Genomic DNA, 128,477 nt, shown 5'->3' with positions numbered 1-128,477 from the left:
CAGGTGACAGCTCAACAAGTATCAGCTCGCCACAGAGCGAGCTCGAGTACACCGATGTCCTGAGCTGCACTCCAAGTTAAGTTCATCCCAATTCGTGAACTAGAACAACAAGTTCGCTCCAGGCCCAAGCAAGTGGGCCACCTCAAAGACAACTCTCCTCAGGCAGAATCACCTCGGCACGCCACCAGTAGATCGTCATTGAGTAGCTCGCTGCAAAGTAGCTCGCTACGGGTGGCTCGGCGTTCTACGGGAAGTTTCTCATCTAACAAAGCCATACCTGCCATACTGCTCCAACGTCCCTCATCTAGCGGAGCAGCACCTACCAATTCAGAAGGTTGCGCCCCTGTCTCCCACCTAGCGGGCTGGCGGAACCGTACCATGCAACGGTCACTGTAGCCCGCCTGCTCTCGGCCCTGACAGTAACAGCCAGCCACTCCAATGTACGACCTAATAGCGTATCGCCATAGCAGTGATTTGGGAGCAGCCACTCCGATCCTACCAAAGTGTTAGTATATAAAGACTTTAACCCCCCCCAGGGGCGGGGGTATCGCATATTCACCACTCTCTAGCTCTCATCTTCTTGTGTACTCATTCTCTTTATCAGCTCATTACCGATTTCTAACTCAGGCATCGGAGAGTCCCAGCCAGGTGTTCAGCCCCGGGGCCCTTCGTCCTTCTTGCAGGTATCTCTTGCCCGTCGCCAGCTAGAAGCCTCGTCACTTCCAACTAGGAGCGGCCGGATTGCGTATCATCAATTGGCACCGTCTGTAGGAAACACTACAAAAAGCTAAGTTCTCATCCTACAAAAAGCTAAGTCCTCCTCGCAGAAAGCTAAGTCCTCACTTTTTAGAAACTGAATCTCTTGCTTTATAGTTTCCATTTCTTATGAACTTAAAGACTATGCAGGGAGCTAACAGACTAAGCAGCTCTACCAACTTTACTTTCAATTCAGATAAAACTTCATCAGTCCTCTTCGTGAGGTCCCCTCTACTAAAATGAGCTCTTCGTGGCTTCCGCGGGAGTTGGTGACCAACAGACTGCATGGGCGCCCTTGCTGGTCGAGCCTTCCAAGGCTCCCGTGTGAGCTGGCGACCTAAAGTCAATAGTATTGCCCCCAAAGGTCGAGCTCCTAGTAGCTTCTTGTAGGAACATGTGATCGACATTATGAGGCTGATGCAGCGCAATCATAGGTCTAAGGCCCCCCCTGGCAACCTAGCATGACCTGCACGAAGCTTGGCAACCTAGCGCGGCCTGTGCCGACCTGGCGCGACCTAGCACGGGCTCTAACCTGGTGGCCTGGCCCAGGCGCGAACTGACAAACTGAAAAGGCACCAGCCTCAAAAACAAGCAAGCTCTAGCTCCCAGATTGAGATTTCTAGCTCGCAGTCTACTATGAGAGTACAAACTTAGCCATTAGAGCGACCTCACCGGGTTAGCCACCCCGGGTCCTCTGACATTTAGTTCATTATAGGTCTCCAAGGAGCAACTAAATCCAGGAGCGGACTACGGGTCCCTCCCAAAGCCTAAGGGCCACAAGAAAACCCAGTCACCTCTACGGCATGGGAGAACTCTAGAGCCAACTACGGGTCCCTCCCTAAGCCTAAGGGCCACAGGAAGACCCAATCGCCTCTATAGCATGGGCACTACTACTGCTGAAAGACCCAATCGCTTCTACGGCATGGGCATTACTACTACTGAAAGACCCAGTCGCCTCTACGGCATGGGCACTACTATTGCTGAAAGACCTAGTTGCCTCTACAGCATGGGCACTACTATTGCTGAAAGACCCAGTTGCCTCTATGGCATGGTACCATTACTGCTGAAAGACACAATCGCATCTACAGCATGGGCAACTATTATTACTTAAGACCCAGCTACCTCGTCGGCATGGGCAAAGACCAAGAGTGGACTATAAGTCGCTCCCAGAAGCCTAAGGGCTAAAGTATTGAACTGGCAAAGACCTCACCACCTTACGGGCAACTCGCTTCCAAGCAGCTCCTAAGGCCTAAGAAACTGGATCAGTGCTTACGAGCTCAACGACTTACGGGCCAAAAGGATAAATCTATTCCCTTCGCCGAGTTACTTTCAGCTCAAGAGTGGGGGGCAAATGATGAGGGCGGATTTGGTCCTCCAATGACATTGTGACGCCTGGCACCTCATGCCAATTAAGTAAAACCCCTTGACAGCTAGACAGCTCGAGCTCGCCACCATGCAACACATAGGCAGCTCGCCATCATGTAGTCTGGCAACTCAGAACAAATAGGTGACACGTGTACGTGACTCAGCATATATGACAGCTCGGCATAGGTAGACCGGTACGTGGACATGACTCGACGCAGGTGACAGCTTAGCAAGTATCAGCTTGCCACAGAGCAATCTTGAGTACACCGATGTCCCAAGCTGCACTCCGAGTTAAGTTCATCCCAATTCGCGAACTAGATCAACAAGTTCGCTCCAGGCCCAAGCAAGTGGGCCACCTCGAAGACAACTCGCCTCAGGCAGAATCACCTCGGCACGCCACTAGTAGCTCGTCACTGAGTAGCTTGCTACAGGGTGGCTCGACGTTCTATGGGAAGTTTCTCATTTGACAAAGCCATACATGCCAGATTGCTCCCGCGTCCCTCGTCTAGCGGCGTAGCACCTGCCAATTCAGAAGGCTACACCCCTATCTCCCACCTGGCGGGGTCATGTCTATAGGTTGTCTCCCGGCTGGTGGGGCTGTATCATGCAACAGTCACTATAGCCAGCCTGCTCTCAGCCTTGACAGTAACGGCCAACCACTCCGAGGTATGACCTGATAGCGTATCGCCACAGCAGTGATTTGGGAGCAACCACTCCGATCCTACCAGAGCGTTAGTATATAAAGACTTTAACCCCCCCTAGGAGTGGGGGTATCGCATATTCACCACTCTCTAGCTCTCATCTTCTTGCGTACTCATTCTCTTTATCAACTCACTACCGAGTTCTAACTTAGGCATCGGAGATGCCTCGTCAGGTGATCAGCCCCGGGTCCCTTCGTTCTTCTTGTAGGTATCTCTTGCCCGTTACCAGCTAGAAGCCTCGTCACTTCCAAATAGGAGCGGCCAGATTGCGCACCATCAGATATCATACAATTTTGTTGATAACCCATCAATCAAAATTCTAATACTCATACTATATAGATTTTTACAAATTAACACATGCATAAAACCATTATTATGTTATATTCTATTTAATTCCAAGAAACAAAACATATACAATTATTATATTTTAATTACTATATCAATTATTTTTTATTTTACTATTTTTACTTTTCAACATTAATGAAAAAGTCAACTAAATAATAAATTTTGAAATGTATGAAAAACAATATATTTCTTTTTGTAAATAATAAATTTTATTATAAAATTTAAATTAAAATATCAATTGATAATTTACAAAATATATAATATTAACTTAAAATATTTCATATCTATATATTAAAAATTTTAAAATACATATGATACACAAATTCATAATTTTTAATTAATGAAATAAGTATTCTATTATTAACATTTTATTTCAATAAATTTTTTGAAAGAAGAAATCATTTTTATATAAATTTAAATTAGAACATTTGATAGATTCAATATAATATTGTATGCTTGAATATTTAAAAAATAATAATTTTTATAAATAATAAATATGTTATTATCTAGTGTAATTAATATATATATATTCATGTACTAAGGGATGAGAGATCCATCATATGGATGGCCGAACCCTGCAAGTAGGTTGGGCGAAATTTCAAAAATCTCTCTCCCTCCCATGTGGGAATCACATTCCCCCTATTTTAGAAAACTGCATTTTCAATGATCAATCTTGAACCCTAAACCAGATCAGATCTGAAACCAAAAGGGTAGGAGAGGAATAAACCTAGTATAGAGTAGTAGTAACTCCCAATGAAGGTATTCACGCCCAAGGAAATCTCCAAAGACTGCTCCCATTGAAGATGACACGGTGTAGGGTGGAGCAGATCAGCAGGGTGGTCCTTCAGCAAGAACCTGATTCTTCACTAAGAATCTGATGGAGGGTGAGCGAGCATGACTTCATATAAGTTTTTCCCCAAAAACTGATATCAAGAACCTTTCTTGATCGCTTCTATAGGTGGAGATCAAATTGGCTATGGCGGCAACAGTAGGAGAAGGCAAGAGCAAAAGATGGCGTCAGTCCAACTGGAGTTGTCTTCTCTCTTGAATCTATAATCATATTGGTTGAACTGGGGTTTGCCCTTCTCCTCTATTTATAGCCTTAAAGAGAGGTTCTCCTAATCCCATTAGGAGTTTCTTAATCCAAATCTTGTATTTGGATATGGACTTTCTTTAAGAGATAAGGATAATCCCTTATCTTATCTGCAGATAAAGATCAACCCTCCTAATCTCATTAGGAGTTTCCTAATCCAAATCTTTATTTAGATCTGGACTCTCTGAGTGGATATGGATAACTCCTTATCCTATTTGTTGATATGAATCTCAGAATCGCCCCTTCTTTAATTAATCACATTAAACCAGTTCGAATTGGGCTTTAGGCCCATTAAGTCCATGTGCTCTCTTATCCTCCAAACTGCTGCCCAATTGGGTATCCATGTATGGCGTGGGACCCAAACATTGATCTACACATCAGCCACCTGGGTTTAGCCCAATCTCTGTTACAAGGCCTGGCCGAATTCACTGTAGGAAACAATGAACCCTTGAGTCCATCACCATGGGTTTTTAATGGGCCCAACATTTACACTAAATTGTCCCTGGGTCAAGCCACTTTATAAAAACACAGAGACTGTGGGCATATGCAAGATTAGCCCATCAGGCATTACCCTCAATGGTCTTACAATTAACCTCTCAGCCCATAATGATTAAACACTGCCTGACAAGAGATGACCTCTCCATCGGCTGCAAGGAACAGTGCCGCACTCTCTAATCACATGGAACCCGAGAATTAAAATCTTTTGTAAACATTTTGAAAAAATATATATATTTTGCAAAACAAATTTCAACGGTTGAAATCGGTTGTCGACAGCTTTGGTTTCCATCAGAGAGAGTGCATCCCCGATCATTCACTTTGTCTGACAAAGGGGCTGATCCTGTCACTATGATCACCCACTCAGATGAATTCTCGGACTGTCCCAACACACCCAAGTTTTGACCCCCTCTAAGGATCTCACTGATTGGCATATCAAAGACAGCCTAATCTGACACCTAGTGCAGTATCATAATCGAGTCTAGGGGTTAGGTGTAACATTATAATTTTGCCCATCTATCTCCAAGGTCCAGGGCAATACTGGAATTCTGGTCCGGTTCAGGGTTTCAAGAAAACCCACACTGCATGTACCTCAGGTCTCACCCTGGCAGCTGAGACAAGCCACCCCAACCAACTTGGTGTCACATCAGTGTCAACCTTGGCAGGATAAATCTCCCTACATCTGTCCAACGGCTTGAAGATTCTAAACTAACACGAGTCTCATATGTGTTCAGTTTAAGGGTATTACTAGAAACACACCATAATAACATGAATCAAATATGTATTTTATTCACACCATAATAACATGAATCAAGTATGTACTTTATTCATTTACAATAAATGTCATAATGTACATCATTCTGATTGGAGCTAAGGGCATACACTGTCTAACACTATATATTAGGCTTTTTCTTTACTGCTTATACGTTTCAAATAGTGGTTGGTGCATAGTCCTCATATATTTTTGTTTATTTTGTAAATTAATAATTCCACTCAAGACCAATTTGTTTTGAATACAACCATTCTATAATAAGTTTCAAACCTTTTTGTTAAATTTTCTAAATTTTTAACAAAAAAAAACTTTTCTAAGCATTATCCAAACCATTGAAACTCATGAATTAACTCCATTAGCAAATATCATATAATTAATCGATCATGCTTACTTTAAAGTGTAGGTTGTCTTTTAGGTAAAATCCATGTCACTAACTAAAACCAAGTTTTCTGAACACCATTTATTTTCTATCATTCAAACAACATGTATCCATTAACCTAGATGATTTTTAGTAAACTTCAATAATTTTTACTCATGTCAAGTTAATTGATTTATTTTCTGTGTTAAAATTCAGTGTAATTATATAGGTAATGGAAACCGAGCCATACTATATGTATAGGCTAGATTTTGAATTTGAGTATGAGGAGCATCAACAGATTGATCTAGATGGCAATTTATTTAAGGCAAATGAAACTACTAACGTAGAGCTTGATAAAGGAAAATGTGTTGGTGATGAGTTGCCAACAATTAATAGTCAACAAAGCTTTGATACACTTGTACAGGAAAAAAAAAACTTAAAGAAAGATGTGCACTTGTTCTTGAGGAGTTGACACTACAAGTTAGTATGATATTTAAAATAGAAGAAGAAGCATATGAATTTTACAATAAATATGCTAGAGATATAGGAATCAGTGTTCAAAAGGCTAATAGAAAGATTTCCCCTAGCACTAGAGAAGTGTTTAATTTAGGAGATTTTGTTGTACTAAAGAGGGAAAGTGTATCCAAGATAAACGTAGAGTCAATGTGAAACGATCTCGGGCTAATACAAGATGTGGTTGTATGGCAGAGATGAAAATCAATCTTCGAGTTAATGGCTTCTATTATATTAGTAGTTTCAATGAAAATCACAACCACCTTATTGCTACCTCAAATAAAAACACATGCTGAGATCCCAAAGAAAAATTTCTCATTCTCAAGGTACTCAAATTAGAATGGCAGATTACTTTGGAATAACTCCAAAAGCATTGATGAACACACAATTTACCTATATTTTATGAGGTATTTGCATGAAGTTTTATGCCGGTTTAATTAAATTTTGCCCTATTTTAGCTTGATTGCAAGAAAGATTTCAAAAGCAACCACTCAAGGAAAAGAAGACAAAAAGCAAGAAAAGAATGCCAAAATTTTATCAAATTCAGCCCAACCTAGCCATGAGAGAAAGGGAGTATCATTCGGCCCAAATAGTGCAAGCTAACTCTTTGGGAAAACCTAAGGAAAGAAGCCTAGTAAAAGGAAATTTCGGCCCAGCAAAGAGGAGGCCCATTTTCAGCCCAAAGAACAACCTAGAGTGCAGCCAACAGATGCTTAAAAGCAAGCTAAGTTGTAGTCCAAAGGGAGCTAGGTGCGACAATTCCTAGAAGTTTCTTGAAGAGAATGAGGGAGCACTCTAGAAGGTTCAAGAGGGGTGTAATACACCAAGTTCTAAAGGCTTCAAGAAGAGGTAAGAGCTTCCATGAAAGCCTATATAAAGAGGCCTCTAGAGGGGGGAGAGGTGTTCATTTGCCCAAGTTCAAGGCTCTCCATTCCTTTAGGGTTCGAATTCCTTGAAGAGAAGAAGAGAGAAGAAGGAGCTAGGCACAAGAAGGAGAAGGGCTGAAGAGATTCAAGAAAGGAAGAAGAGAAGAAAGTGAGTTCAAAATTGGGGAAATTTGATTGAGCGATCTTTTGTTCTATTTATACTTAGTTTTTATTTTCTTGAGTTCGAATTCAGCTTCTATCTATGTAATTTTCTCTTCCTCTCTTTCATTCTTTCTTGTTGTAATCAATGTCGTAAAATTTCAGATTGAGTAATCAAATTTCTTTATCATTCGAGTAGACCAGATCTCTTCTTGTTGTTTCTTGAATAGAGTGTGAATTCTAGATCAAATTGGCCAATTTTATCTCTCACAAACTCCGATCTGAAATCTCAGATCTGAGATTTATAAGATCTAAATTGCTTGAGAAAAAACTCAGATCTTCAATTTTCAGGTTGGTCGATTTGATCTAATGCTTGGAATTTCTAAAGTGCTTGAGAGAGACTCTAGGAATTCAGATCTACTATTCAACAACTGAATCGCATGCAAGGTTAGAGATAACTTGAACAATTCAATTGGTAATCAATTCAAATTTGAATTGATGCCCTTGATGTGTTTGAATTAATGCATACATGAATGATTAGATCCTTGATAGAGATATAAGGATCATCATTCATGCATAGGATGAACATGCTCTTGAAAAAGGTTGTTCATGACCTTAGGCTTTCACCAAACCAAGGCTAAATCAATGCCTATTCGAATGAGTTAAGTAGTTTGTTTGCTGAATCATGAAATTGGATTTTCTTGCTTGCTATTTTAACTTGAACAGAAGGCATTTGAGCCTATGTTTTAGATAGATTTTAGCTTAGGATTTTAGTTTATGAATAAAATTAAACAGTGTTGTGAATCATATAAGAATTGACCAATTTAGTATTGGTAGTTGTTTCCTAAATCCTCATGGGAACGATACTCTATTCACTACTTTACTACTTGAACGACTAGTACACTTGCTAGTGTCACAATAATCCACACCAAGCATCAATGAAACTAATGGCCAGGGAAGTTGGCAGTCAGGAGAATGTTAGATTTACATCTATGGATTTAAAGAATTATCTATGTACATATCGGACTAGATGTACGGAGAAGGAATTGGCAGGTGATGTTCTCCACTATTTTCGGAAGATGCAATTAAAAGACCATTCTTTTGTATATGCGATACAATGAGATCAAGATGATATAGTCGCAAATGTGTTTTGGGTAGATGCACAGATGATAGTAGATTATGGTCATTTTGGTGATGTTGTATGTTTTCACACAACATATAGAATGGATAAGGAGAATCGACCATTTGCACTATTTGTGGAGGTGAATAATTATAAGCAAACAATCATTTTAGGAGTTGCATTATTGTATGATTAAATTTCATATACTTTTGAATGGTTATTTCAAACTTTTGTTAAGACAATGGGTGGAAAGAAACCAAAAAATTTTGACAAATGATGATACAACAATGGCAAAGGCAATCAGTTTGGTATTACCAGAATCACATCATTGACTATGTGTTTGGCATATCTTTCAAAATGTTGCAAAACACTTGAGTAGCGTGTTTCAACCATTTTGCACATTTTCTAAAGATTTTAGTAATTGTGTTTATGATTGTGAGGATGTGGATGAATTTGATGATACTTGGAAAAGTACGATCAGTAGGTACAATCTTCAAGAGAATGTTTGGTTGCAAAACTTATATGAAAAAAAAGGCATAAATGGGTTTTAGCTTTTGGCCGAAAAACATTTTCTATTGGCATAAGCACAACACAAAGAAGTGAAAGTATGAATAGTGTTCTTAAGAAATATCACAACATCAAACATATTTTGTTGAGGTTTGTTCAACATTTTGGGAGAGCGGTTAATGATAGATGATATGAACAACTAAAGGCTGAATTTGCAGCTACACAAAGTGCCCTGGCCTTACCAATAAAAGCAGATATACTAAAATATGTTGCTCGTGTTTATACACCTCCTATTTTCAATATGTTTTATGATGAAATAGGGAAACAATTGAATTTCAGCATTATAGAAGTTCTTACTGTGTCTGAAAACAACAATTGAGTACACAATTTCCATATGTGAGAAGGTCAACATATTGTTGCTTTTGACACATCTAATGATTTAGTAAGTTATAGTTGCAAGAAGTTTGAGTTCGTTGGAATCTTGTATGGACATGCGTTGAAAATACTTGACTATAGAAACATCAAGATGATCCCTCCACACTATTTACTAAAAAGATGGACTATCGTACAATTACTAAAGCATCTTGTGCCACTGATACACAGATTAATCAAGCTACAAAAATAACATTGCAGAAAAGAGAAATGTTTCATTTGTTCACTCAAGTAGTAAATAAAGCTGCACCTATGGACTTTACTTATAACATGGTGATGGAAACAACTAAAAGACTGCTAGCATATGTGACAGATAGTTTAAGGAATACTTCATTTACTCAATCATCTATTGCATTAGATGGTATAGGAAGTGAAGATATGGATAGTATTGAATCTCTTTATAAAGAAGTCTTCACTACAAATCATGATGCTATTAATACAAATGCTAGTCTTGTTGAAGCAAAGGGAATCAAACACAAGGTGACAACTGTAAGATCTTCAAAGAGACCAAAAAGTGCCTTAGAGAAAGCAATCTCAAAGAGAACAAAGTGAAAGAAAAGCCAACCATTAGAGGAGTGTTCTATGTAGGTAGTATTTTAAATTCATCTAATCAATGTTTCAATTAAATATTTAGTCATTGACCAATTAACTTTTATAAAGTAGGAATCTAGAGATGGAGGAAGAAGGAAGAAAAGAAAGCAAAGACTAGAAAATTTTGATAATCTTCCCTTGTCCACACAGGTATTGTTTTAATTTATTAATTCTATCATATTAATGACTCTTATTTCTTACTTATAAGCAATGCTTTAAAAACTGAGTCCAAGGCCAAACTATTTTTGCCTCTGGTTCGACCAGTCGGGTCGAACGGTTTAAACCATGCTTTAATACATATATATATATGTATATGTGTGTATGTGTACATATATGTGTATAAATATATATTTTATCAATAAATAATGTATAAATATATTTTAGATATGTTATATATATTTTTATATTTAATTTATGTTTTTAATTCTTTTTCTTTATGAAAATATTAAAAATTGTAATATGAAGCCAAACAATGTTTTTTTTATTTGCAAAAATAGCAAGGCAAGGTGCCTACGGCTCCTTGGAATGCATAGATCTCAAAAAATTACCCAAAATCAAAATAAGCAATCATATGAATCGGACATTAGAGGGTAAGTTTATGGCCTCCAAAAGTTTGCATACATTAAGTGTGTAAACTGGGACCCGGTGACCGGGTCGAACAAGTCAGTGGTCAAACTGGACAGGTCAAACGATTCTTAACCAAATCAACGAATTTTGATTGTCTGATGAATCTTGATTGAACCGAACCCGGAATTCTAGTCGGGTGAATTCGAACGATTCGATCGGCTGGATCAACGGTGGGTTGAAAACATTGCTTATAAGTCAATTTTAATTAGGTGGAGCATATGATTTAATTATTTATTTGTTTACTTTGAAACAGGCACAATCACTTGGTAATATTTATAGAGGACTAAACTGCAAGGACTCTCAAATGTGACATTGACAATTAGAAGAAGAAGAAGGAACTTCTTCTAAGTAACCATATTGGAAGCTACCTTAATTTCTCACCATTTTGGATATTTGTACAAGAATAAAATCCACAAATTTCATCCAAGTGGCATTACTTATTTAATATTTCATTTTCTTAAAGTAATTTATATTATGGTATTTTGTATTTAATTTCTTTTGACTAGCGCCATTGGAGTAATTGTAGGGGTAGTAGCCCATACATTGCCCACCGTACTCTTCATGATCACCTTTATAAGGGAAACAACCCCCTCTCTCATGGAAGCAAAGGCTTCTGATATGCATTGGTGCTACTTGTGGCTTAAACTATCTTTAATCTGGAACCAAATATAGAATCATTCATCGTGACATGATTACATGAAGATAACAAACATCCTGGTAAATGAGAAATGGGTGGCCAAGGTTTCAGATGGCCAAGGTTCATCGTACACTTACGTTAGCACAGTTGTTAAGGGTAGTTTCGAATATAGGGCTGCAAATAAGTTGGACCAGATCCGATTCAAATCGAAATCCGATCGAATAAGAGGTGGATTCAGATATCCCTCTTTATCCTAATAAATTAGATAAGATAAAAAAAAGATGATCTTTTAACTTAACGAATCAAATTCGAATACAGACCAATCCAATTCGTTAGTTATAAAAAAGTATTTATTCTATATATTATTTATATAATTGTATATTACATATTTTAATATAATATTATATTATATAAATAATATAATGTATTATTTATAGTCTATCATCAAAATTTTTATTACAATTTTAATTGAATCGGATTCGAACCAGATATTCGATAATATATTCGAATTCGAATTTGAATCATGCTATTGAAAATCATATGGATCCTTATCAGATTTGGATCCGTCGGATTGGATCAGATATACCCTTACTAAATCCGATCCGATCCATTTGCAGCCTTATTTGGATATTTGGATCCTAACATTACCAATGCAATCAATTAACTAAGAAACCTGTTGTCTACTCATTTGGTGTTATGTTGTTTGAAGCAAGGTTTAAAATTTTGCAACGTATCAGCCCATGCAGGCCAATATGTATCATATCTTTAAGGGCTCAGCATGGAAAACATTACAAAATCCTTTGTATCATATCTTTTTGTCATGCCAACCCCGTATCAGGGGGGGTGTATCAAGGACTTTTTTGTAGCCAAAAAGCAAATTAAAAAACTTTTGAGAAAAAAAGGCTTTTAATTCTCTCTAAAATTCTTATTTCTTTCCCAAACTCACCAAATCATCCCTAAACATTCTTTGCTTGTAAGATTTTTAAAACAACCCAGCACCAAAACTCAAGACTTTTGAAGTTTTTTCAACTTTTTTTGAAAATTGCAAAAATAGGTATTTTTTTCAACTTATTTGATAATATGTTGCAATATTTTGTATTTGTTTTTTGCTTTGATGCTTGAAAATGTTTCTATATAGATTGATATACTCTCCATGTGTTGATAATCCTATATTTCTTTTTGTTCTTTAAATAGATTTATGTAATTCTTTAAAGAAAATTCAGAAAAAAATATAAAATGACAAAAAAAAGAAAATTTTATATTTTTGGTATAATGTACCCATAAAGAATAATTGTGTCATAGATCTATGGGTGATCTACCATCTCCATATGTCTATTGAAAGTTCTTGTAAAATATTCATTTTTGTTATTTTCAGAATAAAAAATATTTATTATTTTTTTAAACAAAAAATATTTATTTTTGTTTTTAATTATTATAATACAAAATATTTAATTTTTCTTATTTTTGGTATGAACTAACCATAATATTTACCATGTAAATATTTGAATGATTTATCACATCCATAGAGTTATACGTTGGTACATTTTTAAAATTTTTGGAATAAAAATAAAGTAATTATTTGAATAAAAATAAGTAATTGTTTAAAAAATTAAAAGAAATGTTTCCTTAAATAATTATTAGGCTTATATTTTGTAGTTATAATCTTATTAGAGAATACCCTTATGTTTCTATATGTTGATTATGATATATTTTTTCATAAAAATCACTAAAGGATGTGATTTTCATTTATAAATTGCTAATGCCATTAATGTATTTTTATGATTTATTGGAGTATCTATAATGTTTCCATGTGTATCTTAATTTTTCATCTGCATCCATATGTATCCAAGGCATACCCCGATACATCTCTAAAATTTTTCTTTCCAATACACTTAGCGTTTCCGATATCTTAAACCTTGGTTTGAAGTATTCTATGCTAGGCCTACGTTGGACAGTAAACTTGGTGATGAAGAAGTGTCGTTGGCCAATTGGGCTTTGCACTGCCTACATAATGGAACTCTTGGTCAAATATTGATCCCTATTTGACAAGGAAGATCGCACCAGAAAGTTTAAAGAAATTATTACTGAGAAATGCCATGCTCCATCGTGGAGTTGAACGACCAATAATGGTTGATGTGGTTATGGCACCTTGAGATTGCACTACAGATACAAGAGAGTTCTGAGAAGCATATCAACAATAATGGTGAGCCAGCCAATAGTGGTGTAGAGATGCTTAGTGATTAAAGGGTGAAATTGAGAAGGATAGAGAGAGGGCTTTGGATTTTCCTTTCATTAGAGGGAAGGAAATCTATTGGCTTTTTTGTTTTGATTTAAATTATAAAAGTTTACTAATACATCCCAAATCTTGAATTAATCCATTAATTAATTAACTTAGTTGTCATGAATCCACATGCCTATTTTATCTCACATGGCATAGGATAGGTGTAACAATGTTAGTGGGGATCTAGCAAAGTTTATACACTATAGTAACTAGCAAATCCAGACTAGTCATGCTCAACTTGAAGGATGCATCCAATCCAAAACTTGGGTTGCAAATTGTATTTCCTTTGTCTGAATTTGAATCCGATCCATTAAAGCAATTCAAATTTGATTATAACTTTAAGTGGATTGAGCCAAGCTAAGGCTACTTTTCCAGCACAAAGCATAAAGATCAAATTTGGGTTTGAACTCGACTCAAGTTCAGCTCAATTTAGAAATCAACTCGGCTAAAAGCATTACAAGATATCAGAAAAGCTCACAACCAATCAACTGGTATCACAAAAGAGATGATCAACGAGATGGTATTAATCAAAATTCACGAGGGTGCTTTATTGGTCAAAATTCTTCCAATACCATATCTTTCTAGTAACATAGATTTTCCCAAATAACTTTAATAACTTTTATATTAATTTTAATTTTAGTGATTATGTTTCAAATTATAATTTTATAATTAACAATTAACTAAACTAGAATTAGGCTTTTTGCACAAAAAATGATTAAATTTTATCAATTAGCAAATTCGGTTATGTTTTGGAAATAATGACAAAACTAGTGAGTGGGAGAAAACATTGACTTTTTAAAATTAAAATACCTTTTTGTTAAAAAAAAAAAAAAACACACCTAAAAAGCATTCTTGTACACAGGCTTAAACATCCTTCTCCAGGTTCAAGTGATTTAGGGTTTTGTTCTCCAACTCTTGTGACCAACTGGTTGAGCATGGATACATCACTCATATGATTCCGTAATAGTGCCTTGTCTCAATTCTTGGCATTGTTCCATCTATATCATCCACCATTTTCAATCAACTTTGAAAGCTTAGAAAATAAGCCTTCATCAAATCAGACTCATTCACTTGGAGGTCAACAACATCAACTCCATCTTCAAGGCAATATTAGCAAATGTAAGTCTGTCCCCATCGTTGGTTTCCTTATGTTCATTAGTGTCTTTCATGCTAGAGTAGATGAGGGAGAGCCTTGACAGTGGAAGCTCTCTAGTGCTCGATCGGATTGGTTGAGAACATAGCTCCAAAGATTTTAATTCTTTAAGAACTCCTTCGCTGTATGGATAGTTGAAAAGTTTAATTCTCCATAGATCCCATGCATGCTTTAGATAATCGGCATAAAATTAATTTTTTGCTTTTTTTATTTTAGTTTCATGCTTAAGTCGATAGCAACATCATGTTTATTCTCTACCTTGTTTGTACATTGCATGCTAAGAATTGAGCCTAAATGATGATTCTGAATCTCAGATGATGCAAAACATAGGAAACCCACCTATTTGATAAAATGTCTAAAAGGAGAACTTTGGTTGTTAAGGGCCAATAGCCTAAGTTGTTGGGTACATTCTTGGGCACGATATGTTAACTCATTTAGTCCCTTACTAACATTCCCAATAACCATCAACCCCCCAATAACTAGAGTTTTTCCCTCTAAATATGGGTCCGTATAGAAAACCCCTTGCCCACCCATATGAAATATTGATACTATGATGACTTTAATTTTTAAGCTTCTACTTCAGAGCAAATTGAGTGCCAATTTTGTAAAGAACCTAGTGGCTTTGTTTCAACAAACTAGCATAATTTTGTACAAGCAACCACTCACTATTTCTTCAATCAAGATGTGATCTATAAGGATTGTTTCTTCCACCAACCACTTGTATAATTGAAGGGAAAAGAATTCTACACACTTATCAATGAAGTTGAAGATGAAAGAAAAGAAGAAAATTCCTAGCTCTACCCTTTCTTTGGATGTTATCCCATCTTTAGCAAATAATCATAGATATGACTACAAATCAAATGTAAACTAGCTAAAATTGTTAGCTCATTGTTCTTATGATGAATGTTAACTTCTCTTATGGAAAGTATTTGGAAGGATATACATTTACATATTAGGTTTCCCTATATATGCCAAATGCATCTCTTGATGAATTTCTCTTGTTTAATGTCTTGGTTGCCATGGCAAATTTATAACAATGTTGCATGCTTGCCATATAACGTAAGGTTGTGAGCTATCTTCTATTGCATTATCCTCTTGGGAACTTTAACTTATCAAGAATGTTGCAATATGCAATTTCAAGTTCTTTGATACATTTGATAAGAAATTCTTTTGCCATTTAAGTTATGACATTAAAGGTTATTGCATTTTAGGATTCCTATGGTGCTTATGGACGGGGGGAAATTAGAGATTTTCTTAGGAAAAATATGAATGAAACCCACTTCACAATTTTTTTACTTCAATGTATATTAACAATAATTTATAACTTTCAACACTCTCACTTATGACACCATACCCCCTTGTATTGTCATTGTTCCCAACTGTATGATGAAGTAACTATCAATAATAGATCAGTTAAAGGAGTACAATTGTCAACCACCCAATGACAAGGGTGTTGATCCCACAATTTTTCTCAATGTTACAAAACAGTCGAAACAAATTGCCCCTAAGAATACCTTTCTTTACCAAAGTATCAAATAATACATTTGTTAATCTTTGTCGTAATCTATTTGAACAACACCCCAACTTCCCTTGCTTCATCACCTCTTAGCCACATGTATGATCCCTTCACCCAAGATGTCCCTGTATTGCATGATGTTGCCAATTATAACCCATGTGGAACAAACAATATTTAAGCCCTAATAGAACCACCAAAATCTACTAGTCTTGAATATAAGGCTAGGAAGTTCCACCCCTGGTCACTAAGCATTCCCATAATTCTAGGCAAAATGGATTTCCCACACTACAACTATCAATGTTTAACTTGATTATATTTTGGTTTGATGGAAGCCAATTTAGTAATTGAAAGTCTAAACCCTCCTAAGTCCTAACCTTTAATGAGGAAGCCACTTGGCGATACCTTACAATGTTATCAATTGTAATATACATTATTTAGACATAGCAAAGCGCAATTCTCTGTTCATATTCTTTTCCTCATTCATTTTTCTCTTTTGAAAATACAAAAGTTAAACAGTAATGCATAGGATCTATTATGTTTAAATCACAATAGCAAAAATATTTAAAAGAAACATTAAATAACTAGTAACCCAACTATTCAATGGAACTTAGTGGCAAGGCAATTCTCTAAAGAGGAGTTATCGGATACAACAAGCTCACCCACCAAAGTATCACCCTCAGTTTCAAACAAGATTTAACACAAAAGAATTGTAACCATTTCCTTATTGAATGAAAAGTTTTCATTTTGGGCTTTATCTTTCCTGAAAATTCTTGAGAATGCTCCAATAGAGCTTTGCAAGGTTCCTTCCTTTAGTTTCCCCTAGAGAAACCTAGATTTGACAAGTGGCTAAAGTGAGTTTATATCAAAGTGCTAGTGCTTATTTAGATGTCAGTTCAGTGTCCAGCATTAATATTACAAGTCAAATCAGATAATAAAAATCTTGACCAATTTCAAACTATCCAACATTTCATATGATGAGAATTTTTTTAAAGGATTTTGGAAAGGACTAATATAAATGCCAGAGTTGGGATTTAAAATCTCAACTTACATGACAAATATACAAAATTTCACACCTCATAACCAATTTACATGGAAGAAATTGATCTAGATATACAACTACCTTTATTGAGGACAATTAAAACTTGGCTAATGAAAAGCTAGATAAAAAAGCAACAGTGATTGTGTCAAAACACTGAATAGACATTAGCAAGAGAATAAATAGTGGTGACAAAAACAACAAAATAACTTTTAGCCAAAATTCAATGTTTCTTTAAAGTTATCAACAAAAAATAGAAACTAAATGTCACCTATCAACAACTTTCCTAATTTGACCACCAACTGCATCTATTTCATGTACCAGTTGTGACTTTGTAGGTCCCCCATTGTTGGATTGCAAGGTTATATTATGTCAAGAACAATGGTTACATGTAATGTTTCTTTTCGTATCACAAAGATATTTCAGAGTCTAATATAAAACTCTCCACCTAAAATGGTTAAAAAGAAGAAGAAAAAACGAAAGATAATTCAATTAGGTTACTATTGAAAAAGAAATCCATCATGGGAGAAGTTACACCTTGTGCCTCTCTAATGCTTGAATAGCATATATTTCTTGACTAAAAATATAGTTGCATATGTATTATTTTGTTTATCATGTTGGCATTTCAACTTTCTTTTATCGATTGTATTTTACTAACAGATAATTTGCATATATAGTATGGCACAAAATTACCCAGGACCTAAAGATCCATCCATTTTGTATGCTCAAGATAGCCATGTCTCCAAAGAAATATGGCAAGGAAAAGTAATAAAATAGGTCATTTACTAGAATACACCCTATAGTTTCACATATTTACTTAAACATATCATCTAGTTTTCATTTTACTTAAATACCCCTTATAGTTTGTAATCTATTTTCTAAATCAACCTTTCATTAAGAACTATTTGTTTTGTCATACGAAAATAGTAACATGATCACTTGAACTAAGTGAAAAAAAAAAGTTTAACATGGTTGTTTATTCCAAAAGTGCCCCTAAACTAAGTGGAAAATGTTCAAGGGTATGGATACATGGTTGTTTATTCCAAAAGTACTCCTAACACTTTTTTGTATAGAAAAAATGACCAAATAAAAAAATTGAGTGATTGTCTTTGTTTATTAAGGGCAAAAATGGTATTTTTGTTATTAGTTTCTTATGAATGAATCTATTTGAATAGATGTTAAGGTTAAAATTGTCATTTTCCACTTTCATCTAATAAAAGGTTGATTAAGTAAATTGATTTCAAAACATAGAGAATGTTTTAGCAAAACACAAATCATAGGGAAGATTTTAGTAAATTTATGAAACTATAGGGTTATTTTAGTAAATGACCCTAACAAAATAATTAATTCAATAATTAACTAAAGAATATAAACCAATAATTATATAATAAATAATCATTTATTCTTTCTTTATAAGAAAGGGAAATATTGAAATGCATTAAGCATACGAAGGCTTTAGCCATATGGGCTATTGAGAATGAAGATATGAAGGGTCTTATTAAACAAAGTGGCGTATAACCATTTTCTACAATCCGACATGTAGACATTGACCATCATTTAGTTAATGCACTTGTTCAAAGATAAAAAAATAAAACCAATACTTTTCATATGCCTTGGAGTGAAATGATAATTACATTATAAGATGTGAAATATATCACTGGTCTTCAAGTTTCTAATATTGTGGTATCAAGTTTTAGCATAATAGAAAAATAGTTATGTTAAAAATACTTAGGCGCTAGAAACCCACAAATAAGAAATAGATGTATCAACGAAGTAGTTAAGAGACACTTTCAATCATTTGCCAAAAAATCCCAATGAAATGGTTATACTATTTCACACTAGAGAGCTTATTTGTTATATTTGCTAAGATGTATCATTTTCTCTTATAGTTCCAAGTTTTCTATCAATCTCATTTATCTTCAATTATTTGAAAATATTATAGAGGCAAGCAAATATGCATGGGGTGCTATAGATCTTGCATACCTTTATAGGTCATTATCAAACACTACATCTTCTGGTTATAGAAATATCTATGGATACGTAACACTATTGCATGTATATTTTTTTTATACTATTTTGTATTTTTTTTCAATTTGTAGACCATTATACTAAACCAATACTACCTAGCAGTGTCGGGCATATGAACATCTATTAGTTAGTCGTCCTAAACCATCCATCTTTGGTTCTGATAGAAAGGTGCCGCTTATAAAGTGTTAGATGCCTAGTTCTATAATAAATCTTCATCACAATCAATTGTTTTATTACCAAGAGCTCAACAAACTTTGTATAGAGCATATAAATAGTTAATGTTGGTAATGGTTTTTTTCACTTCTATAGATGTACTTATTTATAATCTTTCTTTTTTTATTGAGTTGTAAGTTAAATAACAATTATATAAGAATTTGAACGAGGAAGAAATAAAGGTACTGGGGGTAGAGATTTATGATTGTACACAAACATGGCCCATGTGTTTTAATATCATGGAATGACACTTGCTTAATAGATGCATGATGCGATTTGGGGTAGAGCGATCCATACCTATTAATGTGCTTAAATGGGAAAGGATTAACAAACATTAAACAAAAGATTAGATTGCGAAGATGAAAGATCAAGTAGATGTGTGGAACACCTTAGCAAGTGGCATTAACTGTTGTAATTTAGATGTACCTAATCAAGTGGTTGGTGGTTCCATTTCAATTGAGTTCAAAAAGTGATTTAATCGGATAACATACAAAATAAATTCATCATATTTGTGTGCTATCAAGTATGATATATAATAATCAGGGTTATAATGAGACAAATGTGAAATCTTTGCGAGCTGAACTACATGACATGGTGATAGAATACATTTTTTGTTATCTTAACTTAGTAGCTTACTTAGTAATTTGGACATTTATTCTCTTCGTATGTCATGCAATATGTTTCACAAATAAACCACTGATGACAAAATTCATATATATCAAAATGTCTATGTTGAATTGATGTTGTTGTATGATTACAAGCCATCACATTAAATGCACAACAAGAGCATGCAAACTTCTAGAGATCAACACTATCTTGTCAATATAATGAAATCACTTGATATACATACAAAGAAAATGGAATTAGATTAATTGAACCTACATCATGATTAACTATTTAGATGTATTTCTCACCAAATTAAGTTAATTGTGCTTTCATTTTTGCAACTTTCAAGTGCCTTTTAAGAAATAAATTTGCAACATTCATTCTCATTTTCTTAACTGTCGTGCAGTTGGCAACTCTCGTACTTCTTTCAATATGAAGTTAAACTGTTTAGACAAGTTTGTCATGTCTAGACCTATTCATGGATCAGACTCGGGCTTGGCTTTTGCCAAATTTTGAATGAACTTGAGCATGACATAATGTAAAGTTAGGCCCAAAACCTAGCCTGTGAACAGGTCTAGTCATGTCTAAATTGTACCTGTTTCCATCAAAATAGGCTTTTGCCTAATGTCTCTTTTCAAGCTTCATTATCCATTTAAAAGAATTTGCATTTATTCCTTTAATTTTTTTCAAGATTTCATCACATTTTTGCATAGTAAATGCACGTAGTGCCACCCAAAATAAATATCTTAATAACTCATTTTTTAATGTATCCTAAAAATCTCCAAAATATGATGAAGGCAAAAACTATGATGTAAACTAGGAAACACCTTGTGAACTCCTTTAAAAAATCCAAGATGTTGATTTGTAATTATTATGAAGTATGACCAAAAGGTTTCTTGTGGTAGGATAAAATGTCGAATGCAAGATAAAAAACCACTCCCAACAATCTTTGTTCTCAATCTTAACCAAATGCAATTGGAATAATATATTTTTTTCCATCAACTCCAAAATCTATTAATAAAGCACCAAGCACAAAACCCTTCAGATGTGTCCCATCAATTGATAGAATCAGCCTAGGAATTTTGTGAAAAGTGGGAATACATGTTCTAAAAGTCCAAAAGAAAAATGAAAAAGTCGAATCATCATTTAGTACAATGTGTGTTACACATCCTTCATCCCTTAGATGTAACTCTTGCATCAAACCTAACATCATTGTATATGAGTTTTTGAAGGCCTCATCTATTAAAACCAATGCCTTTACTTTAGCCCATACTGCTTTTAAATATGATATTATACTACCAAACATTGTTTTGATTTTATTTGGTTGAATGTCTCATTGTTTCTCTAACTTTCTCTTTTAATTTAGATGCTATCCAAACTTAAGTTGGTTAACAATGACATGACCATTTGTGCGCATATGGATAGAACATGTATGGATTTTACAATTATAAGGGGATTGGCCTAAGTAATACCACAAATGGATGACTAAAGCCTTACAAAATGAGACCATGGACCTAATAGTAAACATTTGAAATAGAATCATGGATACGCATGAACTAAAGGAAACATACAAAATAATATACAGATTCGTTGAACATGAAAAATACATCTGCATACCATATTCGTAAAGGAACAAAATTTAGGAAACAAGTAACTGACTACGAATAGTTACAAATGGTTGAAGGTCCAACATGTCCCCTCAAATGTGACACATGGTAGGAGCCTACGAGCAAAGAATAAAGTGAATTTGCTGCATGAATCCTAGTCTGACATGTGTCACCATCATAATGGCCTAAAGATCTAAGTTGATAACAAATAAATGAAACTTTTGGAATTTTTGATAAATGCTTATGCAAACCAACTCTCCTTTTTGCCTATAAATAGGAGGGTCTCTAATGTGATAAAGGAATGGTATAGAGAGATACATACAGAAAGAGACATCAGAGTTGAGAATATACTGAATGTTTTGAATCCATTTTTTATTCATCCTTAAAGTTCCCTTTTCAAGCTTTCTTATTATCCTTCCCCTTCGCATCCTACTCACATCTTCTAAAGATAAGACCATTATCTTAGTGTTTGCCTTATAGCAATATCTTGTAACTTTAAAAGATGATAAATTATGCAATTTTTCTAGTGTGTAAGCGCCAAGAGCACTCCGTAAAATTGGACTATATTCATGCTTTGTCTTATTTGTATAATATTAAGAAAACTCTTAAATGCTGATAAAGTGTAAAAGATTGTCTAATTAAAAAATAAAATGGATAACTAATATTGATGGTTGTATTGCCATCACCCACAATGTAATCTATTGGCTTAACACATTGTATGTTGAGGTCAAAATAATAGTCATCAATAAAATCTTGCTTGAATTATTCTTTGTGATGTATTTTTTTAATTCCATTGTTTGTTGTCCATTTGTTGCCTCTTTATAATCGGAATCATTTTCAAATGATTCTTGTTTATTTTGTCATGAACTAAATTTTAAAAATTTAGTTCATTTTGGCTTACAATGGGATTAAATTGCTTTTCCAACTCTCTTTGTAGTTGATTTTTCAAGGTATGGTGGAAGAATTCTTCTATCATTGATTCCTATGACCTAGAAAATATCAAAGTAAAATAAACTATAAAGAATCAATATAAAATAAATAGTCATTTTTTTAAATAGTATACCTGGAAATTGATGAAAGAACACAAGATATATTATACCATCCCTCAACATTAGATATACCACTAGGCCTTGTATTTCCATTCAACACTTGATTTTTATTAGCGACCCCTCTATTGGTAAATCACATGTTGAATGTAATTTTTGAATAAATTCAATGGAGTTGATACCTTTAACAACTTGATCCACCTTGGTATGTCTTGATACATACTTAGGATTATTGCCATTATCCTTCAATTCTCCATCATAGTAACATATCAAAGGCATATAAGATGTATTATCTTGAACATGTCGCCCTCGTTTTCCATATTTCTCTACGGAATTAAAAACACAAAATGATTTGATCTTATAATATAAACATTAAATCGATTTAAAAAGTGGAAAGAAAATATAGGATCTATACTATGGATGATTATATTACTGCTTCTTCCACTTTAATCATAGCATTGTTACTTGATTATATAATTGGATAGTTAGAAAAGTCTTTTCAATGGTCAACTAAAGAACCTAATAAAAACCCAAATGAAACAATTCATACCTAATCAAGGATGTAGTTTCAACCAACTTCCTAGTAAAGCTTTTCCCATCAAAACTACTACTTAATCTAGCCTTCCTCTAGAAGAACACATACACATATATATTATTATTTATTATAAATTTCTTATATTATTTTTTTTATAAAAGCATGTATATATATAATGAAAATAATTAAAAAATACTTGTATTTTTTACTTTATTTAAAATTTAAATTAGTATATTTTGTTTTTTCTTTTAATAATTTATTATTTTTTAAAGAAAATAAGTCGGATTAGATCAGATCCGAAGATCTGACTTACCGATAGGACTCGAATTCAAATCGAGTCATATCAAATCAGACGGATTGGATCTGACATGAATGGTATCAAATTGAATTCAAATATATATACCCTAATTCAAATCCGATCCAATCCATTTGCATCCCTAGCAACACTCTAAGTTCAAAGTCAAGAAAAAGATAAAGCAAATTTAGCCAAAACATGAACCACCTGATTTGCTACATGTGGGACATGGGATGTTGAGCATAAAGGAAGGTGTTGAAGTAGAGTTCTGCAGTTGGCAATTGTAATACGAAGCCACCATGGAGCATAAAGGAAGGTGTTGTGACTCCTAAGAAAAAAGAAGATCTAATAGAAAAGCTTGGCATTCAGTCTCCTCTGCCGATCCACAAACCAAGTGGAGCCGCCCTGGCGAAAAGGAAATTGCCCTTATGGCCACAAACAATGACACCAATTGTTGCCTTGCCATCTTTAAAAGTTGCATCCACATTAATTTTAACAACATCTGGAGGTGGAGTAGTCCAGAAATGTGAAGGAATAGCATGGACTAAATTAAAACCATTGGTGGAAGTAGTAAACTCTAAAGGAGGAAATTAATTATGACTGTAGCTTTGGAAATAACTCCGTAGGGTTGGAATGGAATATTGTCAAACACTAATTCATTAAGAGCCAGCCAAATTATTTTAAAGGAAGACACAACCTTTAAGAAAACATTACCTCATACTTGATGAGTTTAGTCATCTAAATGCCACTAATATAATAGGAGATCAGTGAAATGATTGAACACCATACCATTACAACGAAAGCTTAGTGGTGATCCAAACCAAATAGCCATCGTCCCTTAACAGGTGATGAAAAGATGTGTAGGAGATTCTACCTCCTCATGACATATAGGGCAATAAGGATCAATAGCAGTATAAAACCTAGACAGAATATTCTTTGTTAGAAGAAGATCATGAACACACTTCCATATAAACAACTTCAATGATGGCGTTAGAGATTTCAAACCCTATAATTTCTTCCATAAAATCTCTCCAAAAATATAATATGAAGTGGATACAGATGGTTGCAAAGAAGATAGACTTCAGGCTGCATGAGAGGTGTGATGCCCATGTGGTGTGACTGTCCATATAAAATTATCTGAGTGGTTTGTGGTCCAGATTGGAAACTTCACCTTAGTAATTACCCATTCAACAATTGGCCTAGGTAGATACATGAGTAATAGGTCACACCTCCACTCCATAGTATCTGGATCAATAAAGATGGCAACTTTCCAATGATTTGGAATAGAATATGCATGATTGGGCAGAAAAATACCAATACCACACCATGGATCATAAAATAAACCCACTAACTAGCCATCTCCAATTAACCACTTAGCATCTTGCAAGAGGGTATCTTTATTTTTTTTTTTTTGAAATGGCACTTCAACTAGCCAAATGAGAATATTTCTACTCTAAGTTCCAAAAATTGGCTCCCTATAATTATTTAGTATTAAGGCTGTGTTTGGGAACAATGTAAATGGAGTATAAATCCCAATTCAGGGTAAATTTGCATTCTGTTTCACTTTCGCCTGTGTTTGGCAATATTACATTTTTACATTGACAAATGACAGATCAATGCATATCTAATATATATATATATATATATATATATATATATATATATATGGCCCATCTACATTTAAAGTAATGATTTCAGGTCAAACCCCCTACATTTAGACATTTAGACACCTGAGACCATTAACTTGAAGAATAGCAAAACCTAAAGCCAACTACCATGTAGACACATGGCCACCTATGATTTTGTTTTCTCTTACTGCTTTTACGTATGTGTGATATCGTAACTTCTCAGATGTGAGAAGTGGAAAGTTTCCATTCTCAATCTCTTTCTAAAAAAGTACAATATCAAACAATTTCCGATCTTCCTGCACATTCGCTCTAACTGAACTTTCTACACATTCAACCATCTCCTCCCATTCTCCTCTCATTCACACGCGTGGTGTCCCATTTTTACAGAAAATAAAATTTCAATTCAACTGTCACTTTCCCATTTTTACGAGAAATAGAATTCAAATTCAACTACCCACTTTGAAATAGTAATTTACTTCATTGTGGGTAAACCCATGTTGCTTACTTCTACGAAACAAATGCACACATCTACGTTCTCAATCAATTTTAGTAAATTTATTCTCCATCTGAACTGCACCAAACTGCAAATTTTCTTCTCAAGCATCTCAATCAATCTCAGTGGATATGCATCAAACTACAATCTTTCAGGTATCAACTAAACCTAGCATTCTTCCTCTTATCATTTTTCTTCTAATCTAAAATATTAAAACTTTTCTGTAGTTTCTACCATCTTTGGAGCAATTCTATTTTAGTTGTGCAATTTCTCAGAGTTACGGCTTCTATAGTCTCTGGAGTGTCTTCTCTACAGTCTCTGCAATTTCATTTAGGTTTGTGCAATATTTAATCTCATTTTACCTTAAACTTATTTTGTGTGGATTTTTACAAGCTGACGACAACTTTTACCGTTATTGTTAGTGCAATATTTAAAACAGAGTACTGTTTGTGCAAACCGACAACTCTTTATTCATACTATTACTGCAAACATTCATACTGCTATTGTAAATAGACAATCAATCCTTTTGTTCACACAATTACTGCAAACCGGTCTCAATAGACCACCGACGGTGACTTTTGGGTAACCGCCGATGGCCGGGATGGTCATAGCAAGTAGCAAATTAGCAATAGTTGTGACCTGTTAAATTTCAGCCTAAATCGTTACCTGAGAAGAAAACTAGACTTTTTTTTCACTACTGGCAGCACCGGCTGCTATTATATTAAATATGAGATCACCGACCACCGGTGATCATTTATGAGTGCCCAGCGGTTTCCGGGAGGGTCATATGAAGGTGGAATACGACGACCCTATTTATTGTTAATTAGTGCAGAGATATGCCTGAGAAGACAGGTTCGCCTCAGACACAACAATGCATTTTTTTTATTTATTCAAGCGGCCACCGACTCTTAGGACCACTGTATAGGAAGCCGGTAACATGGTGATTTTTATAGACGACGATCGACTCTTTTTTAACGTTAGACGACATTGTTGGTTGTTATTACATGGATAGATGTAGTTTCTGATCACTGACACTCACTTATGGGTGATCGCCGGTGGCCGGAAAGGTCATGTAAAGGTAGAATAGGCCAGCCCTATTTATCGTTATTGCAAAGCGGCACCTAAGAAGACAGGTTCGCCAGAGAAGAAAATGATTAGGTTACTATTTACTACAGACGACCGGCGTTTTCTTTTTAGTGTTAGATAATGTCGTCGACCATTGGCGACCACATATGGGTGGCCGTCGGTAGCTGGGATGGTCATATGAACTATGTGTAGCCCGCCACTGATTTAGTTTAGAGTGAAACGTCGTTTGAGAAGACGATGGCTCACTAAGGATATACTGGCTATTCGGTCATTAACTAAAAGTATTGATTTCAAAATAATAATTAATAACTAGAAAAAAAATAACAGTTAATTAATAATCATAGTCATTAATTGAAATTCATGAATTCAAACTAATAATTAATTAATAAATAAATTATTAATTATTTATTAAGTAAATACAATTCTAAGGCGGTTGGAAACCATTTTGATTTGGAGTGAATTTTCAGTAATAATAACATTTACTATGAAAAAGTAATATTAACATAATTTTTAATACTAACAATAATATTATTATTACAAAATAATAATAATAATAATCAAGTGACAGCTTGACTGAGAATAACTGATTATTTGAATAATTTAATTTATTCAAATAAAAAAATTGATCAAGTAATTAAACTTGACTAATTCAATAAGAAAATAATTGAACAATTAATAAAATGTTTAAAAATTAAAAATTTGATAAAAGGAGAAATGGTTAAATAATTAAATATGATTAATTAAACAAATGATTCAATAGTTGTGAATCTCAAATGAAATAATAAATGGTGTGGTCCCTTTCTTCTAGATAAAATATAGTAAATCTCTTAAATGAAATAAAAATCTATTAAAATAAAATAACAAACCTAACCTAAATTTCTAACATAAATGATTTAAAAAAATTCAAATAATTCAGATTAATATCCCCATACTTAGTACGGGGAGTTTGGTATTCGTATATTTTAAAAGAAGGCTTTCGGGCCAAAGCTCCCTCCCAGTGAAACACGTGTCATCCCATTTTTACAGAAAATAAAATTTCAATTCAACTACCCACTTTCCCATTTTTATAGGAAATAGAATTCAAATTCAACTGCCCACATTTTCAGGAAATAGTAATTCAATTCATTAAGGGTAAGCACACGGTGCTTACTTTTAGGAAAACAAAAAAGTAAGCACACGATGCTCTCTCTATGAATCAATAATTACCTTAATTCAATTAATTTAACTGAATAAATTAATTCATTTACATAAGTAACAAATTGATAAGAAAAACAAAAAATTATTCAATTATGAATAAAATGATTAAATAATTCAAAACATTTACTTAAACAAAACATTATTAAATAATTAATAAATTGAGATAAGTACTATAATATGATTAAACTAATATAATTGATTATTCAATATTCAATGGATAGTTAAATAATAAAATGATTAAGTAATTTACTAATTAAGAATTAAATTAAGAAGAAAAATATTGAATGATTTAATTTGTTCAAATAAAACATTGATCAAGAAATTAATATTGATTAATTCAAAAGGAAAATAATTGAGCAATTAATAAAATGTTTAAAAAATAAAAAATTGATAAAAGGAAAATGAATAAATAATTAAATATGATTAATTAAAAAATGATTAAATAGCAAAAGTCAAATCCAACACCATGCATCCTACGTGTAATACATTAACTTCCCCGTACTTAGTACGGGGTCATTCACTAGTTTACATTAATAAAAAAGAAGTAAATTTGCATTCAAGTGGGCTTTTGATAGAAAAAAGCATATGCTTTATTGGAATTGGTATTTGCATCCATTACAACTAAAAGTCTGTTTAGTAATGCAAAACTAACCCAACTTTACAATTTATATGAAATGTTTTATACTCTACATATTTACATGTTTTCCAAATGCAGCCTAAGGATTTTAGTCCATAATGCATTTGGTTGAGTGACAAAACACCAACTCAACCGAGAAGAAAGAGATTTATTTTGGGTTTCCATTGATTGAAGTCCAAGTCCCCCTTCGGAATTGGGCTTGAGGAGAAATATCCATGAACAAGTGTGAAATTTTATATGTCCATAAGAATGCCCCCAGCAAAAATCTCGACAAACATTGTCCATCTGTTTACAGATTTCTCTTGGTAGTATGTGGGAATGCATAACATGATTTGCTAAAGCTTCTAGAGTGGACTTTATGAGGAAGGTTCATCTAGCTTGTGATAAAAGATTTGCCTTCCAGCCATCCAACTTTCTTTGAAGCTTGTCAATGAGAAATTGCTAATCCTGTACTCTATTTTTCGATTGAAACAATGGGCTTCCAAGATATTTTTCATCACCTTTATATGTCTTCTAAAGAAAATAACAGATTTTTGGAAGTTAATGAGTTGACCACATTAGTTACAAAATTCAGCAAATTGTGTTTTCAAACACTCCGCTTCTCTAATTATACACTTTCCAAATCATCAACAAATACAATTTTACGATCAAACAAATAAATGTAATTTGGATAAGACTTTGAAATACATAGACCAGTAATGGAAGAGAACAGTAGAAATAATTAACTCTCTCTATCTCTCTCTCCTTTTTTTCATTATTTTAGGTGATTTAATTATTTGTGATATGTTTATTAAATATTTTCTAAATTGTTATTTTTTACAGGTCGTGCTGGGTTGGGCCCATGCCAACCTTAGTATTAGGCCCAAATTTGGTCCTAAATTTTGTGGACTTGATGCAGGCCTAAGCCCAGGCTGGACCAAAATGATTATCCTAAGCAAATTGTTATCGGTTTATTAGATTAATGAGAAAATGAGAGAATAAAATAAAAAATAAATAAATATGAAAAAAGAGTAAACGAGTTTTAAGCAATTTAATGGAACAATTAAGAGGAGAGAAAAATAGTGGAGTAAGCTATTGGAGGAGAGAGATAATCAAAGGAGTTAATGATTAATGAGGAGAGATAATTAAAGGAATTAACGAGAAAGATGAGATAGTTAATGGTGAGTTATAAGGAAAGATAAAATTGTTAGAGTCTTAAAATCAATTGGCTACTTAAGTTATTTTGTTCAATTTTAAAAATAAAAATTAAAAAACAAAACACAAAATAGATAAATGGTAGGGGAGAAAGGAGATGCTTGTTGACATGGGAAGCCAAGTTTTAATACATAGAAGAAGAAGAAGAAGAAGAAGAAGAAGACATATGTTTATAATTTATAGAATCTGTATGCATTTCCTTAGCATATCCAAGTATTTTTCATATCTTTCGTTTGAATCCATGTATTTTCAAGACATATTCATATCCATATTTGAACTGTCCAATTCCAATACTCAATATCAATACTTTGATGCTTGCCCATTTGTTGTATTTGCTTTATAAAACTACAATTAGAGATTGTCCCCATATATACCTATAACCCCCAACCTTCATGACAATGAGATTTAATCGCTAGTATCCACTATAATCAATAGGAATGCTCATGGTTTGATTAATCAAATTGTGGGGAGCACATATTTAAAATGGAACAGATCCTTTCAATTTTTAAAAATTTTGTGCTGAAACCAAACCGAATCAACCAGCTAATCAGTTAACTAGTTTGGCCGGTGGTTAAGCAATAGTCTGGAGGCTTAAAAATGTATATTTGCATGCATGACTATTGGAGTAATAACAATAAGGGAAAAGTCCTTGAATCCATTAACAAAGTAATCAACAAAAATCAAATCAAGATCCAACGGTATTAGTGGAAGAGAAAGATGATTAGTTTTTATTTCTTTTTAATGTTCATGGGAGTTCAGATTGACGCCCCATAGGGTGTGCCCCGCATGCACGTCTCAGCATGCATTGGAAATATCTCCCCTACATGTCATGGGAGATGTTCCCAATACACGGCTAGGATGGGCTGTAGCCTGTAGGTAAGGATGCAAACAGATTGGGTCAGATCAGAGAGGTGATTCGAATTTGATCCAATTCAAAGATCCGAAATAGGGTTATTTGAATCTGATAAAATAGGATTGGACTTTGATTGGATTAGATTATGATCTGATCCATTTGCACCCCTAGCCATAGGGTGCGTGTAGTTCACACTCTGTGGGGTCCCAATGTGAATTCTATTCATAGGGCTACAAGGGAAGGGGTGTTGTGTTTGCCTGTTCCCATCCATACCCATAACCCCCAACCCTAGAGGGATTTGGATCCTAAGTCTCTCGCTATAGTCAAGCCTAGATCCTACAAACAAAAACTCTACATACGAAACATCCAAGTTGCATATTGGAAACATCCCATTGTATTACAACCAATCAAAGATTTTGAGATACAAGAAGAACAAATTAGAGAGAGCATGTTGCTATTTGAGCGATTTTGAGAGCAATTAATTTGATTGTTGAAGTCATCTATATTGGGAAAAGTCATACCATTTATAATAAAAAATAAAAAATAAAATCATACCAAATCCTTTCTAGCCAAAGTCTTCTCTAGGAAAAAAAGTTTGTCTATATTTGATTCAAAGGGCTATATGTGACGCATTAGCATGGAATATCTATGCAATAAAGACATTGCTGCAGACTTGGTTGTATGAATTTTGAACTATGAACTACTATGTAATAGTTTAATGTAGAAAGCATCTAAAACCATGGAGACCTTTTTTATAATTTTTTTTGTGAAAAGACATAAACGTACCCTTAGTTTTCATAAAGTGATTTAAACATATCTTGAGTTTTGCAAAAACTTAAATATACCTTTCCAATGTTATCTTAAATAACTTAAACAAAAATACTGTTTTGCCCCTTTGCTAAAATGTTAAACACCAGGGAAGGTATGTTTAACACCTTATTGGAGTGTAGCAATGGCAACAGGGCGGGTTTAGGGCAAGGCATCCCTTCCCCATCCCTGCCTTGTAGCCAAAATCCCCTACCTTGTCCCCACCCTATCCCCGGTGGCAGGATGGGTTTGGGTCAGGGCACCATTTCCCCGTTAGGAATGAAGAATCCCCAAATTTTCCCCACCTCAAAGAAATTACTTAAAAATCCATTAAATTTTAGGGGTATTTTAAATATAGAATTATGGGAATTTGGGGAAAATTTATAAATGTGATTATGGGATCTTACATTTTTTGGAATTTGAGGGAAATTCAAGGGTATTTTAAAAATTAATATTAAACCTTAAAATATTTTAATAATTTACCACCGGGTTTGGGGAATTATATGTAGACTGCCCCTGACCTGTCCCCAATTTGGAACAAAAATATTTTCCCCATCCTTGCCCCCTCCCCGTTTTCAATCAATGGCTCCATTTGGGATGTAGTGAAGCCCAGTTTTAATTGTGGAGAAATTTGCCATTCCTACTAGAGCGATACCAAAGGCTGCATGGAGAAATACCAATTGCTTCACATTTTCTGGATCAAATACCAAATGGCCCTTCCACTTTGTTCGGATCATTCTTTTCTTTCTTTTTATTGGACACAACGTGGTTTAGTTCTTTCAAGATCTTTGCCTCCACTCAAGGGTTTGTAGAAATAAACCAGAAGAACCAAGTGAAGGATGTGCTGGTTGCGTCTCGTTTGATGAAAAATACACTCAACATTGTGTTTCTAAGTAAAATATCTTTATCCCATGCTTTGGATAATAATTTAATATTCTTTCTTTTTGCCAGTGAAATGTTGAACATTGTTATTAAATCATTTCATTATTCTCCTCTAAGCAATTCTTCTTCATTACCCACCTCGCTTGACGTTTTGGATAAGTACTTAAACCTCCCCTCAAATTTAAATGTTACAAAGACCTCCCTTGACCTTTGGTGTAAAATCAGCTTACTGAGCCCTTCCATTAGTTGAGCTTAGAACTTAACAGAAATATTAATCTATTGCTCTAAACTTTTTAGAATGCCAAAATTACCCATGCATCATGCCTAGGTAAAATAATATCCCCTGACATTTCTGATAAGTACTTAAACCTCCCTTCACCTTTTGGGATGCAACAATGGCTTATACGTTTTAAGATTTTAATGAGGCAATGTTGAAGTTGAAGAGTTTAAATCAGCCAATTTTGGGAGTGAGTGAAGGACATACCTACAAAATGTTAGAATTAATAGGCATGCTTTCAGCACTAGTTCAAAGAGTGATGACTTAACTAACAATATGCCTGAATTGTTCAACAAGTGGATAATGGAAGCCAGGTACAAGCCTGTAGTGTCTCTTTTTGAGTGCATAAGGAGAAATTTGATGGTTAAGGTGATGAGCAGATATGAGAATGTTTCAAATGATAACAATGTCCTTCCAAAGTTTAAAGGTGTGGGGAGGTTTAAGCGATTATCAGAAACGTCAGGGGAGGTATAAGCGTTTTACCCAGCGTGATTCATGGGTAACTTGGGTAAAACTTAGAGCAATAGATTTATATTTTTGTTAAGTTTCTAACGTGCAACTAACGGAAGGGGTCAATAAGAAGATTTTACACCAAAGGTCAGTGGAGGTCTTTCCAACGTTTAAAGGTGAGGGGAGATTTAAGAACTTATCAAAAACGCCAGGGGAGGTATAAGTATTTTACCCTAGAAAAACCTGTTCTTGTAAGAAGTGATCTATGGTTTTCCAAACCTCAGCCAGCTCCTTCTCACTTCCAAGCCTTAACACCACAACCTAGGCATTACATGCCTATAGAATAAGCCTTCTGTTCCATTTTCTATTGCTACAGCAAGTTTGTTAAACAAGCACAGAGAAATGCTTCCACACCCAGACCAGCCTAACTCTGTTGGGATTGTCACATTGGGAATGTTCACAGTATTGACATTCTTCCTTTACCTCTATTGACATGTATGGTGGGAAACACCCTATTAAATCGCAGAAGCTTGTTGCAGGGAACTCCCAATGGGAACCAGCAGTCCCCTCAGACTTTCTCTACCTTGGACCCATTATTGAACCATCCAATACAAGAGAAAGCAAGAGATAGAAGGGCAAACTAGGATTTTCAAAAAATGAAATAGGTCACTTAATCGAGTCCAGATCTCCTGCCCGAGTCTACCCACATATAACATCGCAGCCACACATGGAGAACATCTCATCCTCCTATATAGTATTATGCTGGGGGAAATGTTCCCAATTCACGGGGGTAGTGTGTTGTGGGTAAACATGGACAGAGTTCTCGTGGGCAGGTGATCTGGAGTCTTTGCCATTTCATGAGAACTTGGACCTACTTTAATATCTAAAAAATTAAGAACTTGACAGCCACATAATCCCTTTTATTCCTCCAAACAAATCATTTATCACATAATATGGACATCTAAAGATTCAATAGTTCCCTTTATTCCACTTTTCACCTTCATGCCTATGGAATTGTGACACCTGAATAAACAAACAGACACAGACAAAAAATAAAATGAATGAATGAGAGAAAGAAAACAAAACAAAGATTAGTAGTTAAAAAGAAAAGAATGAAAAATGAAAAAAAGAACTGATGAAATTCAGGATATATCATTGACAACAGGTTATTAGTACAAAGAGAAGAATGAAAAAGAAAAAAGAACTACTGAAATCCCAGAATAGACACTGTTGACAAGTGGTAATTAAAGAGATGAAGTCTTACATCCACATTTCATTCCATGGGGCAATTCCTTGCCACAGGACTGAGCAACATAGACCACCTTGTCCACACTAATGGACTGCTCTACTTCCTTAGTAATATACATGCAGGCACATGGAATGTCAGCCTTCTTCACAACAGCACAACACCCTTGAGATGGGGGAAGCTTTGGGCCAGCCTTCAGAACGAATTGCTTACATTGTATCTCTAGGTTGTGCACATCACTTAGGCAATCCTGTGCTGAGACCTGATGGTTGGAGACCAGAAGTACTCCAGCCAAAAACAAGGCTGCCAAAGCCAAATAACGAATACTAGAAGCTGCCATCTCTCTCTTTCCCTCTAGTCTTGTTTCTTCCTCCTCTCAGTCCTCACTGCTTCTTCCTTCCTTTGCTGGATCAGGTCAATATATAGAGCTAGAGAAGGGAAACGCAGAGTTCACAATTACTCTCAAGTCCCCACAGTGCTATCTTGCTTTCCGTCTTTAGAATTTGCTTTACGCCCACTATGGATTTGTGCCTTGAGAATACGTTTTGGAAGTTTCAATTTTGAATGAATGTTAACTGAGATGGCACATTTAGCCTCGAAGAAAAGGTAGATGCTCTTAGGATAAAGGGTAATCTGAGTCATTATGGATCAATTAGGTAAAGTGGATTGGGATGAATTAAATGGAAAACCAATTTGAGGTCCTAAATTTGCATTGGTAATTCCATATTTGAACAGGAAGTTGTAACTGATCAAAAGCCAATCTCTGCCACGGCACCAGATTAGCTGCTCTCCTCAGAACCACAGTGCTAGCCAGTGGACTACATTTCATCACAAATTATGTGATTTCATGAACTACATTTCATCATCATCATCATCATCTAAGCTACATGAATCATGTTTTGTGATTCCATTCCATTCAATTAATTTTATATCCATTCTTAACTTATGGTGATGGCAAAAAAACCATTAATTGTTCGCTTATGAGCCCTTGAATCATTTCTTAAATTATATAAATCAGTTTCATGCATTATAATTGTTCATTTGATTCTTACATTTACATTTACTCTGTGCTTGGTTTGAAAGAAAAGGAAATGAAGGAAAAGATAGGGAAACAGTACCCTGCTTTTTATTAATACCACTATCCTCCCCTATACTTTCTGGCATAATTGCATCAGTACCCTGCTTTTTGTTAATACCACTATCCTCCCCTATACTTTCTGGCATAATTGCATTAAACTTTCTAAACTATTCTGATCTTTTAGCTAATTGACAAAGTGCACATTAACTGTTTGAAAATTGACTAACACTAATCCTAGTGTTTCTGACAATTGATTAATTCTACCCTTATTGCTAGGTTCCATTAATATTCCATCAAAACTCATAGGAACATGACATAATTTTTTTTAAAATCCAATTTTACCCTCCACTTCGACCTCTTTCGCTCATTCTATTCTCAAGAACTGCCCGAACTGCAGAGGACGAATGCTACAGGGGAATTGTAGTTACAACCTTTCCCCTCTTCCTTTTCCCTCTCGTTCTCTTCTCTGGAACCGCCGGAACTGCAGTTTCTTATGGATATCCCCTCCAGCAGAAGAGCTACTCAAGAAGATCAAAGAGCTCGAAGCTAGGCATGCCCACTTTAAGCAAGAGATGTCAAAGCTGATGCTTAGCACCACTGGTGGCACCGACTCCAAAATGGACCATGGGCATCAGCGCTCCCACTCTGTATCGCCCGATAGATCTAGATTAGCCGCTTCGAGGAGGAAAAGTGGTAGTGGTTACGAAGGAGTTGTTTCCTGGTGGCCCATCTTGTTCATGGGAACGATGAGAGAGAGAGATCCCATAATTGGAGAATAAACGCCGAAATGCTTTTCTTTTGTGCAGAAGCCAGAAGGGCCAAAATATTAACAATGTGCGCCTTCACTCTTCAGTATTATCGATGACTCCCCCTCATCTCTCTCACACTCTTGATCGATCGATCAAAGAGTTTATTATTAGTTTATAGGAAAAACTATAAAAATCACCCCATATTTCTGAGGAGGAAAAAGATTCCTGGAAAAATGGTAATGGCTACGAAGGAGCTGCTTCCTGGAAAAAGGGTTCCTCGTCTTTTAGGCATTTGTCGCCGATGCAGAGGGAGAACTGGAGCCATGATTTTTGAATCCAAGAACCGCTGTAGAGGTCGGAACAGGAGCCATGTTCTTTCAGGCATTCGTCATCGTTGCTTTCGGTGCCCTTCTCGTTCTCTTCTCCAGAACCGTTACAACTGTAGAGGTCGGAATAGGAGCCATAGTATTTCAGGCATTCGACACCCCTCTCGTTCTCTTCTCCAGAACCGCTGCAACTGCAGAGGTCGGATGTAGAGGTCGGCGCCCCTCTTGTTCTCTTTGTTCATCCCGTTTTACAAGGATTTGCAACCTAACCTAAAAGAAGATAGATCCGATCATCGTCCGCCGTTCAAGCAGTTCCGGCTAAGAGAATTTGAAGAGGAGGGAGAGATCCGAGTAAGGAATCCAAATCTGAGATATTTCAGATGTAAGATCCGGTCATCATTCGCCGTTCCGACATTTCCGACGAGGGAAGACGCACATTAATGATAAAAACATGGGGGCCGACATTGTACTCTTAAATGGTATCCACTTCCACATTCTCTTCCATATTAAAAGTATTTCCTAATTTAAAAATAAATAAATAAATTATTCTCTCCGTATCCATAACATTAGAGGGGGCGACATTGTACTCTTAATCATTCGTTTAATCTATGAATATCAAAATCAATACTTCTAATGAGGGCATTTTGATTAACCCACTTGATGGTGGACATGTGGACGTTGTCAGCAACACAGTGTCTAACTCGGCAGGATAACTTGCCAGTTCAACATGTGGTAGTTTATAATAGGTGCGTGGCCGAGCTGAGGCAAGCTCGGCCCATCAACAACAAATAGCTCACCTGAAATCGTCTTGCGTGCCATATCCGATCTAGTACCATTACCGAGACTACAGGAACAACTCGTTGAACCATGCGCCACAAGACTTGCGGGAGACTTGTAACCACCGCGCAAATTTAGCAACTAACGGACCACCATTCCCTCAAAATGCGGAAACAGCTCCGCATAAAGCTCAAAGACGTTGATTAATGACACCTGAATGCCCAATAACTATAAAAGGAACCCAAGGACACTCTAAAAGGTATGCACACTGAAGCTCTTGAACTCTCTCAGTGATTCTCACTAAATCTCCTTACTGACTTATGCATCGGAGTGTTCTCCTGGGTAAAACCTACCCAGGCACTCTGACCCTTGTTCCTTCATAGCATCTCTCAACTTGAATGTACAGATTAACAGTTCGGCAATACAGGTCGGCATTGCTAGGTTGGAACCCAATTCGAGCCGCATCGCTGAGACACGAGGGAGTGAGTGGATTTGTGTCTAATCAATTGGTGCGGTCTATGGGAAACTCAACTAAAAGCTTGTGTTTCCTTTCATTCATCTCTTTATCTCTCTAATTTTACTCAAAGAAACCTCTCAATGGCATCTCCCAGCAACCCTTTTTCCAATAATGTCAACGGCTAAATGCCAATGATCACAATAAGCCAAATTGACGTTCCTTAAACGCCTGCTGATGTTGAAGACAATATGAACATGCCACCCCCACCTCCTGTGGCACCTCCCGCGGTAATTGACATGGAGTAGTTTAATGATTTAGTACGATACGTCCACAACATGACAAAACAAATGCGATCGTGGGATAACAGATTTGTACTCATTACTGGACAACAACAGCAACCAATCCAGCAACAACAGTGATCACAAATTCAACAGCAACAACACCAACAACTGGCTCACCTGGACAATCATCAAATACTGCGAGGGAAGTCAACCTCGCAATAGCCAACAACATCCTTATCATAACTCCAATCGTGAAAACCAACCCCCTTAGTGAATGCGAAGCCAAATTTAGGTCCCAGATAAAGAATAAGTGGTGGTTCGAAATGAACAAGTCCCAACAGAGAGTCAAGCAGATGCACCAACCAGGTTCAATGCAGATAGTTCCACTAAGTATACCAAGAAGAAAAAACAAACACACCGAGCAGGAAAGAAAGTACAACTCGCCTGGGTCAAAAGTATTCATTTCCTTCCCCTACTTTTTCCTTCAAACCAAACATAGCATAAATGATCGAAGCTTTGTCAGCTTTCAAAAACAAGTTACCATTGTTTTGGTGGATTAGATTGGAACATTGTGAAGCCGTTGAGTTGGAGAGCACAAGAAAGTGAGATGACGACTTGACGAGTAATTATTAGGAGAATAACCAATTGATGCAAGTTGCGATGAACTTTACTCCCACAACTTGTGATGAACTTTACTCCTGCAATAAGCTTCAGCAACGATGAATTTCAATCTCGTTAATCGGTTTCGTATTCGGTTACGGAACTATTTTTTTGGTTGTTTCTTTGTAAATCCCACGCCAGCATCTTTTTGGTTCTTGTAATAAATGCCTATATATACTTGATTATTTTAATGAAGGATGTCACTTTTTCTCTTTGTCAATTTCATGTCTCTGAGTTTTAGGTGGTATCAAAGCTATGGGCCCTCTCGAAAAATTCTGATTCTTGAATCTTGTCCTTTTCTGCTTCTCGTCTTGCCTTTCTTGACTCTAGTCTCATTCTTTTTCTTGTTTTGCCCTTTTCTTTTGACATAAGCAAGGATGTCCGTGGATAAAAGTGGAAGCGCCATGTTCATTGTCGCCGCTCAAATCTCCTCTTTCGGTGATCGAAATTCACCTTTCTACCTCCATCCTTCTGATAGTCCTAGCACAGTACTTGTTTCTTGTCTTCTTAATGGAGACAACTGTATGACTTGGCAAAGAGCAATGACTAATGTTCTCAACGCCAAGAGCAAGATTGGCTTCATGAATGGAATGATTCAGAAGCCAGATCCGACGAATTAGGCAGAGTTCCTAGCCTAGTCAAAATGTAATTCCATGGTGGTGTCATGGATTTTCCATGTTTTAGCCCAAGATCTCCATGAAAGCATAACCTATGCTGAAAACGCTCAAGAAATATGGAAAGATTTGGAAGAAAGGTTCTCACAAGGAAATTCTCCAAGAATCTTTCATCTCAAGAGATAACTCATGCTGCTCAGGCAAGAAAATCTCCTTGTCTCTATTTACTTTTCAAAACTCAAAGGAATCTGGTATGAATTGTCAGCTTACATTGTTGGATCATTATGTACTTGCGGGTTGTGTACTTGTGGAATCTAGAAAAATTTTGTTGCAGAGCAGGAAAGGGATAAGGTGTATCAGTTTTTGCTAGGTCTGAATGAAAATTTTAACATCAGATCGAACATTTTGAGCATGGACCCTCTACCAAGCATAAGTAGAGTCTATGCACTTGTATCACAAGAAGAAAGACATCAGTCTTTAATTGCTCAACATGGTCCAATCACAGAGGTTGCTGCTTTTCATGTGGCAGGTCCAAAATTCAACCCAAAAGGAGGAAAAGAAATGTCCAAGATTCGTTGTGATCATTGCAAGAAACAAGGTCACAACAAGTACCATTGTTTTAATTATTCGAATATCCACTGAATTGGAGAACTCGATCAAAGTCCACATCCAAGAACAACACTAGCAATCAAGAAAAGGTTGTTGTTGGCATGAACTTAATCCAAGGAGCCTCTCCGATTTCTAGCCTATCCAAGGAATAGTATCAACAATTGTTAAGCACCATCAACAATCTGTCTAATTTTTTGAACAAAGATAAACATACTTTCTCATCCAACTTTGCAGGTAAAATCACTACCTCTTCTTGGCTTTTGGATAGTGGGGCCTCAGATCACATGGTTCCTGCTAATTCTAAATTTACTACTACATCTATTACATTGGCATCAACATTGAAGTCGATTCAGTTACAAAGTGAAATAGCGTTGTCTTCAGATCTGGTATTAAAGGATGTGTTATTCATTCTGGCATTTCCAATGCAATCTTATATTTGCTGATAAACTTACCAAAGATCTAAATTGTGTTGTATTGTTCTTTCCCACTTTCTTATCCCTTCAGGACCTGACATTCAAGAAGCTTATTGGTGTGGGTCTGATGCATCATGGGTTGTATCATTTCACTTCCTTTCTGCCATCATTTTCTTTACACAGTATCCATGCACATGATTCAGGCATATGGCATTCAAGGTTGGGACATGCTTCTTATGTGAAACATGCTTTGATTTTAGAATTGCATATTACTGTACCAAATGATGATTGTTGTGACATATGCTTTCGAGCAAAACGGACACGTCTTTCTTTTCCTATTAGTTATACTAGATCTAATGCCCAATTTACACTCATACATTGTGATATTTAGGGAGGCTATTGCACTCCGTCTCATTCTGGAGCTCATTATTTCTTGGCAATTGTAGATGATTGTACTCGAGCTACATGGGTAAATTTGTTACGATATAAATCAGATGTTTGTTCTTTTCTTGTAATGTTCTGTAAAATGGTGAAAACTCAGTTCAATTCCCAAAGTTAAGTATATTCATTCGGATAATGGATCCGAATTTCTCTCTGGACCAGTTCAAGATTACTTGACAAAACATAAAATCCTACACCAAACGTATTGCATAGACAACCCTGAACAAAATGGGGTTGTTGAGCACAAGCACCAACACTTACTTGAGATAGCAAGGGCCTTATGGTTCCAAGCACACCTGTTAATCGAGTTCTGGGGAGAATGTATTCTAACAGCAGCTTACATCATTAATCATTTACCTAATTTGGTACTTGCTAGAAGATCACCATATGCACTTCTTTTCAACAAGCCTTCTTCATATAATCATTTCAGAACATTTGGCTGCCTTTGCTATGCAAGTACATCCCGACGTGGGCGCGATAAATTTGATGCTCATGCCACCAAAAGTGTGTTTGTCGAGTATCTTAATGGTCAAAAGGGATATAGATTATATGAATTGACAACCAAGCGGATATTTGTGTCCAGAGATGTAATTTTCTTTGAACACAAATTTCCTTTTGCTGATGAGGACATGTCCTTGGACCCATCTCCACCATCAACCATGCCTCTACCAACAGTTGATGATACAATGGCTGATATAGTTCATAGTCGGACACCTAGAACTGAACCAGTTTGTGACAACTCACAACCCCCTATTAGTTCAGAATTGCTCGAACATACTAGTAACATGGACTTCGTCACTTCGCCAACTTCTGAACCTGTTGTGCCTTGCCTTCCAACCTCACATAACCATTGCCCACTTCGATCCAAAAGACCTCCTCCACACCTGACTGACTACATTTTCCCAACAATTCAGTCACAAACTAACTCATACAGCACCCACCACCCACCACCCAATCTTCAATTTTTTTAACTATGAGTTCAATTTTCCATACACAACTTGAGCCTTTTTGTTATGATGAAGCCAACAAACATGACTGTTGGAAACAAGCTATGTCAGCTAAACTAACTGCCCTTGATCGCACCCATACCTAGACCTTAACTAACCTACCACTGGGAAAGTCCCATCGGGTGTCGTTGGGTCTACAAAGTCAAGTACAAGTCTAATGGAACTATTAAGGGCTGCTGTTAGCACTTGATTTTTGCTCGGTCTGCAGCATGAGCCTCCAATTCACCCTAAACACACGATCAGACCCATCCGACCTCTTCAAATGTAGGAGATGCTACATCTCAGTTGGGAAGATAACCAAAAAATGAGCAAATGATTTTATAGATTTTTTATTTGTTTATATTTTTTTATTAGGGGAAAAATTGGAAATCATGGTTGAGTCCAATTCCAGCCTCTTCATGAACCAAACAACATCAATTGAATCCGATTAAGATTCATGTTTGAACCAAACAGGTAGGGGGATATAGACCATTCTGATTCCAATTCTAAGGAATTCCCATTCCGATTCCAATCACGAACCAAATGGACCCTTAATTTGTTGGACAATAAAATTTGTTGCCTTGTTTCCTACATCTACAAATTTCAGGGGCCAAACCATTTTTGTTCAATATGGGAGTTGTGAAGTGGTTTATGCTATTCAGGTGGAAGCATTGGCCATTTTGAAAGGGATTGAGTTGAGCTCTCCCCTCTCTACTAACATGATTTGTTTTGAAAGTGGTTGCTTGAACTTGGTTTAGGTCATTGATAGAGGAAATTAATAGACGACGAAGGAAGCTTTGTTCATTTGTTAAGATACTTCGGAAGTTTCAAAAGGCAAGAACTTCACTTTCTATATTAAAAATAAATCTGCTAATATGGTTGCTCATGAACATGCAAAAACAGGGTAGTTTTAATTTGGTTCCTTCCCTAGTTGGGCTGAGAGTAAAGCTATGGTAAGTTGTGATAGGGCAGGTACCATGGCATAAGTTTCTTCTTTGTTTATGGTTTGAATGAATATCCTTTTGGTTAGATATACATATCGCAAAACTTAAACCACCATCGGACAATAACCCCACATAAAAAAATCATGAAATTTGCTAGGAAATAATATAGTTTGTAAAACACGATTTGCATGAGACAAGATCCAAAATATAGATTCTATTTTCCCTCAAAAAAATTGTGAATTCCTAGCCTTCTATACCTAAGAACATGAAACATCAAATATGAACTCAAGTTTTGTGGATATCTAAACTCTTTTATTGTCTCTATGATAATTAATGTTTTTCAACCTGTTATTGGTGATGTGGATGGTTGAATGGTTTGAACCGTCACCGGCTCAATTTTTTAGTTTTGGGTTTCGAAAAACCTACTTTTTTTGTCAAAAAGGTTGATTTGGTCAAAATTCATTGGTTCCTGTGGTTGAATAGTTGACCAGCTCGACTTGGTACATGTATATACAAACTCTGGAAAGACCACAGTTTTGCACTCAGTTGTCTGATTGGGATGATTTTTTTATATATATTCGGGGTATCTTTTTGAGACTTATGCATTAAGGTGCCTTGACCCACTATATATTTTTACCAAAAGATGCCTTATTTGGATTCAAACCATTTATTTATAAAAAATAAAAAAATTAAGATATCATGGTCTGAGATATCTAACACGGATTATTGAACTGTTGATCTATGACCCAAAGGCAAAAATGGTTCAGCCTCCAGCCTTCAGGTCGATTAACATTGCCTTATGATTCTTCTAAATTTTGTATTTCTTTATTTTTTAAAATAAAAAAGTATCAATATGAAGCTAAAAACCATCCTTAACCATTTCAATGTCATTTTGTCATAAAACTGAATCTCATTTGGACACCATCTCAATATGCTTTTAATAGGAAAAGAGGATACAGTAGGGGTGCAAATGGACTAGATCATGACCTGTTTTGAATTTAAATCCGACCATATTTTCTGGATTTGGATATCACCTGTTAGATTTTTTTTAACTGGATTGAATCGAAAAATAGGATCTGTTTAAAAATTGGATCTTTGTGAGCAGTTGGATCATCAAATCGGATCGGATCTGTTTAAAAATTGATTAACATTGTTCTTATTGCATTTATTAAGAACATGTTGTTGTTTGAGCGATTTTGAGAGTTGTTAATGATTCAAGTTATTTGTACTGGAAACCCAAGGTTCAAAGTGTCGACACGTATTAGCCTGTATCGACTGATACGTATCGTGCCAGTGGCTTCCCGATATGCCCCCTACAAGGGTTGTATCAGGTCAACCACTGGTTCAAAGGGTAGTTGGGCCTTAAACTGATCTCTCTGAACCAATTTAAAAAAAAAAAAAAAAGAGAGAAAAGAGTTAAACATATGAAAAAAAGCACCAACACAGGCCGATATACCCCTACCAGCGTATCAGCCCGTGTTGATATTTAGAACCTTGGTCATACCAAATCCTTTTTAGCCAAAGATTCTCTGGAGAAAAAAGTTTGGACTGTCTACATCCGATATATTCCAAAGGTCTATTTATGACGCATTAGCATAGAATAACTCTTTATCCAACAAAGGCGATGCTTAATGGATACCTCTCTTTTTAATATTTTTAGGGTCGGTTTGGTTAGAATTGGAATCGGAATCGAAATCAGAATTGAAATCCTCCAAAAGCAGAATTGGAATGATTCATTCCCATAGTCTGTTTGATTCAAACAAGAATGATAATGGAAATTAGAATCAAAAGAAATATGATTTCATTCTCAAGAGATGAATAAGGAACTGTCATTCCCTCAAATGAGAGAATACCATTCCAGCAAGAATGAAAATGAGATTCCAATTCTGTCCACCCAAATAGTTGGAATCGGAGTAGCCCATTCCTATTCCCACGACCTAAACGGGGCCTTAGTTTCAGTAGTTCAAGAATGCAAATGAAAGGAAAAACTGATACCTATCAACTCTACGAACCACTACATGATGTGATACACTCTAATGCTATGTTTAGCTTGATTTGAAAATAGAAGAAAAACTGATATAGAGAGTTAACAGTTGACGGAAAGTTATTAACCAAACACAACTTAAAGGTTTCTTTATTTCTCTGACGTCAAGCGCTTTGGAATTGGGATTTTATTGGAATCAATCTTGACAACTCTTTATTATTAAAATTTTATCAAAGCTATATGGTGTTTGTCGACTCGAAAGAGTGCAGAACCAGTACCACGTCTGAAATGGGTCTGCACTGCTCTTTATTCATGTTTTACAAAACTTAAAATCTTATGCAGTGTTTTGCCAACTTGAAAGATTTTCCGGTATGCCATTTCATGAGAACTAGCTTGGACCTACTTTAATACCAAAACAATGAAAAACTCAACAGCCGCATAGTTTCTTTTTATTCATCCAAACAAATCATTTGACACATAATATAGAAGCTTAATTACGGACATCTAAACTGATTCAATAGAATAATACAGGCTCCTTTATTCCTCCATTTTTAGCCTTCATGCCAATGGAATTGTGACACCTGAAACAAACAGATACAGAAGAAAAAGTAATTAAGAAACAAGAGATTAACAGTAAAAAATACAGAAGAATGGAAAGAACTACAGAAATCCCAGAAGATGCTGTTTGACAAGAGGTAATTAAAGAGATGAAGTCTTACTTCCACATTTCATTCCATGGGGCAATTCCTTGCCACAGGACTGAGCAACATAGACCACCTTGTCCACGCTAATGAACTGCTCTACTTCCTTAGTAATATACTTGCAGACACATGGAATGTCAGCCTTCTTCACAACAGCACAACACCCTTGAGATGGGGGAAGCTTTGGGCCAGACTTCAGAACGAATTGCTTACATTGTATCACTAGGTTGTGCAAATCACTTTGGCAATTCTGTGCCGAGACCTGATGTTTGGAGACCAGAAATCCAGCCAAAATCAAGGCTGCCAAAGCCAAATAACGAATGCTAGAAACTCCCATCTCTTACTCTTAGTCTTGTTTCTTCCTCCTCTCAGTCCTCACTGCTTGTTCCTTCCTTTGCTGGATCAGGTCAATATATAGAGTTAGAGAAGGGAAGTGCAGACTCTCAAGTTCCCACAGTGATATCTTGCTTTCCATCTTTGGAATTTACTTTACGCCCACTATGGATTTGTGCCTTGAGAATACGTTTTGGAAGTTTCAATTTTGAATGACTGAAATGGCACATTTAGCTAGCCTCGAAGAAAAGGTCGGTGCTCTTAGGTTAATGGGTAATGGATCAATTAGGTTAAGTGGGTTGGGATCAATTAAATGGAAAACCATTTTGAGGTTCTAAATCTGCATTGGTATCTCTATATTTGAACGGGAGGTTCTAACTGATTAAAAGCCAATCCCTGCCACCTGACCAAATTAGCTGCACACCACAGATTGACAGTGCTAGGTAGCCAGTCGTATATGGTTTATGGGCCTCTAATTGAGGCTAGTGACTGATCTAATGGTTAAGGATCATTTTGTTAGTGGAAAACACAATAGTATGATTTTACGGATCTGAATCAATTATGAGCTGGCACCCACCCCAACTGTACTTTGGGTCTAAAAATTCTAGGAATTTTTGCACTACACTCCACCTCTAAACTCTGATTTGAACTGCAGACTTACAACAATTCAAATTTATACACAGCTCCACCTATAACACACATACCCGCCCGTGAATAGGCATCAATTCCGAGCTGACACCTACCCTGAACTATACGATAGAGATAGTATTTCAGAGGTGGACTGAATGGTAAAAACCCCAAAATTCTAACCATAGGTTAAACCATCATTCTCCCATGATTTTATGGACTACAACCAAACTTGAAAGTTAAATCACAAATTATGTGATTTCATGAACTGCATTTCATCATCATTAGTCATCATCATCATCATGTAAGCCTTGTTCCAAGTTTCCAATTATATAGGCCATATTAATCATGTTCTGTGATTCCATTCCATTCAGTGTCATATCTGTTGTTAACTTATGATGAGCAAAGAAAAAAAATCCATTGCTCGCTTATGAGCCCTTGAATCATTTCCTAAATTGTATAAATCAGTTTCGTAGATTAATTATCAATAACAATTTGACTCTTACATTTGGGCTGTGTTTGGTTTGAAGGAAAAAGTAGGGAAAGGTAGGATATCTTTACAAACCTTGTATTAGCTTTCCCTTTCCTTCAAACCATACATAACTTTAGGCTGTGTTGGTTTGAATGAAAAGATAATGAAAGGAAAGGAAAGGAAAGGAAAGATAAGGAAACCTATTATTAATAAGGAGGGTAAATTTCTGAATGCCTAAAACCTCCTCCATATTTTTTATTAATTGTTGTTGTTCAATACCCTCCTTTTTCCTAATAGCACTGTCCTCCCCTATGCTTTTTGAAAACATTGTGTCTACCCCCTGTAGTGGTGGCCACGAGCTATTCAAGCTCGGCTCAACTCGGGTTAAATTGAGTTTCAAGCCCGATATGTAGGCTTGTTTGCCAACTGAGTCAAGTTCGAGCCCAGTGAAGCTTGACTCGTTCGACTCGTGAGCCTTGTATAATAAATAGATATTTTTTTTTTATTTTATACATATATATACATATAAATATATATATAATAAATAATTTTTATAATTCTTATTTTTTGTATGCAAAATAAAAATAATTTTTTATATGTATAATAATAAATAGTTTTAATAATTCATATTTTTTTATGTAAAATATAAAAAAAAAAGATATTTTTATATGTATAATTATTTTTTTTAGAAAAAACTTAGCTTGTAGTCAAGCTCGAGCTGAGCCGATCTCAAACTTGTGAGATTTTGAACCGAGTCGAGCTCGATCTCAAGTCTCTAATTCGAATTGAACTTGAGCCTAACACTATTTCAGCAAACCAAGTTCAAATAGCCAAGTATTCTTTTTAAATCCACCCCTACTCAAAATTCTGAAATTATCCGACATTTGTCGTATTGTCTTCCAAATTTGCCCTTCCCCATTAAAAGTATCTCCTAATTAAAAAAGTGAATTGTTCTCTCCATAATATTAGGGCCCCACTTTGTACTCTTAATCATCTATCTAATACACTAATATAATAATCAGTAACTTGCCTTTGAAAATCTGATGGTCCAAAACGTTTTGTCTCATCTCCCAAATAGAAAATAATTGGTTTTACCGGCTTCATGATCAAAATCATCTCCTCCAACATCTTGGCCACTTTCCCCATAAACGGCCTCATCTCTACCTGATCTTGGAGGCACCACTTGGCTTTTGGAAGTTTCAAAAGATAATAACTTCAGTTTCTGATTTTGTTAATAGATTTGCTAATATTGTTGCCCATGAACTTGCAAAAGAAGGGTAGTTTGAGTTTGGTTTATTATTATTATTTTTTTTGGCTCTTTCCGGAGTTGGGTTGAGAGTCTGGTTAGTTTGATTGGGTAGGTGCTATCGTGTAAGTTTCTTCTTTGTTTCTAGTTTTAATGAATATCATTCTTTACCCTCTACCCGAAAAATAAAAATAAAAACAACCCCATGATACATAAGAGCATTGATAATTAATTAAACAAAGGGAAAATTAGTCTGCAGCTCACTACAGAATTCTGAATTATAGTTCCCTTAGGGGTGGCAATTTTTCACCCAACCCGCCCATTTACTTAGAGGGTTGTGTGATCAATCCATCACCCAACCTGCCCATTTAAATGGGTTTGTTAACCATTACAAACATAAGTATTAATTCCTTAGCATTTTTTTTAATTTTCTTCATTTGAATTAAATAATTTATAATTAATGCATTAATTTTCTATTAATTATTGACTAAATTTAGTTTTGTCTTGAATCAATACACTTCAGCCAACATAAATCCAAATCAATTTGACCCGAGTCCGAACCAATTCAATGCGGTCAGACCCGATCCAGCATATACTGATTCGGGTAAACCCAAATCCGAAATAGACCCCAGGCAGGATGGTTCAGTACCACTTACTCTAACTGGTTTGGGTCATCCGGTCCAACTAGTTTTCACACACCCAACCCAACTCAGTACAAGTCGATTTGGGTTGAACCGAACCTGAAAATAGACCCAGGCGGGATAATTCGGTGTCCGCGTGCTTTGCCCGATCTGGATTATCCATCCGAGCAATATCCAAACAATTAGAGACAAATCTGGATCGACCCAATTTTTTATTGAATCGGTCCGATCTGATTGGACTGATCCAGATCTAAACGGTTCAACCACCCTTGATGTGATTATCTCAAAGATAATCCAATTAGATAGTTCAAGTTGATCTAGCCAATTTGAACCTAAGTGGTTCGGTCAAACCCAAAATCCGAACATAGTCAAATGGCTTCATCGTTGTGTAAAAATAACATGCATGTAATGTGATTTGAACCTTCACCACTTGTGTAAATAATTACAATTACCACCAAACTATGACCAACTTATTTTTTAAGAGAGAGTTAATTTGTTTTTTAAGTCCATAAATATAAGATTAATGGGTTTGGGCGGGTTGGATTAGGTTAAAGCAGGTTTGGGTTGAAATCAACCCATTTAATTTTATATAACTGGGTCATTAATGGGTTGGCATGTTAGATGGGTTGGGTTGAAACTCAACCCAAACCAAACCCAACCTAACCCACCCAATTGACACCGCTAATCTCCCTCATAGTCTACTAGTAACCCCCTATAAACCGCATCCTGCCCATGGATTTGACATCAATCCACAGTCAAGATTCATCCCCCTGTACGGTGGGGTTAAAGAATTATGAGCTAGGCTGATCAGTCATTCTTCCTTACACAAACTGCTATCCTTGAATATAACTTCTTGATCAGTCATTCATGCTAAACCAATTCAAATGTTGGCAAAAGCTAGCGCAGCCCATGAAGAGGTCTATCTCTAGCCATTTTGAATTGCAAATTCCACACTTTTTACAATGGCAAAAATCTTAGCTTCCTAAATTACAAAGCTATACCTACATTGATCGCTAGTATTAGAGTCGAATGGACAATAACCCCGCATAAAAAAATAAAGATATCTATTTTCTCCACCAAGTGAAGGTTAAGAGTTAATATAGTTTACAACACTATTTGCATGAGACATGATCCAAAAAATAGATTCTATTTTCTCTTGAAGTTTTTGTGGATTCCTAGCCTTCCATACCTAATAATTACATGAAACATCAAACTGTTTAGGAAAATTTATAACTCATTGACCTCTATACTTTGTATACATTAATACAAATATTCATCAATAGTTTGAACCGTCACCCACGTTTGGGTTTCCTAAAACCTGCTTTTTCTGTCAAGACATATATATATATATATATTTTGAGACCTATACGTGGCTTACACCCTACTATTTTTTTTTTACCAAAAAAATGCCTTTTTGGCCTCAAACCTTAATTTCTAATTTTCTTTATTTATAAAAAATAAGAAAAGTTAAGATGTTATGGTTTGAACTATCCAACCTGGATGCTGAACTGTTCACCTATAACCTAGAGTCAAAAACGGTTTACCCTCTAGATCAATTTTTAAAACATTGTTTTTCTCCTAAATTTTGTGCTTTTTATTTTTGAAAATATAGAAATATCAAATATGAAGCTAAATCCATCCACAACCATTTTAATGTTATTTTATGATAGAACTGAATCTCATTTCAAAACCATCTCAAGATGGTTTTAGTAAGAAAAGAGGCTGCATAAGGGGTGAAAATAGATCAGATCATGATCTGATTTGAATTCAAATCCAATCATATTTTTTTCTGGATTTGGATATCCCCTATCTGATTTTTGAATTGGTTTGAATTGAAAAAGAGGATCTGTTTAAAAATTGGATCTTTGTGAGCAATCCAATCAGATTTTGGATATACACCTATCCAAATTTGATCCAATCCATTTGCATCTCTAACTGCATTTGGACAAGCTAGATTAGTTTTTTTGAACTCGTGTTTGACTAAAAAAAGTTTAACTCGAAAATCAAGAGCTTGGCTCGATTAACACATACATACATACATACATACATGCATATATGTTATAGAATATAAAAACATATTTTATAATATATTATGAAAATATATTTTTATATTCAATATATAATATAAGAATATACTATATATTTATAAAATATAAAAATATATATATTTTCGAGCTTTTGAGCCAAACTCAAGCTCATTGAATATTTAATTGAACCGAGCTAGAACCAAGAAATAGATTTCAACTCAAATTCAAATTTAATAATATTTTTGTTGACCCAAACCAAAATATACAAAAGTTTGGCTCAACTTGATTCTATTGCACCCCTAGTTCATGGTACAAGGGAGTCATGGAGGACAATTAGACAAAGCAAAGTGTGTGAGGCTCACTAACCAAGCCACACAGTGCCTACAATGAAATTTCATTGTAATATTTTTTCAGTTTTATTTAATTATTTTATATTTTATTTTATTCATATGGAATATAATTTTAAGATAATTTTTTTTTTCAAATTGTTATTGTAATCATTGGTTTTGTTTCATTATTTTTTATAACTTTTTGAATTTTTGATTTTTTAATGAAAACAAAAAAAAAAAAAGAGAAAATGAAATAATATGGGCAAGCCCGACCTGGCCTAAGGCCAATGGCCATGGGCCTAGTCTCAAGCTGGGCTCCAACCCAACCTGCTTAGGTTATGGCTGACTAGGCCGCTATAGTGCGGGTGGCACAAAAATGTGGAGTTCAAATACATCCAATAACACATCCCCGCCGTGTATTAAGAACATCTCTCGATGATAAGTACCAGAAATGATGAGGCATCATCGAGAGATGCTCCTAATACACGACGGGGATGTGTTGTGTGATGTTGTGAGAAACTATCTTGTGGGAGCATGTTTTCAAGTTGAAAATGTGGGTTGGAAGGGGGTTTTTGTCTCATAGTCATGGTATTGGGGGATCACAAAGTATAGGGGGTCTTTGTCCCGAACCCCATAGTACAAGGGGGTCTTTTTAATTTATATATATAATTATATATATTAATGGGGGCCTGGTCGGGGTGGGGATTGCATTCCCCATCCCTGACCCCAACCCCGCCAAAGTACTAGGGGTGTCTACGGTTCGGTTAACTGAACCATGACACTTTTTTGTAAACCAAACCAGTGATATCGGTTTTTCTAATTCTCCAAACGGAAACCGAACCGATACCATCGGTTAACCAATCCGTCGATTTCGATTTTTGATCGGTTTGGTTATTTGGTTTTTCAGTTTTTTATATTTATAATATATATTATACAAATATATGTATAATATTATATTATAAATAATAAATGATATATAATATATTATAAATATTTGAAAAATATATAATATATAAAATATATTTATAAATAGATCATTATAAATATAATATAAGTATATATTTTTATATATAATGAATATATATTTATATATAATACATAGAAAATATGTGACATATATTAAAAATATATATACCGATTGGTTCGATTAACTGCCGATTTATTTGTAAGTTAACCAAAAACCGAACCATTTCTTCAAATTTTCAAAAATCCCGAACCGAAATCAAATCGATCAATTCGATTAACCACATTTTGCGGTTCGATTTTCTTGATTCGATTCGGTTTTTCGGTTTTTTTATGAACACACTACAAAGTACCCCATTCCCGACCCCGTCGGGTCGAGGAGCCCGAGTACCCGTCGACGGGGAAAATTGCCACACCTACACTTTATTTTGAATAGACTGCGGTTAAAATACGATGTTTACCGCATCAACCAAAATGGACCCCGGAATTGGGAGATTCGCTGCATTGGCAATACCAATCTCACGCCAAATCTACTCTAATCCAAATGCAACCTTAGCGCAGTTCAAAGAGAAAAACTAAAGAACCCCTGGAATTTGTAGCTTCAGCCTTCAGGTAAACGGTTTTCGCATTTCCACGAACACTTATTGCTGAAGTTAGTTTCGGTCTGGAGCATCCAGACTCTATGATCAGACGCTCTTAACTGTCTGCTTCATTCACGTTGCACAAGAATTCTCCACTGGAAGTTTATATTTCACAATCACTAAATACCGTTATCTTCTACTCCTGCAGGACTTGGCTTTTTACCAGCTGTACATCTATCAAAATTAAGATTGGTGTTTGCCATTCCTAAAACTGATAATTAGAGAAGGTACCTTCTTTCTACTTTTCTCAAATATTTTCTTTTTTTTCTAACTTTTCGCCATTTTTTTAAGGCTTTGATTGACATATCTTTTTCTTTGAGTTGCTTTAATAATTCATTTATTCTTCTACAATATCTTTATCCAGGTCTGGCGCAGTTGATTCTTCTTCAATTGCTAAGAAGAAATTAGCTATGTTTGTCGTGTGACGAAGATGGGAACGAAATGCAGGATTTGGTGGCCGAAGCATCTTTCATCTGGCGAACCAAAATCCTCCTTATTGTTTGGGTGGTTCATTCAATCTTCTTCGGCTTCGCTAGACATTGTTGTAGCTTTTGCAGCTTCTCCCGATGATATATCACGTTTTTGTTCCCAATCTGGTCTTCAGGTGTCAAACCCATTTTCCAACATTTGTTAATTGGGCTTTCATGTTGTTAATGTCGTGGAGTATGCATTTCTTCCATGAGGATTGCATAATCCGCGTTCCTTTGATGGTTAAACTGTGTGTTTAATCCCCGATTTTCTAATGTTCATAGGTTCATACAGTATCAGCTTTTCATCTATAGAAAACAATACATATTCTTGATCTTTGTATTCTGGAATCAATATGCTTGGATTAACAATTGGATAAAACTGAGGCATCATTCGTTTTAATTTGATTGCTTATTTTCATCCCCCTAAAAGGTGTTAGTGTGTTACATGATTAATTAGTAGAATCCTTTTAGGTGTTAGTGTGTTACATGATTAATTAGTAGAATCCATAAAACCATGAAACTTATTACCATGCAAAACTCCAGTATGTTCCTTAATGTTTGTTGCAAATAGAGTTAAACAGAGGCCAATGGCATAACTTGCTTGGGATCATCTCTTGATGTGGTTGAATAATGGGAAGAATGGAAAAATGTGTCTGCTCTAACTTTTAGTTATGCTTAGGATGAAGCAGGACTAATAGTGGTTTCCAAAATCTTATAAAAGGAATGCTAATTCTTGACTTAGTGAATTTCGGTTGATGGGATCCCTCCAGTTCTTTAGCTCTGGACATGTTATGTAGTTTCAATTTTTAAGGCTGTGATAGACATCAACGATGAACAAACACCGTTTTAGTGAAACCTTACAAGCAAACTTACTGATCATAAAAAAAAAAACCTTACAACAGCTTTGGACACTATGGACCATATTATTTTTAGTTTTATGAAGATAAATGGTTTCCTCCACACTGACGTTCATTTAATGATTTCAAACCCTATTTTTCTTCTAAAATCTTTGCCATTAGTCTCTCACTGCATTGCATTTGAAAAGTTCCCTATATATATCTTGGCATAAATACCAGCATGGGAAGTGAATGTGGATATCTTGTGCAATATGCCTGGTTAGCTAGCTGAACATTCATTGAATTTATCAAGGTTCAAGAATTGCGCATGGTGCTGAGATTGTTTTATGTTTTTTCTTTTTAAATAGGGAATTCTTGATTACACAAATTCGAGGATGCCCTTATTTCTGCAGGATAAATCAACTTTCTCTGTTTTGGGGCACTGTGCTACAGATTGCAGCTTTAATGAGCAGCCTCCATGTGCTGAAATGGACAGGGATGGCACAAAATCTAACAATTATAAGAAAGTATACTCAAACAGCAATCAAGATTTATTTGGAGATAGTCATCAGCAATGTTCATGTGAACGCTACAAAAACAAATTTTTAGAAAAAAGCAAGGGGTCTTCAGGAATCAGTAATTGGATCCAGTTGTCATATGATTCTGATGAGTATTATTGTTCAAATATCCATTGGATTCCTAAGTTTCATCATGTACACTGGAGTTCAAAATTAGTATCTAGCTGTGATCTTCATGTAAGACAGGGTTGTTCTGTTGCTTCTCATTTCATTATTTTCTTTCTGCTTTTTGCTTAAACTCTTCTCCTTGGTTTGAGTGGGTTCAGATAATAGTTTATGACCCACCAACATTTGGAATACGCCACTTCCTGGTTGGTTCTTCGATCTCTTCTGAAGGAGTTCAAATGCCCATCAAGAGACCCAAGTGGGTTGATAAACTTCACCAGAAGCAAGCGTTCCCTGACCTGGTAATATACTGCTTCGTGGACCTAGAGTTGTGTTTATGCTTTTAATTTATTCCCAATTATCCTCTTACTTTTATCATTTCAAATCTGATGTGCAGGACACAGTTGTCTTGGCAATCAATTGTGCAACTGCTGCTAGAAGATTATGCAAGAAATGCATGGGGCACAAGGCTACATTTAATCAGTACCAATTTCTCTGCTTTTCTTGGTACTTTCTCCTTTCTTGTGTTTTGATCTGTAGTATTTGATTTTCTATCCATTATGTTCAGGTTTCTTGCAATCACATGCCACTCAGTAGCTGTTTTTGTAGCTTCATGCTTCACTCTCTTCTACATCATTCTTCAACTCTTTCATGCTTTTCTTAGTTATGGATCAGATTCATTGCTCTACAAGATGTTGGCAAAGGTATTTAGCTATACGTGGAAGAATGTCCATATCCGCAGCTGCCAGCTACTATATTGGCCAATATTCCTTCAAGATAGTGGTTTCAGGTAATGCAATCAATTGTACAAAAAACATCAAGAATACCTAGGTTAGGGTGTCACAATTAAAAAAATTTCCACCAGGTCTGCATCTGCAGGAAGCATGGCTTAATGAAGAGGGGCCGTACTCATACCACATGGTTCAGATCCCATCTCCTTCCTAACCAACTAATATTACTTTCTCTGAGATGGTTATAAGGTTTTGTCTAGCTCAAGACTCAGAACATTATGAGAATCTGATTGAGTTGACTTTTGGCTAAACATATCATCTTGTTCTGACCTATCAAATGGTAGGCAATGACCTACATCTTCCTGTGTGACAGTAGTATGGAGGTCATGGTCATGATCAATCCATTTCTCCATATTATAGTTTTTGATAACTGATTTCCTTGTGCCTTGCTTAAGGCTTTGAAGTTTCATCTAATTTGTAGGTCCCGTTCAAGTGTAGAATATGCAGAAAGGGCTTCTTTGTGTAAACATTCAACATGGTCAAGCATAGCTGTTGATGTTATTTTGGGGAATATGGTTGGTTTCACATTGTTAGTGCATGCAGAAACTGTATCTTTATGGGTTTCAAACCTTGTCCATGACATAACAAATAATATATTACGTTCGGGTTGTGTGTGGCTGATGGGGGTCCCAGCAGGTTTCAAGCTGAATTTAGAAGTAGCTGGAATTCTTGGCATGCTTTCACTTAATGCAATTCAGATTTGGTCTACCCTCTGGATCTTTTTTGGTTTCTTCTTTGGTTATTTTCTCAAAGGACTTGCTATATCTGGCATCATTTTGGGGGCAACTATACTGGCTTCTCTAATCAAAGACATGATTGTGCTAGCAACATTTCATATCTCAACTCTTCATTGGTTGGTGTCACTTCTATATTCACAACAGATCCAAGCATTGGCAGCCCTATGGCGTATTTTTAGGTAATGCTTGCCTTCCTTTTGTATTCAATAGTCAAAATATTTTCTTACAATCTCTCCTTATGGTTATGAACGTATTATCTCATTCCACTAACATGCATATCTCTTAATAAAACATAGAGAAAGAATTTTGTATGTCTTGATTCCAATTGTAATGGTACCTTGCTTCTTTGATAAAGGCACCATTACCTTGCTTCTTTTAGTATATAGTGATTCCAATTGTAATGGTACCTTGCATGTTCTTGATATGTGCTTTCCAATATCTATGTAAAAAATAAAGTGTTTTAAATTCATATTGGGTATTTTTTTTTGCGGAAATAACTTTATATTTTATTAAAAGAATTAAAGATTTGTACATCCAAATTTCACCATACATTGGAGGCAATGAGGCATTATGGTAGGGGTTCTGCCTACCTCAGGTGACTCTTTGAGGGAGCCACAACCTCCTCAGAAACAGAAAGGAGAAGATGTTAGGGTAAATGGGTAATGATTCTTGTCCCTTTATTTTAGCTAGGTCTTTTTATGGAGGGCTTCACAGCCACTATATAGCTGATGTAGTGCTTGTAACAAACTCTGACAGTGACAGACAGTTAGCTGATGTGGCTCTAGGTTTTCTGGAATATACTCCAACCACAACTGGCTGAGCAGAAACTCCTGGAATTGTGATATCCTTCTGTGCTGAGCACTGGGCTGGGCCCTAACACATTATCACCTCCATAACCCCTGGTAACATAGACTTTCATATACCTGTGTTACTGGGTATAATTAATTGCAACTCTCTTTTTATAATGACCACCCATTTTTCCAGCTCTATAATGTTGTATAAGTGGCATGAGAAGGTCTTTGCTTTCTAATAGTATAGGGTAGTGGTGCCTCATTGCTGATACGTTATGTGGGAAAAGTTCAGGACAATGGTGAGAGCAAGGGGTTTGATTTACTAATGAAAACCTAAAGGTTTGTGGGGCTTTTGATTAGTGAAAAGAAAGGCATACAAGTCTGTTTTTGTAAAGCGACAATGTACTGGTTAAAACAGTCATCAAATTTTGGTGAAAATCTTGAAACCAGTTTTGCACTTTCTCTTATAGTAGTTTTTTTTTTTGATAAATACATATTTAGTCTTCTTTTGGAGCTTTCTCTTATAGTAGGTTCACTTACCATAGTCAAGGTGTCTAGGTGATTCTGGGCAACAATGGGGTGCCTAGTCACCTAGTGATAGAAGTTTCATAAAAAACTAAGATTTTCCTATTTCCCTAGATTTATATACCATTCAACAAGCATATTAATTGAAAACAATAGCAAATATCACTATTAAGAACATTAAATTCTCTAAAAAACGTGACAAATTATCATGCCTAGGACAGTAGTATTTCAAATATATTAACTTCAATACTTTAAAAAATAATACTAATATAATAAGTATTTAATAGAGTAATTTTATATCAAATTAGCAACTAAAGAAGGTTATAATTTCTTATGATAAAATTTAAGATATAGAGTAAGTAAAAGGGAAAAGGTTGAGGGTGGAGCTGCTGTTTTATGAATGTAAGAGAGAGAGAGTAGAAAAAAAAAAAAAAGAAACCTCTTTATGCTTTTATTCCTTTTTCCCCTTCTTAAACCCTTGGATCTTTTGAGTTTTGTACTTTGTTAATGGAGTGGTTGTCTATGCTCCTCTATTTGTTCAATGACAGGGTTATTTAAGTGTTTAAATGTCTAGTATGGGTTTTGGTCAGTTTATGTATTTTGTTACTATAGAGGGTTATGATTATAATTTTACTTGACTGAAATAGCTGCTAATCAAACCAGGTTTTGATGAGAAATCAGCAAAGAAAAGGAGAATAAAAAAAAAAGAAGAAAAAGAGCAGAAGAGAAAAAGAAGAGAAAATACAAAGACAATGAGAGAAAAGGGGTGCGCTGATAAAAAAAGAGTGGAAAGGGGTGTAGAATCTTGTAGTCCTGTCACCCCCAATAATTGCTATTTATATGTGAGCAAATAAAAAACATTATAATGGCAATAATATCCCTGCCTATATAAAAGAAAGAAACAAATAACAGCAATAAAGAATAAATAAATGGGACCACAAGACTTAATCTACTGTATCTCTGCACTCCCTCTCGAGTTGGGAATAGATATTTGTCATTCCCAACTTAAGTAAATCTGTCTCCAACTTGACTTCAGTACTTGCTTTGGTGAAAAAATCAGCAAGCTACATATCAGAGGCAACATAAGAAAAAAACACTTCTTGAGAGGCAATTTTCTCTTTGATAAAATGTTGGTCCACTTTAATATGTTTTATTCTATTATGCTATATTGGATTATGGGCAATATTAATGGTGGTCTGGTTATCACAATACAACATTAAGGGCCTTTCATACTCAATACCTAACTCTTCAAGTAGGGATCTCAACCATAACACTTCAGTCACACCATTAGCTATAGATCACTCTACCTCAACAATGGAGTAGACAACAACATTTTGTTTCTTACTCCTCCATGAAACAAGATTCCCTCCAAGTCTCCAACAAAGGTACAATACCTTGAAGTAGATCTCCTATCATCAACACACCCGGCCCAATTTGCATCATTGTACACTTTATCTTCATATGACTGTAGAGATATAGTAGATCCAACTTAATTTGTAGTGTTTAGAAAATTGGACCAGATCGGCCAATTGAACTAGTTGAACCGTGACCTAGGGCCCTGATTGTTTTGATCACACCCCAATAACCAGGCTCAAAACCGGCTGATTGGCCGGTTTAATAAAAAAACCGGTGAATCGGTATCGGTTTCATGAAACTGTCCGGGTCCATACATAAGTGAAATTTTAAAATGTTGTTAACAAGATTTGAACCCAAGATCTCTTATTTTTATAGATTACTTAATTACCACTAATCCACCTCATATGCTAATTAATGACTATTTACTGTACATATTACATTATTATGCACATATTTTAAAGAAAATGTAAGTTAAAAGGCTTAAATCCTAGTCATTTGTTTTAAAAATTAAGAAGCTTACCATCCATTCACCATATTTTAAGTACATTAAAAGTTGTAAAATATATTATATATAGTATTTATATGACCCATAGTATATATATGTATATGCCAAGTCATCATTGTTTGACCTCCGGTTCAACCCCAGTTGAACCTCTGACCCGTGAACCTTTCCCTTCTCCAGTTTTATGCTCGGTCCGATTCTTTGGACATTGTTAATTTGTGGTGGTCCCATTATTTTATTGCTGTTTTCTTTTATTCTTTAGGCAACAGGGTATTATGGTCGTTGTACTTTGTTTTTATTTTTCTCATATAAATAACAATGAATGGGGTGGCAAAACCACAAGATACTATGCCCCTTTTTTCTTCCTTCCTTTGTGTTCTCTTTTCCTCTTCTCCTTTGCTCTCTCTTCTCTTTTCTTTTATTTTTCTTACTGAAATCTATTTTAAACTTGGTTTGACCACCAACTATTTCAACCAAGTTGGTAGTAGATCAGGTCTAGGATCAAGTAGGGATCTCATGTGGTCTTGATCTAATTGGCTACATAAGATCTTTCTAGGGCTGGAGTAATGAACCTTTTGACTTTGACAGCTTAACATTCAACTCTAAAGGGGTATCAACCTGCTTGTCATCAATATGACCAGCCAACTTGATAAGATTAGATCGGTGTTTTAAAAGGCGTGGGAGGCATACGCATGGAAGCGCACCTCCAGGTGGGTGCTCCCAAAACGCCCTGAGGCATATGCCAGAGGTGCTGACACCTCTGAGGTGTACGACTCAGGTACAAGAGGCGTACGCCTCATGTGCTTTTTTCATGAGGCGTGCTAGAGGCGTACACCTCATGCGCCTCATGCACATCTTATATAAAAAGACAAAAAAAAAAAAAAGAAAAAGGGAAAGAAAAAGAAAGAGAAGAAAAAAAGAGAAAAGGAAAGAAAAGGAAAGGGAAGGGAGGAAAAGATAAGGGGAAAGAAAATGGTTTGCCCCTTGTCCCTTTGGCTGGGGTCTTCGCCCCCTAGACCCCCTGCCCCCTTTTAAAACATGGGATCAGATGCATACTTGTGTTGATAAATTTGAATAATAAATCAGATGCATACTCGTTAGTTGAGTAAACATTGTAGAACTCGTTTTTCTTCAAAGAATAATAAATTTGAATTTCTTTTCCATATTGTTCATTATGATGTTTGGGGCCTAGTTACTTTACCATCTGAAAGTGGCTACAAGTATTTTATTACCTTTATTGATGACTTTTCCAGGAACACATGGGTGTATCACATGCGAATTAGGGATGAAGTACAAAAAATTATCCAAGATATCCAAAGAATGATCTTCACCCAATTTCAAACTGAAATCCAAATCTTTTAATCTGATAATGCCAAAGAATACTTTCATAATGATCTTATGGAGTTCTTTGCTTTATTTCAATCACTCCACCGTAGCTCATGTGCTCGAACACCACAACAAAATGGTGTTGCTGAAAGAAAGAACCATCATATTCTTGAAGTGGCTTGGGGATTATTGATTCATATGAATGTCTCTAAACATTTTTGGGTTGAAGCTATTCTTTGTGCTGCTTATCTCATTAACCGCACACCCTCTCAATGGTTAGAGTACAAAGCCCCACATCAACTTCTGTATCCCAAGGCTCCTCTTTTGTCTATTCCTCTCCGTGTTTTTGGTTGTCATTGTTTTGTTTAAAACTTGTCACCCACCCACAGGAAATTGGATCCTTGTGCTATTCCTTGCATTTTCTTGAGGTACTCTACAACTCAGAAGGGGTACTGGTGCTTTGATCTTGTTTCTCGATAATATCATGTTTCTATGGATGTCTCCTTTTTTGAAAGTGAACATTTTTTTCCTGTTTCTCCGCAGGGGGAGTGTAGGCATGAGGAAAAACAAGTTCAAAATCCTCCTCTGCCTCAGAATTCAGCTCCCTCCTCTACCTGATCCCCCTCCCTTCTGTGTTTTCTATCGTCGTCACAAAGGCCAAACAAGTTCAAGAGCTGTGGAGCATCTAGAAGCTGTACTAACAATGCCATCAAATTCTCCGGTGATGGATCCTACCCAGTTAGGTACCTTAGTTCCCACTGATATTTCTTACCCTATTGCTATTGATACCTCCAGTGCTGATGATCTTGACCTTCCTATTGCTCACCGGAAGGGTGTTAGGTCTTGCACTACATTTCACCTTCATTTCGGACATTCCTCTCTTCCATTGACAATGTTCCTATTCCTACTCCTAAGAATGTGGAAGAAGCTCTCTCGGTGCCTGAATAGACAGATGCAATAAAGGAAGAAATTAATGCATTACATAAAAATGGTACAAGGGAATTGGTGGATCTTCCTAAGGGGAAATAACCAATTGGATGTAAATGGGTATTTACATTAAAACATAGGGCTGATGGCACAATGGAGTGGTATAAAGCTTGTCTAGCGGCAAAATGGTTCACTCAAGTGCATGGGGTGGATTATGTAGAAACTTTTGCATTAGTTGCTAAGATGAACTCCATTAGGGTTCTTTTCTCTTTAGCTGCTAACTTCGATTGGGACCTTCACCAATTGGATATCAAGAATGCATTTCTAAATGGGGATCTTGAAGAAGAAGTGTACATGGTACAACCCCCTGGTTTCTGGGTTCAAGGTAATGAACAAAAGGTATGCAGGTTGAAGAAGTCATTATATGGCCTAAAACAATCACCAAGAGTTTGGTTTAGTAGATTCCAGGTAGCTATATAACAAAAAGGCTACAAGCAATGCCAATCTGATCATACATTGTTTGTGAAAAGAGAGGAAGGGAAAATTGTAGCCCTAATAGTGTATGTTGATGATATAGTTATCACTGGTGATTGGAAAGATGAAATTCAAAAATTGAAGGGATATCTTGCTACTCAGTTTGAGATGAAAGATTTAGGTCCTTTGAGATACTTCCTTGGAATTGAAGATGCCCGCTCACAAAAGGGTATCTCATTTCTCAGAGAAAGTATGTCTTAGATTTGTTACAGGATACAAGAAAATTGGGAGTGAAACCCGTTGATTCTCTTATCGATCCTAATCACAAATTGAGTGTCCTAGTGAATTCATCAAAGATGTGAAGCAATTTCAGAGGCTTGTAGGAAGATTGCTATATCTCTCCATGACTCGACTAGACATTGCTTATGCAGTAGGTGTTCTTAGTTAATTCATGCATGCCCCTAAGACCACCCGCCTTGAAGCAGTTGAAAGAATTCTCAAATATCTTAAGAAATTCCAGGTGCAGGTTTATTGTACCAAAAGAACGTGCATTTGAAGGTTGAAGTGTATATTGATGTAGATTGGGCAGGATCACTGGATGATAGGAAGTCTACCAACGGCTACTATATCTTTGGGAGGAAATCTAGTCACATGGAGAAGCAAAAAGCAGAATGAGGTGGTTTGGTCTAGTGCTGAAGCTGAATATAGAGCAATGTCTCATGGGGTGGCTGAAATAATGTGGCTAAAAAATTTGTTGAGTGAGCTAGTATTTACAGTTGATGGACCTTTGACTTTATATTGTGATAACAAGGTAGTCAAGTATTGCATGATAGAACAAGGCACATTGAGGTAGACGAGCATTTCATCAAACAAAAGGTTGTCAAAGGGGAAGTGTGCACCCCCTATGTCAGGTCCGAAGACCAACTTGCGGACATCTTCACAAAGGGGTTGCATTATTTGCGGCATAATGATTTATGTGACAAGTTGGGCATGATTGACATCAGTGTCCCAACTTGAGGGGGAGTGTTAAAAGTCTGTTTATAAGATCTTGTCCTTTGTTTTTTATTTCCGATTAGTATCGCAAGGGTATTATTGTAATTCCCCCTCTTTTATGTTATGTTATGGTCGCCCTAATATAAATACCAAAAAGCTGGTGCCGCCAGTATAGTCTTTTGCTCTCAGATCTCTCTCTTCTCTCTTCTTTCTTGTTGGATATACATGTAAAGTTTCTATGCTTAGATACATATCAATACTCATTTCTGCAGAAGATAGGACTATTTCTTCATTCCTGCTGACATTTTGTGTTCTTTTATGGGTAAGTTGATTAATAAGTTAAGATGTTGTACATGATTTTCCTATGACAGGAGAAGTTCCAAAGTAATAGGTTAAAGTACTATACCTTCATCCTGAAATGGTTTCTTTAGTTCTTATTTTTTGGTAGGAAAAATGGTTTCTTTAATTCAGCTATAAAGGAACTGATTGTTTTTGGGCTATTGGCAGGGGTCGAAAATGGAACCCACTTCGGCAGAGGTTTGATAGTTATGACTACATGGTGGAGCAACATATTGTTGGATCTCTTCTGTTTACACCCCTCCTACTTCTACTACCTACAACTTCTGTTTTCTACATTTTCTTCACAATTATTAATATGGTCTTTAGTTGCATCTGTATATTAATCGAAGTCATTGTATCAATTCTTCATGCTACACCTTATGCTAAAATTTTCCTATGGATGGTAAAACCGAGAAGCTTTCCCTGTGGAATATGGTTTGAACCATTGCCTTGTGCAGATAATAAAGTGGTTGGTTGTTCAGAGATTGGATGTATTAATGAACAACGTTCAGGATATGGAAAGTTTCTAGAAGGGAGGACAAAGCAAGAAGATAGCAAAATATGTGGGAGCCTGATTTCATTGCTTCAAAGCAACTTTTCAAATATAGGTAAGAGTCTTGCATGACTTTGGTGAGTTGTTATTGTATTATCCGTATTCTTAATATGCTTGGTTGGGGAGATCATTAAGCACATGATCAAATAATTTTGGCATATCATCATTGCCAAATTATTTGGTAAAAATGATGAAGATATGCCAAAAATATTTTTTGGCACATCATCATTTTTACCAAATATTTTGATAATGGTGTTATCAGACCTGTATTTATTTAAATAAATAAAAGAAAAAGGTTCTGGTATGAGTCTAGATTGAGGAGTGAAGGAGAAGAAGAGAAGAGGGAGACGAATAGAGTAGGGCAAAACAGTCTCAGTCGTGTATGAGAACTTCCACTCGTATACGTTTAATTCATAATGACATGTAGAATTACAATATTACCCCTGTATACATAGACAGAATAAAGACAAAAACAAAGTTAAAAGAGGGGAAAAGACTAAAATAACCCTAGAACAAGCTATATTTTAACACTCCCCCTCAAGTTGGAGCATATATATCATACAACTCTAACTTGTTACAAATGTATTTCATTTGAGCACCACTCAAGCCTTTGGTAAATAGGTTATCTATTTGATCTTCAGACTTCACATACGAGGTAATCATTTCACCACTAATCATCTTTCTTTAACAAAGTGATAATCCACCTCTATGTGTTTGGTCCTCTCATGATACACTGGATTGGAGGATATATGAATGGCTGCCTGGTTGTCACAAAATAGCTTCATGGGGGTTGTGATTGATGTTGATATATGTATTGTATGTACTGTACACAGATTTAGTGCCTGCAGGGGTATTTTTGTAATTTTGTAGATCTCTTGTGTTGTAAGGCCAGTATGGTATAAATACAAATGCTTCACTCAAATGAAGCAGTTCTTGAGGCCTTAAGTCTGCAACCTCTTCTCTTCTCCTTCTTCTTCCTTTCTTCTTCTTCTTCTTCTTCTTCTTCTTCTTCTGCTCAACATGGTATCAGTGCGGAACCGACCAGGCCTGGAAAACAACTAGCTGAGGTCTCTCTCCACTACTGCGTAGAAGCTATAGTCCTGATGCTCAAAGACAAGGAAGATGAAGCATTCTCTAGTGTTGCGGTTAGTCTCCACTGCCGAGTAGGGTTCTGCTACAAGAAAGCTGACTGTTCAACTTCCTAGCGCAGAAAAGGGTTCTGCTACAAGTTTTTTCTTCTTTATCCTCCAGCCTAGGTGCTGGTGACTGGAGTTGCTCGGCTAAGAAGACTGTAGAAAACAATCCCAGATGTACGAAGAAGGGTTCTGGCCTACAGAGAAGATTGAGTCCATGAGTGTACTACCTATTCACAGTTCGGGTGACCTAGGTACTGAATTGAATTTTCTCAGTTTATGGTTCTCTGCTTACACTATTTCGATGGATTGTTAATGTCCTAAAATCTGATTGGGGACTGTTCGGCTATTTTTTTCCCCTCTTCCGATTGTGTGTTGCTCTATTCAACTCTCTAAGGGACTGTTGATGAACCCTAAACCCTAAGTGACTATTCGGCTGCTCTGGAAAGTGGATATCAACCGATTAGGTGTGGTGAACCACCACTTGTATTGCTGTTCCTACTGAGAGAGCTTCATGAAAGTTGTAAAACTGTAGGTCATTCAGACCTGGTTACACTGCAAGTGCAGTGTTCGTATGCCCCAAACTAGTACTGCAGATGAAGTGTTTGTGCTTGGTTCTCTGTGAAACCGAAAATCAGCAAGTGCCTAGTTGTGGACTGTAGCAGCTCTGTAAGGCAGTGTGCCTTTGGTTTTGTGTATTTCTAAACCTAGAATCATGAATAGTGAAGATTCAGCTACATCCGGAATCTCCACAATGCTGAATGGAATGAGTGGGAGCAGTGACCTATCCTTCCCTATGGCTGTTGTTCCTCTTGATGGGTTAAATTACCTAGAGTGGTCAAGAGGGATCAAGTTATACATAACTGCAAGGGGAAAAATAGGCTACATAAATGGAAGAATCAAAGAACCACCTTCTGGAAATGCATAACATGATAGATGGGATCAGGAGAATAGTATGGTTATGTCATGGCTTTTGGTCTCCATGCAACCGCAAATAAGGAAGAACTTCATGTGGGCTGAAACTACAAATGAGATCTGGGAACAGGAAAAATCCACATATTCTGAACTTCGACACTATGCCAAGATTTATCAACTGCAAGCAGCCTCATCTACTTGTCAACAGGGGGAGAGAAGTTTATCAGTTTATTACTCTGACTTGACCACTGTTTGGAAGGAGTTGGACCATTACCAGAATATTGATTGGAAGTGTGGTGAAGATGCAAAATTGTATAAAAACTTGTCTCACAGCTATGAATCCATCAGAGTACAAATTCTAAGTTCTAAGAATCTTCCTTCAATTCAGGAGGTCTATGGTCTTGTCTTGTCTGAAGAGAGTAGGAGAAACTTGATAAACAACACCAGAGGGGATGCAATTGTGTTGGCGGCAAAGGGGGGTACCTCTACTAGTGGTGGACCTTCTTCCAAGAGAGGGGATCTCCAGAAGAAAGCAAAAAGTAGGTGATGAAGACTACAATCAGCCTTGAACCCTAATAGAATTCAGATTAGAAAAAGTAGAAGAAAAGAAGAGAAAGGGAGAAAAGAGAGGAGAAGAATTGGAGAAACAAAGTTTGAAAGAAGGGACAGATTCTCAATGATCTGCCGCCGTCACTCTCTTAGTATTTATAGGTTATGTTCAATAGATAGGGAAAAGGACAGATTTGCCATTAGTACTTACATGACAAATAAAGCAAATAAAAACTGAAATAACAAATTGACCACCAACTGACACTACCATGACTGAAACAAATAATTACACGTATTGTCCTACGAACACAATGGGGACCATAACTGTGGGGCCCACATCAGTGTTCTCTACATTGCCCCTCAATCATTCCCAACTTGGATAGGTCTGCCTCTAACTTCTTCCTTGGTACTGCCTTGGTGAGGATATCCGCGAGCTGCATGTTGGATGTGATATACTGGAGACACACTTCTTGTGATGAGACCCTCTCTCACACAAAATGTCGATCAACTTCAATGTGTTTAGTTCTGTATGCTACACCAGATTGTGGGCTATATTAATAGCCACCTGATTATCACAATACAACATCAAGGGCTTCTCATAATCAATACCCAACTCTTCAAGTAGTGATCTCAGCCATGGGATTTCAGCCACTCTGTTAGCCATTGACCTGTACTCAGCTTCAGCACTAGAGCGGGAAACAACACTCTGCTTCTTACTCCTCCAAGAGACAAAGGTTACCTCCCACAAGGGCACAATAGCCAGAGGGAGACCCTCCTGCCCTCAGCACTCCCAGCCCAATCGGCGTCTGTATAGACCTCCACCTTCATGTGATTATTGTTCTTGAATAGTATACCTCTACTCGGGCATCTCTTCAAGTATGCTAATATTCTCTCTGCCGCAAGAAGATGTGTAGTTCTAGGGGAATGCATGTACTGGCTGACAACACTAACTGCATAACTGATATCTGGCCGGGTGAGGCAGAGATATAGGAGCTTTCCAACCAACCGTTGGAACATAACTTTGTTTTCAAGAGGCTCCCCGCCCTCTGCAGTAATCTTGTGATTCTGTTCAATGGGTGTATCAGTAGGCTTAACACCTAACTTTCCAGTTTTTGCCAATAGATCCAAAATATATTTTCTCTGAGAGATAAAGATCCTTTGTTTAGATCTAGCAACCTCAATACCCAAAAAATACCGTAGTGTACCAAGGTCTTTTACCTCAAACTTTTGATGAAGGAGCTGCTTGAGGGACTCAATCTCACTACTACTATTTCCTGTCAATACAATATCATCCACATACACAGCAAGCAGGGTCGGAGAGGAGTCCACCCTCTTAATGAACAGTGAATGATCTGACTGGGCCTGTACATAACCGAATTTTCCAAGGGCTAGTCTGAATCTATCAAACTAGGCTCTAGGTGACTGCTTCAAACCATACAATGCCTTGTTCAGTCGGTAAACCTTCTTACCTGTCTCTGTATCATAGAATCCAGGAGGCAACTGCAGTAGACCTCTTCCTGTAAGTCTCCATTCAGAAAAGCATTTTTGACATCCATCTGGAACAGGGGCCAAGAATGACTTGCTGCAAGGGATAACAGAACTTTGATGGTGGTCATCTTGGCTACTGGGTTAAAGGTCTCCAAGTAGTCTATACCATAAGTCTGGGTGAACCCCTTTGTAACCAGCCGGGCTTTGTACCTTTCAATGGAGCCATCAACATTATGCTTTACAGTAAATACCCATCTACATCCAACCGGTTTCTTTCCTTTGGGTAGGTCAACAGGGCATCCATTTCAACTTGCATTGCATCTTTCCACTCTGGAACTGATAAGGCTTCTTGCACTGTTCTTGGAATAGGGACATTGGCAACGGAAGTGAGATAGGATCGGTAAGAGGGAGATAGGCGATCATAGGATAAAAACTGGGAAATGCAGTGAGCTGTAGATGTGGTGCAATGCCGTTTCCCTTTGCGGACGGCAATAGGGAGGTCAAGGTCATCCGCAGGAGGTAAAGGAACAGTGGAAGGTGTCTCAGTGGGCTCTGGAACTGTAATACCTGGATCTGGAGCCGCAGAAGGAACTGGAGCTGGCCTGGACTACCGATGACTGGGATCAACCTGCCTGCATCGCCTGTGATAGACTCTCAACTCCTGATCCCTCTGACCACCCTCACCATTACAGCCTTCATCACCCAATGGAATAGATAAAGGAACGGCCCCACTCCCACTGCACTCCCCCTGAGGAAAAAGACCCAAATCCCCACTGCGCTCCCCCTGAGGAGAAAGACCCAAATCCCCACTCACTACTCTTCCCTTGAGGAGAAACCCTAGGATAAAAGGGTGTCTCCTCAAAGAAGGTGGCATCCGTGGAGACAAACTTCTTCCCGGAAACAGGATCATAAAAGCAATAACCCTTTTGAGCTTGTGCATAGCCGAGGAAAATGCATTTGGAGGCCTTAGGGTCAAACTTGGAATGATGGGGCCCGAGAAGCTGAACGAAACAGGTACAACCAAAGGTTTTAAGGGGAACGGTAAACAACTCGTCTGGGTATAGAAGGGAAAAAGGGGTTTTCATATCAAGAACCCGGGAAGGAACCCGATTAATGAGATATACTGCCGTGAGGATGGCATCACCCCAAAAGCGAATAGGTACATTGGAGGTAAACATAATGCTTCTAGCCACCTCCAAGATGCATCTATTCTTCCTTTTGACAACTCCGTTCTGCTGTGGTGTATGAGGGCAAGTGCTCTGGTGAATAACTCCATGATGAAGGAGGTAGGAGGTCAATGGCTTAGCAAAGTATTCCTTTGCATTATCAGATCTGAGGACTTTGATTTTGACCCCAAACTGGGTTAGAATCATCTGATGAAAGTTTTGGGTCAGAGCGGGAACCTCATCTCGAGAACGCATAAGATAGACCCAAAATAAAAACGGGTATGGTCATCAACAAACAACGGAAAATATCTGTACCCACCCATAGAAGGGATGTGGTATGGCCCCCAAACATCAGTATGCACAAATATCAAAAGAATTATTACTTCTTTTATTACTCAAAGAATAAGATGTTCTACAATGTTTGGCAAGTTCACAACTCTAACATCTCAACTTTGACATCTCAACAGACTCAAATAAAGTAAGAAACGGACTCTTCAAAGACCGGAAAGGTAAATGACTTAATCGATTATGCCAGAGCATAACCGGACTCACAAACCGAGAAGCAAAGGACTTCTTATCCACTGGCTCTTTCCAACTAGAACTCTCTCTGAGCAAATAGATCCCATTCGTCTCACGGCCAGTCTTAATCACCTTCCTTGTCTCCAAGTCCTGAAAAACACATCGGTCAGGGAAAAAAGTTACTAAACAATTCATAGGTTTGGTAATACTACTGACTGAAAGCAGATTATTATCAAGTTTAGGAACATGTAAGACTGAGGATAAAGAGATAGTATCAGAAACTTGATGTCACCCTTGCCAGAAATTGGAACAAGAGAGCCATCAGCAATGGATACTTTATCTCTACCAGAGGATAAGTGACATATAGTGAACAATAATGGCAAGCTAGTCATATGGTCGGATGCACCTGAGTCTATTACCCAACAGTGTTCAGTATTTACCTGAAGCTGAAGCATGGTAAGCTGAGGCTCGAGTACCTGAATGTGCAAAGGCAGATGTGGCAGGGGCCGTAGGTGACTGAGATGGCTGAGCTGAACTCCCAACTTCCTTTTCCAACTGTATTAGGGCAGCTCGAACTGCAGCTAAGGTCTCTAGGGGTGTGCCTTTTGTGCCTGACGAGGATGCTGAATCAGTATTCACAGCCACATGAGCATTACCCTTCTTATTTCTCAGATTTGCTGGGACCAAATGATCATGCAACTTCCAACAAGTATCTTTTGTGTGCTCGGGTTTCTTGCAATGCTCACATACCAGGTCTCGTTTATCTTCCTTCTTTCTGTCCCTTTCTGGATCACCCCCTAACTTAGGTTTAACAGCTGCCAGGGTTGGGGAAAGAAGTTGAGGTTGCATCATGACTTTCCGCCTGGTCTTTTCACTATGCACCAGGGAGTATGCTTGAGGGTCACACTATCTCTGGTCAGTATCTGTTGCCGCACAATGTCATATTGTGAATTCAGGCCAGCCAGGAATTAAACACTCTATTTGTCTCGACTTGCTTTCTTTGAGTCTGTGCATCTCTGGGACTCTCCCACTCAATGGTCTCTAGGTGATCGATCTCATGCCACAGGGATTTCAAGGTAGAGAAGTAGACAGAAACTGGTTGGGATTCCGAATTGGCAATCCGGGTAAGTGCAATTAAATTAATTTTTATTTTTATAGAATTAAAAAAAAAAATGGCCGGCTCCTCCCCAAACCAATTCCCCAACATGTTCAATGTTGACGATATTCAGTCGCAGCATGGTAGTGTTAGCACCGTTATGGGTGCTATTGATATTGACGGAATTTTTGCCCCTTGTATCAGTACTAGGGGAAAGAAAAAGGCCACTAAGTTGATTAGCCCGTTTTGGAAAATATTTAAAGTAGAGGAGGTTCAGGAGAAGGGAAAAAGAGCTATTTGTCAAAAATGTAGGAAAGGCTTTAGCTATTGTAAGAAGGGTGGTACTGTTCATTTGGGCAGACATTTGCTCACCCATGAGAAAGAAGAAGAAGGGAGAGGAAACAACACAAACACAAATTGGGCGGGGGGAAATAATCCACAATTTAAAAGTATTGTTGTAATAATGGAAAATAAATTTAAAAAATATTGGGAGAACATTTCTCTTTATTGCTTAGCTATAATATTAGATCTTAGGATTAGGAAATATGGTTTTGATATTTTACTTGAAAAAAATATGAATATTGAAATTGGAAATAAAAAAGAAGAAATTAATAGTTTATTATTTGAAATGTATAGTTTATATGAATCTGGAGTAATAGAGAACAATAAAAATTCTACAACTTGTGCAACTGCATCTTTCACTTCTGAACTTGAGTCTAGTAGTGGAAGAGAGTAACTTTTTATTTACTGAACTTAATTTTTATTTACAAGCAAATTTTTCTACTTTAGGTGTGTAGAGAAGATGGGCCGAATGGCCCATAGGCTGTTTATCCTTTCTTATTTTTTATGTTCTTTACTGTAATGGGCCTTATTTTGGGCCTATTCTTTCTATGTTATGTTCTTTTAATTTCTTGCCCAACTAAGGGCCTCTTTGTTAATTATTAAAGTTTAACTTAATAAAATAGTGTTAGGGGGTAAGAGGAGAGATTAAGGTTCGAAACTCTCTTCCTCTGAACCCTTATTGCCGCCATCTTCTTCTTCATCTTCTCTTAGAAGAAGGATTTCTGCTGTTTTCTTTTGATTTCTGCATCTGTTTTAAACAGTCCTCTATTCTCAAGGACTGTTTTTCTTCTTGGTATCAGAGCAGGCCTAAACTTGACTTGGGCTCTCATGTAGGTGTTGTGCAGCCGGTTACATGAGAGTTGTTCTTGGGCCGGAAGCTTCAGCTTGAGTTGCCTGGTTCTCGGAGGTCATTAGAGATTGAAGAAGGTGCGCAAGATTCAAATCTCTTAGAGAGCTGTCTAGTGACTAGGAAGAATCAGTGAAAACAGGTTGGTTCCTGATTTAGAGCTTAAATTAGAGATTGAGAGTGGTGCCCAATAATTTTTGGGTTGTTTTGTTTATATTTTTCTGGACTGTTAAAGTATCCAAAATTTCTCTGAAATCAGTACTGCTATTCGGCTGTTCTTTTAGACTGCTTTAGCCCAGAAATTTTTGGGTTGTTTTCATATTGTTTGGACTTTCAAGTGGCTGAAATATCTCTGGAATTAGTACTGCTGGTTGGCCTTTTCTTTTGGACTGTTTAGGGCACCTGTACGGACTATTTTCTGGGCTGTATTAATCGTTCGACAGTGTGGTCTCCTCTATTGTCCACCTTGTGTTTGTGAAAAAGTCTCTGAAGTTTTTTTGCTTCCTTTGGATGCTGTTTGGACAATACCTGGAATTTCTATTTAGAAAAGGAACTTTTCTGATTTTCTTTCTTGAAGACCGAACCAAGTTGGTTGGTGTACCGTGTAGTCTACAAGGTGCAACTTCTGTTTCTGTTTCTCACAGCTTTTGGGTGTGACTCAGATTTGTGGTTCTGCTGCATTGAGGTAGGCTTAACACAGTTTTTGTTCCATCTTCATTCGGCGTCCTTTTTTGAACCTGGTTGAAATTTTTTTGAAGTGGTTAAAGATATAAACTCCTTAGAGATTGAAAACAAGAATGTTGCTGAATCCGGGCAGGTTCCGGGAGCCTCTATTGACTCTTTACTGACTGTGACCACAATCAAGCTGGATGAAACTAATTATCTGGCATGGCCACAATCGGTAAAGATTCATATCTGTAGTAGAGGAAAGTGGGGTTTTATCTTCGGGAGCAAGAAGGTTCCCTCAGAAGATGATCCATCTTATGAGAAGTGGATGCAAGAAAATTATACTGTTATTGGGTGGCTTGTGAACTCAATGTAGCCACAGATTAACCAATACTATTTGTGGATGAATTCAACAAAGAAAATCTAGGATAGTGTTGCTGAAACCTATTCCCAAAAATTAAATGTGGCTAGAGCTTACAAGTTGAGAAGTGATGTGAAGAATTTAAAACGGGGGGAGAAACCTTTAGCTATATATTTCTCAACACTGAAGTCTTTGTGGCAAGAAATAGATTTGATAGAAGTTGTAACCTGGGACACCACTAATGATGCAGAGACCTACAGAAAACTAGTTGAGAGAAACAGGGTGTTTGAGTTTTTAACCGGACTAAACCCAGAGTATGATATTACAAAACAGAATATTTTATCCAAGGATAGTGTCTCACTGTCATAAGCATATGCCTTGGTAAGTAGTGAAGAGAGCAGAAGGATTGTCCAGGTTCAAGGGGCTGGTCTAAATGATCACTTTGCTAATATGAGAGTGAAACCTAAAGGGGTTGCAGGGACTCCTAGTGGCTCAGGGAAGAAAGAGGTTGTCTGTGAGTACTGTAAAAGGCCAAAACACAGTAAAGACAAGTGCTGGAAATTACATCTTGAGCTTCTACCTCTTCGGTTTCAGAAGAAGCATGATAATAAAAGGGCGGGGAGTGCTAATGCGACTGCTGGTCCAAATAGTGACAAGTACCATACTGAAGAGATGATAGCTTGTGCGCAATTAGCAGCCATGAAAGCAGAATATGAGAAGTTTGGGAGGATGATCAGTCACCTAGAGGGTGTGACTTATTCTTCCAACCCTTAAGAAAACTCAACCTCTTCTGCATTTGTTCATTTAGGTATACGGGCTTCTGCCAATCATGCAACCATTTCAGGTAATCTTAAGATCCCTTGGATTATTGATTCAGGGGCTTCTGATCATATGACCAACCTTTCTACCTTATTTGTTTCATATGATTTACTTCCTGGATGTGACAAAATCATCTTAGCCGATGGTTCTCTTGCCTCTATCTCCGACAAGGGAACCATCAAGGCTACAGATTCCTTGTTCCTACCTTATGCTCTTCATGTACCTAGACTAAATACAAACTTGTTATCTGTAAGTAGTCTAAGTCATTAAATTGTTGTATAACCTTTTTCCCTTCCTACTGTGTTTTTCAGGATCTGGAGTGTCGAAAGGTGATTGGGAGTGGCCATGAGAATGGAATATACTTGATACTCCGGGACAGTGCCCTGAACAACCTAGGAAAGCTGCTTTTGGGTCTATATCTACAGAGTCTATCAGCCGAGTTATGTTATGTCATTTTCATTTGGGTCATCTTTCTTTTTCTGCATTGAGTCATTTATTCTCTGAACTGTTTAAGGGAATTATTTTGTCCAATCTTCATTGTGAGTCTTGTGAGCTGTCAAAGCATTGTAGAAATAGTTATCCCTTGAGTAATAAAAGATCTCCTTTTAATATTGTGCACTCTGATGTGTGGGGGCCTTACCACTTATCCTTTATAGGTGGCTACAAATATTTTATCTTGTTTATTGATGACTTTTCTCGGTTTACTTGGATATTCTTGAAGAAATCCCGTGATGAAGTTCCTAGACTTGTGAGGCAATTCCATGAATTTGTCCTAACCTAGTTTGATACCAGGATTAAAATTTTCATATCTGACAATGTAAAAGAATATTTTGAGAAGAACTTGTCCTGCTATCTCTCTGACTTGGGGGTTATTCATCAAAGCTCCTGTGTTAGGACCCTAGAACAGAATGGAGTTGCTGAAAGAAAAAATAGACATATTGTAGAAGTTGCAAGAAGTATCTTGTTTGTATCACATGTTCCTACAAAGTTTTGGGGTGATGCTGTTCTCACTGCTACCTACCTTATAAATCGTATGCCATCCAGGGTTTTGGGGTTTAAGTCTCCTTTCAGTCTCCATCATCCAGACAAGGAGATTTTTTCTATTCCTCTTCGTGTCTTTGGCTGCACTTGTTATGTACATATTCCTAGTGTCCAAAGACATAAATTTGAACCAAAAGCCCACAAGTGTATCTTCCTTGGTTATTCCCCCACACAGAAGGGTTATTGTTGCTTTGATCCAAAGATTGGTACTTGATATGTCACAGTGGATGTCACCTTTGATGAGCTTTCTTCCTTTTGTGGTTCCTGTATTGAAGGACATTGTCCAAAGGGGGAGGATTTATCATAGGTCTTTGCTCTTCCTCTTCCTGTCCCAGTTGGTCTTTTACCGAGTTTCTTTCTTCTTCAAATGAATCAAGGGAGGATCAATCATTCAACTCTCCCTGTCCCAGTGTTTCCCCCCTTTACCTCCTCATCCTCTCTTTAATCCCAGGATGTATCAAAGGCAAAGATCCAAAAATGAACAGGTTGTTTCCCCTACAACACATGAGCCTCATGCACTTCTAATTACAGATGAGACAATAGGTACTGTTTCAGCCCCTTTGGAGCCATCATTCCCTGACCTTGATATTCCCATTGCTATTAGGAAAGGAAAAATGAAGTGTACTGCACATTGCATTTCCAAACACCTTTCTTATAGTTTGCTTTCTCCTTCATATTTTGCCTACCTTTCTTTTGTTTCCTCTAACCCTATTCCTAGGTCTGTGTCAGAAGCTCTTAATATTCCAGAATTGAGGGATGCTATGAGATCCGAAGTTGATGCTCTGCACAAGAATGACACTTGGGAAGTGGTTGATATGCCTGAAGGGAAGGATCCAGTTGGCTCTAAGTGGGTCTTTACTATCAAATATCATGCTGATGGCATTATTGAGAGGTACAAGGCTAGGCTGGTTGCAAAAGGTTATACATAGACATATGGGATTGATTATCTGGAGACCTTTGCACCTGTTGCCAAGATGACCTCAGTGAGAGTTCTTCTATCTTTGGCTATTCACTCTGACTGGCCACTTTATCAATTGGATGTAAAGAATGCATTTCTGAATGAAGAATTACATAAGGAGGTTTATATGTCTCTTCCTCCAGGAATGTATGAAACAGATTTGAAAGGAAAGGTATGCAAGCTGAAGAGATCTTTTTATGGACTAAAACAACCCCTTAGAGCATGGTTTGAGAGGTTTAGGGCTGCCCTTGTTAACTTTGGCTATGTACAGACACAATCTGATCATACTCTCTTTGTGAAGAGGAGATGGTTCCTGGTAGTTTACTTAATTGCGTATGTTGATGATATTATTGTGACTGATAATGATGTTTCAGGAATTAATGATTTTGAATCTTTCCTCCATACAGAGTTTGAGATCAAAGATCTGGGGGAATTGAGATACTTTTTGGCATAGAAGTTGCTAGATCCAAGGATGGGATTCTTATCTCCCAAAGGAAGTATGTTCTTGATTTGCTCTTTGAAACAGGGAAGATGGATGCTAGACCGGTTGCTGTTCCTATTGATATGAGTCATAAACTCTCCGCTTGAGATGGAACATTGTTAGAAGACAAAGGAGTTTTCTAGAGACTTCTTGGAAAACTTCTGTATCTATGCATGACTCGGCCAGACATTGCATATGCTGTCAGTTGCATCAGCCAATTCATGCATGTTCCCCGGGATACTCATATGGCAGTAGCAGAGCGAATCCTGTGTTATTTGAAGGGCTCCCTTGGAAAGGGAATTCTGTTTTCCAAGCATGGCCATATGAAACTTGAAGCCTATACTGATGTTGACTGGGCTGGAAACATTGATGACAAAAGATCTACTTTTGGGTACTACAACTTGGTGGCTGGTAATATTGTTTCTTGGAGAAGCAAGAAACAATATGTTGTTGCTCGATCTTCAGCAGAAGCAGAATACAGAGCCATGGCACATGGAGTTTTTGAACTATTGTGGTTAAAATCATTGATGGAGGAACTGGTGATTGAGAATGATAAGCCAATGACGTTATACTGTGATAATCAGGCCGCCATCAACATTGCTCACAACCTAGTACAACATGACAGAACTATGCATATTGAAGTTGACAGACACTTCATTCGAGAAAGAGTGGCTTCTGGTGAAGTATGTCTACCTTTCATCACCTCTGAAGGACATTTAGCAGATTTTCTCACCAAGAGCATTCCCAAGGTGAAACTTCAGCATGATATTGGCAAGTTTGGCATGATTGACATCTATGCTCAGCTTGAGGGGAAGTGTAGAGAATATGGGCCGAATGGCCCATAGGCTGTTTATCCTTTCTTATTTTTTATGTTCTTTACTGTAATGGGCCTTATTCTGGGCCTATTCTTTCTATGTTATGTTCTTTTAATTTCTTGCCCAACTAAGGGCCTCTTTGCAAATTATTAAAGTTTAACTTAATAAAATAGTGTTAGGGGGTAAGAGGAGAGATTAAGGTTCGAAATTCTCTTTCTCTGAACCCTTATTGCCGTTATCTTCTTCTTCATCTTCTCTTTCTTAGAAGAAGGATTTTTGCTGTTTTCTTTTGATTTCTGCATCTGTTCTAAACAGTCATCTATTCTCAAGAACTGTTTTTCTATAGGTAATTCTTCCTTCACCCTAGAGGGAACAAATAATTTTGATATTTTAGCCTGGTGGAGTGAACATGCAAAAAATTTTCCATTTCTCGTCGCCATGGCTCGTGATCTACTAACCCCTCCGATGTCTACTATTCCATCAGATTCTTGTTTTAGTGCAGGTACTAGGGTGTTGGACGACAAGAGAAGCTGTATGAATGATTACAAGACAAAGGAGGGCATGAGACTACACTAGATGTTTCACCTGAAGTAGATGATCAAAGTCAAGAACAATAGGAGAAAATGATGAAGTCAATATTTTTCGTGTACTCAATAGTTGTATAGCTTTTTTCCAAATTATTGTAAAATTTGTTTTAATTTTATTAAATTTATTTGTTATTTTTTAATAACGTATTTTTTATTTTCAATTTGTACTTATATTATATTTTTTATATTTTATTAATTTATTTCATTTTCCAATTTTCATATTTCATTCATCCAACCATTGTATGCTTTGTATCATTTAAATTTAAATGAAATAAAATTCCTATTTTTCTTCCAATTTGTCATTCACTTTGAATCTGTTTCTTTGACTTTTATTTGGTTAAGTATTTTTTTTTTCATTTCTTTGTTAGATTTCTTATTTTTTCAAATAGTTCCCAAAGGAAAGTTAAATATTTTAGTTTTACTTAGCAACGAAATAAAAAAATAAAAAATGTCAAAAAAAAAACAAAAAAAAAAAAAAAACAAAAAAAACCAGTTTGGCCCACGCCCAAGGCCTGCCTTGCAGCTTGCTGGGCCTAGGCCTACGACACGGCACGATATAGGCCCGCACGGGCTTGGGCCATGGGCTATGCCGGTCCTGCCCCTCAAATTATCCCTAGGAACGACAACACGACCCTGGATAGCCCGTGGGTCGGTAAGCACGACCCGCAAGCCCATTTTACACCTCTATTTATTATACAACAACCCTTTTCTTGGAGCACCCTTCAAATATCGTAGAACTCTAACAATACCTTCCCATTGGATTGTGCTTGAGTTCTGCATGAATTGGCTCAATAATCCAACACTGAAGGAAATGGCTGGTCTTGTGATAGTTAAATAGATCAGTTTTCCAACAACTTTCTTGTACTGTCCAAGAAAGCTAGGGGCTCCCCTTCACTATCAGGCATCTTCACATTCAGATCTATAGGGGTATCCATTGGCTTTGCCCCTAATAGGCTAGTTTATTCCAACAAGTCAAGCACATACTTCCTTTGTGAGAGAGAGATGCCTCACTTTGACCTTGCTACTTCTATGCTCAAAAGAAATTTCAAGTTTCCCAAGTCCTTGGTTTGGAATTGACTTTGTAATAACTGTTTGAGCTTTTCAATGCCATGCTCATCACTTCTTGTGATAATAATGCCATCAACATAAATTGCCAACACAATCTTCCCAGAGGTAGTATCTCTACTGAACACTGAATGATCAACCCTACATTGTGTCATCCCAAGCTATTGTACTACACTACTAAATCTCCAAAACCATGCCCTCGGAGATTGTTTCAACCCATAAATTGCTTTCTTCAACCGGAACACCTTGCCTTTCTCCCCTAAGCAACATACCCTGGAGGTTGCTCCGTATACACCTCATCTAGGTCACCATGAGGAAATGCATTTTTAATATCCAATTGAAACAGTAGTCAATCAAAGTGTGCAGCCAAGGAAATAAGCACTCAAACTGAACCCATTTTAGCTACAAGTAAAAAGGCATCAATATAATCAACTCCATAGGTTTGTGCATACACTTTGGCTATTAAATGTGCTTTATATCTCTCCACACTACCATCTGCATGATGCTTAACAGTTTAAACCCATTGACAATCAACTGCTTTCTTCCCTAGAGGTAGAGAAGTGAGGTCCCAAGTATGATTAGATTGAAGAGCATGAAATTCCACATCCACCGCCCTCTTCCATTCTGGAGAGAGAAGAACATCATGAAGAGATATAGGAACAAACACAGAAGATAGAAGGGATTCAAAATTCTGATAGGATGGGGATAAATGGGCAAATGAAACATAACGAGATACAGGATGTTCAATACAAGTGTGTTTACCTTTGTGAAGCACAATGGGGAGATCTAAATGAGATAGATTTGTTGCTGAAGGAGTCGGTGATGGTTGAGACGGAGCTGAAGAAGGCTGAAACACAATACCACGAGGCCCTTGAGTATACATGTGATGGGATTGGTGGTCGCATTGACTCTTGAGCAATAGGAACAGTCATAGACACCTCCTCCATTGGTAAGGGAAGAGGAGGTGGGGATAGAGTTTCAAGACTCAAGAGAAGTAGACTCAGCTGAGGAAAAGAAAGGAACATTTTCAAAGAAGCTCATATTAGGAATAACAAATGAACAACATAGGGAAAGACTGTATCACTTGTATCTTTTTTGGGTCTGAGAGTACCCCAAAAAAAACACATTTAAGAGCACGAGCATCCAACTTATCCAACCTTGGACCCAAGCAATGAATGAAACAAATATAACCAATGACACGCAGAGGCTAAGGGAACAGAGATTGAGAAGTAAAGATAATAGAAAAAGGAGAGGAGTCGCTTAACATTGAAGGTGTCATACAATTAATGAGAAAGCAAGTAGGAACATCATCACTCCATTATTTTGTTGGAACTGACATTTGAACCAAAAGTGCCCAAGTAGTGTTAAGTAAATGTCTACCTCTCAACTACTCCATTTTGTTGTGGAGTGGGGAGCATGAAGATTGACGTAGTATGTCATACATAAATATTCTTTTGCATTGCCGCAAGAAGATGGTGGGCCATGCAGATCACAACAGTAGTTCACAGTATGCCTTTCCCATCCACAATAGCTGCATTCTTTGATCATTCCTCGACCACCAACACCAACACCACGACCTCTAAAATTCCCATCTCTACCATTAATACAACCTCCTCTCACACCACGGTTATACCTTCTGGGATAGCTACTTCTACCACATGAGCCACCTCTACCACCTGTGGTTGCGGCTAGGGCAGACTTTTCTAATACTAGAGAATTATCTGTATGTGGACTTGTAACCCTTCTTACTCTGGAGAAAACTTCTGATAGTATAGGTATATCACTGCTACCTAGAATCTAGGCATGCACCGGTTCAAATTCAGACCTCAATTCCGAAAGAAAACGTGCCGCATCCAACTGATCTCTCTGTTGTTTCTGCACTTTGAGATCAATTGAAAGTGGCTGATATGAATCCAACTCATTCCATAGACTCTTCAAACAAGCACAATACTCTTCCACACTCCTATCACCACTTTGTAGTTGAAAATATTCCTGATACAGTTGATAGATTCTAGTCAGATTGTCTTGTCCCAAACACAACTACTTAGCATTTTCCCAAATTTCTTTCGCAGTATCAAAGAACATCAAGTTCACACTGATATGAAGTTCCATACTGTTCCAGAGACAATTCATAATCTGTGCATTCTCTTGGATCCAATCTGGTTGTACCATCATACTTGTTTTGGAATCACTGCTAGAAGCTGTCATCGGTTATTTCTGCAACACTTTCCCAAGAACACCTTCCTGACTCAACAATAGCATTCAACTGACTCAACCATTGGTTCTGAAACTTTAACAGCATAACCGCAACCCCTAAACTTGGAACATCAACATAAGAAATTCTTTTATGAGTCAACCAACCTCACGGTTCACAGAAAACAACACACCAAACACAACAACAATCAGCTGAACTTCACATTCACAGTCCCTCTTCGAACTGCCGAGTAGAGGGAGTTTAAAATACCATCAAACAGTCAACCAATGATGAAACTCGAGGCATGGAAGCCTCCTAACCTTCTGGGCGATCAGTCCTTTTAGGTTCGTCCCCTTCCTTTCTTTTCGTATTAGTAGAAAACCTCAGCCAAACCAATTCTAGGCATCCTTCACTGGTGCAGTCAAGAAACTCGATCAACCAGGCTCTGATACCATGTTAAATAAATAAAAGAAAAGGTTCTGGTTTGAGTCTAGATTGAGGAGTGAAGGAGAAGAAGAAGAGAAGAGGGGGACGAATGGAATAGGGGCAGAACAGTCTCAGTCGTGTATGAGAACTTCCACCCTTGTATGTTTAATTCATAATGACATGTAGAATTACAGTTGTTAGGTTGAAGGGTTTTATGTATTGATGGTTTGGCTGATAAGTGTTCTTATTAGCCTGTATTTGTGTTTAAGTTGTTATGTACTGGGCCTGTGTTAATGGGCCTAAGTTTATTTGGTGTTCTGGGTGTCCCATCACTAATCAAGGGCATTCCAGACATTTCCTGTAACATTGTACTGTAATCTAATATAAATGATAGTACTGTCAATTGGGTTATGCAATTGAAGAGAGCAGAGCCTTTAAGTTCTTGGCTGGCCTGGACCCAGTGTATGAGGGCATAAGGTCACAAATTCTAGGAAGAGATGAATTGCCCGAGTTATATCATGTTTATTATTTGGTAAGGAATGAAGAAGTCAGGAGAAAGGAGATGCAAGTTGACTCTCAGATTCAACTAGCTGAACAATTTGGTGAACATTCAACCCTGATTTCCACTAAGGGAAACAGACATCCAGACAAGAAGCATCTTAAGTGCACTCATTGTGGGGGTGAGAGACATGTAAAAGGAAAGTGTTGGGTCTCGTATCCTCACCTAAAGCCAGCTGCATTGAGAAAGGACAAGAAGCAACAGAAGGGTCATGCGGCCAGTGGGAACCTTGTCACTAGTAACAATGATGACAACTCACAGAGTTTACCAACAGTGGCTTCTTCTCCCATGGGGCAGGTTGCTGATTCCTCTGGAGCTGGTGCCTTGGGCTTCACTGCTAGTGAAGTAGAGGTCCTTAGTCGGGAAGCCCGACTAAGGAGAAGCCCAACTAAGGAGTAATTCTTTTGCTTCCTCCTCTCTTGCCAGATCAGGTATAGTCTCTGCCTTTAGTGCAACTAGTTCTATTGACTCTACTTCTTGGGTTATTGATTCCGGTGCAACTGACCACATGACACGTATGTCCTTATTCTCTTCATATCAATTGTTGTCTGGTCAAGATAAGATGAGAGTTGCTGATGGGTCTTTCTCCACCATCTCTGGAAAATGGGTGGTTGACCTAAGCAAGGACCTCTCTCTTAAATCAGTTCTACATGTTCCCAATCTCACCTAAAATCTTTTGTCTGTTTCAAAACTTACCAAAAATTTGAACTGTAGTATAACCTTTTTTCCTACTCATTGTGTCTTTCAGGAAAGATTGATGAGGAGAACGATTGGGAGCGGTCATGAATATGGAGGCCTCTACTATTTTGATGCAGACATCGGTTCAGCCTTACAAGCATCTGCTGCTAGTAGTCCGAAGAGTGTGGAATCAATAGCTAGGTTGCATCTGTGGCATGCTAGGCTAGGTCATTTACCTCTCTCTTCCTTAGAAATGTTGTTTCCCGAATTGTTTAAGAGCATTTTAAGTTAGAGTTTAGTCTGTGAAGTATGTCAAATGTCAAAACAATGTAAAACTATTTATCCAGTTTCCAGTAATGAAATTCAAGTTCCTTTTGATTTGGTTCATTCTGACGTTTGGGGCCCTTCACCTATTGTTTCTATTGATGACTTTCGTTACTTTATCAGTTTTATTGACCACTACTCTCGATGCACATGGATCTACCTGTTAAAAGGAAGAGATGAAGTGCCACGGATAACTATGGCATTTTGCAAAATGATTGTAACACAATTTGATAAGAGGATTAAGCAATTCCGGTCAGATAATGTTGCTGAATATTTTGAAAATTCCTTGAACTTATTCATGGAAGATGCTGACATGTTACATCAATAATCCTGTGCTAATACCCCTCAGCAGAATGGGGTTGCTGAGCGCAAGAATAGACATCTATTGGAGACAACTCGAGCCTTACTATTTCAGCACAAGGTTCCCAAGCAATACTGGTCTCAAGCTGTACTTATTGCATCATATCTGATAAATCGGATGCCATTTAAGGTGTTGGGTATGAAAGCCCCTTTCTCTGTTCTGTGTCCTACTCTTCCAGACTTTCCTCTTCCTCCACGGGTCTTTGGCTGTATATGTTTTATACATGTGAAGGATCCAAAGAAGACCAAGTTGGATCTTAGGGCTACGAAAGAAATGTTTTTGGGGTATTTTCCTACACAAAAGGGTTACAAGTGTTATAATCCTGTCTCCAAGAGAAACTATGTCACTAGAGATGTGGTCTTTTTTGAGTCTCAACCCTATTTTCAGTCTTCTCAGAATCCTCTTCAGGGGGAGACTAGTGGGATGGAAGAGGATTCTCTTTCTCCCTTCTTTTTTGTTCCCCTATCTGCCTCGGGCCTTCCATCCTCTTTTTCTAAACCTAGTTGTGGCATCCCGGGTCAACCTAGTGAGGCTCCCACTGTGCCGGTTACCTCTCCTGATACTGCAGATATCCCTGAAGGCTCCAGTAGGGAACAAAAAAAGATATGAATCACCTACAACAGAAGGAAAAAGGGCCCTCAAACTCATGATAGCAACTAGTTGGACTCGGATCAATCTATCTCTGCAATCCAAGGTATTTCCAAAACACATACTTCTGATTTGGATCTTCCTATTGCTCTTCGTAAGCCTATCTGTTCTTGCACCACTCGGCATCCCATTGCTGATTTTGTTTCTTACTCACATTTATCTCCAGCCTATCACTCCTTTGTGTCTACTCTTTCCTTTGTACATGTTCCTTCTAGGTACTCAGAGGCCGTGTCTGATCCAAGGTAGAAAGAAACTATGAATGAAGAGATGAAAGCCCTAATGAAAGCAAGAACTTGGGAATTAGTGGATCTTTCAGAGGGGAAGAGCACTATCGGGTGCAAGTGGGTGTTTACTGTAAAGCACAGGGAGGACGGGTCCACTGAGAGGTACAAGGCCAGGCTTGTGGCAAATGGGTTTACTTATAAAGAAGGGATTGACTACAAAGAAACCTTTGCCCCAGTAGCAAAGCTCAACACAATTCGGGTTCTATTGTCATTGGCAACAAATTTTTCATGGGAACTTCATCAGCTGGATGTGAAGAATGCCTTCCTAAATGGTGACCTTCATGAAGAGGTATTTATGGAACCTCCACCAGGCTATGACTTTGATAGAAAGGTGTGTAAACTGAGGAAAGCATTATATGGTTTAAAGCAGTCTCCTCGTGCATGGTTTGAGAGGCTTTGTGGGGCCATGAAGAAAGTGGGACACTCAGAGTGGTGCAAACCATACCTTGTTCATGAGGAGACAGGATAGCAAACTTACAACACTCATTGTTTATGTGGATGATATGGTGTTTATCGAGAATGACTTGGAAGAGATCAAAAGACTGAAGGAGTTTTTGGCTTTTGAATTTGAGATCAAAGACTTGGGTCACTTGAGATATTTTCTTGGGATTGAAGTTGCTAGGTCAAGAGAGGGGATCTACATATGTCAGCAGAAGTATGTTCTTGACCTCCTAGAGGAGACACCTAGAGGAGACAGGCATGATAGGGTGTAGACCAGTAGATACTCCAATAGAACAGAATCATGGCCTACAAGAATCAGTAGGGGAGGACTACTGTGATAGAGATACCAAAAATTGGTAGGGAAGCTGATATATTTATCTCTCACTCGACCAGATATTTCTTATGCTGTGCATGTTGTCAGTTAGTTCATGCACTCTCCAAAGATCCCTCATATGAAAGTAGTTGAAAGGATTCTCAGGTACTTGAAGACTTGCCTAGGAAAGGAATTCTAATAAGAAAAAACAATAAAATTGAAATTGAAGCTTATATTGATGCAGATTGGGCCGGTTTTGTTGGGGACAGAAAATCAACTTCAGGATATTGTACATTTGTGGGAGGGAACCTGGTTACATGGCGCAGTAAGAAGCAGAATGTAGTTGCTAGATCAAGTGACGAAGCTGAATATCGAGCTATGGCTCACGGGGTTGCTGAACTCCTATGGCTCAGGGCTCTTCTTAATGAGCTTGGCATTAAAGCTGAGGGCCCTCTCAGACTGTATTGTGACAACAAGGCTGCCATCAACATTGCAAATAACTTTGTGCAACATGACAGGACAAAACATATTGAGATCGATCTACATTTTGTTAGAGAGAGAATAGTCTCGGGAGAACTCTGCATTCCTTATACTCCATCTGAGATGCAAATTGCAGATGTACTGACTAAAGGGTTGGCTGCAGCAAAATTCGTGGACTTTCTTGGCAAGCTAAACATGATTGACATCCATTCTTAGCTTGAGGGGGAGTGTTAGGTTGAAGGGTTTTATGTATTGATGGTTCGGATGATAAGTGTTCTTATTAGTTTGTATTTGTGTTTAATTTGTTAATGGGCCTAAGTTTATTTGGTGTTTTAAGTAGTCTGGGTGTCCCATCACTAATCAGGGGCATTCCAGACATTTCCTGTAACATTGTATTGTAATCTAATATAAATGATTGTACTGTCGATTGGGTTATGTAGTTCGACATTCTCAGCACCTCTTGGTCTCCTCCTCTCTTCTACTACTTCGGCTACAACATTTCAGCTTACAACAGTATTACTCCTGTATATATTGACTTATGAACAGAGACAAACAGAGTTAAAAGAGGGGAAAAGACTAAAATAACCCTGGAACGAACTGTATTTTAACAAATGGAATCCTAGTTTTGGCTAAAACATTTAACAATTTAATTCAGGTTGTCATACGTTAGGTTAGATGTGCCTTTCTTGATTACCTTAGGTTCTTGTAAACCTTCTTTAACCGATGCTTTAGTAGCCTGCAGAATATGATAAGTTAGTAATTTTGTTCCCTTATTTCTTTTATGATTGGAGTAGAATGTCTTTGTCATTATGTAACATTTTCATGTTTTGGTCTACTTTTTTTATACAGTTCTAACTAGAGGGGAAATTTGTGCCAGGAGAAATCATTTTACCACACTATAGGGCTGTGTTCTGTGGGATTTCTTTGTCTTCTGTTGCTTCATCTGCCTATGGACTTCTCATTGGAAGAAGGTGAGTTTGTCATCATTCCAATCGTTTGTACATTTTCCAGATTACTCTGTCTCCCTTTCAAATATGATCGTAAGGTTAAATCTGTGAACTTCTGTTACAGAATCTCTTCTTCTTTAGGGACTTCTCTCCCTTTGACAATGCCGTGGTTGTCTTTCACCTGTAGTGAATATTGGCGACTATGCCGTGACTCAGTAATTACATGCATTGCAGATCATTCTTCTGACACCTGCTAATCTACGCATTACCGTGTACAACTTTTTTCAAAATCAATTCTTTGTTGCAACTTGGTTCTCATTGTTTAATATCATTTTAACCGAGGAATGAGTCTATTCTCATACATCAAGGGGAATGAAGTAACTGGTGGTTCACTCAGCAAAAATTTCTAGCAATCGGAGATAAAATGGTCCTTGCTTCCTATTTGGTATGTGTGTTTTTTCCTAGCATACTAAAATCCTGTTTTGAACATTTGTTTCATGTTCTGATAATTGGATACCTGTACAAGGATATTGTATTATGTCAGATACTTAAATTTTTATTGTTAATTTCATTTCTCAAACCATGTGCAGCCATGTGCTTGCTGCATCTGGGTAGCATAGATTCATGTAGTGAGGCCTTTTTGTTTTGGTTAGAGGAATTCCTAGCTGTCCAAAGGACACTTTTGAATGCTGGCCAGTTCTAAATGGGATCAAAAGGGCAAAAATAGCTTGGTCTGTTTCTCCTTTTGCATTTTGTTGGGAGATTTGGAAGGAGAGAAACAGAAGGCTCTTCCAAGGCAAGGCAAAATTTAAGGAGTTGTGCTCAACTATAGGGAGAATAATTTTGGATTGGATTTTAGTTTAATCCTTCTGAATTTTCTGGGATTATTAGAGTCTTTAGGTGCTGTCTTTTGGGATTGTTTGGATTCAGGTTAAAGTTCTTGATGTAATTCTTGTTTTTCTTGTATTTTCTTTTGTTGAGTGATTACTTTTCACCTCTTCTTATTTGTAACTTTTGTTTAAGATTGATGAAATTTCTTTTTATTTATTTTCAAAAAAAAAAGGTTCATGTGTGCTTATGTTAGGCATTGGCTTTAGGATCAAATATCTAGTTGAATTCAAAAGGTTGTTTGATGAGTAGAAGATTCACAAGAGTTGCTTCTTTTGATATTAAAAACACACTTTTCTATTTTTATTTTCATTTTTTGATTATTATAAACTGTATGTCACACATTAGTCTTTGAATAGGATACCTCAGAAAAACTTGTATTGGATTAGGGAACGATGATAAGGCTTTGGATAAATAAGAAGAAGACTTTATAACAAGTTCAGCACCTGCGAGGTTTCTAAGTCTCTAAGCCCTTTCCTAAAGCCAAAATTCCAAGGGAGCCTGTTATATGAGGAGACAAAGAGAGTAATAGGTTTTAACTCTATAGATGAATATTGAAAATAGGGCTGGAAAGAAATATTTCGAGGCTGTATCCCTCCGCCATATCTTTCCAGAATCTAGTCTTGTTTCTAGAAAAGACATACCTAACAAGTTGCAAAAATAGAGGAAATAGGCTGGATATGGCTTTCCAAGGTGATGATGACAAAGATGCTCAACATAATAACCCTGCATCCCATCCATTAACGAATACTTTACAAATGCTACTTACCATATTATGCAATAGCTTATCTGTATCCATTGTAAATCTCCATAACCAATTCCCAAGAAGAGTAGAGTTTCTATTTACTAGGTTTCCTAATCCCTATCCTACATCCTCCTTAGGGGTGAGCAAAAAAACTGAAAAACCGAATCGACTGAAAAAACTGATTGAAACCGAACCGAAAAATTGGTTAACCAAACTGATCGGTTCGGTTTCGGTTTGGTGTTTTTAAAAAACCGAAGGTACTGGTTTGTTTTCGGTTAACCAATATAGAAAACCGGCAGTTAATTGAACCGATCGGTTTGCATATATTTCTATATATTTATATATATTTATGTGTATTATATATTATATATATTTTAATATTTTTTATATATTATAAATTAATAAATATGCATTATATATAAATATATATTTTCATAATATGATATATTATTTATTAATTAAAATATAATATTTTATATATACTTATAATTTTTTATTATATATTTATATTTATTTTTATAATATATATTATAAAAATTAAAAAATAGAAAAACCGACGAATCGAACCGGTCAACCGGTTAACCGACTGGTTTAGGTTTGGTTTCGGTTACTAGTTTTCCAAAAACCGGTAGTACCGGTTCGGTCCAAGAAAAGCCTCACGGTTCAGTTAACCGAACCGTGAGCACCCCTAATCCTCCTTTTACGAAACTCTCATTTGATCAAGTGACTCCCCTGGTTCCCTTATGAAATTCCTCATTACCTTTTCAAGTCTTCTTGCCACCATTAGAGGAATTTTAAAGATTGAGAATTAATACATGGGGAAATTAGCTAAAATTGAATTTATTAGTGATTCTGTTTCCTAGTAAAATATAATTTCTCTTCCAAGTGGCTAATTTTTTGAGAATTTGTTGAAAACAGGTCCAAAAACTATTAGATCTTGGGCTTCCTCTCAGATTCTGACATATTAGCCACTGGTTTACTGAACACTCCAAGATTTTGACACATCCTTCTACCTCCTCTCTAATGTTTATACTTCAATATAGCTTTTATTTAGTTCATCCTATTTTATTCTATTTTCTTGACAGAAATGCAAATTTTTCTCTTCTTCTTGATCTAGGGCATCCTGTTTCGATTGATGTTGCATCTCAACTTGATTTTTGAGAATATATTTAATTATCACCAAACTCACTTTTGTCCATGCTACTTGATTTTTTTTCATCAACAGAGAAAATTGTAATAAGGTAAAAAAATTCTTTGGTTAAAATAAAAAAACCAGGATAGACATCCAAGGAAAAAAAACGAACATATAAAGAGAAGTGAGTCTGGCAGCCAATCCCACAAGAGGCATGCAAGATGTACAAAAGAAACCCCTAACCTGGATAATCAGAACTTCACTCCCTTTGAACCCTTTTTACCATGCCTGTCAGGTATTGGAAAATCTTGGAATCCATTTGATTTTTCTATAGTCTTAGAAGTTCTTTAACTTTTCATAAGTAGCTCAGATCCACGACATTGTTAAAGGTGCTTTTAGATATTATATATCCATGGTCATATTCAAACAAATAGAACATCTTTTTTTCCATTTGCAAGAATCTATTATAAGTTCTCTAACCACCCTCTAGTAGTTTTGTCTGGTTGATTAGATTTCTTAGTCATTCTTTGATTGACTTTTCATTATTACCTTACTTGAGGTATTTTAGTTGCAATTGTTCTGCATTTAGTTGTGAATCAGCTTCAAGTGGACTTACAAATCTGCCTTGCCTTTACCAGAAGTGGCAAACGAAAACTTCACCAAATTGTTGGATGATAACAAACTCAAGGGCCCTAATTATGCTGGTTGGTTCCGAAACCTTATGCTGGTTCTAACGTCTGAGAAATTGGACAAAATTGATAAGAACCCTGCTCCGGATCGTCCGGGTGACAGGGCTTCTAAGGCCCGAAGAGGAAAGTATCAAGAATGGGAAGAGAAAAACTCTCTTGCCCAGTGTTATATTATAGCCTCTTTGGACAAATCGATACAGCGACAATTCGATAAGATCGAAGTGTCCAAAGATATATTGGATAGTCCGAAGACTATGTATGAAGAGCAGAATCGTTCTACTCGACAAAAGGTCTTAAAATTGTTTATGACCGCGCAGATGACCGAGAACCAACAGATTCATGACCATTGTCTAAAGATGATGGGTTATATTAATGAACTGGAGGCTCTCAGGTCTGGGCTACATCATGACACCAAAATTGATGCTGTCCTCAATTCCTTACCTCTGTCATTCAATCAGTTTATCATGAATTATAACATGAATAAGCTAAATGTTAGCCTTCAAGAATTTTTTTCCATGCTTGTTGAAGGTGGCAAATTTGGCAAGAAAAGTGGAAGGCTAAAAGGAAGGCTCAAAAGAAGGGTAGCAAAACTAAAAAGCAGAAGAAAGATAAGGCATCGGATGCCTGTCACTTTTGCAAATAGACCGACCACTGGAAGAGGAATTGTCCTCAATATCTGGAGACTAAGAAGCAAGGTAATTTCGAATCTTTTACCATAGAGACCAATTTGTTGGTCACTCCTGCTTCCTGGTGTATTGACTCCGGGGCTTCAACTCATGCATGTTGTAGAGAACACTGATGTGGGCCCCACAGCTACGGTCCCACTGTGTTCGTAGGGTAGAATATGTTCTAGTCTGCCTAGGGTTAGCTATTGGTCATTTAGTTGTTTCAGTTGTTATTTATTTTAGTCTTTGTTCTACTCTATTTGTTATGTAAAGACTAAGGGCAGATCTATCCTTTCCATGTAATGAGCATAACCTATAAATATTAATTAAAGTGGCGGCGACAGAACATTAAGCTTCTGCTCCTCCTTTCAACCCTTGTGTTCTACTGCTTCTCCTCCCTCTTCCTCTTCTCTCTTCTTTCTTTTCTTCTTATCTTCGATCCTGAGATCCATTAGGGTTCAAGACTGATAACAGTCCTGAACTTCTACTTGGTATCAGAGCCAAGTTCTCTCATGTGAGTCTAGCCCAGCCAACCACATGAGAACAATCTAAGGCTGGAAGATGAGAAAGTAGAGTTCGTTGACTGGTTCTTGGAGATCTCCAGAGGATTAGAAGCTGTTTGAAGAAGTGTCACAGTTGTAGCAAGTTGGTGATCAGGAAGAATCAGAGAAGGCTAGGGTTCGGGTAACCTTGGTAGGCAGCGAACTGCATTCTACTGTAAGTTTTTTACTTTCTGAGAGAAGTAACATCAGAAAAGATAGGTTGGACCTATCCAGCAAGGGTGGCCGAACTACTCTAGGGTTTTATCTCTCTATTCTCTAGGGTTTCTCTAGGGTTTTGTCCTATCCCTACGGCAAACCCTAGTATTAGGCCGAACATTGTGATCTTATTCGTGAGTACAGATTGGTTCTACACTGATTTTGTGACTGTTGTTGTGTGTCCTAGTGCTGGTTTTGATTGTAGTAACCATAATCTTTGATACTTCTGGTTCTTGACTGAAATGGAGTTTAAGAATTAGGCAGAAGGCGGTTTTGGGAACAGCAGTTATGGTGGTGGTTCTGAGACAGGTTTTTAGATTACAACCGTAAAGTTTGATGGATCAAACTATTTGGAATGGGCCCAATCAGCCATGATGGCTATTGGGGAAATGGGCAAAGTAGGGTATGTCTTGGGAGATGTGACAGAACCTTCCAAGGGAGACTCTATGTATACCAAGTGGGTCCAAGAAAACTACTTGGTTATGACATGGCTCTGTAATTCAATGCAGCCCCATATCAGCCGAAATTACTTATGGGCAAAGACAACCAAGGAGATATGGAATGTGATGAAAGAGACTTACTCCCAACCCCTTAATGTTGCCAGAGCATATGAGTTGAAATGTGAGGTGAATGCCCTTAAACAAGGAGAGAAACCGGTGTTGGTCTATTTCTCTAACTTACCGTCCCTGTGGCATGAGATTGATCACTTAGAGACTCTTGAGTGGGAGAGTCCCAAAGATGCTCAAATACATAGAAAGCACATCGAGACAAACAGAGTGTTTGAGTTCCTAGCAGGACTGAATTCAGAATATGGTATTGTGAGGCAGCAGATCTTGACCAGAGATAGTGTGACCCTCTCTCAGGCATACTCCTTAGTGCATAGTGAAGAGACCAGGAGGAAAGTCATGATGCAACCTCAGCCGCTTACACCTGCCTTGGTAGCTGTCAAACCCAAAACAAAGGGTGATTCAGAGAGGGACAGAAAGAAGTAAGATAAAAGGGATGTGGTGTGTGAGCATTGCAAGAAACCTAAACACACAAAAGAAACATGTTGGAAGCTGCATCCACATTTGGTTCCGGCAAAGTTGAGAAATAAAAGGAGTAATGCTCATGTGGCTACGACTACTGATTCAGCATCCTCATCTGGCACGAGAGGCACACCATTAGAGACCTTAGCCGCAGTTCGGGCTGCTCTAATATAATTGGAGAAGGAAGTTGGCAGTTCAACTCAGTTACCGCATTCATCATTAGCTCCGACTACATCGGCCTTTGCACACTCAAGTACTCGAGCCTCAGCCTACCATGCCTCCGCTCCAGGTACTACTGAACCGTGTTGGGTAATAGATTCAGGTGCATCCGACCATATGACTAGCTTGCCCTCTTTGTTTACTACTTATCACTTATCTTCTGGTAGGGATAAAGTATCTATAGCTGATGGCTCTCTTGTCCCTATTTCTGGCAAGGGTGACATCAAACTGTCAGATACTATATCCTTGTATCCTAGTCCTCTGTCTTGCATGTTCCTAAACTGGATACTAACCTCCTTTCCGTCAGTAGTATTACCAAACATTTGAATTGCTCAGTAACTTTTTTTCCTGACCGATGTGTTTTTCAGGACATGGAGACGAAGAAGGTGATTGGGACTGGCTGTGAGACGAATGGGATCTATCTGCTCGGGGAGAGTTCTCGTCGGGAAGAGTCAGTGGATAAAAAGTTATTTGTTTCTCAAGTTGTGAGTCCGGTTATGTTGTGGCATAACCGATTGGGTCAATTTATCTTTTCGGTCCTTGAAGAGTCTGTTTCCTACTTTGTTTGAGTCTGTTGAGTCATCTCAGTTGAAGTGTGAAAGTTGTGAATTGGCTAAACATTGTAGAAACTCTTATTCATTGAGTAATAAAAGGAGTAATAGTTTTTTTGATATTGTGCATACTGATGTTTGGGGGCCATATCACATTCCTTCTATGGGGGGGTACAGGTATTTTTTGCTATTTGTTGATGACCACACCCGGTTTTCGTGGGTTTATCTTATGCGATCACGAGATGAGGTGCCTGTCCTGACCCAAAACTTCCACCAAATGATCCTAACACAGTTTGATGCCAGGATAAAAGTGCTTAGATCTGATAATGCAAAGGAATACTTTGCTAAGCCATTGGCATCATACCTCCTTAATCATGGGGTTATCCACCAGAGCACGTGTCCTCATACACCTCAGCAGAATGGGGTTGCCGAGAGGAAGAATAGGCACATCTTGGAGGTGGCTAGAAGTATTATGTTTACCTCCAATGTCCCTATTCGCTTCTGGGGTGATGCTATCCTTATGGCGGTATATCTTATTAATCGGATTCCTTCTCGGGTACTTGATATGAAACCTCCTTTTTCCCTTCTATACCCCAATGAGGAGTTGTTCACTATTCCCCTCAAGACATTTTGTTGTACCTGTTTTGTTCAGCTTCTTGGTCCCAATCACTCCAAGTTTCAACCCAAGGCCTCCAAATGCATCTTTTTTGGTTATACACAAACTCAAAAGGGTTATTGTTGTTATGATCCTGTCTCTGGGAAGAAGTTTGTATCCGTGGACAGGGTTAATACATTTGGGGCTGTTCCCTTACCTATTCCAGTTGATGATGAGGGCTGTAGTAGCGAGGGTGGTCAAAGGGATCGGGAGTTGAGAGTCTATCATAGGCGATGCATGTAGATTGATCCTAGTCATCAGCAGTCCCAGCCAACTACAATCTCTTCTGTGGCTCCAAGTCCAGATATTACAGTCCCAGGGCCCACAGAGACTCCTTCCATTGTTGCTACCTCACCCTTTGCAAATGACCTTGACCTTCCCATTGCCCTCCGTAAAGGAAAACGGCATTGCACCACATCTACAGCCCACTGCATCTCCCAGTTTTTGTCCTATGATCGCCTATCTCCCTCCTACAGGTCCTATCTCACCTCTGTTGCTGATGTCCCTATTCCAAGAACAGTGCAAGAAGCCCTATCAGTCCCGGAGTGGAGAGGTGCAATGCAAGTTGAAATGGATGCCCTGTTGAAAAATAATACCTGGGAGCTAGTTGACTTGCCCAAAGGAAAGAAACCAGTTGGATGCAGGTGGGTATTTACTGTGAAGCATAATGCGGATGGTTCCATTGAGAGGTACAAAGCTTGGCTAGTTGCAAAAGGGTTCACTCAGACTTATGGTATAGACTACTTGGAGGCATTTGCTCCAGTAGCCAAGATGACCACCATTCGGGTTCTATTATCTCTTGCAGCAAACTACACTTGGCCTTTGTACCAAATGGATGTTAAGAATGCTTTCCTGAATGGGGACTTGCAGGAAGAGGTCTACATGCAGTTGCCTCCTGGATTCTATGATACAAAGGCAGGTAAGAAGGTTTGTCGGCTCAATAAGGCATTGTATGGTTTGAAGCAGTCACCTAGAGCTTGGTTCGACAGATTCAGACTAGCCCTTGGGAAGTTCAGTTATGTACAGGCCCAGTCAGATCATACACTGTTCATCAAGAGGGTGGAGTCGTCACTGACACTACTTGCAGTTTATGTTGATGATATTGTGGTCACAGGAAATGACAACCATGAGATTGAGTCCCTCAAACAGCTCATTCATCAAGAGTTTGAGGTGAAAGATCTGGGTGGGTACACTACGGTATTTTTTGGGTATTGAGGTTGCTAGATCTAAGCAGGGGATCTTTGTCTCTCAGAGGAAATGTGTTAGATCTCTTGACTGAAACTGGAAAGCTAGGTGTCAAACCTGCAGATACACCCATTGAACAGAACCACAGGATTAGTGCAGAGAGTGGGGAGCTGTTTGAAGACAAAGTTATGTTCTAGCGGTTAGTGGGAAAGCTCCTATATCTATGCCTTACCTGATCAGGCATCAGTTATGCCGTTAGTGTTATCAGTTAGTACATGCATTCTCCTAGAACCACGCACCTTCTAGCAGCAGAAAGAATACTAGCATACTTGAAGAGATGCCCGGGTAGAGGTATACTGTTCAAGAACAATGACCACATGAAGGTGGAAGTCTATACGAATGCCGATTGGACTGGGAGTGTTGATGACAGAAGGTCTACTTTTGGATATTGTGCTCTTGTGGGAGGTAACCTGGTTTCTTGGCGGAGTAAGAAATAGAGTGTTGTCTCTCGATCCAGTGCTGAAGCTGAGTACAGGTCAATGGCTAATGGAGTGGCTGAAATTCTTTGGCTGAGATCACTACTTGAGGAGTTGGGTATTGAGTATGAGAAGCCTCTGATGCTGTATTGTGATAATTAAGCGGCTATTAATATAGCACACAACCCAATGCAGCATGACAAGACTAAACATATTGAAGTTGATCGACACTTTGTACGAGAGAGGGTCTCATCACAAGAAGTATGTCTCCCATACATCACCTCCAATATGCAACTGGCAAATATCCTCACTAAAGCTGTATCACAGAAGAAGCTAGAGGCAGATCTATCCAAGTTGGGAATGATAAACATTTATTCCCAACTTGATGGGGAGTGTAGAGAACACTGATGTGGGCCCCACAACTACGGTCCCACTGTGTTCGTAGGGTAGAAGATGTTCTAGTCTGCCTAGGGTTAGCTATTGGTCATTTAGTTGTTTCAGTTGTTATTTATTTCAGTCTTTGTTCTACTCTATTTGTTATGTAAAGGCTAAGGGCAGATCTGTCCTTTCCATGTAATGAGCATAACTTATAAATATTAATTAAAGTGGCAGCGGCAGAACATTAAGCTTCTGCTCCTCCTTTCAACCCTTGTGTTCTACTGCTTCTCCTCCCTCTTCCTCTTCTCTCTTCTTTCTTTTCTTCTTATCTTTGATCCTGAGATCCATTAGGGGTTCAAGACTAATAACAGTCCTGAACTTCTACTCATGTAACTCAATGCAGGGGTTCAAGATAAGCAGAAGATTGAGGGACGGAGAAGTGACGCTCTACTTGGGGACTTCTGCAACAGTTGTAGCTACAACCATAGGATTTGTAGAACTAGTTTTTAGAGAAGGAACAATTGTACTTAAATGTTGTATTTTCGTACCTAATTTAAGAAGAAATTTGATTTCTGTCTCAAAATTGTGCATAGATGGTTATTCTATCTTATTTAGTAATGTGATTACTATTAAACGGAATAACAAATTCCTCGCATATGGAGAATTTGAAAACGGTCTCTATGTTCTCCATTCTTCTCTGGAAACAAACATTACCGAAACTACGTCAGAAATAATCCCCAAGAAGAGGATTCGTGATACAGTTAATCCCACATGCTTGTAGCATTACCGACTTGGCCATATTAGTATAGATCGTATTACAAGGTTGGTAAAGGATGGTCATTTGGATTTTATAACTGTAAAAGATTTCCAACTTGTGAACTTTGCTTTCAGGGTAAGATGAAGAAGCGACCATTTACCAGTAAGCCTGAAAGATCTATAGGCACATTTGACCTGATACATATTGATGTATGTGGCCCTCTGAATGTTAGGACACATAACCAACACGTTTATTTCATAACATTTATTGATGATTACTCATGGTATGGTTACGTGTACCTAATGAGACATAAGTTTGAATCTTTTGAAAAGTTCAAGGAGTTCAGATAAAAAGTCGAGAAACAGTTAGGGAGAGAAATTAAGACCCTTTGATCAGATCGATGTGGCGAGTATTTCTCTGACGAATTCAGGGACTACTTAAAGGACAATGGGATTGTATCACAACTAACTCCTTCTGTTACACCACAATTAAACGGTGTGTCAGAAAAGAGAAATCGGACTCTATTAGATATGGTTCGATCACTTCTCATCCACTCAGAGTTACCCACGCCCTTTTGGGGTTTCGCATTAGAGACTGCGATTTACGTGCTGAACTAGGTTCCAACCAAATCCGTTCCAAAAACTCCATATGAGCTATGGGCTGGTAAGAAACCAAGTGTGAGACATTTGAAAATTTAGGGTTGTCCGACACATGTCAAAAGAACTAGTGCTGACAAATTGGAATCCAAGACCAGCCGTTGCCTATTTGTAGGTTACCCCAAAGGCTCTATAGGTTACTTATTCTATGATCCAAAAGAGCAAAAGGTGTTTTGCAGTCGAAATGCCCACTTCCTAGAAGAAAATTACATTATGAATAATCATCATCAGGAAGTTGTTCTTGATGAGGACAGCCCAGGGGTAGTGGGAGATGTCCCACCAGCTCTAGAAAATTACCAACCTAGAAGATCTACCCGGGTTTCCAGGCCTCTAGTTCGTTACGACTTTGACCAAGAAAGTTACTTGGTGGAAGCCACGACTAGTGAGGCGTGACTTATTCGGAAGCTATGTTGGACATAGATTCTTTGAAGTGGGTAGATGTCATGTGAGTTGAGATGGACTTAATGTAGACTAATGGAGTCTGGACTCTAGTAGATCCACCCCCTGGGGTAAAGGCAATTTGTTGCAAATGGATCTATAAGAGGAAGAAGGGCCCCGTCGGTAAAGTTGAGACCTACAAGGCTCGTCCTGTGGCGAAAGGGTACACTCAGAAAAAAGGGAATCAGTTATGAGGAAACCTTTTCGCCCGTGGCCACGCTTAAATCCATTAGGATCCTGGTAATTGTAGCAGCGTACCATGACTACGAGATTTGGCAAATGGATGTGAAAGCGCATTCCTGAATGAAAATTTTACTGGAGATATCTATATGCAGCAACCGCAAGGTATCATAGCTGCAGGTCAGGAACACATAGTATGTAAACTCAACCGATCCATATATAGACTTAAGCAATCTTCTAGGAGTTGGAACATTCGGTTTGACTCTACTGTCAAACAGTTTGACTTTGAGCAAAATCCGGATGAACCTTGTGTTTATAGGAAGACCAGTGGGGATAAGGTTACATTCTTGGTTCTGTATGTAGATGACATTCTACTCATTGGGAATGATGTAGGAATGTTAACTACGGTGAAAGTGTGGCTTTCACAGGAATTCTCCATGAAAGATATTGGAGAAGCCTCGTACATATTGGGTCTTCGACTCTATAGAGATAGATCGAAGAGGATAATAGGATTATCCTAGTTTGCTTACATCGACAAGATAGTCAAGAGATATAGTATGAAGAACTCCAAGAAAGGAGATGTTCCATTTAGGCATGGAGTCACTATCTCCAAGGGTATGTCTCCCAAGACTCCCGAAGAGATTGAGGTCATGAAAGAGATTCCCTATGCCTCATTCGTAGGGAGCATCATGTATGCCATGTTGTGCGCTTGTCCTGACATTTCTCAAGCAGTGAGTGTGGTAAGCAGATACCAATCTAACCCAGGGCAAGAGCATTGGACCGCTGTGAAAAACATACTAAAATACCTTCGAAGGACAAAAGAGTTTTGTCTGGTATTCGATGGTAGTTCACTACAAATCCAGGGGTATATTGATGCCGACTTCCAATCAAATCCAGATGATAGAAAGTCTAAATCTGGTTATATCTTCACGATAGGATCGTGGGGGTCCACTGCAGATTCCACAACCAAGACGAATACATTGCCGCAAGTGAAGTTGCCAAGGAAGCCGCTTGGATGAAGTTCATTCAGGAATTAGGAATAGTTCCATCCAGCACATCACCCATTCCATTGTTGTGTGACAACACTAGAGCCATTGCTCAGGCTAAGGAGTCACGAGCCCACTCGAAGTCGAAGTACATTGAGAGGAAGTATAATGTATTGCGGGAGATAGTTGGAAGAGGAGACGTCCTGATTTAGAAGGTAGCATTAGTAGAAAATGTAGCAAACCCATTAACTAAGCCACTGACACAGAAAGTGTTTGAGAAACATGTGGAAAGTATGAGACTCCGGCTTGTACTCGACTGGACCTAAGTGCAAGTGGTAGTTGTTAGACAGTTATGCCCTTAGCTCCAATTAGATTGATGTATCTTTTGACATTTATCGTAAATGAATAAAGTGCACAATTGATTCATGTCATTGTGGTATGTTTTTGTGTAATTCCCTTAAACTGGACACTTATGAGACTCATGCTAGTTTAGAATTTTCACAGTAGTTGGATAGATCTGGGGAGATTTATCCTGCCAAGGCTGACACTAATGTACCGCCAAGTTGGTTGGGGTGGCTTGTTTTAGCTGCCAGGGTGAGACCTGAGGTACATGTAGTGTGGGTTTTCTTGAAACCCTGAACTGGACCAAAATTCCAGTATTGGCCTGGACCTTGGAGATAGATGGGCAATATTGGAATGTTACACCTGACCCCTAGACTCGATTATGGTATTGCACTAGGTGTCGAATCGGACTGTCTTTGATATGCCAATCAGTGAGATCCTTAGGAGGAGTCAAAACCTAGGTATGTTGGGACAGGAGTGGGTGATCATAGTGACAGGATCAGCCCCTTTGTCGGATAAAGTGAATGATCGGGGATGCACTCTCTTTGATGGAAACCTAAATTGTCGACAGTTGATTTCAACCGTTGAAATTTGTTTTTGCAAAATATATTTATATAGAGATATACATATATATATATATATTATTATAGTTTCAAAATGTTTTGCAAAAGGTTTTAATTCCCGGGATCCATGTGAATAAAGAGTGCAACATTCTTCCTTGCAGCCGAGGGAGAGGTCCTCTCTTGTCGGGTAGTGTTTGATCATTATGGGATGAGAGGTTAAGTGTAAGACCATTGAGGGTAATACCTGATGGGCTAATCTTGCATCTACCCATAGTCCTTGGGTTTTCAAAAGGTGGTTGGACCCAAGGACCATTTAGTGTAAATGTTGGGCCCATTAAGAGTCCATAGTGATGGGTCAGGGGTTCACTGTCTCCTATAGTGAATTCGGCCAGGCCTTGTAACAAAGGCTGGGCTGAACCCATGTGGCTGATGTGTAGATCAATGTTTGTGTCCCACGCCATACAAAGAGAACCAACTGGGCAGGAGGTTAAGAGGTTAAGTGAGCACATAAACTTAATGGGCCTAAAGCCCAATTCGAACTGGGTTAATTAGATTAATTAAATAGGGGCGGATCTGGGTTTGGATCAGTAGATAATGATAAGAGGATAAGTCTTATCCACTTAAAAGAGTCTAGATCCAAATAAATATTTGGATCAGGAATCTCCTAATTTGATTAGGATTAAGCTGATCTTAAACTGTAGATAAGATAAGGGATTATCCTTATCACTTAAAGAGTCCAGATCCAAATAAAGATTTGGATCAGGAAACTCATAATTAGATTAGGAGGTTGCTTGACTATTACTTGTCCAGATATCTGTTTTGCATAGGGGTTGTAAGTCAGTTTATGAGTTCTCCACGTGTTCCTCACCTTGAAGCTATGTCTAGAATCACCAGGTATAGGGATTATTTACAGAGATTTTCGTTATTTGACTTTATTTGGATTCATAAATGTTGACTGGGTTGGATCACCAACAGACAAAAGGTCAACAGTAGGATATTATATGTTTTTAGATGGCAATCTTATTTCTTGGAAGAGGTTTCAATTGGACTGGATTTGGTCCAACCCGATCCAGTCCAATGTGAGTCCACTTATAAATGGACTGGATCCAATCCAGTCCGATCCAATACAAACCAAATCCAATCCAATCCATTAAAATGTAAAGGGATTGGATTGGATCCAATCCAAACCAAATGAAATATAAAAAATTATATAAAAAAACAGAATATAAAAAGTTACAAAAATATATTAAAATGAAGAAAATTTAAAAATTACAAAATATACCCTTTTGGCATTGAAAAAGCACTTTTGTAAAAGTGATTTGATAAAAGTACTTTAAAAAAAGTGTGTATATAAAGGCACTTTAATGATAGTACTTTGTAAAAGTACTTTTATAAATGTACTTTCGTAGAAGTGCTTTTATATAAGTACTTTTATAGAAGTGCTTTTATAAAAGTTCTTATTTAAAAGTAATTTTATAAAGGTACTTTTGTAAAAGCGCTTTTGTAAAAGTGCTTTCGTAAAAGTGCTTTCATAAAAGTACTTTGAAAGTACTTTTATAAAAGTATTATCATAAAAGTGCTTTAGTAAAAGTACTTTAGTACTTCAGAAGAAAAACAGTCTTTTTAGAATAAAGGACTGTTTAGAACAGATGCAGAAATCAAAATAAAACAACAGAAATCATTCTTCTAAGGAAGAGAAGATGAAGAAGAAGATGGCGGCAATAAGGGTTCAGAGTAAGAGAGTTTGAACCTTAATCTCTACTCTTACACCCCTAACACAATTTTATTAAGTTAAACTTTGATAATTTACAAAGAGGCCCTTAGTTGGGCAAGAACATAACATAGAAAGAATAGGCCCAGAATAAGGCCCATTACAGCAAAGAACATAAAAGATAAAGAAGGATAAACAGCCTATGGGCCATTTGTCCCATCTTCTCTAAACTCCCCTCAAGCTGAGCATAGATGTCAATCATGCCAATTTTGCCAGTATCATGCTGAAGTTTAGCCTTGGGAATGCCCTTGGTGAGGAAATCTGCTAAATGTTCTTCAGAGGTGATGAAAGGTAGACATACTTCACCAGAAGCCACTATTTCTCGAATGAAGTGTCTGTCAACTTCAATATGCTTAGTTCTGTCATGTTGTACTAGGTTGTGAGCAATGTTGATGGCGGTCTGATTATCACAGTATAACGTTATTGGCTTATCATTCTCAATCACTAGTTCCTCCATCAATGATTTTAACCACAATAGTTCAAAAACTCCATGTGCCATGGCTCTGTATTCTGCTTCTGTTGAAGATCGAGCAACAACATATTGTTTCTTGCTTCTCCAAGAGACAATATTACCTGCCACCAAGCTGCAGTACCCAGAAGTAGATCTTCTGTCACCAATGTTTCCAACCCAATCAACATCTGTATAGGCTTCAAGTTTCATATGGCCATGCTTGGCAAACAGAATTCCCTTTCCAGGGGAGCCCTTCAAATAACATAGAATTCGCTCTGCTGCTGCCATATGAGTATCTCGGGGAGCATGCATGAATTGGCTGATGCAACTGATAGCATATGCAATGTCTGGCCGAGTCATGCATAGATAAAGAAGTTTTCCAAGGAGTCTCTAGAAGACTCCTTTGTTTTTAACAATATTCCATCTGAAGTAAAGAGTTTATGACTCATATCAATAGGAGTATTAATTGGTCTAACACCCATCTTCCTTGTTTCAAAGAGAAAATCAAGAACATACTTCCTTTGGGAGATAAGAATCCCATCCTTGGATCTAGCAACTTCTATGCCAAGGAAGTATATCAATTCCCCCAGATCTTTGATCTCAAACTCTGTATGAAGAAAAGATTTGATATCATTAATTCCTGAAACATCATTAACAGTCACAACAATATCATCAACATGCACAATCAAGTAAATTGCAAGAAATTCTCTCCTCTTTGCAAAGAGAGTATGATCAGATTGTGTCTGTACATAGCCAAAGTTAACAAGAGCAGCCCTAAACCTCTCAAACCATGCTCTAGGGGACTGTTTTAGTCCATAAAGAGTTCTCTTCAGCTTGCATACCTTTCCATTCATATCTGTTTCATACATCCCTAGAGGAAGAGACATATAAACCTCCTCATGTAATTCTCCATTCAGAAATGCATTCTTTATATCCAATTGATAAAGTGACCGGTCTGAGTGGGCAGCCAAAGATAGAAGAACTCTCACAGAAGTCATCTTGGCAACAGGGGCAAAGGTCTCCAGATAATCAATCCCATATGTCTGTGTATAACCTTTTGCAACCAGCCTAGCCTTGTACCTCTCAATAGTGCCATCAACATGATATTTGATAGTAAAGACCCACTTAGAGCCAACTGGGTCATTCCCTTCAGGCAAATCAATCACTTCCCAAGTTTCATTCTTGAGTAGGGCATCAATTTTGGATCTCATAGCATCCCTCCATTCTGGAATATTAAGAGCTTCTGACGTAGACCTGGGAATCGGGTCAGAGAACAGAAGAAAGGTAGGCAAAATATGAAGGAGAAAGCAGACTATAAGAAAGGTGTTTGGAAATGCAATGTGTAGTACACTTCCTTTTTCCTTTCCTAATTGTAATGGGGATATCAAGGTCTGGGAAGGATGGTTCCAAAGGGGCTGAAACAGTACCTGTTGTCTCATTTGTAACTGAAAGTGCATGAGGCTCATGTGTTGTAGGGGAAACAACCTGCTCATTTCTAGATCTTTGCCTTTGATACATCATGGGATTAAAAAGAGGATGATGAGGTAAAGGGGAAGGGACACTGAGACAGGAAGAATGGAACGATTGATCCTCCCTTGATTCATTTGAAGGAGGAAGAGACTCAGTAAAAGACTCAACTGGGACAGGAAGAGGAAGAACAAAGGCATGTGACAAATCCTCCCCCTTTGGACAATGTTCCTCCATAGAGGAACCATAAAAGGAAGAAAGTGTTACACAGTTTTGTACGCCCTTAGCTCCAATCAATTTTGATGTATTTTTGACATTTAGTGTAAATGAATAAAGTGCATGTTTGATTCATGTTCTGTGGTATGTTTCTGTGTAAGACCCTTAAACTGGACACTTAATGAGACTCGTGTTAGTTTAGAATGTTCATAGCCGTTGGATAAGTCTAGGGAGATTTATCCTGCCAAGGCTGACACTGGTGTGCTACCAAGTGTTGGGGTGGCCTATCTCAGCTGCTAGGGTGAGACCCAAAGCACATGCAGTGTGGGATTACTTGAATCTTTGAACCGGATCAGATTTCCAGTATTTCCCTTGACCTTGGTGATTGATGGGCAAAACTGGAAAGTTACACCTGACCCCTAGACTCGATTATGATACTGCACTAGGTGTCGGATTGGACCGTCTTTGATATGCCAATCAGTGAGATCCTTAGCAGGGGTCAAAACCTAGGTATATTGGAATAGTCTGAGAATTCATCTGAGTGAGTGATCATGGTGACAGGATCAGCCCCTTTGTCGGACAAAGGTAATGATCGGGGATGCACTCTCTCTAATGGAAACCAAACTACTGGCAGTTGATTTCAATCGTTGGAATTTTGTTTTGCAAAATTTATATATAAGATATATAGATATGTATGGTTTCAAAATGTTTGCAAATGGTTTTAATTCCCAGGATCCATATGAGCAGAGAGTGCAACACTGTTCCTTGCAGCCAAGGGTGAGGTCCTCTCTTGTCAGGCAGTGTTTGATCATTATGGGCTGAGAGGTTGAGTGTAAAGCCATTTAGGGTTATACCTGATTGGCTAATCTTGCATCTGTCCACAGTCCTTGGGTTTTCATAAGATGGCTTGGCCCAGGGACCACTTAGTGTAAGTGTTGGGCCCATAGAGTCCATGTGATGGGCTCAAGGGTTTCACTGGGCTTTCCAGTGAATTCGGATAGGCCTTGTAACAAAGGCTGAGCCGAACTTATGTGGCTGATGTGTAGATCAATGCTTGGGTCCCACGCCATACAAAGAAGCCCAACTGGGCAGTAGTTTGGAATCCTGTTGAGCATATAATACATATTGGGCCTAAAGCCCATTTCGAACTGGCTGATTTAATTATCCACTTAAAGGGGTGGATCTGAGATTCAAATAAAGATTTTAATCTGGTAACGTCCTAATAAGATCAGGAGTGGGTTGACCTAATTTGCAGATAGGATTAAGATAATTCCCTATCCAAATACAGATGCTTGTGACAGTGAGACACTATCCTTGTGACAGTGGGCTGACCTCTTCACTACTTACCAAGGCATATGCTTGTGATAGTGAGACACTATCTTTGGATAAAATATTTTGTTTTGTAATATCATACTCTGGGTCTAGTCCGGTTAAGAACTCAAACACCCTGTTTCTCTCAACCAGTTTTCTGTAGGTCTTTGCTTCATTAGTGGTGCCCCAGGTTACAATTTCTATCAAATCTATTTCTTGCCACAAAGACTTCAGTGTTGAGAAGTATACAGCTAAAGGTTTCTCCCCCTGTCTTAAATTCTTCACATCACTTTTCAACTTGTAAGCTCTAGCCGCATTTAATTTTTGGGAATAGGTTTCAGCAACACTGTCACAGATTTCCTTTGCTGAATTCATCTACAAATAGTGTTGACTAATTTGTGGCTGCATTGAGTTCACAAGCCGTCCGATAACAATATAATTTTCTTGCATCCACTTCTCATAAGATGGATCATCTTCTGAGGGAGCCTTTTTACTCCCGGAGATAAAACCCCACTTTTCTCTACCACAGATATGAATGTTTACCGATTGTGACGATGCCAGATAATTAGTTCCATCCAGTTTGACTGTGGTCACAGTCAGTAAAGAGTCAACAGAGGCTCTCGGAACCTGTCCGGATTCAGCAACATTCTTGTTTTCAATCTCAGAGGTGTTCATCTCTTTAAATACTTCAAAAAGATTTCAACTAACTTCAAAAGACATCGAATGAAGATGGAACAAGAACTGTGTTAAGCCTACCTCAATGCAGCAGTACCACAAATCTGAGTCACACCCGGAAGCTGGGAGAAACAGAAACAGAAGTCGCACCTTGTAGACTACACGGAACACCAACCAACTTGGTTCGGTCTTCAAGAAAGAAAATCAGAAAACCTCCAAACACTGAGCACCCAGTCCAAACACCCTGTGGAGCTCGCAAACAGATTTCTCCAGAAGCTAGGGTTTCGGGCAGTACACTGGAATCAGCCAAGGAGGCGACACAATCAGTCCTCTTCTCTCTAGAAACCACTAACAACTGGGCAGAATCGAGTCTCTTTAACAGTCCGTATGGTTTAGTTCTCCATACACATTGTGTATGGGAAAGAAAAAAGGTGAAAAAGAGGGAAAAAGAGCCTGCTCTGATACCAAGAAGAAAAACAGTCTTTTGAGAATAAAGGACTGTCTAGAACAGATGCAAAATCAAAATAAAACATCATTCTTCTAAAGAAGAGAAGATGAAGAAGAAGATGGCGGCAATAAGGGTTCAGAGTAAGAGAGTTTCGAACCTTAATCTCTACTCTTACACCCCTAACACAATTTTATTAAGTTAAACTTTGATAATTTACAAAGAGGCCCTTAGTTGGGCAAGAAATTAAAAGAACATAACATAGAAAGAATAGGCCCAGAATAAGGCCCATTACAGCAGTAGTCGATCAAGACTACAATTCGCCTTGAATCCTAACAGATTTCAGATTTGGGAAAGGTAGAAGAAAAGTAGGAGGAAAAAGAGGAGAAGAACCAGAAGTACTCAAAGGTTTGAAAGGAGGAACAAATTCAATCAATCTGCTGCCACCACTCTCTTAATATTTATAGGTTATGTTTAGTACATAGGGGAAAGGATAGGACTGCCCTTAATACTTACATGGCAAGAAAAAAAACAAATAAAAGAATGAAATAAATAACACACTGAAATAACAAGCTGACTACCAACTAACACTGACATGACTAATAATAGTTGCACATGCTGTCCTACGAACGGGGTGGGGACCACAGCCGTGGGGCCCACATCAGTTTTCTCTACACTCCCCCTCAAGTTGGGAATAGATATTTGTCGTTCCGAACTTGAACAGGTCTGCCTCTAACTTCTTCCTTGGTATAACCTTGGTGAGGAGATCTGCGAACTGCATGTTTTTAGGTGATATACGGGAGACACACTTCCTGTGATGAAACCCTCTCTCGGGCAAAATGTCGATCAACTTCGATATGTGTAGTTCTGTCATGCTGCACCGGATTGTGGGCTATATTAATTGCCGCCTGATTATCACAATACAACATCAAGGGCTTCTCATAATCAACACCCAACTCTTCAAGTAGTGATTTCAGCCACTCCGATAGCCATTGACCTGTATTCAGCTTCGGCACTAGAGCGGGAAACAACACTTTGTTTCTTACTCCTCCAAGAGACAAGGTTACCTCCCACAAGGGCACAATATCCAGAGGTAGACCTCTTGTCATCAGCACTCCCAGCCCAATCAGCATCTGTATAGACGTCCACCTTCATGTGATTATTGTTCTTGAACAGTATACCTCTCTACCTGGGCATCTCTTCAAGTATGCCAATATTCTCTCTACTGCAAGAAGATGAGTAGTTCTAGGGGAGTGTATGTACTGACTGACAACACTGACTGCATAACTGATATCTGGCCGAGTGAGGCAGAAATATAGGAGCTTTCCAACCAACTATTGGAACATAACTTTGTCTTCAAGAGGCTCCCCACCCTCTACACTGATTTTATGATTTTGTTCAATGGGTGTATCGGCAGGCTTGACACCTAACTTTCCAGTTTCTGCCAACAAATCTAGAACATATTTTCTCTGAGAGATAAAGATTCCCTTTTTAGATCTAGCAACCTCAATACCCAAAAAGTACCGCAGTGCACCAAGATCTTTCACCTCAAACTCTTGATGAAGGAGCTGTTTGAGGGATGCAATCTTACTACTGTTATTCCCTATCACTACAATATCATCCACATATACAACAAGCAGGGTCAAAGAAGAGTCCACCCTTTTAATGAGCAGTGTATGATCTGACTGGGCCTGTACATAACCAAATTTTCCAAGGGCTAGTCTAAATCTATCAAAACAAGCTCTAGGGGACTGCTTTAATCCATACAATGCCTTATTCAGTCGGCAAACCTTCTTACTTGTCTGTATCATAGAATTTAAGAGGCAACTGCATGTAGACCTCTTTCTGTAAGTCTCCATTCAGAAAAACATTTTTAACATCCATATGGAACAAGGGCCAAGAATAACTTGCTGCAAGGGCTAATTGAACTCGGATGGTGGTCATCTTGGCTACTGGGGCAAAGGTCTCCAAGTAGTCTATACCATAAGTTTGAGTGAACCCCTTTGCAACCAACCGGGCTTTGTACCTTTCAATGGAGCCATCAGCATTGTGCTTCACAGTAAATACCCATCTACATCTAACTGGTTTCTTTCCTTTGGGTAGATCAACTAGATGCCAAGTGTTATTTTTCAACAGGGCATCCATTTCAACTTTCATTGCATCTTTCCACTCTAGAACTGATAAAGCTTCTTGCATTGTTCTAGGGATAGGGATATCGGCAATGGAAGTGAGATAGGACCTGTAAGAGGGAGATAGGTGATCATAGGATAGAAACTGGGAAATGCAGTGAGCTGTAGATGTGGTGCAATGTCGTTTCCCTTTACGGACGGCAATAGGGAGGTCAAGGTCATCAGTAGGAAGGGAAGTAGCAACAGTGGAAGGTATCTCAGTGGGCCTGGGACTGTAATACCTCGATCTGGAGCCGCAGAAGGAACTGGAGCTGGCCTGGACTGCTGATGACCAGGATCAACCTGCCTGCATCGCCTGTTATAGGCTTTCAACTCCTGATCCCTCTGACCACCCTCACCATTACAGCCTTCATCACTCAATGGAATGGGTAAAGGAACAACCTCAGATGTGTTAACCCCACTCTCACTGCGCTCCCCCCGAGGAAAAAGACCCAAATCCCCACTCTCACTGTGCTCCCCTTGAGGAGAAACCCTAGGATAAAAGGGTGTCTCCTCAAAGAAGGTGGCATCCGTGGAGACAAACTTCTTCCCCGAAACAGGATCATAACAGCAATAACCCTTTTGAGCTTGTGCATAGCCGAGGAAAATGCGTTTGGAGGCCTTAGGGTCAAACTTGGAATGATGGGGCCCGAGAAGCTGAACGAAACAGGTACAACCAAAGGTTTTAAGGGGAACGGTAAACAACTCGTCTGGGTATAGAAGGGAAAAAGGGGTTTTCATATCAAGAACCCGGGAAGGAACCCGATTAGTGAGATATACTGCCGTGAGGATGGCATCACCCCAAAAGCGAATAGGTACATTGGAGGTAAACATAATGCTTCTAGTCACCTCCAAGATGTGCCTATTCTTCCTTTCGACAACTCTGTTCTGCTGTGGTGTATGAGGGCAAGTGCTCTGGTGAATAACTCCATGATGAAGGAGGTAGGAGGTCAATGGCTTAGCAAAGTATTCCTTTGCATTATCAGATCTGAGGACTTTGATTTTGACCCCAAACTGGGTTAGAATCATCTGATGAAAGTTTTGGGTCAGAGCGGGAACCTCATCTCGAGAACGCATAAGATAGACCCAAGAAAAACGGGTATGGTCATCAACAAACAACGGAAAATATCTGTACCCAGCCATACAAGGGATGTGGTATGGCCCCCAAACATCAGTATGCACAATATCAAAAGAATTATTACTTCTTTTATTACTCAAAGAATAAGATGTTCTACAATGTTTGGCAAGTTCACAACTCTCACATCTCAACTTTGACATCTCAACAGACTCAAATATAGTAGGAAACAAACTCTTCAAAGACCGGAAAGGTAAATGACCTAATCGATTATGCCAGAACATAACCGGACTCACAAACCGAGAAGCAAAGGACTTCTTATCCACTGGCTCTTGCCAACGAGAACTCTCTCCGAGCAGATAGATCCCATTCGTCTCACGGCCAGTCCTAATCACCTTCCTCGTCTCCAAGTCTTGAAAAACACATCTGTCTGGGAAAAATGTTACTAAAAAATTCATATGTTTGGTAATACTACTGACTGAAAGCAGATTAGTATCAAGTTTAGGAACATCTAAGACTGAGGATAAAGAGATAGTATCAGAAACTTGATGTCACCCTTGCCAGAAATGGGAACAAGAGAGTCATTAGTAATGGATACTTTATCTCTACCAGAGGATAAGTGACATGTAGTGAACAACAATGGCAAGCTAGTCATATGGTCGGATGCACATGAGTCTATTACCCAAGAGTGTTCAGTATTACCTAGAGCTGAAGCATGGTAGGCTGAGGCTCGAGTACCTGAATGAGCAAATGCAGATGTGGCAGGAGCTGATGGTGACTGAGATGACTGAGTTGAACTCCCAACTTCCTTTTCCAATTGTATAAGGGCAGCCCGAACAACGACTAAGGTCTCTAGGGGTGTGCCTTTTGTGCCTGACGAGGATGTAGAATCAGTATTCACAGCCACATGAGCACTACCCTTCTTATTTCTCAGTTTTGCTGGGACTAAATGAGGGTGCAACTTCCAACAAGTATCTTTTGTATGCTTGGGTTTCTTGCAATGTTCACATTACCAGATCTCGTTTATCTTCCTTCTTCCTGTCCCTTTTTGTATCACCTTCTGACTTATGTTTAACAGTTGCCAGGGCTGGAGAGAAAGGCTGGTGTTGCATAATAACTTTCCTCCTGGTCTCTTCACTATGCACCAGGGAGTATGCTTGAGAGAGGGTCACACTACCTCTGGTTAGTATCTGCTGCCTCACAATGTCATAATCTGTATTCAGGCCAGCCAAAAATTCAAACACCCTATTGGTCTCGACTTGCTTTCTACAAGTCTGTGCATCTTTGGGACTTTCTCACTCAAGAGTTTCTAGATGGTTAATTTCATGCCATAGGGATTTCAAGGTAGAGAAGTAGACAGAGACTGGTTTCTCTCCTTGTTTAAGACTATTCACTTCACACTTCCGTTCATAGGCTCTGGCAACGTTAAGGGGTTGGGAATAGGTCTCTTTCATGACATCCCATATCTCCTTGGCTGTCTTTGTCCACAAGTATTTTCGGCTGATATGTGGCTGCATAGAGTTGCACAGCTATGTCATAACCAAGTAGTTCTCTTGAACCCACTTGGTAATATATTGGATCTTCCTTGGAAGGTTCTTTCACATCTCCCAAGAGGTAGCTAAGTTTTCCCCTTCCCCCAATAGCCATCATGGCTGATTGGGCCCATTCCAAGTAATTGGACCCGTCAAATCTCACAGTTGTAATCTGAAACCCAGTCTCAGATGTACTACCATGACCTCTGTTCCCAAAAACACCTTCTCCCTGATTTTTAAACTCCATTTTTGGTCAAGAATCAGTAGTTAAGAACTATCAGGGTTATTACAATAGAAAACAGCACTTGAACAGTCGATCACAATCAGAAATCAGTATGAAACCAGTGCAGGTCTGATCTGAAACCAATCGGCAATCACAGTATATGTAGTCCGTACAAGTTCTCACCCCCCCAAAAAAAAACTCGAAGCCAAGAAACAGGTCTAAAACCAACTTAGAGAGCAATCTGTACTGCTGAAACAGAATTAGGGTTTTGAGAGCAAACCCTAAAACGAACACTTTCCAAGAAAATAGCAGAGTTCGGCCCAACAGTTAGGTCTTGCCGTAGGGTTAATGTCAAACCCTAAAAACAGATCACCTCTGAGAGAAACCCTAAAATGAACATTTTCCAAGAAAATAGGAGAGTTCGGCCGCTCCTCCTAGATAGGTCCAACCTATCTTGACTGATAGCAATCTCAAGAGAAACAAAAAATAAGACTTACCCAGAGAATTCTGATCGCCACCTTCCAACATTGCTTGAAATAAACTGATCTTGAACAGAAATCCTCCGAAATTCTGATCGCCGCTTTAGTACTGATCAAGGACTGATCTTGATCCTTTTCTCTTCCTCTGATTCTTCCTGGTTATCAAAGATTCAATCCAATCTTTGGACTGCTGCTGTAGATGACCTCCAAAAATCAGCCGAAGAGATCTTTTTCTCTATTCTTCCAGTCCGAGGCGATTCTCATGTGGTCGGCTGGATCAAACTCACATGAGAAGCCCTAATCTTAGCTCTGATACCAAGTAGTCGATCAAGACTACAATCAGCCTTGAATCCTAACAGATTTCAGATTTAGGAAAGGTAGAAGAAAAGTAGGAGGAAAAAGAGGAGAAGAACCAAAAGTACACAAAGGTTTGAAAGGAGGAACATATTCAATCAATCTGCCGCCACCACTCTCTTAATATTTATAGGTTATGTTTAGTACATAGGGGAAAGGACAGGACTGCCCTTAATACTTACATGGCAAGAAAAAAAACAAATAAAAGACTGAAATAAATAACACACTGAAATAACAAGCTGACTACCAACTAACACTGACATGACTAATAATAGTTGCACATGCTGTCCTACGAACGGGGTGGGGACCACAGCCGTGGAGCCCACATCAGTTTTCTCTACAACAGCAAAGAACATAAAAGATAAAGAAGGATAAACAGCCTATGGGCCATTCGGCCCATCTTCTCTTCAACTTCCATAGAAGTGCTTTACTGCTTTTATAAAAGTGCTTTTGTAAAAGTGCTTTTGTAAAAGTTCTTTCATAAAAGTGCTTTTATAAAAGTGCTTTCATTAAGTGTTTTTTAAAAGTGCTTTCACAAAAGTGCTTTCATTAAGTGTTTTTTAAAAGTGCTTTCACAAAAGTGCTTTCATTAAGTGTTTTTTAAAAGTGCTTTCACAAAAGTGCTTTCATTAAGTGTTTTTTAAAAGTGCTTTTATAAACGTACTTCCACAAAAGTGCTTTCATAAAAGTACTTTATAAAAATACTTCCTTAAAAGTGCTTTTATAAAAGTACTCCTGTAGTTCTTTTGTAAAAGTTATTTCATAAAAGTGCTTTCATGTAAAAGTATTTCATAAAAGTAAAGCGCTTTTGTAAAATTGTTTTTGTAAAAGTGATTTTATGCTGACTTCAGTTTTGATTGGTTTCAAATTGGACAAGTGTTTGGCCTCATGATCGGATTATTGGAAATTTGGTTTAGGTCCAATTCAGACCAATAATAATATGGACCAATTTATTTTGGATTGGTCCAATCCAATAATTATAATGGAGTAATGGACCGTCCAAATCCGATTTGATATGGTTTTGATTGGGTTGGATCCAATCTAAAATCGGTCGATTGATACCCCTACTTACATTGTGATAATCAAGCCACCATTTATATTGCATTAAACTTAGGTTTTCATGAGAGGATGAAGCATATTGAGTTAGAATGCCATTGAGATTGAAAATGGTGATATTGACAGAATTTGTGAAGACAGGAGACTAGTTAGCTGATTTATGGACCAAGGCCATATATCATCCTTGTATTGACTTTATCACTAACAAGCTGGGCCTATATAATATATATGCACCAGCTTGAGGGGAAGTGTTGAAAGAGTATTATCTTGGGTGTACTTGGGCGGTAGGGTAGTTAAGTAATTGTGTTTTCAGAATAAGGACACTCCAGTCCACTGTCTTTTTTATAATTAAGGGCATATTGTAAATTTCCTTTTTGTTTAATGCTAATATAAAGCTGGTCCGGCTGCTATGAGGACATTAAGTCATCCTAATCTCTCTCAAAGACTGTTCCGTGGTTCTTCTCTTCTCTCTCTTTCATTTCAGCACTTTATTTTGCTGTTAATATCTCTGTAATACCATACAACCCACAAATAATTTTTGCTAATGTGAGGCTGCGTGGAATTACACAACCAAGTCATCACCAAATAATTTTCTTGAATCCACTTGGCATGAGTTGGGTCCTCCTTGGCAGTTTCTTTTTGTATCTCCAATCGCATTACCTTAGTTTTCCTCTACCTCTAATGGCCACCATGGCTGGTTTTTCCCATTCCAAGTAATTAGTTCCATCAAACTTGACAGTAGTGATCTGAAAGGTGTCGTCTGTCATACTTTCAGTCCCTACAAATCCTTCCCCTTGGATCTTTAATTCACTCCTAGTTGTCTTCATGATAGATGTTAAGGTAGTTTTCCTCCCAGCCGGTTGAACATTAACAATACTGGTTGGTTGTTAAGCAATATTGGTTGATTATTAACAATACTCTCCGGCTGCTAAGCAATACTGTTCAACTGTTAACAATATAAAGGAGAAAAAACAATAGGAAGAAAAAAGCATCAAGCACTCTTAGGATGATTTAACTGCCTCCTAAAGGCTATTGATCTCTATAGGGATAAGAAAGCAATCAAAAAAACCTTGAGCGCCACTTCCAAAAATAGGTTTAAGCTTTGGGCCTAGCACTTGATTTCTCTGAATCTTCCTGGTTACTGGGCAATCTTCAAGGTCACACAGTACCCTGGGCAGAGCAAAAACTTCCCCGATAACCTTCAAGATTCTGGAGATATATGTTCAACTTCCAACTCTAGGAAGTTCTCATGCAGTCAGCTGAACTAAAACCACATGAGAACCATAAACAATCCTAGTCCTGCTTTGATACCAACTTGGAAGAGGTTGTTGACAGTCTACCTATGTTCTGATTGGAAATCAGCAAGAAAAAGAGAAAAGAGTGGGAGATAACAAAGAAGAGGAGAAGAGAAAAGGAAGAGGAGAGAATGAAAAAGGGGTGCAGTAAGTTGTGGTCCTGCCACCCTATCATTAGCATTTATATGTTTCTCATAAAAAAGTTACATAGAAAAATATTACCCCTTCTGCCTAACAAGAGATAATAACAGTAAATAGAAAACATAACGAACATGAAAAATAACATGAATATAAGATGGAACCACACAAAAACAACTACTGTACTATGTTCCTACAGAAACAATTGCATGTTCATAAAAAAATACACAATGTTTCTCACTGAATAACAGGCTACGGGAATATCATATATACAATAATATGAGCTCTGGCTTTATACTTCTATACCCTTAAAGATACCAACTTGTGGTATATTGATCAAAATTTGTTTTTATAACACCTGCAATACTCTTTGGGAAATTAAATATTCTATTTTGTTGTCCATGTGGACTGCCTCTATGGACTTTTCATTCACCTAGCTTAATAATCTGAATGGTAAGTAAAGGCTTATTATCTTGCCTTCACGGTTCATTTGCTTAATTACTTAAAAAAGTTGATATCTTTTGAATGGTGAAACTTCATTTGACCATTCATTTGCTCATATGCTCAGCTTCTCTAATACAAATAATACTCTTTGGAAATTAAATATTCTATTTTGTTGTCCATGTGGACTGCCTCTATAGACTTTTCATTCACCTAGCTTAATAATCTGAATGGTAAGTAAAGGCTTATATCTTGCCTTCACGGTTCATTTGCTTAATTACTTAAAAAAGCTGATATCTTTTGAATGGTGAAACTTCATTTGACCATTCATTTGCTCATATGCTCAGCTTTTCTCTGATACAAATAATTTCTACCTCATTTGGTTGTACACCAAAGGTATTTCATTTAACATCAAAACTGCTATTTTTCCTATATGTATGATAAACAATATTTTATCATAGGCATCACATTTGAGACTGCATCAAGAAAGTTGACAAAAAAAACCTAAAAATAATAAACTGGTAATCAAACATAAAGACTAGCATGCAGGATGTATAGTTCACCAATTGGACAACAAAGTCTAGTCTTCAACTAACTGCAGATGGGTAAGAAACTAAGAATGCCTGTCCTTTTGTTAGGTTTCAAATGTTTCCACAGCCACCAGAAAATACTTGCCAATGTTCTTGAACACCTCTTGCAAGTAATATATACCAAGGAAGGGACCCATGGGATACTATCCATTGGATTATTATAATTGTCACCCTTCAGCAGAACCCAATTTCATTGCTGCAGAGCTGAAATGAACTTGTCAAGCTTGGGGCTTGTGTCAATGATAGCTTCTTGAACTTCAACTGTACAGCATTGTCTTTTGTGCATGGTTCAGATGGCCTCAACATATCTTATATGTGTTCTGAATAAAATACCTTTACATTTTCAAAAAAAAAAAAAAAGGAAAAAAAGCAACATTGAATATGAAAGCCTCTATACAATTAGGTGGTGTTAAACACAGGAGCAGCAAACATCTAGAACAGTCCTGAAGTCCCTATGAATGGCGAGCCATAGGTGGAAAATTCCAGACAACTCTACCCTTTTACAACCTTTGCTATGCTACCACTTACCAGCCTTCTAGAGCCTGCTGAAGACAGTGGGGTAGTGTGAACTGATCCCAAAAATTTCCAGCATTCAAAATCTATTGGCTGAAGCTGCAATTTAGAAATAGATTAGTTTTTGATAGACGAGGCAGAACCAGGCAACTCTACCTCTGGCCAAAAGATACAATTCAAATCTCCCTAAGTCTCATTGAGCTCAACATCTGGATGGTGTTTTAATGACTAAATTCTTTAGAAATTGACACCCAGGACCCAACCTTGCCCACTGAAAATCTAATGAGATCTTCAACTCCTCTGCTTTTGTTGGTGAAGAATCTCCTGTTCCTTCAAACCTAATGAGTTTAATGATTAAACTCTTTAGAAATTGCTTACATGACTGTTACAGGAACAACCTTCCAAATGTATTTCCTTCTACTTCTCTGACCCAACCAGACCCGAGTCATCAACAGGTCATTAATGGATGCCAGACATTCCCAACATAGATTTGCAGCTTTGATGAAATGATCTCTGTTGTGAGGGGTATTTTTCGTAATGTATCAGTGATGCAGGGGGACTTCTTGTCTCCCTGTAGATATTTTATTTCATAATATAATAGGGTACAGTAGGCACTGCCACTGACCCATGAGGTTTCTTTCTTCTACATTGACTTTCTCTCTTCTTTTCTCTTCTCTATTCACTATTGTTTTTCTTGACAGGTTACGATCTCACAATGCTGCAACAACAGGGCAATGGATGTAGAGCTGGTCAATGGAATTTACCTCCTGCCTAAACATACAGAAGGTCACACTTGAGCTTTCTCTTAGTAAGTTTTCCTTAGTGAGGCTCTTTTGAAGAGCTTCCACCCACATCATCAAGCCCAACCTTGTAGATATACTGGATGCCCAGATCATCTCTTGTATGGAAGGAAATCACCCTGGGGTCCTCAATTTCACAGCAAAAGATTTTACTGATAATTCACCATTCTTGTTCAGTTATTCTCCCATCCCCCATTGGTCAATGTGCCCTTCACTAATTATCTAGTCCAACTGAAACAGGTAAATTATGAAAATTCACCCAAACCACATTCCCCCCCCCCCCTTCCCACACACACACACACTCTCAAAGCACATTCATGTATTGAGCTCTCTCTATTTTCAGCAAACTAGAATAGTTGAGGGAAAACCACTTTTAAAGTGCTATCCCAGGCTCCCAGCAATGGGAATCCTTCCAAAAGAAAATATTTTGCCCATCCCCCACGTTGTAGACAACTTGAGGTCTTGTCATGAACTTCTATGATAACTTTCCAAAGGCAGCAGCCATAAGAAGAGGTAGGCTCAGCCATGGCCCAATTTCCCTTTCTCAGGTCATATCTAGCTGTCATTAGGATTCTCGACCAACCCTCCTTTCCACCCAAATCTCCATATCCACTTCCCAAGAAGAGCCATGTTAAAATCTTTAATTCTTATAACACCTAAGTCTCCTTCCCTAAGCGAGCACAGATTTGATTTCAGTTAATCAAGTGAATTTTCTCCTCATGTCAACCTTTCATAAAAAGTCTCTTTGTAGCATTTCAATTGTTTAGCCACCTTCATGGGGATTGGGAACATATGTAAGTAGTAAGTGGGGAAGTTAGATAATGTGCTTTTGATTAGAGTTACTCTCCCACCTTTGGAAAGGTATTTAACCTTCCAAGAAGAAAATCTCTTCTCTAACCTCTCAAGAACTGGATTCCAAATTGCAGCAGAATTACATTTAGACCCCTAAAGGCATCCAAAGATGCTTTATTGGGAGATGGTCCACTATGCAGGCCAGTACACCAGCTAGTCTCTCATTTTCTGCCTGGCCAACAGGAATTATAGAACTCTTCCCAAGATTGACCTTCAGCTCAATGACCACCTCAAACCAGATTAATATCCCAAGAAACACATTCAGCTGGGCATGGGAAGTATCCAAAATGCAAATAGTGTCATCCACAAACTGCAACACCTGCACCTCCTCTCCCCTTGGGGTAACCTCTAAACCCAGACGACCAATATAAGCTACCTTGTTGATGAATCGAATCAACATTCCGTCAAGCAAATGAAGAGGGGAGAGGTGGTGTCTTTGTTAAATACCTTTTGAGATTGTAAAGAAACCAGCTGCCTGCCTATTTGTGAGGATTGGAAATTTAGGGTGGTCGCTGGGCAATACATACCTATATAGTTCAAGCAATTCCGATTCCTATTATCATAGGCTTCTCACGTTCAATTTTTCATAGAATGATGGGTGGGATAAGAGTAATAAAAATTGTATTCGAACTTCTTACAAGCAAGGCATTGCCCTGAAATCCTCCAAGCCTCTTATCCCAACATTTGTTGCAAATTGTCAATCCTCAAGCCTTTGATCACCTCCCAAATTTCCTCAACATTGAACGGCTTCTATAATTCCAACTTTTGCTCCTCAAGAGGACGTATAGCCTTATGGAGAGTTCCTGCTTTGAAAAGGATATTCATACTGCTAAAAAAAATCCTCATAACTACTACATGGCTGCAATTGACCAAAAAAGCAATCGAGACAAAGATACATTCACCGTTGAGATTGAAAATAGCTGTTATAATTTTTTTATTTCATCTTAGCATCTTGATTACCCTTAATCAAGGGACCAGGAATACACTGAAGAGGAACCAATACGGGTTGGACCAGTTTTACTATCTGGCTTACAGCGAGTAAACATATTTTCCAATACGAGACCATACTCATTTCTATGAAGCTCGTAACATTGTGAAAATCATGATTCTTTGATTTATTGGTACACTACATCAATAGTATGGTATTTTATTACTTTTTTCTGATCTAAAATAGCCAACATACTGTACTCCCAGTATACTAAGGGAATCTACATGTAAGACCATCTGATGAATGGCACCAGCAACCCCAGCCCGACAGAAGGACGCTGTAGTATTTTCAGTCCTTGGGAAGGTGTACAACATGATTTACCATTTTGAAGAGAAAATTACTATCATCTTTGGTATGCATTGTCTATTTGTCTTAGATGAATGCCATATATTCCTCTGGCTATGAACTGTATTTATGGTCTTAAAACATAACCCACGTTTATCTTTTAAGTTCCAGATTTATGGTCTTACAACCCCTGATGGTGTCACTTGGAAGATCTCTGGCTCATAGCTAGAGCTGGGATTAAATCCCGCTGCCACTAGGGTTAGGGGGTTGATTGGTCAAAACTTTGTGATATCATATCTTTCCATATCATAGTCGAACCCTTTTTATAATGATTAATAAAATTTAAGGTGGCTTCTTCTCACCTGGAGGAAATTTAGGGGCCACAAATAGAAAAGAGAAAAACAAATGTGTATGGTGCTTTTAGAACATTCTAGTCCTATTTAAAGGTGTTCTTATTTGCAAGCTTAGCAAAGGTTCCATTTAACAAGTTTAAGAACATAGTTGGACAAAATCTCAAAATTGTAAATGGCAATTGATTTCTTCATTCTTAGTAATAACTAATAAGATGGACCCCCTATAGGAACTAGGGAACCCACCATAAACCAATGTTTTAAAAACTTACCCAAAGGCCAAACCATTTTTGCCTCTGGCTCATGAGTCACAGGCTTCAGAAAATATGATATATATATATATATATATAGTTATATTCTACATGTAATATATACATTATTTATTTTTAATTTATATTTTAATTCAGTTTTTAATTTTTATTTGTAAAATGCTAAAAATTATAATTTAAGGCAAAAAAAAAAACCTTTTGTAGTGAAAATAGTGGGGCTAGGATATGTGGATCTTGAAAAGTTATCCAAATTTTAAAAAATATAACCCCAATTGGACATTTGAGCATAAAGCTATGGTCTCTTAAAGTGTGCACATACATTGAGGGTGCTATGACCCGGCGACGGAGTTGAACAGGTCGACGGTACAACCTTCCAAGTCAAATAGTTTTTAACTGAGTTAGTGGATTTTGACCAAATCCTGGGTTTTAGCCAAACAGACCCAAAATCATGGACAGGTGATGGTTCAAACAATTTGACCGTCTCAGTTAACGGCGGGTTGAAAACACTGCTATAAATGGCCTTTACAAAGTGAAGGCAAAATTAACTTGTCAAAATGACAAGCAAAACTAATCACTGCTAAACGGCCTTTACAAAGTGAAGTCAAAATCAGCTTGTCAAAATAAGCAAACTTAATCCATCATGGTGGTTGTTGTAGTTGTTACATATTATATATTGGCTCTAAAATCTCAACAAAGAATCCTTTTGGTTGGTAGTTGAGGCTCAAGACCATCTAATCAAGGTGATTATATTAATGTTTATGTGCCTTTTCCCCTTTTTTCCCTGATTGTTGACTGAATCTGATTCCAGATTATTGATTGAAAACAAATAATGGTATGAATGGCAACCTTAGGATTCGTCACGAGAATAAAACAGAACCTGTCACTACTGATACCCTGAAAAACATGGTCGGTGAAATGGTGTATCTGATCACGAGCATACAGCATTAGCAGGGTACCCAACTGAAACCCTGAAAATCTGAACCCATAGTGGCTGCAGTGGACAGCAATCTCTCTCCCTCTAGTACTTGCACGATTGGCTATAGGAGAGGGTTAATAATTTAAGGGAAGTGATACAGTGAGGATGCCCTAATTGCAAAATCTATATGGTCCCTGTTCTACTGCCACGTGTTATATAGACAAGCACTCGAAACCCATTATCAAAAGGACCCCACCTATGATACTGACGACCTAAAAAATTGAACATGATAAAATGATAAGCTTAAATTTATACTGATTTTAGCTGTAGGCAATCTGCCATTCAGGACACAATAATAGTGGGTCATGGGCTTCTATATAGAATGGTAATTGGTTATTGAGTGAGGGGACCTCGTATAGTATGTTTGTCATAAGGTCACGAGAAATATAAAGGAAGAGAAGTATCCGTCAAACCTTTCCTTGCGAAGAAGACAAAGCAGAAGAAGAGGACGATAACTAACGAATGCCTCGTCATCAGTGATCAGACTCACTACACTCCAACTGATGAGTAGCCAGTATGTGGTTCATATGCATTCACTGCCACTCTACATTACGTTGTAGTTTTGTCTCTTGAGAAAAGAAGGGCCCCACGTATACCAACGGAGCACATGTAAGTTCACATGTGAACCCTCTCTTATCAACCTATTGATTGGAAGTCTTGCATTGCACATGGATGAGGGGGGGGGGGGGGAGAGAGATGTGGAAGTGCAAATCTCTTAATTTTTCTCTTTGATCTGAACTCACCAAATTGCCCTTGTTTTCTAAATGAAACCTCCATGCCCCCCTTCAATGTCTCCTATTCTTACCCACAATGTTGAAGAAGAAATAAACCCACTTTGATGGTGAACAAGCACTTACATGGTTATAAATAGAAAAAAAACACTTGTATAGTTAAAACATATGATGAGATGATTCAATTTAAAAATGGGCTACCAAACACCAAGCACATTATCAACCTACCTCTCTCTCTCTCTGATGTGGAAAAATTGTTGCTTGTTGCCTTGTTTCAGAGGTGATGATAATCCTGTACCTTGAGTGAGATCCCATTTTCATTACAAGGCTTAAATCAATGAACTTGAAATTTATTTTCAGTCCTTAAGAAGAAAGATGAAGGTCAACACCCAGGCAATGAAGAGATCATGTTTTCCTTTTCAGTTTTGATTTCTATAGGGAGCTTTGCTTTTAAGTTTGAACAAGGCCCCTATCAATCTAAAGTTTCTCGGTTTAACTTTTAAGTTCCAGGCCGTGTTTTAGAGTCCGAAGTTCAGGGTAGAATGGACCAAGACAAGGCTCCTTTCAGTTCAATTCATATATTGAACCAGAGTATATATATGATAGAATCAGGGAAGAACAGTTGAACCAGATGGTCAAATTGTACATCCACCTTTGAATTCTATATTTTTTATTCGCTTGGTAGTGTACGTCCTCATTACCTAAACAAGGGATAAAGTAGTGATGAAAGTGGAATAGGTAACCAAACTGCCTTAATTTTGGTTCGCCATTTGGACAGAAACAGACAGGGTCCTTTGTTTTTGACTGTTTTTGTTCATTTTACCAGGTTAACCATCCGGTTGAACTATTCAGCCATTCCCATCCACCCAGCTTTTCAGGTTGACACTGGGCCCTGGGGCCTTTGCATAAGATAAAACTAAAAGAAGCCATAGAGAGAGAGAGAGGCTCTGCGTCTGCTTCTGAAACTGTGGCTCTGCGTTAATTTTCACGGTTTCATGCATTAAGAATTTGATATAGACAAATGGCACTTTTTGCTTAAGAAAAACAAAAGTAGGCTCGATGGTCGCCCATAAATATACTTACTTTCAAGATCTCCAACGTCGCCCTTGTTCATCACCCCTCGCCACTTCACAAACACTCCTCCACTCTTAACTTCTTCAATTTTCTTTGAAGCTCAACAATGGAAAGGAGACAATACACTCTGATGCTGTGTCTTGTGACGATGATGCTTATTTTACTCATAGAAGTTCAGGTATAAATCATATCTTTATTTTACACATCCTTCGTCCCTTTCTACTTGGCTGTTTTGACTTATTGATTACAAACTATAAAACACATCTTTGTTGATGATCTATTGCTGCATTTTATCAAGTTTGTACTTAATTAATAAATAGGCTTATTAATTAGTTTGGTTAATTTGTATTCCCTTGGGGTTTCAAGGCTGCTAAAACTACTACAGAGCCTCCAGCTGCAGAACCACAGCCAGCGACCTTTCACATGGTGAGACAAGCTATGACCACCCAGTTAGTTTCAGCAGTTACTGTAGTAGTAATTTCTTTTCGTTTTGTTTTCACTGAATTAACACATCATAAGTTATTAACTCTTCTGGGTTGTTGTGTAATACAGTACGGTGCCACTCAAGGAAGCCTTCAGCCACAAGGTGAGTTGGTATATACATTAGTGTATATGAGTCTGAATCTGACTGTCTTGTGTTTTAGTTTGGATGTTATCATTGAATTGGATGGTTTTCATGCAGAGTGTGCACCGCGTTGCACAGCTCGGTGCTCAGCAACAGCTTACAAGAAGCCCTGTATGTTCTTCTGCCAGAAATGCTGCGCCAAGTGCTTGTGTGTGCCTCCTGGCACATATGGGAACAAGCAATTCTGCCCTTGCTATAATAACTGGAAGACCAAGAGGGGAGGACCCAAATGTCCATGATGAATCTGCCTTACTACACAAATATGTGAATTTCTTATTCTTTTCCTCCTCCCATTTCACGTAGCGTACACTATGTTTCAATTCTATGTATTATTGAAAATGAGGGAACCATCTTCACTAATAAATTTCTGGTGTTTGAGTTCTAATGGTCTAATCTCAAAAGATGTTTTCCCCCCTTTTCACTCACTGCTGAATTGTTTTTCTAGTTTATTATAAATTTAATTTAGTTCAATTGGTATAGTTGGTGGTAATAGATACACAAGTAATCAAGTATAACGCATGTTAATCACCCAAGAAGGCTAATGATGCTTAGGTTTCTGTGGAGAGAGAGAGAGAGCAGTAGCAGAAGCAGCATGTAATAGTAGCAATTGGATGGTTCACGAGTGCCAAATGAGATATGCTGTTTTTGGAGGGTGGGATTCCTTTGCGAGAGAGAGAGAAGCAATTTTGGATAGTTCACGAGGTGCCAAATTAGATATATTGTTTTAGGAGGGTGGGGACCCTTTGAAGTAAATGGTGGCATCTTGAATATGCGGCTACTAATTAGCTGGTGGCATCTTTATATGATCATTTGTTTAGAGGACAAATTGATATAAAGATCTCGACAAGTTGGACACTGGATTGATCAATTTTTTTAGAAAGTAATGAGATATTTTAAGGATTAAATACTACTTGTATCTTTTTTTAATTAATTTAATGATATCGCACTTTACAAATTAAATTTTATATTTTCTGGTATATATGTTTTGTTCTGCTGCTGAGAGAATGATCACACCAGGAACATTAGGATGATATTATTTATTTTATACTGGTATGGTCAGTATCTTCTACATAGGAGATTTATTAATTGGGAAAATTCTAAATTAGTATCCTGTATTTTGTGTTTAGTGTTACTTTGATTCTCATACTTTAAAATGCAATAATTCAGTATCCGAGTTTTTAAAATGTGACGATTCAATATCTACCATTAATCAGCAGTTAACTTGTCATTAAGTGACATTTGAAAAGGACACAAATGTCATTCGAGTGTCATTTAAGTTTCCTTATCAACCATCTAAACGTCGGCAAAAAATTAATAGTCCCAAATCCTTCTTCCATTTGAGAAAGTTGGGGTTACATTTAAGTAGGCATTCTAGTGACCCCAACTTTCTTGAATAGAAGAGGCAGGGATTTGGGACTATTAATTTTTTTGTCAATTTTTGAATAATTGATAAAAAAAAATAAATGACACTTGAAGGGTATTTGTGTCTTTTAAAATGTCCCTTAACGGCTGATTAACAGCTAGTTAACGGTAGGTACTGGATTATCACATTTTGAAAGTTCAAGTACTAAATTGTCACATTTTAAAATTTAGGGACCAAAGTGACACTAGACCCAAAGTAGAGGATATTAATCGGGAATTTTCCTTTATTAATTTTACCCTAACAAAACATATTTGTTTCCCCAAAGGCCTGTGGCCCATTCTCAGATATTGAAAAAGAGTGTCCATTCCATTTATGGATGCATGTTATCAAATCACATAAATACTAAATTCTTTTCTTTGCCAGCATGGTAGATTTAGGTTCTTCCTCAATGTAATCTCTTGCTCAGCAACTTCTCACAGCACACAGCATGCAACAAACAAAGTATGGACCAGAGATAACAATGACTGAGATAATGGAGTATCCAAAACTGGAAATATAATATTTAATTATTATAAACCATGATCAGTCCAGTTAATTACATTATCTCCAATTTTACCTATTTTCCCACTTTATACTTCGTATGCTGTATTTTCAATAACATCATCATAAATGACTGAGCTTCGAGCTCAGCTTGGTTTAAATCAATCTTTGAGTCGAATTCGAGTATGATATATAGGCGTGTTTGTTTAATTGAGCTGAGCTCGAGCCTAGTGAAACTTGGCTCGTGAGGACCGCAAGTTTAATATTAAATAAATAATTTTTGTTATATACATACATACATACATACATATATACATATATACATACATACATATATGTAATTAATAATTTTATTAAATAATTTTTATAATTCTTAATTTTTTGTCTGAAAAATAAAAAAAAAAATAATTTTATACATATAATTAAAACTTGACTTATAGTCGAACTCGAGCCGAACTAAACTCAAACTTACGAGATATGAACCGAGCCGAGATCAAACTCAAGTCTAGCTCGAATTGAATTGAGTTCGAGCTCGAGACTAATACTATTCCTAGAGCCAAACTTGAATAGCCAACTATTTGACAAGGCTGAGCTTGAATCCACCCCTAACCGTCATCTAAGCCTTGTCTGCATATATCATTAATAAAGCTAATTTATCTGGATCTTGAATTAAAAGAATTGCACTATACGGCTTGAAAAAATTCGTTCAAAAACCCAAGGATCCACTATCAGACCATGGTGGCCTTGGGTTTAGAACAAGGAAGGTTCAAGGGTAGGAACGCACATGTGCCTTAACCCTTCCAATCCTTACCGAAGAACTTGATTTGATCATTGTTGATTGATACATTCATTATCATCATCAATCATCTAATAACCATTTGAGTTTCAGATGGTTCAAAAGAGACCAATTAACATCTATTGACCTTTAGGCTCAGTTTGTAAAGAGTATAAAGACAAATATATACAGTGTAAATACATAGAAAATAAAACAAAATATAAGGTTTTGCACTCTACACATTTATATTTGCACTCAGTATCTCTATTGTTATGTAATTAATAAGTCCATTCAAAGTCATCGAAGGAAGCATTTAATCTACTCAGAATGTTTCACAAAAGGAAGAAGTTCTGAGGATTCTATGCATAGATCAAGTGCTACCTGTCCTTGCTTAACTTGCAGAACTTGTCAACACTTACCATCTACACTGGCATTAATAAACTCTCTCTGCAAAGAGTTCACAAGAATCTCTGAGAAATGAAGACAAATTTCAGGACATAAGTACAATGAATCACCAACATAAAATTTATTAACATATATAATCTATACTACTTTAAAAAGCATGAATGGTCTCAAGAATATTTTTGAAACTTTCTAAGCACAAAATTTACCCCTCTATATTTAAATTTATTGATAAAACATGAGGGCAAATAGGGTTAATTTAATCCAACATTTAAGTTATTAACTTGCATTCATGTTCATTGAATCATATATTTAAGTCATTTATGTTTCTTTTCATCATTAAGTTCTATTAATTAAATGAGTTAAAAAGAGTTAATTTAAAGATATTCAATGCATTCAATTCTCTCTCATTAAATCCAACATTTAAGTTATTAACTTGCATTCATGTTCATTGAATCATATATTTAAAGATATTCAATGCATTCAATTCTCTCTCATTAAATGAGTTAAAAAGAGTTAATTTAATGCATTCTATTAATTAAATGAGTTAAAAAGAGTTAATTTAAAGATATTCAATGCATTCAATTCTCTCTCATTAAATCCAACATTTAAGTTATTAACTTGCATTCATGTTCATTGAATCATATATTTAAGTCATTTATGTTTCTTTTCATCATTAAGTTCTATTAATTAAATTCATACTTAATAAATTAATAATTCCAATAACATAAAAGCTTATAGTTTTAAAATCTACCTAGCAAAAATAGTATTTTCATCTAGGTGGTGGTAAGAAATTAAATCATTTTGGGTCAAATGGGTTAATCCATGTTGCCACGATTAAATAATAAAATTAAAAAATAGATAAAATGAAAAAATAGAAATTAAAAAAAAAATTGAGAACATTTTTAACATACATATTAAACAATAATAAGTATGATAAATAAGAAATATTTTTATTAATGATGGAAATGGAATGTAAAATTTAAGACCAATTGAAAATAAAAATATTTTCCTATTCTCTCATTAAATCCTATATTTAAGATGTATTTTTCTCATCATTAAATTCTTGTGATTAAATCTACACTATTAATTTTAATCGTATAAAAATAAATATTTTGAAAAGTAATTTGAAAACAAAACCATTTTCTTACCTCTTGGTAGTGGGTAAACAATTTGACCATTTGGGGTCAAATGGATTAATAAATAATGTCAGAATTAAATAATAAAAATTGAAAAAAATAACTATGAAATGTACGAAGTGTTTTTATTGATGATAAAAATGGAATGTCAAATTCAAAATCTACCTAGAAACGGAATGATGTCATAGTCAAATAATAAAATTTTTAATAATAGAAAATACAAACAATCACAAAAATAAAAAAGAAAGATAGAGAAAATTTTGGGCACATATCTAATGTTATATATTTATAAAAAATAAAATATTGGGTACATCTCTAATATTACACATTCATTATATTGAACAAAAAAAGTTTTATACATAAGAAATAATTTTATCAATGATGGAAATGTTAGACAATTTTGTATGCCCTTAGCTTCAATCCAATTTGATGTACTTTTGACATTTAGTGTAAATAAATAAAGTACATGTTTGATTCATGTTGTTTGGTATATTTCTATGTAAGACCCTAAAACTGGACACTTATAGAGACTAGTGTTAGTTTTAAATGTTCACAGCCATTGGATAAGTCTGGGGAGACTTATCCTACCAAGGCTAATACAGATGTGCCACCAAGTGCTGGGATGGCTTGTCTCGGCCATCAGGGTAAGACCCAAGGCACATGCAGTATGGGATTGCTTGAACCCTTGAACCAGACTAGATTTCCAGTATTGCCCTACACCTTCGAGATAGATGAGAAAAACTGAAAAGTTACACCTGACCCCTGGACTCGATTATGACACTTCACTAGGTGTTGGATCGGGCTGTCTTTGATATGTCAATCAGTGAGATCCTTAGTGGGGGTCAAAACCTGGACATGTTGGGGCAGTCTGAGAATTCATCTGAGTGAGTGATCATAGTGACAGGATCAACCCCTTTGTCGGATAATGGTAATGATTGGGAATGCACTCTCTCTAATGGAAACCAAACTGCCGACAGCTGATTTCAATCGTCGGAATTTTATGTTGCAAAATTAATATATATATATATATATATATATGTATGTATATATAAATGTATGTGTATGGTTTCAAAAGATTTGCAAAAGGTTTTAATTCCCGGGATCCATGTGAGTAGAGAGTGCGGCATTGTTCCTTGCAGCCGAGGGAGAAGTATTCTCTTGTCGGGCAGTGCTTGATCATTAAGGGATGAGAGTTTAAGTGTAAGACCATTTAGGATAATACCTGATGGGCTAATCTTGCACCTGCCCACAGTCCCTGGGTTTTTATAAGATGGCTTGGCCCAGGGACCATTTAATGTAAGTGTTGGGC

The 128,477-nt window shown here is 37.5% G+C and overlaps 4 protein-coding genes and 2 long non-coding RNA genes across 24 annotated transcripts; 4 read left to right on the top strand and 2 right to left on the bottom strand.

Annotated features, from left to right (window-relative positions):
• Window positions 1-14,480: 14,480 nt before the first annotated feature.
• LOC148872210 (uncharacterized) lies at window positions 14,481-20,841 on the top strand. The gene is made up of 2 exons (XR_016107961.1): window positions 14,481-14,737; window positions 20,577-20,841. It is a non-coding gene; the product is annotated as an uncharacterized LOC148872210 (long non-coding RNA).
• Window positions 20,842-25,816: 4,975 nt separating this feature from the next.
• LOC148872209 (uncharacterized) lies at window positions 25,817-30,173 on the top strand. The gene is made up of 3 exons (XR_016108231.1): window positions 25,817-25,929; window positions 26,002-26,108; window positions 29,517-30,173. It is a non-coding gene; the product is annotated as an uncharacterized LOC148872209 (long non-coding RNA).
• A 3,883-nt stretch (window positions 30,174-34,056) lies between these two features.
• LOC148872208 (uncharacterized) lies at window positions 34,057-34,790 on the bottom strand. Its single transcript, XM_088967169.1, has 2 exons — window positions 34,422-34,790; window positions 34,057-34,180 (listed from the first exon to the last, which is right to left on the bottom strand). The coding sequence occupies exons 1-2, from the start codon at window positions 34,741-34,743 to the stop codon at window positions 34,164-34,166; spliced, it is 339 nt and encodes a 112-aa protein (XP_088823295.1). The 5' UTR covers window positions 34,744-34,790; the 3' UTR covers window positions 34,057-34,163.
• A 10,490-nt stretch (window positions 34,791-45,280) lies between these two features.
• On the bottom strand, window positions 45,281-45,760 carry LOC148872207 (uncharacterized). Its single transcript, XM_088970102.1, has 2 exons — window positions 45,442-45,760; window positions 45,281-45,303 (listed from the first exon to the last, which is right to left on the bottom strand). Exons 1-2 carry the CDS (start codon window positions 45,758-45,760, stop codon window positions 45,281-45,283), a joined length of 342 nt encoding a protein of 113 aa, XP_088826228.1.
• A 6,636-nt stretch (window positions 45,761-52,396) lies between these two features.
• LOC148872206 (uncharacterized) lies at window positions 52,397-117,030 on the top strand. Of its 19 annotated transcripts, none has more exons than XM_088967202.1 (13): window positions 52,514-52,673; window positions 52,851-52,929; window positions 53,067-53,306; window positions 54,377-54,763; window positions 54,853-54,993; window positions 55,089-55,174; window positions 55,260-55,481; window positions 55,904-56,030; window positions 56,181-56,398; window positions 63,621-64,060; window positions 86,439-86,532; window positions 86,633-86,953; window positions 116,701-117,030. In XM_088967202.1, the coding sequence occupies exons 3-12, from the start codon at window positions 53,133-53,135 to the stop codon at window positions 86,763-86,765; spliced, it is 2,022 nt and encodes a 673-aa protein (XP_088823328.1). In that variant the 5' UTR covers window positions 52,514-52,673; window positions 52,851-52,929; window positions 53,067-53,132; the 3' UTR covers window positions 86,766-86,953; window positions 116,701-117,030. The 19 variants fall into 19 exon arrangements, with proteins under 19 accessions (XP_088823321.1, XP_088823328.1, XP_088823335.1 ...); XM_088967209.1 differs by adding an exon at window positions 72,048-72,202 and having other exon boundaries at window positions 55,904-56,398; XM_088967214.1 differs by having other exon boundaries at window positions 55,089-55,198; window positions 55,356-55,481; window positions 86,743-86,953.
• A 4,438-nt stretch (window positions 117,031-121,468) lies between these two features.
• LOC148872205 (protein GAST1-like) lies at window positions 121,469-123,334 on the top strand. Its single transcript, XM_088968751.1, has 4 exons — window positions 121,469-122,502; window positions 122,691-122,750; window positions 122,877-122,910; window positions 123,007-123,334. Exons 1-4 carry the CDS (start codon window positions 122,431-122,433, stop codon window positions 123,186-123,188), a joined length of 348 nt encoding a protein of 115 aa, XP_088824877.1. The 5' UTR covers window positions 121,469-122,430; the 3' UTR covers window positions 123,189-123,334.
• Window positions 123,335-128,477: the final 5,143 nt, after the last annotated feature.

Source organism: Nelumbo lutea, chromosome 2 (genome assembly GCF_056320005.1).
Source record: "Nelumbo lutea isolate HS-2025 chromosome 2, American lotus-T2T, whole genome shotgun sequence".
Taxonomy (NCBI): Eukaryota; Viridiplantae; Streptophyta; class Magnoliopsida; order Proteales; family Nelumbonaceae; genus Nelumbo; species Nelumbo lutea.
This window is presented reverse-complemented; position numbering and strand designations above follow the sequence as displayed.

Coding starts and splice junctions, on each gene's coding strand:
- LOC148872207 (XM_088970102.1), bottom strand. CDS start 45,760: ATGGGAGTTTCTAGCATTCGTTATTTGGCTTTGGCAGCCTTGATTTTG. Junction 45,304..45,441: donor CCATGGAATGAAATGTGGAA/GTAAGACTTCAT, acceptor TGTTTGTTTCAG/GTGTCACAATTCCATTGGCA.
- LOC148872208 (XM_088967169.1), bottom strand. CDS start 34,743: ATGGCAGCTTCTAGTATTCGTTATTTGGCTTTGGCAGCCTTGTTTTTG.
- LOC148872206 (XM_088967195.1), top strand. CDS start 53,133: ATGGGAACGAAATGCAGGATTTGGTGGCCGAAGCATCTTTCATCTGGC. Junction 55,175..55,259: donor CACAAGGCTACATTTAATCA/GTACCAATTTCT, acceptor CATTATGTTCAG/GTTTCTTGCAATCACATGCC. Junction 86,533..86,632: donor GGACTTCTCATTGGAAGAAG/GTGAGTTTGTCA, acceptor CTTCTGTTACAG/AATCTCTTCTTCTTTAGGGA.
- LOC148872205 (XM_088968751.1), top strand. CDS start 122,431: ATGGAAAGGAGACAATACACTCTGATGCTGTGTCTTGTGACGATGATG. Junction 122,503..122,690: donor TTTTACTCATAGAAGTTCAG/GTATAAATCATA, acceptor TGGGGTTTCAAG/GCTGCTAAAACTACTACAGA. Junction 122,911..123,006: donor AGGAAGCCTTCAGCCACAAG/GTGAGTTGGTAT, acceptor GTTTTCATGCAG/AGTGTGCACCGCGTTGCACA.